Here is a 144179-nt window from a genome sequence, read left to right as displayed (position 1 = left end):
ATTACAAATTTAGCTACTTACATATGTGGAAAATTTAGCCCAGAATGCTTTCTGTGCAACTGAATACTCATAATCTATGTTCAGTTGCTGTACCTGAAAGACCAGTTACATTTATTTCCAAAAAAGAGATACATTCTTCTTTATTACAAATAAGGTCCTTCAGTCATGAATCAAAAGCTTCTATTGCACCCAGAAAACTACACAAATCTGGGATCCTTTTTCTGTCCCAAGAACCATCTCTTGTTGTTTAAGGAATGCCATTTTAAACAACAGAAGCAGTAATGACAAAAAGGTGAAATAGATGATTAGCTGTATATTATACTGCTTCCCTTTCTGGTCCTAGAATGGAAGCTCTGTGTGATTACAGCTGCAGTACAAGTGAACCATAATACTATCTTGGATATGTCATACATTCAATTCTATCACAAATAATTTGCTGCCTTTGCCTTGAATAAGGTTTCACAGGCTAAAGTCTTAATTCTGATTACTGCTGTTCTCCATGCAGCCAGCATCCTATTTATCCTCCCAAGCTTGCACACACCGTGTTGTCTCTGTGCTGATTGCTCTCTGTTAATTTGATATATGAATTTTGGCTTGCCTCAGTAAAGGACCATAAAGGATTTGATGATGATGATGCGGACCTGAAGTGTTTCATAGCCAGTGGGCAGCAAATTTTAGTTGGATCAAAGCATATACCCAGGCTGGGGCCATGGCAACAAAACTACTCTAAGGGGAATACTGTACATCACATGGCTTTCTTTTCAGGTCATAACCTGTGTGTTTCTGTTTGGACATATTAACAATAATAGTCAATGGAATCCATGATTGCTGATGACATAAAAGTGGATCTGTAGACTGAGTGGTCAAGAGGAGTGACTGGAGTTTTTGTTATAGCACTACAGTCTAGAGTTTGTCAGTGAAATGGCTAGATGTCAAATGATACCTGTCAAACACAGAAATGTTTAACTCCATTCTTGTGCTAGTATCTGTACTAGCAACTTAACAAGATTAGTCTTCCTGCTAAAGGTGAAGCTTCTAAGTACTATTTATTAAAAATACACGAAAAACACTATAAAAATAAATATTCTTCAAATCAGTCAAATTTAGCAATGTTTATTTTATTCCTTACCATATTTCCCTCATGTTCTGCATCTGGGGGCCATTTATTGTGGAAGTAATTACAGAAGCTATTCATAATGCTAACATACAAACATCAGCTGCTTTCCATGCTGCTGGAGACTTTGTGGTTCACTTTCATAAAGACTTAATTGAAGGGCACTGCTAAGGAAGGCAAAATAGACACTCCTTAGCTTGGTTTGATGAGTTGAAGCTTCAGTGATTCTTTTGTGGAATAATAACAATAGCAAGAATACAATTTTCAACAAATTAAAATTTAAGAACAGCTACTCTACAGTGGGTTAACTCCTAGTTATGTTTGATTGAAAATGATGTTATAATCTTGACTTTTGTTAAAAGTAAAATATTAATGAGTATTTAATCTCTTACAGTTATGTAATATCAAATGTCCATCTAAATGAATCTAGCTTCATCAGCTCAAAAAAATATTAACTTTCCTCCAAAGCTTCCTCCCTCTATCTTAACACCTCTATAATTCAACATTTTTCTTTAGGAATTGAAACACTGCTGACAGGTTTCAGTGGGCATTGTGTACAACTTTTGACTTTGATAACACATAAATAGAGTATAGAGAAAAATAGGCATACACTCACTGGCATCAAACAAAACTGCATGATCCTTCTTTTCAGACAACCATTCCTATCCAGCTCCACTGCAGAGAGGACAGCAAAGAAAAGTAGTGGATACAGGAATGATGCAATTGTGGAAGAATGTAACATAATGCAGAGAATATCAAGGGTGTTGTAGAAGTTGAAAGCAAGGGAAAGAACCCTGAGGTATGGAGATGTGGAAAGAGTATTCTGTAAAGCTGGCCAAAGATGTCATGCTCAAATATTTTTTTTCCTAAGACAATGGTGTTTTTGACAGAACAACATTTTTTGTGAGAAGATTTGTCATTTGGGGGAACATTTTACATTGCTGATATATTTCAACAGAACAAAATACAAAAACTTTGAGAGATGAAAATTTGAGCAAATATTTTTTTCCTGGCAGGAAGTTTTAAGGAGACAACATAGTTACTGGGTCCTTTTTAAGGAAATAAAGGACAATTCCCTTCAAAACAATTTCTACAGTATTAGGCTGAAGACAGGAAGGGGAAGGGTTCTAAAAAGACAAAAAAAAAAGAACAGAGCTGGGAAGTAAAATATGAAAAAAATAAGTGGCATGGCATATGTCTGGGAGAATTTTAATGGACAGGAAAGTGATCAGTGTGAACAAATAACAAGAAGTCAAGAAAAGCAAATAAATGGAAAAAAGATGGTGCAAAAACATATGGGCAAAACCACATCCTTCTCATGACTCCTGGTAAAGATAGTAGAAGTTTTGGTTTTGACATTTTAGGTCTGCCAAGAAACTCATCGTGTTTAAGGTAATCAGTTCATTGGTTTGCTTCAATTTGTGCTTTTCTTAATGGAGCCATCTTTGAAATCAATAGGAAGAGTTAATGCCTGTACATCAAATGGCAAGAAGAAAGCAGGTGCCATCCTGTGCGTAGAGCTGAGGCACAGCTGGGGTGCAGTGTATGCCCACCCCAGCCGTGCCTCATGTGGTTTTTATCATGCCCTTCAAAACTCTGGACTGCCCTGCAAGACAAGGCACAGGAAGAGAATTGCAGAGCCATTGTAAGCCTAGGGAAAATCCTAGGGCTTATGACTAGGCTTTTCTGTTTTACTCACAAGTTGTTACTGTACGCCCCAACTTCTCCAACTTCACCATGCTTTGCCCCACAGTATTTATAGTGCTTACACACTTCTGTGCCTTTTCCTTTTGTTTTGCCTGAGAACCCCACTGCTGTAACTCATGCCCCTTTCAGCTCTCCCTTCTCTGTGGCAGCTCTCCTTTGCTACCCAAGTTCTGATCCCACCTTTGTGCTTTTTAGCAGCACTCAGAACCTTCTCAAAGCCAGAGTTCAAAGGAAATCCCAGAGAAGAAAGGCTACCCAGGGCTATACATTTGCCAGCTTAAGCCCAGTTTTTAGCTCCTATCAGGATTTATTTTATAATGTCAATGTGTTACAGCAACACAGTCCTTTCTGTAGTCTCCTGAACAAAGCATCTCAGAGGAGTTTAAAGGTAAAAGCCTGCACCCAGTGTTTACAGGGAGTCCTGTAAGAGTCTCGTTTGTGCTCTAAAAAATAGGAAAAAATGTTGTTAACTACCATAACTAAATATCTAAAATGAAAGAGGAGACTAAGCATTTCACCTAGTTGGAAACTTTTGCTGTACACAGCAGCAAAACACAGACTACAACACAAGGGAGGAGCTACTGTAATTGCCTTTTGCTGTGATCTCTAGATTTTTGATTGAAAGGATCATGTCTAGGGTTCTATGCTCGTTCTTTTCTCATAAGCTCTCAGTACTTAGAAGTCTTTTCTTCCACTCTTAATTTGCCTGGAGCAAGGCTTTTATCTAGACTTTTAGCCAAGAGGCACCTGCTGAAATATTCATTGGTAGAAATTGTGCCATGGGTGTTTTTCCCCATTTGTCCAGTTCTATGTCATTAAAATAAGGTTGAATGCAATGAAAATAGGATTTGACACAGAAGAATGGCATTCTCTCAAAAACTTTATATAATAGGCAATTAACCCTTTTCAGTGCAAGAATTGAAATACTCAAGACTGCTGAATAGTATCCTCTCTCAATGGCCCCTTAGCATCACATCAAAATGGAATTGAATATTATAACTTCACAAGGTAGAAGAATCAAATTTTAATCTGCAATCTTTGATAAGGATGATTTAAAGATTTTGATATTTTATTTTTATACTGATCTCTACCTAAACATGATGGTCATTTGAGAAAATGCAAAATCCATGCATCTTTAAAATCTTTTAATATGTACCTAAAATCCATTCTTTCCTTCCTGCCTTCTCATAATACTCAGTTGGTCATATGAAATTATTCAAAAGACTTTTTTTTTTTTTTTAATTTGGTCTGGGAATGAAAATAGAAGTATTCAAAAATTTCAAAGTAAAAAATTAAATTGAATCAAAGAGGATCCCAGATATATAAAATTAAACCTGGAATAGTTTTGATCTTATACAAAGCTGGCCTCAAAGCTCATCTGTTGGCCTTGCTTTGAGCATGGGTCAGGTGAACTCTGTGTGAACTCTGTAGGTCCCTTCTGATCAAAATCATTCTGTGATTTATTTTATTATTGTAATGGAAGCAGATACTCAATGTGCAGAGAGGAGTAATTTTTTAAAAAACAGAGTTTAAATTTAATCAGTTAGCAACAGCAGGAGGTAAAATAAAAGTCTCCAGTACTATATTATTTCAACCTGCGTTTTAGGGGCTAATCCTAGGCCTGATCTGAGAGTCTTCCCAAGAATGTAAATCCAATTACATATAAGACATTTCCTTGTAGACATACTGGAAATTTCTTTGCATTTACTTGCATGGTTCCTGTCAGATTTTGTTATCTGATAACACAGACACATAATACTTTAACAATCTTTCCCTTCTCTAAAGATCTCAAAGAACATGAAGAGCAGTCACAAATTAAACCATGTAAAGCTCTTTTAAAATAGGGAAATATTTTGTTTATGCACATGTATCAGTATAAAAACAGAGACAAAGAAATCAAGCCATTTTCTCAAGATTTTGTAATGAAGGTAAAGGGCAATTACAATTGTGCATCTAAATGATATAACATAGGGCTTGCAGCCTGTGGGTAGCAAAGGCTAGAACAGTTTCTTATGACATCTCTCTGCCACCTTGGCTTCACAACTCTGGACTGTTTAGAAAACTAGGTTAGTTACAGCAAATCTACTACAATTCAATGAAAAGATATTTTTTTCTCTCATAAGTGGTCATTTGTATAGGTTACAGTCTGTGAAAAGTTTTAGATGTATATCCTTATTCAGCAAGCATTCTGACATATGCATTACAAAATATCTGTGTTCAAGATTTAAATAGTTTAAAGTTAAGCAAGAGAGTTTAATTTTAAAGCTAGACAATGAGATAGTTGTTGGCGTTTGGCTGATGGGAAAGAGTCCAGACCCATAAGATGTAGTCTCTGGGTATCTGCAATCTTCCCTAGACAATATCCAGAGGGATATATGAATAGATAAATAGATATATATGTGGAAGATGCTGCCTCAAGGTCTCCAAAGTGAGGCACATCCGTGCTAGCCCAGTGGGAAATTTCTGGAGCACAAGTCCAGTCATTCAATGCTATCTGAGTCCTGTATCAGTCCCCGAGGTTCCTTTTTGAAATTGACCACAAGATTTCTCAGAATAGAGATGACGACCTGAACCAGGAGCTCTAAGGTCCACACATGCAAACCTGATGGGAGCTCTGCAGTGTGTGCTCTGCACTGTCAGACACAGGCCCAATCTGTGCTCTGTCCTGCTTTATTCCAAAAGGAAGGAAGTGCAGGGAAAGATCCAGAAGCCACGATCCAAAAGTTTTGATTCTTTTTCAACCATTACCAAGCTAGGAATGATACATTTGGCATGAAGTGTCTAACCTTTTGGCCTGCCAATTACAGAGAAAAAAAATCCAACCACTTCAGTTGCTTCAGATATTTCCTAAGATGCATGAGAAGAGAACTTGGCAGTCTAGGAGTAATGTGCTGGATTTACCCTTTTTGGCAAAGTGAGGCTGTATTCCCATCTTTGTGCAGTAAAAATGCTGAGAAAAGACCTTGTCTGCAGGACCTCACATCTTATGAAAATGTTGTAGATGTATCACCAAATTCTGCTCTCAGGTACCTTAGTGTATATCTGGAGATGCTTTACTGAAGTGAAGGGCTGTGATTCCAGCTTTACAGCAACATCACTGGCAGTAGATTTTGGCCTTTGGCTGCTTTTTTCAGAGTTTTCTCAGTGCATAGTAGCATATGTGCTATTTCAAAAGAAAAAAAAGTCGTAATGTTGCCATGATAGAAGTACAAGTGCAGCCAAGGGTGTTAGAGCACAGTGCTTGATTAGATCAAAATTGCCTAAGACAAGACTGACTGCTTCATTGACTTAACACCGCTGTAGGATCTGAAAGATTCTGATGGAAACAGCACCAGTGCTCTCCACAACCTCCTTTAAAACCAGCCTCTTACACTCAAAAAAAAAAAAAAAAAAAAAAAAAAAAAAAGCAAGGATTGAACTACTAGAAACTGCACTAACTGAGAAGCAGAGTTTTAACGGATAAATGTAAAAATATTTTTCTAAAGCAAAGCAAATACCCTGATAACTACTTAACACCACTGAACAGCAGTCAGAAAATTACAATCTAATAAAAAGGCAGTTGGCATAATTGGTAAATGAACTTTCTCTGCTACTCCACTGTACTCCGTCCAACCTGATTTGTTAGCAACAGAATAAGCTTCACTTAACCCTCGGACTGGATGGATTAGGAGTTAAATACAGCAATTCTGATTATGATAAATAAAAAGAGATGGAGAATAGCAATAAAGTACTTTGCATCCCAAGAGTATGAAAACATTTAAAGTTTATAGATTTGGCACAGGAAAGAATGATCATGATTACAGCTGGATTTCATTTTAGTATTTAAATTGTGATCTTTGATTGAACACAGTCACTTTTTCTAACTGGAAAAGCAAATTCATTCCAATTTTTTTTTGTGTTAATTCACTTATTAACCAATTCAGCAGTGACTTTTCCGAATATGTTCCCACTATTCAACATGAATTTGCTGGTTTCAGTCAATTCTCCTGCCAGTGCATGTGGATATGAAGATATGGGCTATGCAGACCTTCAGAATGAATTAATTTAAAACTCAGGTGAATATTTGTGGAGCTGTTCTGCAATAACCTCCACTCATATTAGAGATGCAGATCTCTTTTGGACAGTTGCAGGAATCTCATGTGTTGTATGGGTATGTTTGGGAGAAAAAAGAAATCTTTTCCTGCCCCTACACCTCAGTTTCTAAAATGTTCTCTTGGGAGCACACAGTGTACACATATGAAGGAACGTGTCACACAACCTTTCTGACATTTTTACCCCCTTCTTTCCATCACATACTGAGAAATTCATCTGAAAAAAAGCTACTTGTTAACGGTTTCTAATGTCCTCTACTTTCTCATCCAAGCAATGGCAAGCAATGAACAGTAGAAGGGAGAAAATTTGCTTCAGTAATGTTGTTTTTTACTCCTCCTGTTAAAATAAACTCTAAAGAACAATTAGATACACATTATTACTGCTAGTGTAGCTTTGGGCAAAAATATTCACTACTGCACCCCAAATTTAAGCACATATCACAGTGACTCAAAACCCACCAAATAGTTTTGTTCTTGAAAACTGAAGAACAGAAATGGCCTTTAGCAGACTACTTCCAATACTTTCATTTAGGTTGAAGAAGTTTCCACTAAATTGTTGTCACATCTCTTTGCAGACAGATCTTAAATATTGCAAAAACAATGATTGTTATAAAAAGTTTGCAATAAATTCAATTTAATTGTTCAATGGCATTCAGTGAGTTATTTTTCTGATATGGATCAAATCTTGCATTAATAATTCCCTCAGTTTTGGTATTTCCAAGAACTAGACTGATTACCTGTGAGAGATACAGTTTGTCCTTACTGTTCACTGATATCTTTAAGAAGGCAGACAGCATGTAGGATCAATACAATATCTACACTTACCTCTGAAATTAGAAATAACTTATTACAGACATGGGAATTTCACATGAATTGACAGAAGTACAACAGAAATATTATATGCCATTTCTTTTACAGAAAGACATTGGGAAAAAAAAACCCAAAAACCAAACACCAACAAACAAAGAAACAAACAATCAACAACAGAAAAACACTCCTGGAAAAAAAATCAGGATAGGAGGCTAATTGTGGTGGCCAGTTAACCCCGTGATTCTTTATGTTCCCCCTGTTCCCTCCCTAGCCTTGGCCACTCCCTTGGTTTCTCCCTATTAACAAGCCCGCCCAGGGACCGCCCCTGGGCTCCTGACAAAACCATCCCGCACCAAGACCACGAGGTCTCTCTACCTCTGAACATCACGGGGACAAGATGTGATTAAAGCCATCTCAAACCCTCATGAGAGACTCTTCTCTACCTTCTTTACCATCCACTGCGTTGGAATGGTGTTAGCTGCCAGAGCTGTCCGAAATGGACTCTGGGATGTGACTGCTCGTGTGGCCCTAGGAAACCCTCGCTGAGCTTTCAGGGAGCAGCAGCCTGCCAGGCAGAGTCCAGCGGTTACAACAGCTAGTGTTAGTTAGTGCCTGGCTTTGAGGTTCCGTCAGAAACTGGATATAAAAGGATTACAGCAGCACACCTGAAAACTCTCTGAGATGACAGTCTTTAGGTGATTACTTGGCATGCTTGGGTTCTTCCGCAACTTACATCACAGAGAGTGAGGACAGCTCTACTTTGTACTGCAGTTATTTGTGGAAAACCTGGGCACAATTCTGTCTTGCTGAACTGTGTAAGGTCTTCCCTTTCATTAATTTAAGCTGCTAAAAACCTATTCAACATTAAGATAGGGTTCATGGAGAAAAAAGGTCTCATAGTTACTCTGCAGTCACCATTCTCTTTTCCAGGGCTGGAAAAACCTGTGTACATGCTTTTGTTATACAGAAATGGCAACAGAAAATTACCAGTTTTCCCTAATTCCTTTTCCTAAAAGTCTCTGTGGAATTTGCTTTACTCTTTTGAATTCATAGATAGTACTTCTATAAAGTAGCAAAGATTTGTCCAACTTTTTGTGTTTAAATATGGAGCTGAAAGCCCTAATCGCAATTTAATTTGACTAAATACTTACATACTTTATGGTCAATCATCCACATCTTTTACAAGGTTCCTTGGCTTTGGAATTACTAATCTCAAATGGTACTATATATGAGCCTTGTCTAACATGACACATATTGAAACAGACGGTGGAACGATCACTTAGAGATGAGAACCTTGCTGCAGTTTTAGTGAACCAAAGCTAAGAGGCAAATTATTCAATTATAGTAAATTTACAGTAGCTTAATATTTGATAAAAGTGGTTCTTCTATCATCAGAGCATCATATTGAAAACCCTTGAGCAGCAAAATAGCTCTAGAAATGCCAAGTATGTTTTAGCCACTTACTAAGAAAATTCATCTGTCCTGATTTTTTATGAACACTTTGGCTCTTAGTACAATAATGGCTATGAAGATGTTTTTGGTTAGTGTATTGATGGTCCAATTTACCTTGGATAGCAGTGCACCAGAGAGAGCAGTGCTAGTGGAGATAGTTATGGTAGAAGTTGTGGCCCTGTAATTAACCCAGGGGCTGTCAGTGCTCTGGGTGGCACGTGTAGAAACATCTAATACAAAGAATTCTGCTCTCCTCTTTCAGTATAACATTGAGAAATCTGTGCGAGGGGGAGGATGTCAGTCCTGATTTTTTCCACAACATACACCTCAGATCACTGTAATTTGTCCCAGTCTGTTGTATGTCTCCCCTGTAGCTCTGACCAAGTGAGATAAAATGCTGATAGTGGAGTCAACCAAAAGAAGGTTTTGTAAGACAGGCAGTACAGGCTCATGAACTTGAGAACACTCAAGCTTACAGGAAGACATCAAAAGTCCCTCTTTTAAAAATCAATGGTTTGTCAGTCTTCTTCTGAAGCCATTATTAAGCCCAAATTCAACAGCTGATTTAATGCTTGTATAAATACAAGAGTAACAGATTGCAGTGTCTTTCAGCTCACCAATTTGTTCTGTAATCAGCAATCCAGATGCTCACTTTCCAAAATGGAGGATGTCATCGTGTACAGTCTCAGTGGTGATGCAGTTATAACACATATATCCCAGAAAACCTTGTATAGAGTAACTACAGCTGCTGGTGACAAAGTTGTGAACATCAATTCCTTTTAAGGATCATCTCCCAAGCCACTTGCAGTTTTCACTCCAGAAATTAAAGAATGCCCAGGAAAATGTAACATCTTTGGCTCAGATGAAAATATTTATTGACCAGTACTAATTCCTCCTCACCCTCAGACCATGTAGAATTGAATAAATGCGTCAGGCCTTTTTTTCCCTCTCCCTTTCAATGAGTGTTGTAAGCAATAAAAGTTTAGTGCAAGTTCACAAAAACCAGTGTGCTCTGTGCAGTATTTTAAGTGAAAGGATAACATATGGGTGAGTATAATAAAGATTGTTTTTTTCATAATATGTGCACCAAGCTGTTCTTTGGGAAGTTATTTGTAGTTAGGAGTGTACTAAAGAGAGAGATCACTAAAAGACAACTACAAAAATCCTAATTTTCATTGTTTTTTGATCTACTCTGGACTCCTGAACTACTCTTGATTCATATCAGCAACCAATCAGCATCAGCAAGTGATGTTATGCCTAGAGTGCTCAGTCATTTATCATAGAATTAACTCTCTGTTATCTTTACCTCTGTAGCATTTATAGTAAGTTGCATTGCAGTTCTCTTTGATTTAGCTGCTTATTTATTTTTAAGTCTGAATATAACAGACTATACTTTTGCTATAGAGCAGAAGATATGTATGATGTTATTGTTACTACTACTGTCACTTATTAAGATAAGCCTTTACCTTTCTATTTTTCTCATTGTAATGGGCAATTTAAGCCTGACTAAGCAAAAAGATGTTATCTGTAAAGTAGAGAAGATAGTGTGTTTTTCTTGCCTTTTAACCCAAGAATTGTTGATTTCCTTCAGCCATAACAGAGCTTGGCGCTTAGGGCAGCTCAAACCTGCTTTGCATAGAGTGAATTCCTTCAACAGCAGCATGAATTGTGACAGGGACTAATTAGAATTTCCACCCCCTCTATTCAACTCCTTTATTTTTGATGAGTGCCAGAACCAGTAGAGGAAGTTTAACTAAAGCCACATAAAGAAATTAGTCCCCAATTTTGGAAGTTAAGGAAGGAGAAGATGTACATTGCAGTAGGTACTTCTGAGCAAGTGTGTTTGTGAGCGTGGTATACATATATTTGTGCCTTTATTCCTTTGTGTTTTATACACAGCTGTTTGTGACTTTGTAATATTTGAGAGCAATACATGCAGTGACTTCCAGTTGCTTCTTCAAGGTATCCATCCAGACCCCAATGAAACTAGGAACAGTCTTCATGGTTGCTTTATTTGATCTTAACTTCTACTTTTATATACATAGGGAGCAAGCTAGATTTTTTTCTACGTGGAAATAGGGTATCACCTCCACCTAGAGTAACCATCCTCTTTCGATCTTTCTCACATGACATGTAAGCCTTTCTGAAATCAGGTGAAATCCCGTGGGTCAGGGATGCATACATCTACTGGCATAGGCTGCAAATAAATAGACTGCAGTGTGGACACATGAACATACCATTTACATTTGTTATTATTATCCCCACTAAATATTTTATATTGCTGTAGCCTGTAAGAACCTCACTTAAAAACATTGCCTGTTTGTGCCACTCTACTTCCAAATAAGTCAAAGACTCTTCCAGTTTGTATCATCACACAAAGGTGCAGTGGCATTCATCAGCTATATGGCTGAACTAAGAAGTGAACAGGTCTGGTTAGTACCACCCTCGTATTCTTATCACTGAAAATAATGCCTGAGATATTTATGAATTATGCTTCTTAACACAGAAATCCAGGTGCCAGGTAAGAAAAACATAACTTTGCAATCTCTTGTAACAAACCACCCTGTCATGTACCATTGGCTCCTCTGACTGAGAGCTGATATTATTCTTAGTATATCTATTGTGCATTTTCTCATAGATGCCTTGTGCTCATGATCTGGCTATATCCATGTGTAGCTTTTAGATTAAAACCCTCTGCAATGAGGTTCTCTTTGTACAACACCTAGCATGGGATGAGACCCTGATCCCTGATTAGGGATCTTAGCACTAGTGCACTACGAGTGAGTGGCTAAAAATAGCAGAGCAAGGACATAAGGATAGTGTAGCTTAAAAAAAAAAAAAAAAGTAACTTAAACTAGTCTGCAAATAAATATTAGGTAATGATGATAAATAGTTTTAAAAAAACTACTATAAAAGGGCCAGTCCCTCTATTTATTACAGCTCTTATGCATGCGTTTAGCATTATGTATATGAAGAGCCCCAAGATTTCAAGGGTACTAGTCCTATACTTAAAAAATTAAGCTTCAAGTTAGTGAAATACAGCCTTAATGAGGACAGCTTGGATAGTCTAATATGCACAATGAATTAATCACCTGACAGACTAATTATGCTGTATTGAAATGTTGATCCCAATTGTAATCATACCAAACTTGTCAAGCTGTTCAGAACTGAGGCAACTTGTAAGGTTGTCTGTGCAGTATATGTGCAGATATTCAGGCAGAGATCAGCCTGCCTCGAAGTTAGCTACCTTCCATGAATCCTTTGTGTCCACTGACTTGAAGGGGAAGGTTTTTATGTAGCAGGCTCAAAAGATGAAGTGTTCTTTCTTAGGAGCAAGGAGAGAGTTCCTGAGCATGAAGTCCAAGGGAATCAAGTCAAATTGAGAGTGCGGAAAACTGCTGAAAGCAGTAGAGTGTGAAGAATTCCATCACCGGCCAAACTTGTGAGAGACCCATCAAAAGAGACAGTTCCTTCATTATTAGTGTCATATCAATATATCAGGACAATGGACACTCTCTATGGTATGCTTATCTGAGCAGGGTGCTTATTTTAAGAGAGATGTTAGGAAGGTTGTGTGATGGTAAGATCTCCAAAGCCTGTAAGTGCTGAAGGAGGTCACGTTAGGACTTCCAAAGCTATTCCCTTTACATTCCACTTTTACATGCCTAATTTATTGCTGTGGTCAGCACATTATAATTATGAATAAAGGAGCAATTTCGTTCAGCTTATTCTGTGAAAAATCCAAGCATTCTCTTCAAACCTGAAAAGCCAAACTTGTAACCTGAAGTTACATAAATAACTGCACTTAGAAAGAATATGAGATATATTTTACTGTCTCAATCTAGTCTGTTTCCTTCATGGGGAATAACATGAGGAGTTTTCAATAATTTTTTTCTCTTTTTTGATGTTGGTTTTTATGCAATATAAGGATTGTGGAAGGCAGACCTTCTGCTTTTAGCAAGCAATATCACAAATACAGCTTTGGTTTCTACCTGACTTGTTCTTTAATTACAGAAAATTAAATAAAAGAACTTCTCCCACTCTAAGTGTATTTGGGAAATGTTCAGACACTATCTTAAAAGTGCAGAACTTTAGTGCCTTTAGGATATAACAATGCTTTATTTGGATTCAAGTGATTAAAGAGCTAATTTTCTTAGTGGGAGGTTAGTACATTTATACAGAGAAACTGCATTACAGGAATATGGATACATTTGAGTTCCACAGGGGCCCAGGGAATTTCAAATTCCCATCTCTCTGCTTGTAGCAGCAAAGACCATAAAAAAGAAGAAAAAAACATTCAGTGTTTTGCATCTTCTGAGTCTGGTGTCTTCTATATAGCTGGAGACAGTTACATTCATTTTTCCCCGGGGGACTAACTTTTTCTGAAGTAGTCTGTTTGGTCTTTTTAATTGTGAAGTCATAGAGTTAATTTCCTCCGCATTGATTTTCAAATGATGCTGTAAATGTGAGGTTCAGATTCTGTTTCTGTCTAACTGATTTGGTTGCTTAGTACTTTCAAAGAAGTTTGATTTCATCCAAGTTAAAAATTTGAATACAGGAAAGATCAGAGCATAAAATCTGGGCAATACTACGTAGTTTTTATAGTGCCACAGAATTTTTTCCAGTAAAAGAAAGGGCTTTGTAACTGTAATATTTTCCACTCTACATACAGAGCAGAATTGCAGCAGGTATTTGGAAGAATTATTTCTCTTATTTTTTATGCTGTACCTTTTTGCTGAATTAAGTTTGATGATGTTGTTCATTGTCCTGATAAATAAGCTGTCCGAATGCTTTTCCACAGTATTATCTCGAATGAGAGTGCTGAGTTCTAGATGATGAAGCTTATGGTCTCCATTTGAAAGCCAGGCAGGCATTTCACCCAAGAGGAGTGGAAATAATCAACAGTAAATTTGGCCTGGATCCAGGAATTAGAGCATTTAGGCTTGCAGCAATGTCATCTTCAGTGATTATGAGTTATTGGCTTGGATTCACCCAAATGAAGACATCTCCAACAGAGCTGCTAGCTCATGTTGGATTGCCCCTATACAGAGTTCGGGTGAAATGAGTTGTGTGCCGAGTGAAAGCTTTGAAAACTTTCAAGCACATGTGGTTTATACATTTTGTATAACCAAACCCAGCACTGCTTTTACTCTGTAGGTAGGCACAATCACCATCCAAGCTGAAATGAAGCATCTCCTGTAGGACTCTGGAAAGTCTCACGCTGCTTCTTTGACAGTGGAGGCACAGTTGCACACTTTGTACACTCCTTCAAGTCATAGGCTGGTGATTTCTGCAGGTTATCCATAGCAGTGGAACTGCATTTTGGAGAGGAATTTATTCCACCATGATGCAGATGGATGACTGCACAGGACACCAAAAAATTAACTGGAAGGAGATTTCCTCAACAATGGCTTCTTTTTACTTATCCACCTGCCACTGAAAACCAGTTATTTTCCTGATAATATTTCCATTCATTCATGTTTAGGTCTTTTTGCTTTTCTCAAAACACTGGCACTGGAAGTGACTTATGACAAGTAGGTATTACAATGCATTTCTCAAGTAATAAAAAAACCTGATCTTTAATTTTCCATCTAACTGAGTCCTGGGCAAGTAAACCTTGGCTAATTACTGACTAGGGTTTAAAGAGCTAACCAATGGTGGGTACAATATCCAGGCAAATCAATTGTTTCAAGCCCAGTCTGAGCTCTACTCTGATTTCATAAGGATCGTTGTATAAAATAAATTCCATTACCTGGGGAAGAGACTAGGAAATACTGTAGATGCTTTATATTTTGTTTGAAAGCTGAAGAGATTAATGCTAGATCCTTTATTTTAGTGACACAGCACAGTAATCTGGGTTCAGACAGTTGGTTTATTGAAAGGAAACCCTTTTTTTGTCTGCATTCCCGGATTTAAAAGAAAAAATAGAAGCTGGGATTAGAGCCAGACTGAGGAGAAATGATGCAGTCTGTCAGCAAGCCCTCAGGTAACAATATCCTAATTTATAAATTCTACCAACAATAGGATAGTAATTAAAGATGTAAGTTTCCCTTTTCCCGTCTCTATTTTCAGCAAAACAGATTTCAGAATGCTAAACTGTTTGTATGTGTCCCAAAGCAAGGATTTAAACCAAACCCAAAATAACTCAAGGAATCAAACCATACACAAGGGCTCCATTTTTGCTTTTGTTATGACTTGCTCTTCTTACTCCTTATGCTGTAGAAGGCTAGTGGCACTCTGGACTTTCTGGCTTGTATCAGTGTATGATCCAGAATTATTTTCTCACAAAGGCAAGCTGGAGCATTTTGTGGTTTGTTTTGATTTAAAATGAGAAGGAGCACATTGGCCTGGATATTGTTGCGTTCCTGGGAGCTTGTGAATTTGCCCTAATGAGTTCCTTCCCTGCTCTATCTAGTGTTTGGCCCATTAATTCACATCTCTTGGGCTAAATGAGCAAAGAATGGGGCTACACATGGGAACAGAAATAGTTGGCTGCTTCCCCCAGTTACAGCAAGCCTGATAATCTCATACTCTTAACTGTGTAGGATCATGTTGATCAATACAGTAAGTTCACTGTTGGCAAATTCTGGCGTTTCTGTGACAAACAAGAACTACATCATTTTTTGTTGGGACTAATTAGAGTATTTTCAATGCCTATCTAATTTCTGCTTATTTCATTTGTAATGGCCTAGAGTTATGGACGTTATTTTATGTAATGTTTCTACAGTGCACAGGACAATGGGGCTCTATTTGTTATTGGGAATGCAGGGTGGTAGAGTAACCGCAAGCCAATCATATTAATAATAATAAATTAATGATATAAGTTAATATTGGGAATCTTGTCAGCACTCATGAGTTAAGCAGTGCTGGACTAATCCAATAGTTAAATGGCAGGCTGTCAGGGAACATTTCTGTTTAACAGATGGTAGTGTTAGGACATTGTGTTGTATCAGGTACCACCAGATATAAAATTAAGGTCTTGACCACTTACAGCCATAAACAATAAATGCCATATAAAATAAATATACTAAACACAAGGCTTGACTGCAGTGCCAGCTAGAATCTGCAAAAAGACTTCTGACTGTTGGTTACTTAATCTGATCTATATTGGCCAAATCAATCTTTGACACTCTTTCTGCTAAGTCTCCTTCTGCAGTGTCCCTGGATAAGGTTCCTTTTCACGTTGCACATTACATCATTTTACAATGTTTTCCTGTAGTGCCCCTAACCAAATCCTGCATGTCACTGGGTTTTTTTAACAGTGAATGGTGTTGTCTCCCTACCTACAGATCTGACAGTTAAGTTAAACAGTACAATGTTCTTATGGCCTCCATACCTAGGAACTAGCCTTCTAGCTTTCTTTGGGGAAATACTGAATTGTAGCTATCAAGGTATTTGAAATGGATTTGTGACTCGAAAATATGTATTTTTCCATGAGGGAAGTGACATATTTGATTTTTATTTTCCCATTTTCAATTGTCACCTATAACTCTCAGTAGCAATTTCAATGACCTCATTTGCTTTATTCCTCTTCTCTTTTACTGAATGTCTCATGAAGAAAGAATAAGTGAGAGTAGAAAGTTGGACAGTCTTTCCAAACATATCTCCTTTTAGAAAATTCTTCTTATCTTTATCTTTCACAACAAAACCAGAAAATCTGATTTTAAGGTCAGTTTGCTTTTCTTCTTTAGGCTTTGTGAAGCGAGGGAAAGAATTCTGATCTACCCAAATTTATATCCTGATCAAATAGCCTGAACTGAACCTAAGCAGATGAGTGAGGGCTGTTTGGATTTACTATGCCCTTTCTTTGGTGGATCTCTCCACTTGATGACCTGAAGTGACTGATAGTTCCCAACTTAGGAACAACTGGGAGTACCCATTGGTGCACACAACCACTAGGATTGCCTCTGCCCAGCACATTCTGCAAAAGTTTTGTGCAGTGCAAATCACTCACACAAAAACCGGGTAAGTATCAAAATGCTTCTAATATTTCCATATGCAGGTGATTGTCTTTTCTTCTTTCATAGTCTCCAGGCAATATCCTTCAGGACTCATGTATATGTCTTTTCCTGAGTTAAAGAAGAAAATGGCAATCATTTGAGTGGAAAATCCTTGCAGTTGTTACTGCATTGATGGTAAAAACTGATATTCTCCTATCACCACTTGTTTTGCTAATCTCATTTAGCCCAGCATCTTAACCTGCATATAATTTAAAATGTTTAAATTTAGGAAAAAAGAGGAATGAGTAGGAATATGTGTTGGTTAATGAAACAAAATCCTAAACAAATAGTGTCACAGGTTGTAATTATTTAAAGCTCAGAAAGATTTCTGGGAAGGCAATGAAATAAAAAATAATAGGTGAATTCATGAGGGCTGCCATCACCATGAATACCACCATGACCTCATCGACCTTCTTCCCAAACAGTGCTACTTACTCATTTCGGGATTCAGTTCACAGTCGCTCTCCTGGCCTTTAATGGAAGTGAATTACTTTGGGGTATAAGCAGGGCATGATTATAATACCATAATGAACTACCTCCTGCATGTGTATCCCTTACCTTGTACTAGAGGGAATTAGAATGACCTCAGCTGTATGTCATAGGCTGTTAGCAGTGAGCCCAGGTACGTGAGGATGAGCTTAGTCTTAACATGGGAATTTGTAGTGAACTGGGGGCTGGATGCATAAAGGACCTAGGTCATGCAACATGCAATTTTTAGGTGCCTAACAGCTTAGTGAAATTCGCAGTCCCCAGTGTCACAGGCAACACATGAAATGCAAGAAGTATAGAACCTGGGGATGAACCCTTTAAAACCAGGAAGCTTTAGGCATCTCGCAAAGTGCATATCAGACAAGAAGAGGCTTATTTCTTCTCTCAGGGACCAGGGGTCTCTTGAGATTCCTAATCACAAGGGAGCTGGGCACCTAGTCCTGAGTTAGGCTTTCCTTGTGAAGTGTTGTGCATAGAAACAAATACACCTTCAATCTAAGTCTCTGTCAGGGAGCAGTTTTGAAATCTTTATCTTTTTTGATCTTGAGCAGAGACTGAGTTTTTTTAGTTTTGTTGGGTTTTTTAGTTGTTTTTGGGGTTTTTTTTTTTCTGTCTTTTTTTTTTTCCTCATCCAAGGACATTGTCCAAATAACTTGGTTATCTTACATGCTGGATGAAGAGTTCAATTGCTCCTAGCAAAGAAGTTAAACACTGCATATATAATTAAAGACTCAGATTTTGGCAGCAGATAAGTGAGATGTTAAGGATCATTGCAGTGCTTAAAAATTGGATTGTTTTTTCTCAAATCTCTCTGTAGACCTAACCCTAAAAATGCGCAAGATTTGGAGCCAGTATCTAGCAATATTTAAATTTTGTATGGCTGTAAGAGTGAGGTTCTCTGAGTTGTGCAGCATAGCAATGAAGTCTTAGATGACCACTGTATTTGGCATACTTACTTAATTAGCAAAATCTCACTCTTGTTATAGTACTGTAGATGACAGTAATTAAAATTATAGTTGGGTAAACTGAGGCCCAGAAAAATTCTGACTTGCACAAAATCACATGAAAATCTCAGAAAACAAGGTCTACATATGAGTCTCTTTTTTTGCATCTCTGTTTTTCATTTATATTAGCTCACCTTCTTTGTTATATGCATATCTGCAGGAAGGAAAAATATCTGAGACAATGGTTATTGGATGACATAAATTTGTAAGAGATTCTCTCTCCAAAGGTCAGATACTCATGGAAATAAAATCAAATAATTTAGTATTTTAAATGGATGTTAGTTAGCTCATGAAAACAGGGCTGTTTGCAAGATACCCAGTCCTGTCTATTTTCTTGTTCTCAGGCACACACCCATTCTTGGAAATGTGTTCTCTCATGTTAGGAGCTCTGGCCTAACCATCCCAATATATAAGGTTATGAAAGGATTTGCTTAAGGCATTTTTATTTTTATCCAGGCAAGCAGTAAGGAGAAGAAGAGGGAGGCAGTAAGGAGGAACAAAATAATCTTAGATTTAACATGGATGAGAAATGTGAAAATGTGTAACTCTCAAATGCTTGTGCTTTGGGAGACAGTACAACTTCAGCTTTAGAATGAATGAAAGAGACAAGTGATGTGCAGTTTCTTGTTCAGAATGAAGTAGTACAAGAAGAAAGGTTTGGACAAGGGATTTGACAAATGAGTTTGAGAATAATCTAATGACAATGGACTGGGCAGACTATAAAGCAAATTGGCACATTCCCATCTTCTCTAATAAGGGGAAAAAACAGAGTGAAGATAAGATGAAACAACTGTATCTATTGAAGGAAGGTTTCTGCCCAAAACATTAGGCCAAAAAATTTGAATCTGAATCTCACAAAGTCAATGCAAAGGACAATAACACAAAGTCAATGCATTTTTCCAGCTTTCATTTCAGCTTTCTGGTCAGGCTGTGTGATCTGTTAAAACCTTTATTTTCAGTCAGTGTTAAGTGAATGTGCAGCTAGAGATGCACCAAAATGATGATATTAAAGTAAAAAAATATCCCTTGAGAGCACGCCTCTGTACCTCCTCATCCCTCCAGCATAGTTAGAACTTCTTCTGGCCAACAAAGCCAATCTATAGCTATTATATCTCTTTGTCTCTTTTCATATCTCCTAATAGAAGCACTGTTGTAGCTGCTGGCTAGGAAATTAACCAAGTGAACTCTCTCTGTCTGTCTCTCTCTCTTCTCATCAGATTACTGGAAAAATTTAACAGTCTCTCCTTCTCTCCTTTTTTTCTTTTCAGGCTGGTAGCACACTGGAGGGGCTTAGACTGAAACAGCTTAACTCTCATATATCTCATTCTTCACTGTAGTTGGTGGACACATCCTTATTCTCAGCCTTTGGGGGGAATGATGGGTAGACTGTGTAGTTATATCCAGATGGTGATTCAGGAATCTGATTCATTAAGAGAAAAGCAAAATGTAAAGCAGCAAAACTAAGAGGAAGCCAGGAGACAAAGCAGTGGTCTGTGGCATTTTTCTGAGGAGCATTTGGAGGAGGTTGAGTTATAGTGTTCCCATTCAGGTTTATGGGAAAGTGTACAAACATTCTAGTTAGAATGGATGCAGCTGAGGAGCCAGCATCCTGTGTACTTAGTTCTTGCAAAGCTTGAACTAGCATCTTTTCATGTTTTGGATCACTGCCCATTCTGTTGGAATCCAAAAAAGTATCACAGAATCATAGAATGGCTTGGGTTTGGAGGGACCTTAAAGATCATCTAGTTCCAACACCCCTGCCATAGGCAGGGACACCTTTCACTAGATTAAGCTGCTCAAAGCCCCATCCACCCTGACGTTGAACACTCCCAGGGATGGAGCATCCAGCATCCACATCTTCTCTGGGCAACCTGTTCCAATGCTTCACCATCCTCACAGTATAGAATTTCTTCCTTACATCTTGTTTAAACATAGTCTCTTTCAGTTTGAAGCCATTTCCCCTTGTCCTGTCACTATATGTTCTTGTAAATAGTCTCTCTCCGTGATTCTTGTAGGCTCCCTTCAGGTGCTGGAAGGCCATAATTTGGTCATCCCGAAGACTTTTCTTGTCCAGCCTGATCAGTTCCAGTTCTCTCAGCCTTTCCTGGTAGAAGTGCTCCATCCCTCTAATCATCTTGGTGTCTCTTCTCTGGACTTGCTCCAACATGTCTATGTCCTTCCTGTGCTGGGGACTGAGGTGGGGCCTCACGAGACCAGAGTAGTGGGGCAGAATCCCCTCCCTTGCCCTGCTAGCCACACTGCTTTGGATGAAGCCCAGTATACAATTGGCTTTCTGGGCTTCAAGCACATTTTGCCATCTCGTGTCCAGCCTCTCATCTACCAGCACCCAGGTCCTTTTGAGCAGGGCTGCTCTCAATCTGTTTGTCTCCCAGCCTGTGTTGATAGCGGGGGTTGCCCTGACCCAGGCGCAGAACCTCGAACTTGGTCTTGTTAAAACTCATGAGATTGCCATGGGCTCACTGCTGGAGCTTTTCCAGGTCCCATGGATTGCATCCTGTCCTTTGGGATTGCCAGCTACACTATTCTGTTTGGTGTCATCTGCAAATCTTGCTGAGGCTGCACTTCTTCCTTTTGTCTATGTCATTAATGAAGATATCAAATAACACTGGTCCCAGTATGCACCCCTGAGGGACACCACTTGTCACATTGGCACTCTGAGCCGTTGGCCACAACCTTCTGGATATCACTGTCCAAATATTTTCTTATCTAACAGCCCACTCATCAAATCCATCTATCTCCAGTTTAGAGAGAAGGATGCTGTGGGGAGCCATGTCAGAGGCTTTACAGAAGTCCGGATAAATGACATCTGTGACCCTTTCCTTGTCCACTAATGCAGTCACTCTGTCATAGAGAGCCACAGGCTTATCTGGCAGGACTTATCCTTGGTGAAGCTGTGCTGGCTGTTCCAAATTACCTCCTTGTCCTCTCTGTGTCATAACAGAGCTTCTAGGAAGATCTGTTCCATGATCTTCCCAGGCACAGAGGTGAGGTTGACAGGTCAGTAATTTCCAGGGTCCCACTTTCTAACCTTTTTCAAGATGGGTACAATGGCTACAAAGTCCAGTTACCTTGGACTTCATCTGACTGCCATGACTTTTCAAGTATAGTGGAGAGTATCTTGGCAACTACATCAGCTATTCCCTCAGAACTCTGGGATGCATCTTATCGGATCCTGCAGACTTATATACATTAAGGTTCCTTGGGTGGTCATGAGCCACTTACAGTGGGAAGCACTTTGCTCCCCAGTCCCCATCCTGCTGTCCATCTACTTGAGAGCTGTGGAAAAAGAGATTGCCATTGAAGACAGGCAAGAAAGTTGTTTATATACCTCAGCCTTCTCTTAATCCATTGTTATCAGTTTTCCAGCATTATTGATTGGGTCTTGACCTTCATTTTCTGGTTAACATAAATGTAGAAGCCCTTGTTATTCTGTGCTGGGGGGGGGGGGGAGGGAGGGGTGTGGGGTTTTATTGTTTTTGTTTTTATTAATAAGTAGAAAGCATCCTTTATCTTATTTTGAGACCAGCTATGTACCAGAAAATATAAACTGCTTCTCTTGTGAAGATATTCAGTGGAAATATTTCTGTCATTCCCTATGGAAAAGATGCTTGGTTGAAGTAGGCTCCAGAGCTATTTTCTGTCTCTTCTTAAAAAGCTTATCTACCAAAAAATTTTGGTTGGAAAGAATAATAATATGGGTTCAGGAAGTAGGTTGATTTTGTAGGGATTGACTTAGCAAGATAAAAGCTTCTTTTCGGGAATGAGAGGGTCATATAGCAGCAAAAAGTATCATTGTTTAACAACAGGAAGAAAACTTGAAAAGTTCTATAGACTTCAGAAATTAAGCCAAGAATTAGATTCATGTTTTGATGAGCACTCCTCTAAAATGATTTATTTTTTAATTTGTCATCTCAGTATCAAAAATGTATATATTTACATTTATTATTTACTTTCAACACATACTGACAATTCATACCCTTAGATGTGTACACACTAGATCACAGAGGGGAGACCTGTACTCTAGATGAGGTGAGAAGAGGAAGTGCAATAAACTGCATTTCTGTGAAATTGCTTGTCTTATTCTATGGTTGCTGCATGCGTCTGGGCAAAGTAGTTCTCAAGCAATTAAGTAAACAAACATCCTCTTCCACCTGAGGGGTCTGCAGACCTGTTTTGTCTGGTCCACTAATTTTCAGTGGTTTCACACTGGTTGGAGTGAGGAAAATTAGCTGTCCTGGCAGTTCCTGAAAATCAACAGCTGACAAACACTTGCTGGGACATCCGTGTCTCAGGAGTATATCCACCCATTCATCTTAAATGGGAGGATTTCCCTTGGTTATGACTGGCCAAAGGTGCTCATAGCCTCTAGGGATACCCCCAAACAGTTTCTGGCCCAAAACATTAAGGAAAAACTTGGGAATAGGCAGCTTATGAAGAACTCTTTCAATCCTTACTGAAGGAGAATTTGATGGACAATTTTTGTAAAATTGCAATTTTATTAGAAATGCTCACATATTGGCCTCAAAATATTTATGCCCAAATTGCAATGTTCTGGTTTGTTGGTGGTTTTTTTTCTTTTTTTTCTGGGTTTTTTTTTTTTAATTTCCACTATATTAAAGGCAAAGTTCCCCTCAGGCCTTCTTGGCCTGAGGAATGTTGCATGGCGCAGTGACAAAAGAGTAGTTGAAAATAAGCAAGTTGAAGTGTTGAAAGGCATGAAGAAGTCTGGCATTATTCTTCACTCATTCCTTTCACTGCTGTGATATCTGAGGTGGGACAAGGCAGGCCCAATTCACTCAACTAAAAGGTGGGACTGATAATATTACTGTGAGTGAGTTGTTGAGAGAATTATTTAATTAATGTTACCAAAAGACTTCAAAATCCTTAGCTAGATAATATTCTAAAAGTATCACATTTCCTTCAATAAAGACTGCTTGCCAGCTGGGAATACCCATTCACAATGCAGCATTTACAGTGTTGCACAACGTTGAAGGTATATAACAAGGAGAAAGAAGAAGAATATTTTGAAGAACATATTTGATTTTTTAAAGAGTTCTTTAGGCTTGTGACTGTGGAGATCTACTACACAGATTGGGGAATCATTGCAGTGATTGCAATACCTTAAAGCAAGGGGCAAGGTCAGCTTTTAGAGTCTTAAATAAGAACACTGAAAATAATACTTGTTTGTTCTATGCTCTAGAACCAGCACTCTAAAATATCTCCCTAATGTAAACCAAACTGTTTTCCTTTAGTCCTTTTATCCCATTACAAATTACAGTGGAACTCAATAATGAATAGATAGAGCTGAACTTTTCAGTTACAGAAGGAAGCAGATGAGGTGATAATTGCTCTTGCTCTCTGTTTTGAAGGATCCCTCACTCATTATCATGGCCTGAAAGAGTCACAATGAATTGAGAATATAGGTACAAGTTCAGGAATGCTCTAAAATTCAGGCTAGAGAGCTTTGTGTTCAAAGATAAAAGATCACTTATAAAAATCAACTTTATTATTGTCTTTGTTTTAACAGGTGTTAGGAAGAGAGCAGGGATGTGAGGAATGGTGACTTAATGGCTTTGGTCTCTGCTGTTACCTTCAGCCCTAGATTTTATCTAACTGGTTTGATGATTCCTTATCCTTCAAGTCTCTCTCATTTTCTTGATTACTGTCTTGGGGCTAATCTCCCTTTCCTGGTCTTTCTGTTCTGCCTTGTTTTTCCACTCTCAAGGTCATTGTTGAAATCCCTCTTTCCATGGTTTCAAGAGGGCAGAAACATCCTCCCAGTCATACACAAGAACCTGGCAGCTGGTATTGGTACTTCAGACACAAACATGTAACTGCCATATGAAATAACTTCCTAAGGGCCAAATTCTGCTTGCATTAGTAATGCAAACAGTGCCATTAACTTCACTCTGAATTGATGCTGTTAATTAACATGGTGTTATTTTTCTCTTATTTGTGGTTCTTCTACAAAAGTCATCAAAAATCAGAACAAAAAGCCAATAGTATCCTACAAATTACTTTAATTATGGAGTAATATTAAAAGGTATCTAAAAATACATTAAATATTTTCCTCATGCTATTCCAGGTTTGCAATGCTGTGGTTGCCAGAGCATGGTTACACTATTGCAATGCAAGAATGAGGGTTCATGAGACCCTCATATTCTTAAGTTTTTCTCCCCACTATGTAAAATCTAAAACCCAAAAACAACAACAAAACAACACCTCCCAAACCCCAAACCATAAAGAGATATTTAACTGAAATTTTTACATGCTGACAAGGCATCTAATTCCAGTTTTTACAACTTGTTAACATTTTTTTTTTTTCTGCCTCTTAAAATCTGATAAGGATTAGAACCTTGCTTCTTTGGGATGAATGATGTGTGCTTTGTCCTGCCACAAGAATCTGGTAATACTATAACACTTACCTATCCATAAAAATTCACTTTAGTTTTCAAGGGTCTCAAAGATATTTGAAAGATCTAATGAACATTAGACTATGTGATCAAATAATTGATTGTATTCATATGTAACATAGAAAGAATTGAAATGTTCATGCAGAAATTTAGTGAGTTGCCTAAATTCCTGTGATAGAAAAAGAGCAAAAGAAAGCTCACTTAATAAGGTGCATCCATTGGCTACTCTACCTCCTCTTACTAATGTCTGCTGTAATCGGAACACATCAATCTTTTGGTGATCTCCAGCTAAAAGAAAACCAAAAAAATCAACAAAAAACTGCCAAAACAAAACAAAATACCCAAACTTTTCAAACAGGTAAAGATGACATTCATCTATCGATCAGGAGCACCTAAGTGGTGTTAGCATCTGATGTCAAGTGCGTACAAATGTTTGTGTGTTGCAGTATTGTACTCCAGCCACAAACGAAAGTCACAAATTAAATATGAGAGAACAGAATAATGACTCAGGGTTTTTTTTGCCTACAGATGATCAAGAAAAGCTAACCTCATTGAGAGGAAAACATCTAGTATTGTTCTTAAAATGACACTTGGAAACAAATATCACAACTCCAATAAGCCTGAGAATTAGAGTCAATGCAGCATAAATAACAAAGGCCATCAAAAGACAAAAGTTAGGCAGAGAAGAAAGCCCTAAAACAATATACTGTTTTTATTCCTCTCTCCCAAACTATATAAAAATCTACCAAATTAGAAGATCTAGTAAGATCAAGCATTCCCTTCCAGTTGCGTACATAAATATTTTCAGCATTTCATAATATTCCCCTTTGATTCTATATGAAAATGAATTTGCTTCATGCCCCCTAAAACTATCATTGATATTGGTTTAATTAGGAGCTTCTGCAAATACACCAGAACCATGCACTCTGAAGAGGGAGTTGAGGAAATCAAATGCAGAAAAAGAAAAGCTTTGCTGGGACCCTCTTGTCTTCTAAAGAGTCCGCTGCTCTAGGCAGGATAGGTGTTAAAACAACAGAAGCAGATTCATTGACCAACTTCCATAGTGCTGATCTCCAAGCAGATTTTCAGATAAATCTCAGGAGCAGAGCTGTAGGAGCACTGTGCTGTCCGTTTATATATTTAATATAACCTGTAGTTCAGGTCCATCTCTGTGACAGATTATTCAAGAAGATGGTATGTTTTATATGTATTATATGCTGAATGATGGGTATCAGCTCCTGATAGAAGGTCCTACTTGTGGTCTTTCACATTTGAGGATTTTGGGATGACTTCTGCAGAGCAGAAAATATTGCAATTTCAGGGAGAATACCTGTCTCCCTGGCCTAAAAGTTCCTCTCTTAAGACTTGGGTCCTCATCTGGGAGACAGCATAAAATAGCAGATGACCAAGACAGGCTGTGGGGCTAGATGCACTGCCTTAGTGCACTTTAAAAGCCCTTCCACTCATGGCAAACTCACGGATGCCAATGCTGCAGAACAATGGATACATGCTTATTTTTTGCCATTTTGTTTTTGCTCCTAATTCTATTTGAATGTAAGATTTCAAATAAGGCTTGAAAATTTTTACCTGAAAGAGGAAAAAACAAAAAACTGTGAGAAAAAGAAACCAGATTTCCACTGGAGACTGTTTAACAACCTGAACTAGAGCTGTCAGCACTATGAACCTACTACTATAAGATCATGAAGCTCTCTTGTCACATCCCAGAGTATTTGCATGCTCTGCTCTCTGCCACATCTGAAATACTTATTCTTGATCTGGTTTTATTTCAATTCTGTTCCATAAGAACCACATTTTCTTTTAGCAAAGCAGAAGATATTTGTTAGAACAGTTTTAATTCTTTATTTAAAATGGCAAGATATTCAATTCCTTCTTGGATATTCAACATTATCCTCATGGTTACAGATGAGAGAGGCACATGTCTCAAATTCAAGATTAATCCTTTCCTCAGGTGATATATATAAAGGGAAATTTCCAAGGTTAAGTGTACATCCTATGCAGTTTTAGCTGATTACAGTTTTATGAATGCAATTTTAAGACGTGCTTAATTCCCACTGAAACCATCAAAAATTTCCATCTACTGTGCACACCTCACTGTTACAGAGAATGTTTTTCAAATGGACCTTTATTTTCAGCAAAAAAAGAAGCTGCAGTTCTCCTATAGCAAATCTATGGGAACACTCCAGCTTTATAAATTTCCTGCCTTCTTTGCCTCACGAACCCGGGTAAATGGAGAGGACGGTTCAATAAATAAGCAAGCAGAGATTAGAGTACCATTGTTAGAAAGCAACAATGAGAAACGTGGCTGATGGTACTGGTTCACTAAAGTTATACTCACCACAACAGACAAAACATGCAACTATTTTCAATCTCTACCCTCTCAGCTCCATTTCCCCTGACAGGTAGGCCACGCAGCAGTCTATTTTAGGCATTACAAAATCATTTCCAAGGTGGGAGGGACTTGTGGAAAATTACACCTTATTCAGAGGGGACAGACACAGTCTGGCAGGATCCTCTCAGTTCTAGAGGGGGTAGGTGTCTAACTCCTCAAAAGAGAATATATTTGGGCAGGTTAGGATTTTGTCTACCCCCATATGCTCAATAAAACCAGCCAGAGGAAGTGCTGAGGGGATTTCAAGCTACATCTTTATCATGGGTTAGTAAAGTGCCAAAGGCAAGTGTAATCAACCTCATGATTCAAAAGAGAAATGACTCAGATGAAACAGACTGTAAAGGGGATTTTTTTTTTGGAGGACTCCCACACAGGACCCTATGGTTCTCCCATACTCCACCATGAAGTGAATAGTGCTCCCAACAGCTAGAATCTCTCCCACAAAAAAAATGTGTGTTATTTCCTGTTTTCTTCAAGCCCCAATTCTGTGAGTGCTTATATGAAGTTGCAACCTGTTTCTAGCTGGAATGGCAGCACAGATGATTATTTTGGGTAAGACTGCAGATAGCAGAAACTCTCATGGTGCTGTCTCCCCCACAAGTAATTTTCTTTTTTCCATTCAAGCATCCTTTCCTCCTTGCTCCAGTATTTCCTCCAGCCCTTCTATTTCCCAGGATGACATCTGCCCTGGGATCTGTATATAAAGTTCCTGAACTGTACGTAAAGTCATGACATTATAATGTAAGAACTTTTGACATTCACAGAACTCATTTACATTTACAAGCATCATCCAGAGAATCCCACAAAGCCCAGTGAGCTGTCTTGGAGAAGTAAGTGTTTATCAGTCTAGCTGTTTTACAGGTGAGGAAACTGGGATTGAAGTTTTCCCAAACCTGATGGAAAGCTTTGTCCAAGGCCAGCTAGTGAGCCAGAGATGGCAAGAAGAAGATAACCCAGGAGGTACTGACACCAGCCATGTTGTTGTGCACCAGTCAACTCTGTTTCAAAACAAATAAGCTTTTTGGTTATAGAATTTAAATATCTCAAAATCTGATAACAATTTCAACAGCTCTGTTCTCTAGTGCTTTCAAGAGGGAGAGATTTCTGATGTTTTCCATCATTCAGTAAGTGAAAATATCTCAGGACTCCCATTTACCCATACACTGACTTTTTTTTCCCTCCTTTCCAGTAGGTGGAAGTGGTAACAGAGCCAAGAAAGAGCTATTCCTTGTTGAAGTAATTGAGGGCAGCAGGTACAAGAGCCCAGGAGTGTTCAAATGCTAACAAGAATGTATCAGGAATACATACAACATATACCAATTCACAGAAATGCAAGGTTGTCGAGTTCTTGTGAGTATTGTAATAGATTATGAGTAACTTAATGACCTAAATTAAACAATTCTTTCTCTGTATTTATTAGTTCTGATGTATCATCTCTTTCCAGACTCCAAGAATGCACAACCTGGCAACTGAAATTTGTGAATGATATATGCCACAGGCAGTGGGTGACCAGAATTTCAGTTCCTATGTAGCTTCTTTTTTCAGTAATGATGTATTGAAGAGACAGTACACAGAACCAGCACAGGAGGTCTAGTTTCTCCTGTAGATTTGAGGTCACTCAGTTGCAAAGTCAGCAGTACCAGAATCTAATGTTTCTCAGGTTATTCAGGGCTTGAACGTTGGGGAGTTCTGCTGGGATCAGCTTTTATTGCATGTTCTCTACCACTTGAAATGGTAGATTCCCAGCAATGTATAGCTTTACTCTTGTATTTTATTCATCATTGGTCTGGAAGATAATTTTCATTATATGATCGTTACATCAATTTTTTTTGCTGGTGGATAAAGAAAAAGATTTTACGTGCTACTTTGAATTCCAGTGGCAGTTTATTGAGAAAGTTTTGCATAGTTTCATTTCCTGTAAAATGGAGAAGCATAGTACTAGTAATATACTGCAAACAAAAAATTCATTAAATGTAATTAATTGTTTACAAATCATGAATCTGAAGTGATATTTGCTTCCATAATATAGTAATATTGTTATTTAGCAAGGACTTAAAGACGACATCTAACCTTTTCACCTTCTTTGCCTCTTGACAAATATATCCCTGTCTCTGTCATCACCACCTCTCACTTCCTTTTTCTCCTCTTCCAGTTTGCAGTGTTTTTTATATCCTAAAACCCATATGCTGGCTTTGAAGGCCTGAAAAACACAAACCTCATCTTTCTGACATGGAAGGTTCTAAGTAAAACAAAAGCTTAAGAAAGAGGAGAAAAATTAATGAACAGAGGAAACAGGCAAAAACAACTGCTCCGAATGACTGTGGAGGATAGCGATGCTGGTTTTGGGGTGGCTGTTTTATGGCTGTTCCTGTGTGGATTGATATGGCCTCTGGTGAGCCATGGGACTTCACAGTTTTCCCGCCGAAGGCATTTCTCATCATGTGGGCCAAAGGAGTCAGCCCTAATGCCTCTGACCACCCTCAACTCCTGCTGGCCACCAGGCAGGCACTAAGCAGATAAGGAAGCTGACAGATGCAGCAGATGTGTGATCCATATTACAATCACTGGTCTGTATTCTACTTTTCGTTTCTCTTCCTCTACCCCCTCTGAAAAAAGTCACACAAATTCCCAAGGGAGAATTTCATCCTGAGGATTGTTAATGCCTGTAATAATGGGAGAAGAGAGATGCACATCTCACATCCCAAAAGCCTACATCTGGTTCAACTTCAGTGAACTACACACACCTCACTCAGCTTTCCTACCAGCACTATAACACTGGATGTGCAAACAGCCCACCAGGCTGAGCAGCAGCTACCAAACCCAAGGGTGTCCTGAACATGGCCCTACAAAAAAAGACATCTCACCACTGCTGCTACTGCCAAAAAGTAAGGAGAGGAAAATCAAAGGAAGAAGCAAAAGTGGGAAAATCATGGGAAGAAACAAAAGTAACAGCCAGATCTGATTTTCTGTTGATTTATGAGGTGATATTAATATTTGGAAATACACCATTGGCTCATAGCAGGCTGAAGAAAATTCAATAGACCTGTATTATTTTGAAATCTAAGATTCTGTCAAAAAATGAAAAGCTTTGTGAAACTGGGCAGGTTTTGCAACAACATCATTTAGGAAGAAAAACAGGGAACTCTTCTGATGATGCCAAAACATCCCATTTTTGGAATGAAACCCTTGGACCTGGCACTTGAAAAAAACCCCAACTTTTTAAAATTCAGATAATAAGTTGTATCAACATGAAAAATTAAGCAAACACTATATTGTGAATGCCCTGAAATTATTACTTTCTAATTATTTCACTTCATGGAGAGTTTGACAACAACTTAATTTTTCCTCAAAGTCAGAACTAGTTTTGAATTCTTAAACTCCTTTGTGAGGTAGAATATCTTTTTTCTGCATAGTGTTAATGTTTCACGAGGGGAAATGTTGTCAAAACCTGATGAATAGGAGAACAGAGCAATTGCGTCTCTGAAGCTTAATTGGTGTAGAACCATTCAAGTAGGGATTTCAGAGCCTCTATAACTTGTTTTCCAGGATAATGAGATGCACAGAAGGGAACTTAGATTTATCTGAATGAAAAATTTTATGAATCTGGTTAAATTTTATGGCAAACTCAGACTGAGTTTTGGATTTCTCATGAAAACTTATTGGAAGTTTATGTGGAAGCAAGTTTTGCATTACATACTATGTCCATCCAAATGCTTTGGCTTCTAACCCCAGAGGTGAAAACTTGTTTCCACTGTGTGGAATTTAATCCGGTCTGAATGAATTCTTGTCCCTGTTTTTCCACTTGCCCCTTTGTCTTCTTCTAGGTTTTTTTTCTGTTAGTGCTATCTGATACCGGTGTTTTTCCCATTCTTGGGTGAAAATCGTTCTCCTCCTCCTATCTGCAGTCATTTGGAAGAGACAGCCATTTCTCTGCCTACCTGAATACCCATGATTTTCCATACGTAACCTAAAAATAAAAATTAAAAAGCTTTGTTGTTTGACTTTCTGAATATTACCTCCATCTTGTTATTAATGTTTTTTTATTCTTCTATAAATTCTTTATTTAACACAGTAAAGCCTTTTGGGATAGCCTTTATATTGTAGAAATTATAAAAATGGATTTACATTGTGTTGTGAATGATGATACTTAAACTACGCATATGCCTACATTCTTCCTCTCAACCTCTATTCCTTTATAAGCAGAGAATGGAGTATACTTAAGGAAAACAAGATTCATTTCCTTAAAAACCCCTAAGCTAATGCATTGTTGTTTGTTACTGTGGTTTCCATGAGAGGAGAGGCAGATGGATAACAATGTGGGTGCTTCTAAAGCAAAGCATTTCCAAAGCAATACCCAGATCAGTGGCTGTTTTCTGCACCAGCTCTTCCTTCCTTCCTTCCTCTTCCTCTTTCTGCTTGGTTCATGACAAAATGTTAGACCCTATGCAGCAGGAAAAAATAATTTTCCATATGGTGGAATTTTACTGATCTCAGAGTGTGATGAGATATGGCAACACTCTGTATTGAACCTGCCTTGAACCCCATGGGAAGCCTTGTCCTACAGGCCACCTGCATGGTGTAAAACGAGGTGATAGCAAGCCCTGAGACCACTTACCACAGGGACAGCGGCAAGAGCCAGCAGCGGGCACTGGGGTGCACAGTACAGCAAGAACCACGTCCTTCAGATGTGCAAAGCCCAGTGCACAGTCCAGGTACAAAACACAACAGTCCTCTGCCTAGCCAGTCATTCATACAGCCATGTAAACTGATGGGAGAGTTGCATATGTGACTGCGCTTTTCTACCCCATTTCCTCCAGAATGAAGAAAGGTGGAGCAAAACAAAGGCAATGGCTTTGACTGTCCCTTCATCGGCTTGCACAGATTGGAAGTATCCCTAAACCAGGGCTAGCTTGCTGCACTTGTGTGTGTGAAGGGAGACAGAAGCTGTGTATGCAGTTTTAACACCAGTATGTTGTTTCTGTGTCTAGGTCCTCCAGACAACTATTATGAAGACATAAATTCTGATGCTAAAAGTCTACCATTCAAAAATCTGTGTCTTTTAGTAACTTGCAAATTAAGAGACTTCTTTTTTAAAAGCGTGATTAACAATGTGTTACCTAAATCAGTCTCCAGGATCTTGTCACTACCCAGACTAATAATCCAATACTCTTTCAACAGTCTTCACAATAATGGACATATTTTCAGCTTTCTCAGGTCGGGCAACTTATCAAAGAGAACTATGTGGCTCCATGCAGAGCTGCAAGTGATTCTTTGCAGTTTACCCTACAGTACCTCATGCAGGGACTTGTGCTACATTCCCGTGGATTATGGACTTCATCAGAATCTTTGAAATGAAGTAGCTATCCAATATATACAGGGATCTCACAGGTGGCTAAAACTTTATTGACACTGGGGAAGTGCACACATTTATTTATTGAATAAGAAAATAACTTATACACATGCGCAGAGGGGCATGAACACAAGCGTGCCATCAGAGTACATGGGGATGAGGAAATCTGCGACATTATCACCTGAGATAGAAGAGATGAGGGAAAGAGACTTCTGTGCACCACACTTATTTTACCCCTGTTTTTCATTACATGGATAACCTTAGAACTGTTCTTGTTAGCATTTAGAAAAAGGGAAAAATCTAGCCTCCTGCAGGGGAGCTATTATTGCCAGAATGTACTAGCATTATCTTGCTTATGGGGGGGCATATTGTTTATGCAGTCTATTTATCAGTGTAGGAATATATCTACCAATATAGCAATATCTCTGCAGTAATGGCATACACGAATAAAAGAGTTTTCATGAACACAGAGTTCCTGCCTGTAGCATGTACATCTGAGATACTAAAGGATTATTTACCTATCATTAAGATATGGATTTTTTTATCTAGTCCAGTTTTTCTTGCAGCAGAAATCATATTAAACTCTCTAGCTATTATATCTAACATCCATTGGGCACCTTTTCATTCTGGGTAACCTAATATAAATGAAGAAAATAAATCCACAGCAATTTGTTGAGGCGCCTTTTTCCCCCTGCCCCCCTCCTCCTTTTCCTGAATTAAATTCACATAATAAAATCCAAGCGTTGCATTTCACTCACATCCGCTTCAATTAACGTGCATGACTTTGTATGAAATTTTTAATGGGAGAAAAAAGCTAAAACATAATATTTTTAAGCCATTGTGTAGGGTAAAAATGCTGCATACAACACAATGTGCTTATATGTCACACAACAGTCAGATGGGCTTTAAAATTCAGTGTGAGCCTTCCCAGTGTTCCATTTCTCTCATATTTTCCCATTATAGGATGTCTTTTAAGAGATTTTAGTGATTTTAATTTAATGAAATATTGTTCTATAATGTTGCTTTAGGAAGTGTTTGCATGTCTGAAACAACCAGGGCTAATAATAACAAAAGCATTAATAATAGTAGCCATATAATGGCTGAAAACTGCAGTCAGTCAAGAGATTCTAATGCAGTATTTGTTTTTTTTTTTCTCTTGGATAATGGATTTCAGTTGAATGGTAAATTTATTTTTTTTTTTTTAAGATTGCTTTTTGTTTAAAATTTCCCATTTCTGCTGAAAGACAAAGGGTAGTTTGGACACTGATAGAAAAATTTCATAAGGAAAACTGTAAATAATGAGAAAAATTGGTTTAGTAATATTTTTCACTAGGGAGAAAAATATTTTCTGAGAATAACATATGAGGAGTAGGTGTAAAAGTTGACTGCATTAATCCATTAACTGTATGTGCAAATCAGCTCATTTACATTGCCTTTTTGATACACCTGTTTAGTGTATCCCCCACCTATCCAAGGTGGGACAAAAAGGTAATAACACAGAGATGCCTGGTTACATATCATATTCTGCCTCCCTTCTGAAACTTCCAGTGTTTGGCATCTCAGGGCAGCATTGGGGGAGCAGAGGGAGAACTAAGTTACTCCCATCTTGCTGCACACAAGACATTTACAGCTAGAAAATAATCCAAATTGTCTCTTCTTGTGTCTCGCCTTAGGCTGTCTGAAAAATTGTCCTCTGCCATATAAAGGAATCACCGACTATGCTTTTATGCCACTGCAGCAAGAAAATGTTGCAATTATAGTCAGAGTTAGAGCCAGAGGTGTTGAGGTTCCTTCATGTGAATAACATGGAAGTAGGTATCTTGTTTCATCCATGGATTAATCTGAAAAGTCATGAGTTTTTCCAGTTAGGTATCTCACATGCTGGCATCAACCCACCTGAACTAATTAAAAGGTGTATATCTTTGCATGCTATTTTGGCTATGTTCTGTTGGGTGGTTCCCTGTTTAATTCAGTCATATAAGAGTTTCAGCCCAGGTCCTTCCCAGACTGCCCTTTTGAATCCTCCTGGTGGAGTAGTGCCAACAGCCACGGTGTTATTGGAAAGAAGCATGGACCAAGCACCTCCTGAGGGACAGCAAATCAGCTCTGCACAAGTCTCAAGGGAAAAAGGGCACCAGAAAACACAGGGTTTAAACTCAGGGGTACCCAGGGATCCTTCAGTTACTGGAGAGATCTATCTGTTCTTTATTGAGCTTTCTTCAACCTAATCTGTTTTTCTTATGTAATATATTTAAGAGAATGGAGTCTTCCTAATAAGGCTGGATTGAGAAAATTAGAGCCTCCACTGACTTATTTAAGGGCATATATTAACCTGAAGGTTATTTTATCCCAAACCTCTCCTTCAATACTCTCATATCTCTCATAATAACTAAACACCACTGAAATACTATAGTCAGTCTTGTGTTCTACTTTTATAGATGCATAATACACATACAATGATGCTATGTTTATTCATTCTGTTTATTGGTTCAAACATGATTTTTAATGTGTAACATAAAAAGAGGTTTTCAAGTTTAATTGGACTGTCAACCCCATCATGCTCATCTTTATCTCTGGCCGCTTTTACTTCCAGACTAGCATTTTTTATAGGATATCCACACATAATAAAGCATCTAAACAACTTTTTCACGTCATCTTCAATGAATTCAGAGGATGCAACAGTTTGCACACTCCTCTGCACACATTTTATTAATCCCACTTTCATTCTACCAGGCTACAGCGAATCATGTCATAAATATCTGTATTACACTCATGAGTTGATATACTATTTTATTCTATGAGCCTGTCTCTTGACTCATAGCTTAAAAATCTGCCAAAAAGTATTCCATGTTCTATTTTCTCACTTTAGTAAAATTTCAAAATGTTACAGAAAATCCTGTTCCAAAACTGACAACATCTCTCAATCGTATGGTGTTATTTTTAGAAAGTCAGAGAATATGATTGTGTATGATAACATATAAGACCAGGCTCAAAACTGGCATAAAATAGACACTGAAATAAATGGATATATACCACCTTGCACCTATCGAGGTTCTGGTTCAGAGAACGTGTTGCTGAAAGACTTTTATAGCATTATATAATTTTCAGACCCACCTAACTCTGATTTTATTTAATGTCAACTACATGTCAAGTACCTTATTTTTGAAAATAGACTCGTAAATATTCACACAGTTCAGACTGAATTCATATGCAACTGTGTGTGTGATATTGAGTGTGTGTAAATTAAATGGTGTTTGTGAACCCTATCAGCCTTTGCTGACCACGAAACTGAAGACGGTAGTATTCTAAGCTTGCCAAAATTGTTGTATAAAATCAATTCCACCATACCTATGATGAAACTGTCTTCTGCCCTCTTCCTTCCCCACGCATCTTGTCACAATAAAGATCTGGGTACTTTGTTTCATCATTTGCAATTTGATGCTGAATTATTGGACATGGAAGTATACTACCATCTTTGTAATAGGATTCCCCTTTTGCTTTATTCTTTCTTTGAATGCTTATTTTTCAGCCAGTAGGTCATCAACAATAGATGTGAGAGTCGGTCATCAATGACAGATGTGAGAGTTACTCTCTGAGGAGACCATATTCATCTTGTGGTCAGATTTGTGTTCAGACTTTAGGCCTGAGAGTAAAAAAACTCAGAAATTTTTATTTTTGGTTCAATATCCCAACATTTCTTTAGACTGTTCTGAGCAGATTTTTGGCCCTGAGTAGTGGCATGTGGCACAAACTAACTTGTGATATTTTTTTTTTCTGCTTTGGATGTCGGAGGTCTTGTGAGATCATCTGTTTTTTCCTAAAATTCTTGCCATCTTGAGCCAAAACCTCATGAGAATAGTTGTTCTTGGAACATTTTTTTAATATGAAAACCAGAATGAGAAAAATAGGCTTCTCTTGGTTTTGGATTTGCCCCACAACAAAACCCAATACTTTGTTTAAATACACATATTCTGATCCTTGCTACCCCCCTCCCTCAATAAGCATAAAACTGGTTTTAATTTCAAAATAAATTTTAAGGCTCTTCTTGTAACAGATTCTGAGTGGCATCGTATTCCATGGGCACTTTCTAGACTCCTTGACTTCTTTCTCTTTACTGTTTTTGGTTTTGTTGTTTTTTGTTTGGTTATTTTTGGTTCTTTAATTAAGAGGTACATGTTACATAATAATTAATACAACACCTGTGACTATTTGCGTAACACAGTGTTTTACACTTCCACCACCCAAAAGCAAATAAAATGCTTTTATTTTTGTCTATTATGTGTTAGCTATTATGTCTTACAAGAAAATGAGAAAAAGACATTCAAAGCTTTTGATGAGAGACAACAGAAAACTGACAATAGATCATTCTTAATCAGGCAGCAGGAGCTAATGCCACAAGAGATATATTTGCACAGGAAACTAATTTTTTATAAAGGATTATGCTATGTACATAGATAACAAGACTATCCCAATGAAATCTTACTCTATAAAAAAGATTTTGATGTTAAAGTAGAATCTGTGAGTTAGCCAATCTGAGTGTATTTAAGAGAGGAGGAAATTTTTATTTCTGGGAGATAATTTTTTTTCCACAACTATTATTTATTACAGAGCCTTTGCCTTTAACTGACATCTTGTATAAAAATGAACTGAATTAGCTAGACACACCTGATCCACAAGTTCATTTTTCAGATTTCTACATGAAAAACAGGGGAATTCTCATAAAATAAGCAACTGAGAACTACAATTCTTTTTCAAGCCAAACTCCCTAGGACTTACATACTGAAGATGGTCAACACGTCTTTTGAGCTGCATTTGACTTCCTGGATATTCAGGTGCACCTTCTGTGTTGGATGTAACTTCTCTGACCACTTGCAGGTATATGGAGATATGGAGGGTCTCTTCTAAATCAAATTCCCAGCTCCAGCTGATGGAATCTTGAAAGATCAGACACTCCTCTATGGAGGAATGGGACTGGTGTCATGGTCGGTTCTGCTCCCTCATCAGATCCCAGAACCTCCCCACCCTTTGGCTCTTCAACAATTTCAGCTTAGGTTGTGAAAAAAACATATAAGAAAAAAAAAAAGGGAAAAAAAGGAGCTTTCTATGTCAGGAAAGGTCAAATCTTTCTTTTAAGCCATAATTACCAACAATCTCAGCCATTGCTCTGTAATGAGGTTTGATGTTTTAAACTACAAAGACAGACATTTAAGATATAGAACAGTGTTCCTGGGTTTTGTGTGTATTTCTTTTAATTCTAGAAATTGTTTTTCTTTATTTGATATAAATCTGAAGGCAGGAATTCATTCTAGATACACAAGTGCATGCAGTATGGACATATCAAAAGGAATTAATCTATACACGTACAGATAAAAGAAGCAGGAATAAATGTATATAGGCAGTGGGTACGAGAGAAGACAAAAGGCAGGGAAGAAGCCAAATACAAATAAAAGAGAATATGAGAAGACTGTTGTATTAGTTTAATACTATGGGAAATTAAAGTACTTTAAGATCCTCAGATGTAAGATACTATGTAAGTATAAAGGGGTTTTTTTGGTCTAAAATTTGAGTTGAGCCAATGCAGTCTGAAAGCAGCTCCTAAATATCATTATATGAGGCTATGGACACAATTGCTGCCAGGTATCATGAATTTCAGTGTATTGCTGTGTTATTAAAAGCAACCAGCAGCGTGAACCTGCTGTATTATTAACATGTTACATTAGCCTTAATAGTTAATCCAGTATTCATATTCATATTGTGGGCTCTTCTTCTAAGAGAGTAACAGCTTTCTAAATGCTTTTAAGATTTCCAGGAATAAAATTAAAGCATGTTTAAGTACTTGTTGGAAATTGTGTGCAGAATTCTGAATAAGGGAGTTATTGCATTGTATCAGGACCCTTAAGAGATTCAGCTGAGAAATAAATTATGTAAACAATGCAATATGTGTGTGTGTCTACAGCTGTATATCAATATCACCTATATCTATGTATACAAATATCCTTATCCTTTTCTGTCAGTCTGGAATGTGTTATACTGGAGACACTGAACCTTTCAAAAGAGATGCAAGACATGTTTTTAATGTTGCTTCAGAATTCAGAAGCAAAACAAAAACTGGATAAATACTTCATTACATTTTATATAAACAATCTGCTTTCTGATAATTATTATGGAGCAACTTTTCATTCTTTTTAATGAAGTTTGACTCTGAATGCATATGTGGGAAATTAATTTTGGTGAAATAATTCAGTTCAGAGTAATGTATCCTAAATGAGATTTGTTGAAGCCCTCATGGTGCCTGCAGTTACAGTGAGAAGGGAGAGCACTGATGGAGGAGAGGAGGACAGGTGCCAGTCAGAGGTTGCAAGAACAATCTACCTCTGCCCCTCAGTTCTGAAAGGAGTTGTACTGGGGCTACATGAAGGCCCCACATTCAGCTTGGCTGCAGATTCAGATTGGATTTCCTCTCTGCAGCTGTTCCACACTCCATTTGCACGAAGTCCAAACATCTGGCTTTAATGTGAACGGAGTGGATTTCAAGCTTAATTCTTCTCTTTGTCTCTCTGTGTGTATGTGTATATGTGAAATAATCTTTCTAGAATGCTTTATTGCTTTCCTAAATCTTTCATTTGTTTTGCATCCTTACAATTTATTTTGGTGTGAAATACACAATCAGTAAAGAGCCTTGTCTCCTGTCCTGTTTCCTGCTCTGCCGTCAGAACATACTATTGTTTGTATTGTCTGGAAAACATATTGAAGACCTAACTGAAATACTGTTAATCATCTAATCATCAACATTTTTTTTTACAACTCATTCTAGCATAGGTGTTTCAGGTGCAGAAATCCATGCTGATAACTTTTTTTTTTTTTTAAGAGGACTAATAGGAAAAAAAATCATTTATGGGACCATAAAGATTGATTTTTGAGCTCTCTCCCTTGCCAGTGTTATACCTCCCCCTCCGTTTATGATGTTCTATGTCTTATATAGATTGGGCACAATATTAAACCTCATGCGAGAGAATGGAAGAAAAAAGAATTCAGGGAGTAAATAACTGGTTTACTTATCATGCCTCCCAGTTTGATTTTGGTAGGTTCCAGAGAACACAGGTGTAGGATACTGAATTATAGCAAATAAAAGACTAGAACATAACAAAGCTACCTGAGGGTTTGGCTGAAGTCCCTGTGCAAACTGTGATTAACTGAATACCTGCCCTGGAATGCTGGTTTGGCAAGAGGTTATACACACATGAATGAATCTGTCTGCATACTTAGACACTGCAGTTAAACTTCTTTCTCATAAAAAAAAAAAAAAGGTGTTATTTCCGGAGTTGTTGAATATAGTTTGAGTCTGTCTGTTTTGATTTAAACTCCTCATCCCCAGAAGAAAAGTGAGGTGACAAGTGTCCTACATGTATCAGAGAGTGGGAAGAAGAGGAGAAGCAGCAGTCAAAGACATGTTTGGGTGCATGAAGGCAGCTAGGCAGGAGTTATTCCTAAAAATCAGTGTTCCTCTGGGAAATGGACGCTGATCTCAGTGTAAAACGCTGAAGGTCTATTAATGTAAATTTACCTGAGCTTAGAACTCAAAACCCACAAGACCAGCGGTGAAGAACTGGTCACATATTAATGGAACTTAACAGATAATATATGGAATATACTTACACATACAGTGGATTAAACATAAACCAAGAATTTTCAGCAGAGCCTAAGGGAGCTGAAAGTCACTGGTATGTGAGCACATGAGGGTTTGCCCATGAGGAAAGACAGAGCAGCACACTAGTCAAAGTTTATTTCTGCTGCAGTTATGCTACTGGTGTAGATACAGCCTCACTTATACTCACAGCCCTCTTTTAGGGGAATAACTATAAATTACATTTCAGGCTAATGTAAATTAATCCAGGCTTAAGATGTCTGGGCAATGATTATTTATTAGTGTCCATTGGACTGGTTTCTATATTCTCTAAGGCTCTGTATGACTGTGGGGACGTGGTACAGTCAGAGGGGAAAAGTCATTGCTTGCTATTAAAGAATTTACCTTCTGACTATATTTCCTGTCTTTTTACTTTACTTTTTGTTACTTTCCATGTATATTTCCATGTATGTGCTAATAATTTGGATCCTATACATTAGCCCTACATCTACAAGGTAAGGCCAAAGCCATTTTACTCTATTTCTTTGCTTCTAATGGTAGAGAGAGTCAGATGAACATTTCTATTTGGGTACATCTCCAGCTGGGAGCACCATAGCAAATGTGTCCTGCACAAAAGAGCACATGACGGTCCTGGATGCCTCTGGCTCACAGGATGTGAGATGGTTAGAAATTTCCTCTGCTTTTCCTTATGCAGACATGTTGTGCATGAACTTGCAGAGGAGAGGGGGCCTCGCCCTTGATTTATAATCAAGTCATGAGCTCATCTATGCTCTAAAAGAGCCTATTGTCCAAATCTTACTAGTTTTTCTCCAGGAAAGTTTTGCCAGGGTGTGGAGAACTGACCCCAAAACTTAGATTTTCTTCTTCTACATTTAAATTATTTCTAACCCTTCCCTGATTTTAATCTTTTTATTTCCTCACCTTTTTTTCCTGATTTCCCTGGAAATTCAAGGTTTCTTAACAGCAATTATTTTTTCTCGTGCCAGCAAGAGGGTCCTGGTACTTGCTGAAATCAGGGGGTGAGAAAAAATAGTGCCCCAAAGATGCTGCATCAGATAACTTGATTTTTTATTTTTGTATGTGGTGGAAGCATCAGAAAATATGCTTTTTTTTTGGTGTGTTTGGGGACAGTGGTTGTGTGACAGTAGAGTGAATCCATCACTCTGCTCACTTTGGCAGTAATGCCTAAAATCAGCCACACCAGGAGGTCACCAGGTTCATGTGACAGCTACTGGTCACATTTCTTCTGCATATCCCACTCAGTTGCATCTGTGTACACCACTCTGATTTTTTTTTTTTTTTTTTATTGCAAGATTTTGCTAGAGATTTCCAGGCATCCTTCAATTTTTTACTACAATGGGCAATGAAATCTCCCCACATAGGTGCATACCATCCCTAATTTCTGCATAGAGTTTCTCACCATACACAAAAAACCACCTGTATAGCAATTAAATTCAGACACTTGGTGGAAAACGGCCAGTTTATTTTGCTTCTACTTGTTTTGAGAAAAAGACTCCCCCCACCTGCATCTGAATAGGCAAGGTTGACATAAAAAGGTACTTCAAGAGATGAACTCGTCTACTGAACACAAATACAGTGAGTTTCTGTATATCTTTAAATGTTTTATATGTCCTAGTCATATATAATTTATTGTGTTGTGAAGCTGAGCCCTTCTTTGAATGAAAATTTTACTGTTGGAGCCTGGGGTACTTTAGGCTGATGATTTAAAACTCTCAATGCGCTCGTAGCAAATAGCACTTTTTATTACAGCATGTTTGTCCAAGAGGTCAACTTTCAGCACAGCAGGATTTCTTCCCACTGTAGAATTATTTCTGATGGCAAGAATCTCCCAGCTTAATTCATCTGCTGCTGAAAGCAGTAGCCAACACTTTCTCAGAGGCTCATTAGACTGGACCTGCCAAGAAAATGTACAAGTGTGAAACCTTCACCTTTTCTTATGCAAGCATTTTGCTAGCAGATTATACAGCATGTTAAATGCTGTATGCCTGCTTATACCCCCTTGGTCTTAAGGTTTCCATTTATAGTTTTGCTCCAGTATTTCATTTTATCAGAGATGATGTTGAATCTAAGCTTCCTTGTGATGATGTTAAATTCATTTTGGAGATGCATAAAAGTAACTAAAATTATGTGCATGTTTCCTGTGAAATATTGTACACCAACCAGGTCGTAGATTAAAAGACAAGCTTGACTTTAAAGGTAATGTGATTAATTTCCTCAGCCAAAACCAGCTAGATAGTTTTCATGCTTAGGCTGATACAGTATAGATGCCCTATTACACCCATTTACAGTCTCCATCCCTTTGCTCAGCCCCTGCTGAGCCTATTAAGTTGGTATCAAGTCAACTTGTCCCTTAGTGATAGTACACAAACTCTCAGAGTGCTGCAGAATTCTGCATCTGTCCTTTTACCTGTCACTTCAGCCTCCTTTTACTGATGTTAAAAGAAATCTTTACTGTCAGTCATATAACCAATTCACTTTGTTCACAGGCTGTGACAACCTTGTTGTGTTTCTCCCACCACAGAACCGACTTCTGTGAATTAGTATTCTCAAAATTTAGACTAGCTCATTAGTCTGAATAAATTTGAAAGGTTGCTGTTCACATTTTTTTTTCTAAAAAATGTAGCTCAGCTTTGCTTGGGTATAATTTAGGCATCTTTAGGAAAAAAAAAAAGAAAAAACCCACAAATATGAAAAAACCCAACAATCAAACAGCCCAGCTCCCAAGTATTACTTTATGATTTCAGAGCTAAAGGGTCTCTCAGTGGTTTCATCTGAGCTAATATAAATTTAATCAAATCTTCCAAGTTTTTTCCAGCCTCCCCCTCTCCCCTTTTTTTTTGGGGGGGGCCATAATTGAAAAATTGACTACTTATTCAGAAAAGAAAACAGAAGTTCAAATGCCAATCTCAACAATCTTTGGCTTACTATGTCCACCAAACCAACTTGTTTCCACATTATCTATATATGAAAATAAAGAGTAAATTTCTCCCTCAATGCATGAAACCTAACCCCACCTGCCAGTTCTGTATACATGACTGTCAGTGCACCAGTTTGATGCAATGAAGAAAATCTTTTCCACTAAAAAATTGCCTATGATTAAGCAAAGAAACCACCACTTTTGCTCCTATTTTCAAAGTCCTACAGCAAAAGCACTAAGCATTCTACTTTCATGAAATCATTCAGTTATTTTCACTCCATCATGTCGTTTCTTTGTAAGGGTTGAAGGCTGACTACCAGTGGACATGACAGAGGATACATCTGGTCTGCCCCAGCACAAATCTCCTACAGAGAACCAAAGAGTTCAATGTATTGAGTGCACAGCTGTCATTCTGTCTTTAGGGAAACTCTCAGGCACTGGTGGTAAGATGGAACCAGGACACCATTTTGGATTGTGCTAGCTTTCCAGGACACTATTAAAACCATAAGGGACAGGAAATTGCTTTCCATAAACAATAATCTGTACAGTAATTTGGATCAGTGGAGTACTTTTCACAGGAGGATTTCAGCCTTTTATAAACAAACCTAGAAGGAAATGATGATGACACCTACTTTGGGTTTGAACAGTGAAGTACAGGGGACAAAGTCTCCCCCATTCAAATTCCTTTTTTCTTGCTAAAATTGCACAAATTTCACTGGAGCCCCTTCTGAGTTACCCTGGCAATATAAAAATCCAGTCCAGAAGCCAGGGAGGTTAAATAATTTACCCAAGGTCACATCACAAGCACCTGAGCCTCAGAGTAAAGAATAGAGGTCCTCAGAGTCTCACCTAAAAGGGGTAATGACAACTTCACCATTAGCTGTAAAATAGAAATATAAAAATGTCTTTGCATTAACACCAGCACCTTAAAACTAAAAATGAGGGAGCTTGGCCAAAGGGGTCTGATATAACTGACTTCAGAGTCAGGGTGGAAAAATATAAATCAATTGGATTAAATGATCCTTTGCTACAGACTAGAGAAGAAGTTTGGATATGTCTCAAGAAACAGAGAATTACGCTAGACATTAAGGGAACCAGAGATACTCTCAACAGTTCAGGGTGGATATAACTGTGCAATGGAGCAGAACAGATTAAAAATCCCAACCTAAGGAAGGATTAATATATAAAACTGCAGGAGAAAGACATGATGTGGTAGAAATAATGTGATGGTGCTCTTAGTATGCATTTGTTATATTCAGAATATTCATCTCTTGCCTTTTCAGTTGTTTTCTCAATTCTTCCTCTAGCATGTGACAGACAATATTGTTGCTTCTTCTTTCAGTATCAATGGCTTCTTTTGACACCAACGACTCATTGTGCCAGGAGCCACAGATATCCAGCAATTCCTAACTTGGCTGCATAGAGCAGAACAGGTCAGTTATGTGAAATGCAATTCTTTTCATATTTATATCTTGGTTTGCTTAAACAGACCTCCAGTAAGTATTGCTCTGAAAGAGAGACAGCCAGAAATAACACAAGGTCATACTTTCTTTTGGGAGTTGCAGTGCAGCAACTCTGCCATTTCAAGGGATTTCTGTTGAAAATTAAGACATTGTTTGGTTTCTTCAGAATGTTGATTAGAAAAGTATCTGAAACTCATTGTTCAATCGTATGAACGACTGTCTTCCATTAAGAAAGGAGTACAGGGCCTCTCTTCACCTGCTCTTGACACCACACCTACCATTTTCTTTTGCTTTCTCCCTTCATTTTCCCCACATACTCATAAGCATTTGCTTCTCCGCATCTCAAGTGCACTGTCCTCTTCTTCATGTATTAGGTATCTGATCCTTTGATCTAGTTGGAATAGTGGGCATAAAATCTAATAGGAAAAATGCTGAAAATCACTAGAAAACAGCTATTTAACCATAGTTTTCCCACCTACTCTCATCCTAAAGCACCATCAGAGAGAAGGACAGAAAAGTATGCATGCATGCACACATGCATGCACAAAGGCTGTACATGAGAGGCATATTTATATTCATGTTTGAGAAAAATAATGATACTGAATTGGTTATAAAAGCTGTATTCTCACCTATTTTCTTAAATTTTATTTTTGGCTGATATTTTCCCTACTTAGTTAATAGCTTTTAGGTTCTCTTTCTCCTCTTTCTCTTTTTTCTCCCCCATCTTCCTTTGTGGCCAACTTTCTCTTCATCCCTGGCTGCCATGCCCAGTAAATTCTGGACATCATTACAACAGCTGCTTAGGAGTGGATGGGATTTGTCTCTGCATATCAAGCCAAAAGGCTCTACAGATTTCTTTGTTGTGGCTGCAGTCCTAACAAGGCCAAAATAGTCCGGGAAGCACCTCTTCTTTTGGATTTGCCTTAGATAGTCTTTTCTGGTTTATTTATTTTCTCTTTTTTTCTCCTTAGTTTTTAACTTTCCCTCTTCCTTTCCCTTCTCATTTTCACTCTCTGTATTTCATGCCCAATTAATCTTGTTCTCTCCAGCACACTTTTATAGGAAGGAAGGTTCATGAAAAGAACTTTCAGAAGAAGACTGAGCCAATTTCCTTGGTAACTACCAAAAGCAAGTGAAAATGACAAACGGATTGACTACAGTGGATTGATTGATACTGATTTATAGCTGAAAATTGGATCAAGTGCGTCCACATACACTTTCTCCAGGGACTAAAGGAGAGGCAGACTGCTTCTGTCAGCATTCTTATACCATGAAGCTTACTCCCCTCATGTCACCTCATGTCTCCCTTTCAAGCCCTGTCTTCTGCTTAAATAAATATAGTTGTTAAAATAAAGGTTCTTGCTGCCATATCCCAGGGATATAACATTTTGAGGATACATATGACTTATGCTTTTCCATAAAATAAGGGTAATTTTTCTATACATTCTGGAATCACTGCTCAACTATGCATACCTGCACCTCCTTCACATGCCTGTGTCTGCCAGGTATCCTAAGGTGGCTTTGCACGTCAGCTTTCTCCTACTTATACCTTGGATCTTAGTAGTTTTATTATTGAAAGGCAAAGAAGTAGCAGGACCTATCCTGAATCTGATATCTGGAAATCCCTATTTATGATGAAAACTCTTATTCATGTGTGTGTACATGTTCCTGTTGTCCTTTTAGGACACCTGAATTAGTGAGGTTTGGAGGGAAGCACTTCTGCCTAAATCTGCTACCTTAAACAATTTATTTCTTAAGTACACTAATAATTAGAAGCATCATCATATCCTGACCCAGATAGGCTGCCAGAGGTAAGAAAGGATTGAAAATTATCCACAGAAAATAGGGGAAAAGTTAAAATATCTGCCACTACAAATTTCAAATCTTTTAGACAATAGGGAAGGGAAAGGTTAGTTACTGTAGTATTCAGTTCATAACATATTACAACATGATTTAGTGAAGAAATATAGCTTTACCATGAAAAAAAAAAATGGTGTCAGATTATATGATACCATCAGATGTAGAGACCCCTGTGTTAGAAGGACTCTTAGGACTTCTGTTTTTGGAGACAACATACACTTGCTGGAGAGTCAGGGTGCTGCCACTGTCCCCAGTCCATGGGGATGCTTCTGAGCTGCTCTGCAAAAAGCAGACCCCATGACTACCTCACTTCTGTAATTGTCAGAGTCAGTTCTGTGCTAAATCCAAATTGCTCTCCTTAGGAAGAAGGGTAGGAAAGCCTTGTATTTGTATAGATGATTTCTTGTATGTCACTTTATTTTGGGCCTGATCTGACAACCTCCAGCTGTGGCTTTCATTTTTGCCATGTGGTTATGGGGCTGAAGATAAACAGACAACAGAGTTGTCCTTACAGTCCTTCCCATGGCCCTTCACAGCAAGGCCTAGATGTTGCTTTTTGACATAGACCACTGGATTTTACAGGCAAACTGAGTTGGGGTAATCTGAGGCTACTTATGGCAGAAACTTTAAAATGAGCAGCCTAGTTCGGGGAGCACATTAGGGTTCACTCCAGGAGTCCCCTCACTCAGGTAAGTGGTGTTACACAACCACAAAGTGATTGATGGGTCAAAGTCACCCAAAGAAACTCTGGCAGTATAAAAAGCTGAACTTAGTCCACTCAGATTCTGGATTAAATGTTGTAAACATAAGACAGTTCTTCCTCCTCTAGGCTAATAATACTTTTGGAATATCAGGATTGATAGAAAGGCAAAGTTACTGTTACCAAATGGACATTTCTTTGGGTTTTGAGTCATCACAAAACCCATGGAAATTTTGATGCAGTCTTTATCAAACTGCATTGACCCTAAATATAGACTTAATTGAACATCTCAAATTCAAGGATTTTCTACTTCTACAAAATTGAACTTCATTGGCAAACAGCAATCCTTGGATAATCAGGCTTTGTGACAAAATAGAAAGAAATTTGTGATGGGTTGACCTTGACTGGATGCCACTAAAGTTGCTCTGCCACTCCTAAACTAGATAGGCAACAGAAAATATAAGAGAAGACTCATGGGTTGAGATAAAGAGAGGGAGAGATCACTCAGTGATTACCATCATGAGCAAAACAGACTCATATTAGGGAAATTATATTAATATATCACCAATCAAATCAGAGTAGAAATCCTTTCCATGGGGTAGAGTCCTTCAGGAACAGGCTACTCCAGCATGGGTTCGCCTGGGGTCACAAGTCCTGGCAGCAAACCTGTCCCAGCATGGGTTCCTCTCTCCATGGTCCACAGGTCATGCCAGAAGACTGCTGCAGAACAGATTTCGCATGGTGTCACAGCCTCCCTCGGACATCCACCTGCTTGTGTGGGGTGCTCCACAGACTACAGGTGGATCTCTGCATCCCATGGACTTCCATGGCTACAGGGGCACAGCTGCCTGCCCATGGGCTGCACTGGGGTCTGCAGGGGAGTCTCAGCTCTGGTGCCTGCACCAGCTCCTGCCTCTCCTTCACCATCCTGGCTGTCTGCAGAGCTGCTTCTCTCACAGATTCTCACTCCTCTCTTTGGCTGCAGTTGCACGGGAGATTTTTCTCCTTGAATACCTTATCTCAGCGATCCCACTCTTTTTTTTTAAGAAAAGATGCTATTATCCAATCAGAGACATGAAACTAGGTAACAAACACTGTTGCTGATGGCCTTGGCTTTCGATAGTGTCTGGTCTGTCCTGGAATGTCCTCTGGAACTGGCTCCATCAGACAAAGGCAAAGCTTCTAGTAGCTTCTCACAGAAGCCACCTCTTCAGTCCCCCTGCTACCAAAACCTTGCCACAAAATCCCAATGTAAAATTCCCGCATAGGAGTAAAAAAAAGTGAAAAACTTTAAAAGGGCAGATTTTAAAACCATGAGGAAAATGGTTAACAGCAGGCTGAAGGGCAAAGTAAAAAACTTTAAAACCACAGAAACAGCCTGGAGGCTATTCAAGAACATTGTGTTAGAGGCACAGATGGTTTGTGTATCATTGAGAACAAAAACAAAGTAAAATGGTGAGAATAAAACTATGGTAAAGCAGAGAAGTACAGGGCTTTATTGAGGTTAAAAAGGCATCCTTTAAAAGCAGAAAAGCTTCCTGAACAACCTAGCCAGGTCAGGCCATCACTCATATTGGTGAAAGGCAACTCAGCAATGACAAGAGTAATAAGGAAGTGGTCAGCTAAAAGGAATGCGGACCTGGTGAGTAAAGACACAGAGGCAGATACTTGTACCATGTGGTTCTGGCACATTAAAATTTGCAACAGAAATGTCCCATTGTCCTCTTGAGTTTCCCTTGAATTTCCACTCTTTTTTTTTAAGAAAAGATGCTATTATCCAATCAGAGACATGAAACTAGGTAACAAACAAAACAAAATTATTCTGCAAAGATGTTAGCATAACCCCAAATTTCTTGCATGGCTATTTCCCATCCCCATCTTCCTCTCCTGGCCTGCTTCCCTGGCTGCTTACCTCTCATCCTTTTTGTCCTGGCTAGAGGGCAGGTACTTTTGCTCTAGTATATTCTGGGCTGGATTATTCACTGAGAGATCTAAATTCTCCCACTTTGAACAAACCCTACTTTGATATGTTGAATTAATTATTTACTAAAAACAGTCCCAATCAAAACAAGTGTGTTACCTGAATGTGTCTATGTACAAGAACTAAATAGTTAAGTACCTTAAAGATCTCCAAGAATGAAAAGAAACAATAAAAAATAAATTTTGTCAGCAATTTTTTCTTCCCCTGGAAGACAGTAAAGGATGCTTTCTGTGTTGGGTTATGGGACTCAGAAAAACTGAAGCTAAAATACTGAACACTATGCATTATACTGAGAAATTAAAGTTTAGCAGTTATTGATGTAGCAACATAGGCAGTATGAGATATAATGGCAATTCATCAAGGCCATTGGTCAGCAGCTGACTGAACATGAGCCAACATGTGCCCGGATGGCCAAGAAGGCCAATGGTATCCCGGCCTCTATCAGCAATAGTGTGGCCAGCAGGACCAGGGCAGTGATCATCCCCCTGTACTCGGCACTGGTGAGTCCACACCTTGAGTCCTGTGTCCAGTTTTGGGCCCCTCATGACAAGAAGGCCATTGAGGGGCTGGAGCGTGTCCAGAGGAGGACAACGGAGCTGGGGAATGGTCTGGAACACAAGTCCTATGAGGATGAGCTGAGGGAGAACTGGGTGTTTAGTCTGGAGAAAAGGAGGCTCAGGGGTGACCTTATCATACTCTTCAACTCCCTGAAAGGGGGTTGTAACCAGGTGGGGGTCGGTCTCTTCTCCCAAGTAACAAGGAATAGGACAAGAGGAAATGGCCTCAAGTTGTGCCAGGGGAGCTTTAGATTGGACATTAGGAAAAATTTCTTCAATGAAAGGGTGGTCAAGGACTGGAACAGGCTGCCCAGGAAAGTGGTGGAGTCACCATCCCTGGAGGTACGTAAAAGAGGTGTATATGTCGTACTTGTGAACATGGTTTAGTGCTGGGCTTGGCAGTGATGGGTTAATGGTTGGACTTGGTGATCTTAAAGGTCTTTTCAAACCTAAACAACTATATGAGTCTATGAAATCTGTGGGTAGCAGTGCCTTCTCAGAACCAAATCTAAGATGAGTTTAAATTGTAGGCATTTTAGTGACTTGTTTTAATGATTTCAGAAGAAATGATTTGTTTGAAATGGGCTGGAGATGTGAGGTGAGAAATAAGTGCAAGAAACATACCTGAACAGAGAGGAGCTGAGGCAACTTCTATATCTCTGCCAGGAGATGACAGGTGAGGGAGGAAAAAGAGCAAAAAAGATTATTCTATAACCATCTGACAGAATATCTCCTGAAATTTTGTTTGTCCTTTCCCAGCACAGCTTTTGTGAGGATATATTGAGTACTCCCCATTGCTTCAGTCAACAGAATGACTTCAAGAGAGGTGGGAACTGTATCTGGAAGGACAGGGCACAGATTGTGGGTAGGGAAAGAGGGAACTGGGGAACAAGGCAGTTGGAGGTACAGATCAGCTAAGGAGGGGCTGTGAGAAAGGTTTGGTTTATACGGGCAGAGTTTGAATAAACTTTTAATACTGTTGACCTCCAAAACCCCTGTGTACTTCCTTAATCATCCTGTACACAGATGAGAACTTTCAGAACATCTGGTGCCTTCCTGAAGATCTCCAGTGTATAGGATCTTCAGCCTTTAATTTCAAATCACTGTGAACTTTAGATCAAAAGCTGAGACTGAGATTCTGCGTCACTCACAAAAAAGAAATTTTACGTCTCCAGTACTTAGTAAAGGATGGTTTTGGGTTTGGTGGGTTTTTTTTGTTTGTTTTTGTGTTTTTTTTTTTTTTTTTGTTTGTCGTTGTTGTTGTTGTTGCTGTTGCTGTTGTTGTTTTTTTCTTTTTTTTTTTGTCTGTGGTTGTTGTTTTGCTATACTGTGTTTTGTTTTCCTAGTTTAAAGGAGAAACTGCATGCCATTAATCAGCCATGGCACATGAACACACATACACTATTACATGTGAATACTTCTTCAGTGTTACTTTATAAGAGCCTTACACACTTCAGTTTGATTAACACTTTGATAAGAGATATATTTTCCTTGAAGAAAGTGAGGCCATGGGAATTTGTTAAAAATTCAGAAAAGGAAGATACTGTGAAAAGATTTAATTCAGTTACAGTAAGTAATACATTCTACTAATGTAATATGGACATAAAAAAAATGTTAGACCCCTTGAGAAATTAGGATAATCTTGTTTGAACCTTTATGAATGTATATAATTGTATTTACGTATGTGTCTGTGTGTATATCTACATTTATGAAAATATTGTTATGCATGTCCCTGTGTATGAATACATTTATAAAACAAATTCATGACCATAAATCAGCTCAACAGAAACAGTATAAAGTGGACTACTGCACATCTTTATTTAAAATACGTAGGATGCCAAGACAGAAAAACACTAAAAAAGAAATACATATTGTTTTTGAAGCTGAAGCATCAATATGGTTGTAATTTTAATGTTTCTTGCTGGAAAAAGGTCATCTTTGGCGAGGTCGGGTTTTTCTTAAGGTCATTTCACATTGAGATATCTGCCTGCTTTTGACATTTCATCTAGAAGAGGCACAACTATTCTGACACGTGAAATGGGTTCTTTACAAACCCAATGGCTATTTCTATCAACATCTGTTATTCTTACACAAAAGGGGAATATGCATTGATTGCAAACAAGGCTTCACATTTTTTGGAGAATATTAATATATATATATTTTGTGCTTAAAGGTACAGCAATGTCCATCTGAAACAGAAACAGAGTGAAACACAGATCTATAAAAGACTGGAAAAATAACCCCATATATGGCATATTTTACTCTTAAATGGAATTAAATAAATGTAAAGATGTTAATTGTTGTTGATAAATTGTCACACTGCTTTCTGTAAAGCAGCAGGGCAGTGAAATTCACTAAGCATTTGTGTAATTACTTTGTGATATTGGCACAGAAAAAGCACAATAAAAATATTTTTCTTTACATTTTGTGTGGGATTTTTAATTGCATATTCATTTGCAAATTTCAGTTGCCTCTAGCACTGAGTATGATAGGAAAAATCTGTTGCCATATAAATCCCCCACCTTGTATCCCCATATTTTTAAACTCCAGAATTATTATGTGATATCTATGTAATTCAAATAAACTCTGTCAAACTAATTCAGATCACAGGGACAACTTAATTTTCCTGGAAGAAAATCCAGTACTCCAAAAGTGATCCACAGAATTCCTTTTCCAAGGAACAGCACAGGGAAGACCATAGTTTGTCCTTGCTCCTTGTTTGCAGACATCTCTCTTAAGCTTTGGACAATCCAAAGCATTTAGCTGAGCATTCAGTAGTTAGGATTCTCTAGTTGAGTGCTGTGACCAGTCACGTGGTGTTATATCTGTTCCCATATTGATGGTCTGTTCTTTACAAGACATTGCTTTCTCCCAAAATGAATGCCATTTTATGAGAAAACAGGTTTTGTTTTCTGATGATATTCCTTTGGCAAGTGCTCAAATCTGCTGTTTGTGGATGTTTGTAGGAACATTGCTTTGCTCACATAAGTATTTGTGAACAGAGAATAATAAAGGACATGAAGAGGCTAAATCCAAACCCTGCTCTCTCATCTAACAAGCTGTAAGTGAACAATTTATGTGCTATCTCTACTGGCTCACTGATCTTACAGCACCAGTAAACTCTGCATGTTTGGAGTCAGTGTGCTTCCCTACTTACTAAATATGTCATATTTAACTTTCTGCAGTATTTGGATGTATGGCAGACATTCACAGAGAACTACAGGTGCTGCTTTTCTGGACTGAAGCCATATGTCCATAGGGCATTGAAGAGGTTAACATCCAGGTGTAGGAGTTTTATTGTTGGAACATGTTCTGTGTTGCTTCCAGATTTTGGACTCAGATAAATGCCTCTAACATATTTTATTAAAATGTCATAATTAGATTTATTTAATGCACTGGGATCCAGAGCATGTCAGCTCTGTGGATGATTGAAAAATGTTTCAACAGCTTTTGATGGCTTCATAGGACAGCAGGGAAATCCACTCCTATTTCCCACTAATGCATCTCTATTTGAAAACAGGACTTGAACGTTCTTCTCAGTTTGTGCATTTACTGATAGAAAGAGAGTGCAAACACTCTCATGTTCTGCAGTGTTGCATTTGATTAGAAAATAATGCTTGAGGTATGAATACGCTGAAGTAATGTTAAGGAAACATTAAAGCACCCTTAAATCTGCCATTTTATGCCTAGGGCTTTGCAGTTATCATTTGAAATGTGTGGCCTTTTTTTAAATGGTTCCACAAGAGTAGCAACTGCTACATAATGGTACAAATAAAAATAATACTGAGGTATAAGCACTGGCTCTGATAGTTGTACTTATTCCTATGTAAAGCCTCGAGTGACAAAAGAGATAGCTTTCCAACTTCCAATAACATCATCAGTACACTGTACTTGGCCAGACCATGGGACAGAGAACTAAAAAAGCACAAATATTAGCAGCTTGTGTTGTGCCAAAGTGCATACAAGTATGAATTTCAAGTATCTCCATTTAAATAAATAGTACACATAGAATTTAGAATAAGTAGGAGCAAGATGAGAGTATGGTCTATGATGGAAAAACAAAGACAGACTCATGCCCCATACTGATTTATCACATAGAAGAGCCTGAAGCTACTTCAAGCCATCAAACTGGTTATACATAGACAAAAGGGAATTTTGGGGAGCTGTCAGTAGATAACTAATGAGAATTTCAGCTCTGGGCTTTTAAATATTGTGAGTCTTTTTTATGTTTGTAGGTAATCTAGAAAGAATCCAAGAGAAATTGTGCAACAGGGGTCTACGCACATTTCAGTTAATGGGAACCAGAAACTATTCACACCAGAATGGACCAAGCTTTCTACCAGGCCAGTTTAAAATCTCCTCCATACTGGTTTGCACAGTTGCCTCCTCTGGAAATAATCCCCATAACTTCTGTACTGCAAGGAGCATAAGGGCTCTCTGCTTTCACTGCACTGTAATAGTATCATTTGAATGATGAATGTCTGTCCCATCTGAGAAACCCGGATTTATCACTGCAAGGCTGAGCCCAACAACGGGTAATACTTTTTCAAGCAGAAATAAAGATAATTGAAAATGTATGGATGTCATTTTCTTCCAAAAAGCGTTGATCAGATGTTTCACTGGGCAGAAGATGCACAGGCATGCTAATTTCTGAGGCAGCTGAGCTCACTTCCAAGGGCAATGGGCCCCATGCTATTTGCTTGTCTTTATTCTCCTGCCCCAACCAGTTAAGACCAAAATGTGAGAAAACAAGGGGGGAAAGGTTATGTATCTACTTGCATTGATTTGAATAGCAGGATGATAGTTATCTTCAGTCACTGTGGAGGGTGGGAGCCTGACACTGAAAGAATTTGAGGAGGAAGTGCTGAGTGAGAAAATCACTGCCTAAGAGAAGGGTTGCATACTTGACACATGGAAAATATGCACTCTGTAGGTGGGTATTTAGTAGACTAAGGTAAAAGAAGGAATATGCAGGAAGAGAATAACTGAAGAAAGATTACACAGAAGAGAAGAAAGTGAAGTGTCTGAAGTGACCAAATTTCTCCTTGGACTCTGGTCATTGCTGCCATTGCTGATGCCACTGCATATTGATCTGCATCTCACTAGGGTAACACATTGGGGTTTTAGGCTTCCCTTAATCCTTCCCCTACAGTCTTCTATTGAAAGGAAGGAACAAAGAAATCATTCTGAATATCTTTCTCATCATAAGGCAGTGATTCAGTTTCTTTCTTCCAATTTCATCCTTTGTTGATTGAGTTGTCAAGCACCCAACCTTGGCAATAGAAGCTGAAATAAGCAATGTCTTCATAGCTTTGCCATGCTGTGTCAGTACTGAATAACTGAGCCTTATCAACTGCATGCTGGGTCCAACATTCAGCTGAGTTCCTTTGGAATTTTTATCACTACTTTTTATGTGACACTCAGAAAGGCCTTACCCACAATGAATTGTAAACCTGAATTCTGCTTTTTCTAGAGACCCCTAGAAAGCATCCACATCTGGAGGAGTTCTGCCTATAGCAACATGTACATGTGATAAGTTGAGGCCATTCTCAGGGACAATGTTCTGCAAGTTGCACTCTAATATGTCAAAAGCCCTTGGAGTTTCACTGGAGATTTACTGGACATGAGATGTAGCACTACTGCTCTAAATACTTATTCATAATCCTATTGATGGCACCAGAAATAGCAGTAAAAATATTTTGGTATACGAGGGCCTGTGTCAGTATTGGATAGAGGTAGAGTGCATATTGGTAGCTGTAGTTCCAGCAGTGGGTAGAAGAAAGCCCTTACTGACATCTCCAACTTACTCATGTGCAGGACACGGAGACACGAAAGCAATTCACTCAGAACTGAATCACAGATCCAGTGCATTCCCTGATACAGTGCTGTTTTATTGGTCAATTTCTCTTTTATCAGTTCCCAATAAACTGATAAAGTTGATAAGCTCAGTATTTTAGTCATTTTGGCCCAAATGGAATTCACTTCTTTGATTCCTTAGTTACTGACGCTTGAATTCATTGATGACAACAGTAGGAAAATCTCAACCATCTCTTGATTCATTTTGTGTGGCAGGGGGTGGGAGGGAGGACAAAGACTGGGAGGAATGAGGGGAAGGAATCCCATTTCATTTGGCTGTCATCCATCTTAGATGTTTCTGGGTCTGATGCCTCCAGTATGTTTCCCATCATGTTTGATATTGCATATTATAAAAGTGTATTTCCACTACTGCTGAAAACACCCAAAAAACCAAGGCTGTTTCTGGAACAACATAAAATGACTTTACATGAAGCATTCACCATTTCAAAGTCATTCTAGTATGTAAACATGGTGTAGGGTCATAGATGCCTAATTTTTGCCATCCTTCTAGTCCCATATGTTTTTACAGCACCCATGAATGCATTAATCACACACTTGAAGGCACACAGGTTTTGCATATAATTTTACCTAGATAACATTTTACTAAGTTATCAAATTCTAGCCTCTTTTAGGGGAATCAGAAACTATCTATTATACCTATTAGGTCAAACACCACTCCATTAATGCATTTGGGTTGTTTCTCCTAGCAATGTATATATATTTTTATCTCATGCTTTCATTACAGTTAGGAGAGAGCACCATAGCAAAGCACCTCTGGCACCTCATCTTCAATCAGAAGAGGAATGGCTATTCTCAAGACTCCACAGCTCCACATTACTAACATTTTGGTTCTGCATGTCTGCACCTAACCTTAACTTACTCCTAGTTTATGTGAAGGAGTCTTTAATCTTTCCATAAGTTTTTAAAAGGGAAATAAAACCTAAAAAAACCTTCCAAAACACTCTACCAATATCACTGATTTTACCTCAGGAGCAGAAAGAGTAACTGTATTTTTCAACTCTTTTAGAGGCCACTCTTAAAACTATTAATATTTTCTGATTGGAGTGGGAGATACTATCCTCTGGAGTAAACTTTCTGAGTTCAGCAGATCTGCATAACTTTCCAGTAGGAAAGATCTGAACATCTACAATCAATTTGCATGTTATCTACCTGAAAGGATATTTTTTTCTGAATCTATCCTTCAATATCTTCAGTCTAAATTGCAAGACTGAGGAAGAGCAATGACTAATGACTAGGACTCTATTGTAATTTATCACTGATGACACTACTTATTTTTATACGGTTACACATCCTGCACGAGTGAAAGAAAAAGTGCAAACAAAACTGAAGTTACATGGTATTCAAAATGTTATTCACAGGTCGCCATAGGCAGTGTGAAAACTCAACATGAAAACCGGACTAATCTCCAAAACATTAAGTCAGACAAAATTATGTGCTTAATCTCATCACAAATACAAAAGTATCTTGTGTCTGTTAAAGACTGCACTTGTTCTAATATATCCTTTTCATCAGTGTTTCAGACTAGCGACTTCTGAAAGCTACTCCGAGAAATAAAGTTCCCATACGTCATGTTATTGAAAAAAATACATATCTGACTCAATTTTAAAGAAAATCACTAATTTCCAATTGTTTGAAACTCAAAAGTATTTTTTTAGACACGGTCATCATGCCTTAGGACCATCAATTTCCTCAAGTTTTCTCCATTTTAAAATTCACAGAGGTAAACCCTATTAAAGTACACAGTGGAGGTGAGCTTGAAACTTTTTCCAGAAAATTTTTTCTCTGCAATGAATGTATAATAATATTGTTTGTAAGTGTTTTCAATAACTTTACATGTATTCAGGGAAGCAATATAAAAGCCTGTGCTTTCGCCTTAAGGTTTTCTTTAAAGGGGTTTTAAAGTTTAGGCTATTGGATCATCAGAAGACAGGACCCACTGCAAGAGGTAGAGTCACTTTCATTTCATGTTGTATAAGTTTTCATTTTGGGTGAAAGAGAGGCAGCTTTTATGTTTGTTAGGGTGGGTTTTACCTGCTGATATGTCCCCTGAAGTTTGTGGCCAGAGGCTGATTGATTCATTTTGCCAGTAATGATGGCTTATTTGTGGTTACTGAATCATGTAAAAGAAAAAAGTTATTCTTGCTATTTTTAACATATTTTTTGCATGCCTGGCATTACTACTGAATTGCATTAACTTTGCTAGTGAATCTACACATACAAGAAGCCTGGCTTGTTTCAGCTGTAAAATAGGATATTGTTATTCTGTAACTGGGTTTGTACTTGTCTGTGAGCCTTTACCAAGAAGAATTGGGTCTGTGTGCATTCCATAAATAATCCATTATTATTTTCAGGGTATTAATTAATTTCTTAACAAACAATAATAGATTTTAACAGAAAAATTAAATGAGAGACAATAATATTTCTTTAATTTTTATTGTATCACAAAACCTCCAATGAAGGTAGATTTCTTTCTTGCATACTTCCTTATTCACAAAATGAGTAGTCCTTATTCCTTATTTTACAAGGTGTGTGCTTGATCTCATTTCCACAAAATAGTTGAAATATCCATATAATCCTTCCCTTTCTTTTTTTTGCTCAGTTTACGAATTAATATATGACAGAATATATTAATAGAATTAATATATGACAAGAAGCAAAATATTTTCTCAAACTTTTTGTTCTTAAATAAGGTTAGGGTAAAGAGCATTTCCTTAGAACAAAGGTATGATGTCTTTTTCAGCAGGGACAAATACAGTATCTTGTCTTTAGATATAGGATATATTTAGACAGTTTCAGGACAAAACATCTAATGTGAATTTGGATAAATGGATTCGTAGAGATATTGGATATGATCCATGCAGCATAGTTTTTTCTGTTTGGATGTTTTGTTGTATTTGTTTCCTTCTCTCACAAAGGCAAATATTCTGCCTTTTTTTTCCTGTGGATGAGAAATTAATGGTCAGCCACTGAAGTCTGAATCTACTTCCAGAGGAGGGGAATGTTAAGGTAAACATGCTGGAAAAATAATTTCTGGAAGCAGCTTAAGAACCTCAGATTGAGTTGATTCTTTTCATTTGATATTTGATACCATATCACATAAGCCCATGAGAATCAGTGTCAGGAAAAGGATTCTGTTAGAAATGAGAAAAAAAACTTCATCTCTGACTCTAAATTCAATAAAATTGTCTGTAACAATTCATGGGGTTATTGTGGCTAAAAGTCTAGGACCCAGCGCTTGGTCTTTTTGAACCTCATGCCGTTGGTCTTGGCCCATCCTTTTAGACTGTCCATCTGTGGATGACCAAATAAAACATGCAGCTCCAAATAAAAATGTCTTTTCTCTTTTTTCCTAATGATTTCCATGCCGAATAGTAGATGACATGGAAAGTTTTACAAAGGTATTAGGACATGATTTAAAATATCAGTTGAGATTTTTGAGTCTGCTCTAGTTTTTAGTATCTTTTAGATACCAAAGACTGTGCTATTATGTTCATTATTAATTTTTACAGATGTCCAGAGTAGAATATTGTTAATTTGCAACTATTTCTTTTTACTAAATAAGTTGTAGGGTTCTGCTCTGCTATTTATAAAGTTCAGTACAGTAAGCAGCGGTGACATAAATATTTAGCTTCAGGTCCTGTGGTTCTGAATGAGGGTATTTTAACCTAAATTACTAGACCTCAACAATGCTGGGCAGTTCAAACAACAACTAAAATAAAGGACAAGAATCTGTACCCATAAGTCGTCATTTGCCTTTTGCAGGAGTTACATCCTTGGATGCTTCCTAATGTCTAGACAGCAGCACTGGCCACCATTTTTTTAAACTTTTTTTAGTTGCCAGTGTTTTGCAATTTTTCTTCCCAGATATTGACCATGCTGTCACCAGCCATGTACGTCACTTGCGGGCAGGATCATTCCAGCACACGCTTCAGGAAATTGTAAATGTATGGCCAGGAAATGAACTAGTTCAGAATGTTCTTGTCAACTTTATTTTGAAGTAATTTTCCATTCTAGGCACTGTTTGACATTAGTTATGGACAATCAAAATATTTACTGTGAATTAGCTAGTAAGCGAGCATGGTTTTTAAATTTATTTCTACTTTTTTTCTGGGTGGGTTTTTGGTGGTTTTGGTGGTGGTGGGCAGAGTTGTTATATTTGTGTCACAATTCTTATTTCAAGGTACTCATGGACTAGTTTAAGCAACCATATTTTAGTCTGTCAGTTGCTTGTGAACTATTCACACTGACTATTGGCTTATTATTGCTTTGAAACTGATTGCCACTTAAATTATATAATTCTGCTTTTGCTCCCTGAAGTCAGTGGAAAGACCACTTCTGAAAATGGACACACTCATTAAAAGTGCTTAATGTGGATGAAAAAGGTAACTAAAGGCATCATTTTGGAGTGCTTTTTCTTAAAAGCTATGAAACCCAGTTCATTAAAGACACATCTGGGATAGGGCAATGGATTTAAATGTGGTGTGGTTAACTTATATAGAGTAAATAATTAAATATTCATAAAAGTCATCAACTTTGGCTCCTCTATCGCTGCCTTGTTTTTAAAGTACTTTTCCATTTCCTTAGTCAACCTGTAATCACTAGTATGGCTGCATGTGTGACAGGCAGTGGTTTTATGTAAGCCACTGTAGTTGTCATCAGCTCCAGCTTGTTTTTCCTTCCATTAGGATTTCCTGATTATGCACTAAAAAGATATTTGATTGATAGTAGAATAGAAGACATTTGAAGAAAAAAAATTAAACTGAATTCATGCCAGTGGGGAGGGGAGCTACCTTATTAACAAAATAATTGAGCCGTTAGTTAATTTTACCTGTTATTTGCAAAAAAGGACAAAAATCTTCCAAGGAATTAATATTCTTCCCTCAAATGATTAAAAGAACAACAAAAAGGTTTGTATCTTAGATGTATTTAGTAATTATGTCTCTGACACCTTTTTTCATATCATCCAAGGCAGATGTAAAAAACCAAAAAAACAAAAACAAAAAAAACCAAAAAAAAACCAAAAAAAAAAAAAAAAAAAAAAGAGAGAGAACAAAACCAACTAACTGGTAATTTACAGTACATTGTAAGTGTCAGCTTTTCCTGATCAGTTTTTCTCTGTCTTATTAGAAGCAATTTCTGCAAATTGATAATTAATACCTTTACCTTTGTTAAAAGCAGCTACTTGTGTAACAACACTTCCAGTGTGGTACAATCAGTATATTTTACTATTGATGTAAATAGTTCATAAAATTAATTATAAAAAATATTCTTGCAATACAAATTTAACATTTCACTTATTTTTGTCTCTTTTTTTTCTTTCTTTTTGTTTTTTTTTCAAATTTTGGAATTCTTATTCTACTAAAAAAAATTTTGTCAGTGTGTTAAGTTCAAATACATTGGTGATTTCTTCAAAGTAATAAACATTTGGCCACGTGAACACAGAACAAAGGAGTGTTATCCGAAATGTGCTACCCACAGCACACCACTGGAAAATTACCCCAGACCTTCCCTGCAACCTTATTCTTTCCCTTATACCCACCTCCCTTCAAGGCTCAATGAAATCAGTTACACATGAACATGAGTGAAGCAAAGAATGCCATTTTATTCACATAACATGATGTTATTCAGCATTTTGGTGATGAGCAACTGTCAGACCATTGAATGCAGACAGAACAACAACTGACTCATGATTTCAGGATTTGCTCTTATCTGATACCTTGTTTTGTTACCCTTTTAGCATAGAGAAACCAACCATTCATGTAGGGATAGGCTTGAGATGAACTAACATCTTGCTGTAACAAAGCAGGGGGTTTAGATATTCATCGCCCTGTGTATGGAACAGAGATGACAGGAAGGGCTGTGCTGGAGGAGCCGCAGCCCCGGTGCAGCCTGGCCTTGGTGACAGGACTGAGGGGTAGCTCAAGGCACAGTGTTGTGGTTGCATCCTTATCTGATAGCCAACACACCAGTAATGGTTTGGTTCCTGACAAAAGCACCTCTGTCCTTGGTATGATAAAACACTATTAGCTTCCTTCTGGGCAAAAAGTGCCATACAGCAGGAATGTGTCTGAAATGCTGAGAACTGAACCTGTGTGATAGCAAGGCCTGATGAAGCATTATAAGTTCTTTATTTGAAATGTCATTTGAACAACCAACCTTGTGCTGCATTCTCTGGGCTTTGCATATAGTCTCAAGCTGCAGCAAAGGAGAGAACATTTCAGTTTCCAAGAGTCAAATCTTGGACAACTGTACCAAGGTCTGCTGTGGATTCAAGTGCTGACAGGTAAAGAGAAAAGAATTTTTTTATCTAAGCCACTGCCTCAGAGCTCAAGACTGTTTGAGAACTACAATAATTTCTCAGCTCCACATACAAATTGACATCAAGATCTCTGAACTAGGCATGTCAGAGCAAACCTAAACAATTATTCTTGTTACTTGGCCCTCTATTCTGTTTCCATCCAGTCTTGTAAAAAGTGAACATCAGTCTTCACTATGCTCTGAGCATTGATGTCACATGGACATGGTGTCATGCATGTGCAGCCATAGCAGAACAGACTTGATAGACATCAATATACAGAAGATACACAAGAAGATATACAGAAGAGGTATTTTCTCCTCGCCCAAAGTAATCCATTCATTTGAATTTCACTGAAGAATTCTACTAGATCACACAGCCTTCTCATCATACAAAATTTTTCATATTTTACTTGCATTTATCTTCACTTGCCACACAGAAATGGGGAGAAAAGGGATGATTGGTTTTGTTTCTCCTAGCATCAGAATAAATGCTATAGTTTGGTTTCAAAAGAACAATATACCTCACAACAGCATGCAAGCAGATTTAATGTTAAGTAGTAATGCCAATTTCAACCATCCTTTTTTTTCTGTTTTTGACATATGTCTTGCTGGTATATCTACCACCTTCTCTGAACTGCAACAGAAATTCACTCGGCTCATATATTTTTGGGAACCACTGGAAAATCATTTCTGGGGTCTCAGAACCACTCTGTTTCCTGATGTGCAGTAGCTAATACATACAAACAATTGCTAAAGGATGGTAACTGGTTAATTTGGGTGGATATCTTTCACACAAGACCTCATACTGCTCTTCAACCTGCTGAAATATGAAGTGCCAACTGGCATAACACTGTACAACTCTGCTGCTAATATGAGACATATTAAGCCAAAAACACAAGCAAGTCCTAGAAAGGAAAATAAAGCAAACAGAAGGCAAATATCCATTTCAGAATAAAAGAATATGATCAAATTAGCAAAGCATTGGTAAGGCACTAGATAAAAATGAAAAAAATAAAATGAACAACCCCAAAATAAGACAGACACAAAAAATTTTTCTTATTTCATGTTTTTGAAAGCTTTGTTGTAATCTCTTACTGTAAGCCCATACAACTAAATATGTGGCTTGCTCAAGGTATTTGTTGCATCCTAATACAATGTGGTCATCATATCCGGGGGCATTTAGGAAACTGCACAACTAGAACTCGGCAGGATGCATTTTGCTCTTCTGCAGACATGTTCTCATACTGTGATAAATATATTTTGAAAATAAAAATTCAAACTCTTGAAAGGTAGATAAGCTGATATTCACTTCAGATTCTTAAAAAAATTATCTTCATAATTTTTCACTTCTCTCATGTAAGTATACTTACCTTATTAAATAAAAAGTACCTTCAAATGAAAAAGAGGATTTTTAATTTCAAAATGTTGAAACAGGTTGTTTCAATTATTTTGGTTTCATTTGTTCCTAATATTTTGGGAGACAGAAAATTAGCTAAAATCAATCTTGTACTGCTTAGAGCTTTAGTTGCAGTGAATTGTTGTTTCATGATGAAGATATATTTCATAAATACCCTCCCAGACAGTTTATAAGAGAAGAAGAAATGGAAAAAAAATTATCCTTTTGCTCAGCATTGCACATTGAACAATGACTTTTCTGCCACCTTTAATGTTTTCTTTTCGCAAAGTCAAATACCCTACAAATCAATACTTCATTGTCCATGGAGGTGTTCTTTGGTTCAACACCTTGATTTTGAATTGGTATTTAAAGAGAAAACCATTTCTGGCAGAGTTGTTCTTTCTTAGGTGGCCCTTCTGTCAACCATATGCACATTTAGAGAAGGCTTTTTTCTGTCATGCTTGTTTTTTTTTTTTGTTTTTTTTTTTAAACTGCAATCAAAATTCTGAAGAAGTGGACATTGATATTTCCCCCAGACCTGTACCTGCACCTTCTTGAGCAGTGATTTGAGAAGTATCCCCAGGCTGCTGAGAGAAGCAAGATGTCCCAGAAGTGCTGCATTCTGAAGAAGATTTGCTCTCCTCTCCACAGCTCCCAGTGCATGAGGTGTGTCACTGAACACCACTTTTGACTGGATAAATATGCTTTTATTTAATTTCTATAGTCTGCTGCTTGCTGCTGCTGGTGCTTACATGTCCACAACATCTACCTAGGGCACACGAGATGGCTTTTATACTCCTGGACTAGATAGAACTGATATTCGGCATCAGACAGGATTAGTCTGTCAGTGACAGAGGCTGAGCACAAACAAGAGCAGTAGAGCTAAACACTATTTGTGTTGCCTCTTTCCAATACCTTCAATGTCTGATTCAGGCTCTCATTCCCACTGGTGACTGGTTCTCTTCCCTGAGCATTTCACGGAGTCTCTAGATCTTCAGTAATCACTGAAGATGTGACCAAAAGACATGGACAGCCAAAGAGTTCTCTGGGCCTGCTCAGTTAAACATCTCCTGGATCCATTGGATCCCTGATCATAGGAATATATATGTATACGCAGGGATTGTTAAAATAGATCGAACCAATGGGGCTTGTACAAAAATAGCAAAATAAATAAATAATTATACACACATTTCAATCTTGATTTTTCCAGAACAACACTCTAGGAGTGCTTTGCATTTCAAATGGGAGCTGACTATATGGAAAGTACAATGTACAGTAGAATTAACTTTTTTTTTTTTATTCAGCCATTTTTTGCTGTTCTAGACACAGGTCATGACCTCTCACCTCCTGTTTATTTCTTCCCATGTTGACCTTTCACTGAAGCACAGGGCTAATTTTTTGCTCCAGTGACCAAGAATAGGAATTTGTCACTTTATTCAAAATGGAATGAATACAGGTATGTCTGGCATTCTCAGCTGAGCTTAACCCTCTGCATGCTGAAAACAGTCAAATAGCCAAGTGATCTCTATTAGGAAATATCTTTTCTGAAGTTGTGCTATTTTTTGTAACAAAAGAGTTTTGCTTCTTTTGTCTGAAAAAGGGTTTTTCTTTTTCTGTGCACAGTCGGGTACAGTTTTCTTTGTTGCAAAATACAATGAACTAAACAGAAGAAAATGACAGGTTAGAGGTCCATAGAAATTTGCAATGGTTCTACGGGAGAACTTTCATTAGTGTTAGGAAATAACCTCCATCTTAATTGTCTGCTGTACAAACAAAGTTTTATGTGTTATCTTTGACTGAGAAAGAAATAACTAATTTCTCCAGTAAGATGCCAGTAATGAATTCTTATGGACTAATCTTAATAAGTATGTGCAAAGTAATCTATGCTTCTCATGTTGAGCTATAAAATAGAATTCTTTTCCTTATGCAAATACTTTCACTGGTACTTATCCACCTATTCAAATCTCCTGTGCAGTAGGGTTCTTTTCTCCATCTGTAAATTCTGTAAAAGGAAAAGACGTCAATGTATCCATGCAGGATTTGACATTAACGCTTAAATCCTGTATTAGAATTACAAAGGATAAGGGTGCCAGCAAAAAAACACCCCAAAAACCAAAACCCACCAAAACCCATGAAACAAACGAACAAACAAACCCCAACAAAACAAAACAAAAAAAAAAACCCAAAACACAACCCAGAAGGTCTCAAGTTAGACAGTCAGTAGATTCAAGCATTACCTGTCAAAATGAAAAAGTTGTAAGCAATGGACGTTCAGAGCATGATTTCCCACAAACACATCCTTAATATTTCCATGGTCTCACTGAAGTTACTGTAATCTCTCTTTTCCTCTTGGTGGCTATATTACTATATTTTCAGACGTTTATGTCATGCCCTGATCTTTTATCCTAAATACACATTAGCATTGTTGCCTTTCCAGATCCTGTCATTACCTATGTAATGCCTGAAGTCTGCACATGCCTTTTGGCCAGCCAGTGTGTGCGAGCTGGCTACCCAGAGAGCAACTCTGCTGAGCTCATGGCACTGCCCTTCCTGCAGTGGAATCACTTGTTGGGGCATTTGTCTCACAAAGCTTGTCAAGTATTAACATATCTGATCACTTAACCACATTGATTTAATTTACTGAAATTATATTCACAGAGACAAGAGATGGGGAGAACAAGAAACATAAACAGCTTTCTCTGGTAGGCTTCCTAAGCCTCAGGAAAGCAAGTCAAAAAAACCTTGGTGACTTTGGACCCTGTTACACAGACTGAACCAATCCTGTGCTTTCATCCAGGATCTCCCAAACATGTCTTCAGTGAGGTCAGTGGTTCTGATCTCAAGGACATGAAGCAAGCATCATTTGACATTATTTGTGTAGAAATTTTGTCCATCTCAGTTAAAATCAGCAAAATACTATGAAAACATAAATTTGCATATTTTTTAATAAAATTGAATTACCTCTAAAAGCTCCAAGTCTTTAGTATCTTCCAACAGCATCACAACTACGTACAGGAAAGGACTAGAATGGTGAATTATAAGGTCTGCTATGTGGACTGGGATCTTCTCCTCAGAAGAGAACACTTTTAGTGCTACAAATGTGAGCCAAACTTTATGTGTTGTTTTTAAAAGCAAAATTTCAGACCCTGGGGGAGGTTCTGTACATACTTTCACTGAATGGGGAGTATCCTTAATCCTCTTTCCTCAGTGCTGAGCTCTGATCTGCCAGCCTTGGCACAGTTTGATTTTGCAACAGCCCCCCTGAACAAAGGTTGCTCTGAGCTGCTCCCTGTTGGGTCCATTCCTGCATTCATGCAGGCAGATCATGGGATTCAGAAGCATTGCAGTTTGTTCATTTTCCAGTTCAAACCTCTAAGTGACTGCAAAAATTTCCAATTCTGAGAACAAGGAAATACAGGTGTGGGTGGAGTGTGGTACATTTGTAATGGCAATCATGGTAACTGTAACAATAACATCTGTAACCTATTTTTGCCTTTCAGTTACCTGAAATGTCCCTACTTTATAATTTCCAAGGTAGAAAACTAGATCCTACACCTGGCTAAAATATGGTTTCTAGATTCACCTGAAAAATGCCAAAATAAAATATTCATATGACATAAGGACAAGAGGGATCCTAAAATCAAAATAAAAAAGTTTCAACTTTTCTCCAGCAAATACGGTCTCCTGACAAGCAAATAAGTATTTGGCACAATAATGCTATGAAAACACTTAAGTATAGTTGAATCTATTTAGTGTAGTAGTTACTGGTGGTTAATACTACTCCACCTTTGAAAATTCTTCCTGCTTATCCTATGTAGGGTGTTTTAGTCACAGCTAGGAGTATATTCTTCTTCTTTTAGACATAAAACATCATGTCATTCACTGTTTTCAGTCCTCAGCTCTCAAAGTGCAGAATATGATGCCAAAGGAGTGGGAGCCAGTGAAGAGTATATGCTTCTGGACCAGTAGACCTATAACAGCTTACAACACTATTACTGGGGCTGCAATTCATCCAATTTATTGACAAGTTAAGGACTCAGCTTTCACAAGCAAGTGGAAATTATACTTACCTGTGCCAGGGCACTTATCTTTTTATCTCTTCTTCAGCATATGTCTCTATTTCTTTTTACTAAATGATTTCTTCCTATTAGAATATATATGTTATATAGATTATTGTTTCTCACTGGCCTACACCATCCATGGAGCTTCCTACTGCTAGAATGAGACAAGCAGCAGCAGCTTGGTCTGATGTGGGGCTCTGGCTGCTTTCCTGGGCTGTAGGGCTTTGTGCAAGTGTCAAATAAGGGAGGAACCAGCACCAAAACCATCCATGCTAGTCCTGGCATTTGCATACTAACTGCTTCTGTGGTGACCACTTAAATCCAATATACTGAATGCTGAAGGGAAAAAAGAATCACAATGTAAACAGAAGAGAATACCATCCCTAAGCAGCCCAATACCACATTTTTCATGCTTTACAGTGTTTTACACGGGAGCTTTTTCTCTGGGAGCATGCACATGCTCTGATTTTGATCTTTTGAAATTTCTGCATCCCTTAGGTTGTATCCTTTCACTCCAGAATAACTCTTGTTGTGATAGATGAACTGGAACAAGTGTGGGCTTCCTCACAGCCACTTCCTGTCAAAGTGCCCTGTGCTAAGCAGCAAGCTGTGCAGTCAAATGGAAGGAAGCACAAAAGTCCACTTTTCCCTTATCCCTTCCCCATGGCAACCTGACCAAGAACAGTGACCCCCAGCAGCACAGCTGAGGCCTGAAACTGTGCTGAATTACTCAGAAAGAGAATCTCCTGACCCCAGCCAGCAGAACCCAATGAAAATATGTGACCTCTAACTGCAGAACCCCTTGTCCGACATTGCGATTGTACTGTACACAGCCAACACAGGTCAGACCCTTTCAGGAAGCTGACTTAATGATTCTCAAATCTAATTTAAAATGAACCAGTGAACCTAGAACTATTCAGGTTCTGCAATTAGAGGGTTTTACATCAAGCAGTCAAAAACCCCATAGAAATATCACACCTCCTTGAATTAAGTATTGAAATCAAATATTTTTTATTCAGGGCTGACCTTTGTTAGCTACATGTAAACTGAACTGATGATGAGTCATTGAGCTAGCAAATTAGTACTCATAGTTGTTGACAGGGTCAGCAAGAAATCTACCACATTTTTAAGCAAAAATAAAATCGTCATGTAGGTATTGTCATATGTACTTCTTGTCCTTAATGACATTCAGAAACCATTGGCAACAAGAAGAGGAAAACCAGGAGATTTTGGGGTTTTCACACTCTCTACCAAGTGTAATCAGAAATTTAACACCACAAGCTTTGGTTAAAGAGCTATAACAGTATCTATTTGTTGTGCTTTCAACCACATAAATAATAGAATTGACCTCAACAGTGGGTAGAAAAGGGACCAAACACTCCAGCTCTCTACCTCAGTTAATATTGTCTCAATAGCACTACAGCCTATTTTATAATGCTTCTGCACAAACAGCTGTTTGGCTTGTGACATCAAGGTACACCAATAATTCATTACAAGAACATTTGTTCTGTCATTAACCCTTAGAACTGTATGAGTAATTTGGGGCACAGCTAAACAGGGTCCTGAATGTAGGGCACTGTTTACTGAAACAATTTTTTGAGTGAGAGCACCTTACAATTAACAACTTTTACAAATTTATATGAACAGCACTTAAATGACAGAAAGAATCTCAAAGGCAGTTGTTTAGCAGACTTGACTTAACATGTGTCCATTCAGTCTGTGGGCTGCTCCTGGGGTAACATCCATTGGATCACAGCTGGTCTACACAATGAACACATTGCTGTGGCCACCGTGGGAATTCAAAAGAGCTACATGGTTGAAATTGGGTTGGGCCATCCCAGTTTCATACTTTATTGTCAGCATGTCCACATACAGCTCCAGCATGCAGAGCACAGTGCCCTGAACCAGTAGAAAATACAGTGCTAATGGAAATATTTAAGATGAGACACCAAGAGCCTAACAGATAGAAATATTCTGTGCTACAAATACTCTGAATTTTGAAAGCAGCTTCTCTTTTGCCTGTCTAGTTTCACCTTCTCTCTTCTGTTAAAGGCCTTTTGGCATTTGTGCTGGTCCTCTGAATCTAACTATTTTGCCTCTCTTCCAGTATGTTACCCAACTCTGTTGTTCCTTCCAGTATTTGGCATTTGCTTTGGAATTATGTTTGTCCATCTGTTATTTGTCCTTTTGGTGATGCGTTCTGCTGATTCCCATTTGTTCCTCTCAGCTTTCTCAATAATTTGGGCTTCTGAAGTGTTGTGGCATCAGTCAGCTCTATCTTGGCCCAGGACAGTGTTTGTACAGAACAAGAGAAAGAGCAAAAACTGGCCTAGACTGATTTTTCTGCTTCTTTAGGAATTCACAGGCACAACTTTTTGCCGTGGTCATTCCCACTAGCTGATTTCACTGGTTCAAGGAACATGTAATGAAAGGGACTTTCTTCTCTTTTGGTTTATGTTTTACTCCTTCCATCTTTCTGGATGTTTTTAACCAGTGTGAGACCATTAAAAAGGCTAAAATGTTAGCAGATGCTCTTCCAGTCTTGACTGAGCTGGCACTTTTGTGATTCATATTCCTTTCCCTTTGGGAACACATCCATCTCCTTTATTAACTCTCCACAAAACTTACTGGCCTAGTATGGTCTAAGGAGAACCAAAACTGCTCCTATCCACACTTTCTTTCCCCAGTTATATCTTTTTTATCCCTTAAAATAAACCACAATCACACTACCCTCTTCATGCAGTTGCTGGATATGACCTTTACTTGCCATGACTTCATTTTTCAGGCTTAGAACATTTTGTAGACAGAATTCGAAATTTGTCAGCTCACAAGTTGCCTGTGCACAACAGTGTGGAATGACTAAAGGGATGCTCAGCTATTGATAAGTTATGTGGATATTGTTTTTCTCCCCCACCACAGCTCTGAAAGCCTATTTTAAGGTCACACTATGATCAGACTTATGCATTATACTGAGCTTGCAGATTTTCCTTGGCAGTCAGGCACTAGGTAGGATCATGCCTCTTTTTATACATTTGTTTTGGATTTAGACTCATCCAGTAAAGCAGTATTACTAGAAAACCAGGTTTCTTACAAAAATAAAACATCCTTCTGGAAAACCTGACTTTTTATAAATGAGGATTTAGTTTGTATCAGTGACCCTTGGAGATATCTGAGCAGTGTAGATGAATGAAGGATGCTTACACCACTTTATTTTCAGCTTTTCAAGGAGGCATTAGTTAACCTGTTTGCTGAGGTGTACTGAATTCATGTAATTTCTGGCCTCAACCCTCTGAAAGCCATGTGAATTTTGCCAAAAACAAAAAGATACTGGTATTCAACATCACTTGTCAGAGTAAGCCTGTCTTCGAAAGGAAGGAGCTTCCTTTTCTTCCTTCTCCTTTCCTTCCCACCCCCAACCAAAATGCTTCCAAACCCACATGTTTCATTACATAAATACTGGGTATTAGGAATAATTTATGAAATGTTTATGATGTGGGTAGGATGCTGGTTTTGATCAAATCAAAAAATCAGGAAGCCCCAATTAGTAAGGAAACCCTGAACAAAGCACCCATGGTACATATGAGCTCCCTGGGGTTTGTAGATAAGAGCTTTGCAGATGCAGACCGCTTGCAGTATGGAAGCCCCTCCTGCTCCTGAACATCCAAACAAACCCTGGGTCACACAGAAAAAACAGACCACAGTGGCTACAGAGAAACTATCCCAGCATCTTTGGACTCCTTTGGAAAAATTTACACAATCAGCTAGATCTCATCCAAGTGAGCCAGTCTGTGCTTGGACTCTAGCAAAGTGGAGAATGCACAGAGTGCTTTGGGACCATCTCGCCGGCCAAGTGTGTCAGAAAATGGAGCAGTATCACATTAACATCAGCATTATTATCTAACAGGCAGGAACATGACAGAAAGGAAGAAAAGGAGTCAAAAACTATTACCAGCACTGCAGATCATCACCTTCTGATTGAAATCACTAATTAATTGTTGCCTTTAATATTTTGATTCTAGTCTAAAACCACAAAGTGTGTGCCCACAAAACACCCTTGGACACTCAAGACATGGACAAACATAAGTGCTAGGTAACACATTTACAATTGCAAGAAAAAGGTGTGAATAGTGTAATAATGACAAATGCAAGCAGTTAGTTACAGTTTCAGTGTTGATTATAGAAGGTCTTTTGGAAATAAAATTAACGTAGCAACTTTCAAAGGAAAGGCCAGGTATAACTGAACAACAAGTGACCATTCAGTCTAACATGGTCAGCAGTCATTAAATTGCATCTCATTCTTATTCTTGTACTACATCAGTCCAGAAGTTGCCATCACAGTGAGAGATGTCAGCTTATGAAAGTACTAATCAGCTGATACATGCAAATATCATTATTACACACACTGCAACATACAAGGAGAGCCACATTCTCTTTAGATGCTACTCTCGTGAGATGAACAAATAATTTTTTCTCTGCACGAGACTGCTTACCTTATATCATCATGTTACAAGATTTTACACTTTTAAAATAATTAAAACATTCCAGTTGCAGCCATGTCACATTTAAACAGCAGCAGCTAAGGGAGGATTACAGTCACAGCCTCCCATACTGCATGCAGGCTAAATTCAAAGGCTTCCTGCCTGTAAGCTAGTTAGAAGCATTGAAAAAGTGGGATTTAACTTTGCTGTTTGGTAAAGGATAAAATAGAGGAATCTCCACAGACTACTACCCTGTACAGTACACATTGTTAGTCAAAAGAGAGAATGGCAATTCTGCATTATAAACAACAACACATTCCTCTCTTTTTATTCCTGAGAGCTACAATTAAAGGATGCAAGTCATAAACCAGTGTATTATATGATGCATTGTATTTAATCTTGCTGCATTGTTTTATATAACAGGTTCATATAATTCTTCAGACAGGAAAAGGCTTGTTCTATAAAAATACAGAGCCCTGCATCTGAAATATAAGTTCACGCACAAGCAATGTATATATCGCCAAACCAGCAAACTAACTCACTTACTTAATACACTAAACTTCAGGTTCTTTCTATATTATGTGAAATGGCTTGAAACAGGAGGCAGCTGCCAGGAAACATCACTGCTTCTTTGCTCAAGAGAGACAAGGGAAGGAAGAATGAAGAAAAAAATTCCCTCGATGGATGCCACAATAGCATGTCTTTCATTATCGCCCTGTGTCAAGGCACTGTGTAATGTTCATTGTGCATGCATAGTAAATTACTATTTACCTGCCAGTGCCTTTGATAAGTCAGTCTTTTCTCCCTCTTTTCGTCCACACAGCATGGAACAGTGAAACCTCTTTGCCTATAATTCTTATTAAGGTGATACTTTTTCTGAATAAGAAAGTACACACTTCCAAAGGAGGCATTCTCTTGGGTTTTTAAGGGCCATTGTTTTTATTGTTTTCCTTTTATTTCTCCCACCCTGCTGTGTTTTAATGCTATAGTGACTTCTGTGTATACAACTCTCATATTGAAATGTCTGCCGCAGATATATGCAATATTAAAGAGTGCTTATGAATTTTTGACATCTAATTAGTCGCTACCCAGTTAACATGTCAAGACTCAGAGGGATTAGGGAGTCAGCCCTTTCTGAATAAGTTAAAGCTATGCCCTGTCCTTTTCATGTATTATTCTTTAATGTAGGTGGTGATTATTTTGCTGTGATTAATTGATGAAGCTCATTGGTCTGGCAAGTGTTACAGAATTCACCATTCCTCACTTTTATTTCTCTCTGTAGGGCTTTCCCACTTATTTGAAAGGAATTGGTTCTATTCGGTCTGTGAAGCTTCATTGTCTTTCCTCAATACATGCACATTGGTTTCTCTTAAGATTTTATCTATTTAATTTTATATCTTTTCTACTATAAAGGAAGCAGATTAATAATGCTTGTTTTATTTTAAATCACATATTTCAAATAGGGTTTCTCTAATGTGTTGTTTATTTTTATTTTTGATGTATACTTTTAGACAAAATTACTGACATATATTTTGAAGTATAAAAGTAGATTTTAATTTTTTTTTCTTAATGCTTTACAAAGTCCCCCACATTCAACAAGGCTTGGTGAATTTCGAGGTTTTCTGGTCCCTGATTAGAAGCAATATTTCACTCAGGCAAATTTTAATTTTTTTAGCAGTTTGAGTGGCTTTTTTCTTAGAGATGATATAATATTCTCTGTTGTCAGTTATGGTAAATTATATCAATTTTAGCATTCAAATGGAAGCCTTAATTATACAATCTCTGTTTTCCATGTGCACGCCTTTCACAAAAGGAACAAAAAAAAGAAAAAAAAAGGGAATATTGAGGGAAATCTTTAAACACCTGTAGAAATCTAAGTGATGCATATTTAAAACAATGTGATCACTCATAAATTCAGCTGTGTATCAAGGCTCCTGCTGACCTGTGGCGCACTCCAAAGGAATGTTCCATTGATTATATACAGCTGCGGATGCTCAGAAAGAAACAGCACATATGTGTGCTTCATGGTCTGATATATTTGTTGTATCCCCCTCTGTGTAAGTGATATTGGGTTCTATATAAAGAAACAATAAAAACGTATGCTGAGCACATAATGGCTGTGCCGTTTGCCTACACAGGCACCACGCCACCAGTATTTAACTCACTGCTTTTTAAAGCACTGGAAGATCTACCGTAGCTATAAAAGGCAAAGCAAAAACATACCCATACACACGCACAAAGTTTTTTGCTTTTTTTTTTTCTTCTTTTTCTAAAATACTGTGAAGGAACATCCTGCTGTATCACACTGTTTTTTGTTCACCATTTTACTGTAGTCAGCTCAAGAGTTTTGGGCCTTGCAAAAGTGCAACACAGTCAGGCAGTTTCCCTGAAAGGATAAAATCAGAAAAGGAATTTTCTGAACACAGTGCAAGAGGCAAACATATAGACATGATTATGGAAATATTTAATCATGCACTGTGGCTACTGAGAACTTTCTTCCATTCACTACCTCTTCACTGCAAAGGAGCTGAACAAAAGGCTCTTGCCATCCGAGTTCATTTCTGCAGCCTTGTGGTTTTATGGACAAATAATTACTTTTCACAGAGCAGAATCCATCCCATTATGAACCTCCAGTATTCAAATCTGTAATTGGGACAATAGTGGAGCTCCAGCCCGTTTATCTTCTTTTGAAATGAAGAAACTGATGCACACACTCCTAAAAATTTGATCATTATAAATAATTACAATTCTATTTTCCAGTCAAGGTTTGCGCTTTTTAATTTACATTGGGGGGACTCTTTCTAAGGTATTTTGTTGGTGAAAATACATAAACAATTCTCTCTTATCAGGCTTTAAAGAAAATTGCAGTGTGTGAGGAAAAGAGGAAAGCGAAGGGGGCCAGGAGGATTTAGCAAGGTGCCCCTCCTAACCCCTCACCTGGGTTTTGAGGTTATTGTGAAGAAGCTGAAAAGAGGAGTCACAGCAGCCTCACACACCCCCAAACCACAAACGCCTTAGGAGCAAAAACTGACATCGACCCTGCCACAGGAAGGAGAGCCAAGAGGCAGCAAGGAAGGGAAATAAAACTGAGCAGGGTGGGTGGGTCAGCTGAAGGGGCTGTGAGTACGAAGAAGGAAGAGGGGGCAGCATTAAAAGAAATATCAATCAATTGGAGCATATTCACTTTCTCCTGTGCAGTAGATTCTATCAGAAGGAAACACTGAACTTTGTAGTGTTAGCAGCAGCTGAAATTTAGAATTATTGTTTCCTCCTAACAGAAGACTCATTTTCCACGGCCGCATTTGCAGCATAATAAGCTTTTTGTTATTTTTTCAATTAGAGTCAATTGACCTAACAAAATGGTTGGCAATTAAGTGATTTTTGTAATGGTCCGGGGGTAATTTAGTCGAGCTTGTCAGCTGTGTTTCATGAAGCCGAGATGTCTTTTTTTCCCACTGCCTCTCTCTCTCCCTCTCCCTCTCTCTCACTTACTCCCTCTCTCTCTCAAGCATAATGGCTCATAATTTCAAAATCTTTTCCTTCTGTTTCCCTCACAATAATTCGCAATTACAGGAAGTTGTTGGAGGTGATTTTTTCCTACCTTGCTTTTTGAGTCAGTAATTTTAAATAAAATGTACATACTTGTAAAAAGGGGGCTATTACAGAAATCACTTTTTGTGTAAACTCAATTATTTTATGAATAGTGACACCAGTTTCTGCTGGGTTCAACTCCTAAAGGCTGATGTATTATTATTTTCAGGGTAAAAGGTGTTGAACATTTAGAACACTTTTTCAAATCAAACCAGTATTCAGGAAGGTAAACAACAACTTAAACGATGAGAAGCCTTGTAGTAAAGCTGACAGGTATATGAGAAGAATGAAAGCCATTAGGACATTTATACAATAGTCTGCAGCTACTGGACTTTATTTTCTCCTGTTAAGATTTAGGAAGAGATTCCTCATTTGTCTAATTGATTCATTTTCTTAAGACAACATCTGGAGTAGCAATTCATATTAAAGTGCTGTAGTTAGATCTGATGACTACATCAGATGTTCTTTCATTTGTATTTTTTTTAATTCTGTTTTTTTGCACACACACATTCACACACAGGCTCGAAACTGAAGCCACGCACCCATCCACCAGTGAATCCGGAGACTTCCCATCATCCGCCTGCAAACGACTGTTTCTAGTTTTTTGGTTTTTTTTTTTTTTTATTTTTAAATCCTTTTTTCTAATCCCCAACCATGCTCTACATTTCCCCTGTGTCTCCTGCCTCCCTCCCAGCCGGCGGGATGCGAGGGATGCGCAGCTGCCCGCAGCGCCGAGCGCGGCTGCGGCCTCGGCAGCGGGCAGAAGGGGGCGCTGCTGCAGCGGAGCAGGCGGCACCTCGCCCCCTGCCCCTGCCCCTGCCCCTGTCCCTGCTCCTGCCCCTGCCCCGACTGCCCCTGCCCCTGCCCCTGCTCCTGCCCCTGCCCCGCTCCTGCCCCGACTGTCCTTGCCCCTGTCTGCCCCTGCCCCTGCTCCTGCCCCTGCTCCTGCCCCTGCTCCTGCCCTGCTCCTGAACTGCTCCTGCCCCGCTCCTGCCCTGCTCCTGCCCCGACTGCCCCTGCCCCTGCTCCTGCCCCTGCTCCTGCCCCTGCCCCGCTCCTGCCCCGACTGTCCTTGCCCCTGTCTGCCCCTGCCCCTGCTCCTGCCCTGCTCTTGCCCCTGCTCCTGCCCTGCTCCTGCCCCGACTGCCCCTGCCCCGACTGCCCCTGCCCCTGCCCCTGCCCCTGCTCCTGCCCCTGCCCCGCTCCTGCCCCGACTGTCCTTGCCCCTGTCTGCCCTTGCCCCTGCCCTGCCCCTGCCCCGCTCCTGCCCCGACTGCCCCTGCCCCTGCCCCTGCCCTGCTCCTGCCATTGTCGCTACTCCTGCCCCAGCCCCTGCCTCTGCTCCTCTCCCTGCCCCAGGCTCCTGCCCTGTCTGCCTCCTTCCCTGCCCCTGCTCCTGACAGGGCTCTGCTTGCCCTGTGCTCTCACTCTGCCCCCTGCCCCTGTCTTCTGCCCCGTCCTCTGCCCCTGCCAGCCCCCCTGCCTACCCCCTGCCCCTGCTCGCGTCCCCTCACCGCTCCTGGCTCCCTGTTCCTCCTGACCCACACCCGCCTGGCCATGACCCTCTGCCCATGTGACCCTTCCCACCACAAGCTTCCATCGGAAAAACCCATCGGGCAGGGCTCAGAGGTCCCCGCTGCAGCTGTTTTAGCCCCATGCTGGTTTCCAAGGTGGGGATACCGTCCTGGGGGCTGTGTCACCTACGGTGGAGCAGCCTCTGCACTGAATGCTACCAGCACTGGTTTGCAAATGAGAAGCGGTGTGTGCTGTTTCTTTGGGGGGCGGGGGGGTGGTGGTGTTTTTTGTTTTTTCCCAGTGTCACAATTATTTGTTGGTGGCTGAATTTTATTCATTTATTATATTAATTTGCTTTGTCTCACATTCCTGGAGTTTTGAATCACATTTTAAGCCAAAATCTGTGGGCCAAATTCTGAGAGGCATTTTTACCTTCCTCTTTCGTTTTCCTCTCCTGCATCCAGCATCTCTTGGAACTGGGTTGTGAAAGACTGGCCTTCCATCTTGCCTACTGGGACAGTAAGATCTGTGTGCATTATCCTCAGTAAATATTACTTTTGCATTTGGATCTCCACTCATTTCCCTTATGACCCCTGACAGTCTTCTCCTAGGGTTTGATTATAAGTCACTATAGTCTGGACTGTACTGGAGTCTCGTAAGGCTTCGATTAATCCACTGCACCTAAGCATTGCTGTGCCTATAAAAGGAAAAGTTATGATTCTGAATAAGCATCATGCGGAAGAAAGAAGCAAAAGCATAAAGTATTAAACTTTCATCCAGCACCATAGGAGAGATGTAGTTATTAAATTTCAGCTGCTTATCAAACTGATATGAAAGTCATTTTGCATGATTGCTTTGCATCCTCGAATCTTCTGCTTTTATTTGCAGTGCATCTCTGCGCTTTCTTATTAGAAAAATACTCAAAGGATAAAAAAGCTGATAATATTATTCAGTTTTGACAATTAGGTAGAAAAAACATTTTAAGAAGTGCTTTTTTTATTGCAGCTAGTAATAATAGTGGTGGTCCTCCTGGTAGCAGTCTCTTCTGATGCTACCCAGGGTGATGCTAGCTTTACCCTATAATGGCCAAAGCCCTGATGGTTATACTGGTAAAGCTGCTAAGGAGTGTGAGCTAGGATGTCATTCTCAATATCACAAACAATGTACACAGCCACAGATTATTTTGTCTTCAGAGGTGCACAGTTTATGGTTTTTTCACTACCTCCTCCCTGTTTCAAGATTCACAAGTGGACTGGGGCTAGTGCCTGTGATGAGTGGGGCAAGAGGAACAGTACCTTCCTTGTCCTGGACTTGCCTGCAGCTGCTGTCCATTCCCTCAGGCTCACTGGCACGTTAGCCACTTCAGCAAACCTATCTCTGTCTATTTATAATCAATCTCCCATACGCTTCAGCTGCCCAGCAACTGCCTTTAATTATTACCTCCCCACATTGTGGTTCCTTTCCAGTTCAGCTTAATCTGCTCCTTATGTTTTGCGTGTGAATTTATGCAAAACTATAAGCATTCATGGGAATGGGGAGCCTTTAGAAGATGAGAGCAAATCATCCCATCTCCCACAACTCTCCCTTTCCCCACCATGGGTTTCCACAACTTGATGCTTCGTTGTTTTGTTTTCCAATGTTCCAATCATTTCTTCAGTATTCTCTCTGCCTTCCCATTTTCTGTCAATGCTTCCCCATCTCCTGCTGGGTTTTACTCCTCTATGATTTAATTCACTCTCAGCAACTGTCACAAAGCTGATGGCTCCCTAGCATTTATCTCTTTATCTTTGGTTGCTACCTTCTGTCCACTCCTTTCATCTCAGACTATCCACTCATATCAGTGTCCAGATGTCTGGTCATAAGCCCAGGATAGCAAAAATGCAACCTCTTTGAGCCATTGTTTCTTCACCATTGTACAGAATTATTTCCCTGTGGCATGATGCTGGAGACTATTAGCACCATACCTGCTTTTCACAGTTTCTCTTCCAGATTTAATTTCTAAAAATCAAGTCTCTGTTTTTCCAATCTTTATGAAATATATCTCTGTTATATTAAAAGACCTCCTTAGATCATGCTGTCTAGATTTGAGTTGTCATCCCCAGGCTATGAAAACTTTTTCCCCTCTGAATTTTGTACCTCTACATACAGCAATTTGCCCCATGTGCAAGACAGCTCACAAGAGCAGTCTTAAATACTTCTACATGCTGAAAAGATCTGGAAAGGTCAAGTTTTCCTCCCTGGGAGAGGAATTCCCGTGGCTATCCCCATGTAACGCATGTCTTTGAATTAGCATTTGGGCTGTCCTGAATTCAGGGTGGGGTAGTTCACATTGTAACTCAGGGGGCAATTTTCTTTGACCCCTTAATGACAATTACTTTCTGTGGTACTCAGCCACCCACAGAAATCTTGGTCCTCAGAGCAGGGGTGACTCTCACACTGCATTAGGGAGCAATGCAATTGTTCCAAGGAGGTTCAGAAGCTGGAGGGATCTGGGCTGGCAAAAGGGATGAATTACAGAGGAAATACTTTATCAGGAGAGAAGGAGAGTTACAGTGTTGGGAAAAATATTCTGACAGTGAGATGTGCTAAGCTGGGTGGGGGGGAGGACAATGTCTCCTTTGCAGGATTCATCATCAGAATATATTTATTACTGTGTTGTCCAAAGTACTTTACAAATTCTAAGATATGATTGTATCTTACACCTTGGCAAGGAACAGAACAGATGTCCTTATAAAGGACAATTTAATCAAGGAAAAATAACAATTAGGCAGGAATTTGCTAAAGGAATCAGTAACTGTTAACTCATGGTCAGCCCAAAAAATGTAAAAATTATCTGGCTGAATTGTGCCGTGCTGAGCTCTGACTGCTCAAAATCTACATTTCAGTCTTGTACAGTTTTTTGTACCAAATAGCACTTTACAGAAATAAAGTAAAAAATATTATCTTATTTCACTGTCTGTGGGCTAATATTTTCTCTCTGAAGGTTGCTAACTCCATTTCCAACACAAAAATCAAAGGCAGGTCACATGTTGAAAATATATATAATGTCCTCTGCAGAGTGCTTTAACATGCCCAGCAGTATATTCCCACTTTATTCCTAGAAGAGTAAAATTACAGTGTGTAGCAGGGCTGGCACCATGCTTCCATGCCGTGCAGACATTAGAGCAGAGGGAATGATTCACAATGAATAGTTTAGTCAGTAAGTTTAGCCCTTTTTCTGCTTATGGGATCTCCATGGGCAGACTGAGGTTTCCTTGAGTTTATTATGCAAAAGAATTCAAAGAGATCCTTTTTCCTCTCTAAGTACTTCTAATTGCTCAGGAACACTTCTCTGTGAACATTCCCCAATCACTTCTTGAGCTTTGTGAGATATGACTGCTTTGATGAGTCACATGGTGTTGATTTATTTTTCCAATGTGTTCAGTGTGCACATATTCATGTGTATGAATCTAATACCCAGTTTCCATCAATACTTATGCATGCTGTTCTGAAATTCTCAGTGAATAGCCACAATAGTAATAGAATCCTACAAATGTCCCTAGAAAGCAAACACAGCTAGAAGACAGTATGGTTGAGAGCAATCCATTTGCAAATTCCAGTAAATGAACAATGGTTGATAGCAATCCATTTCCAAATTCCATCGAAGGCACTTTTTTTTTTTTTAATGGCATTTAGCCAGCTATAGTAGATTCTGTGAAAAATATTGTCAACTCTGCTTTCCATTCATTTCATCCTGTGTTTCTCTCTTCTCATGAAGTAGCTGTGGGAAGGAAATAATAGCAAACTTCTCCTCCCCCTCCCCCCGCCCCCCCCCAAAAGCAACCAACAAAAAACAAACCCACAGGTTTAAAGTAAATATCTTTGAGCACCAAATAGCTATCTCCTATTTTTCAAGCCCAGACTTAATACATTGCAGTTGTACCTGGGAGGTCTATTTCGTTCAGCACCTACTCGCCTCCAGGATGAGGATTCAATTAAGAAATATAAAAGATAATATGATGCTATAGGGACAAAAGTACTTTTGAAACTCTAGCCAGGCTTTCTGTAAATAGAGGTACACTTCTTTGAAAGCAAACATTTCCTGTTAAAATGCATCAGCTTTCTATTCTGTGATCCTCCACTCCAAATTATAATAGAAAATATATAATGGAGCATAAAAACTAACAGATGAGAAAAATGCACCTTCAATGTGAATTTCACCTCCTAGCTGCAAGGCTATCCTCAAGAACCTCACTGTAGCTGCAGACTGTTACTACGGCATAAATTAAATAATCCTCACCAAAATTCCTTATGATTTTCTAGGAAAAGTGATGTAGTATCCTTTCTTCATCTGGGCAACTAGAACAAAGATGTGAAAAATCATCAGATTTTGCCTACTCACTTTGTGAGACAAAATAAAAGATTTTCCAAAGCATTTATACTGTGCAATATTTCTTGTGCACAGGGCACTGGATGGGTGACTTTGCTTACTTGCTGAGAGATCTAGGTCCTTCAGCAAGGTTTGTTTTGGATTGGGAGATGAACGATATGAGGGATCAGAAGTGTACAACTGTGAACACTTCAGGATGCATTATTGCTTCTTCATTGCAAAGGGATAAGAAGTGAAGTCCAGTCCTTTGGACATCATCGTAGTACTTGCTTTGCACCTAAATTTTCTGTAGCTATTGAAACAAGGCTGTTAAAACTAGTGAATAAATTCACTATATAATCAACAGAAAACCTGAAAACCTCCCCATTAATTCTGCCTGTTTGGGATTTTATCCATAAAATTTATGTTTCATTTACACTGGTTAGGCAAACTGGAACTCCACTCTCAGGAACAGGGCTGGGTTGTAAGCAATAGGGTGAGACAGCATGTTCTACACCCTCAGGTGCCTGAACCAGGAGACCCTGCCTTGCCCTCTGTCGCAGCCAGCAGAGACTTTGCCATTCCCCCTCAGTGTGACCAATGCATACCTCGGGGACATGGAGACAGTATGGGATCCAGTCCTTATCAGCAGTCATCATGTATAACCCTAAAAGGGCCAAACTGGCACAACCAGAGCAGGTTTAATCCAGATATTTTCCAGTTTTTGAGTGCTAAAACTCACAATGTCATTGCTTACTTTAAATTTCATAGGTGCATTTCCATTGTGTTTTGGAAGTATAGGAATTGAACAAGCAAAAATATAATTGTTTGTTCTGGCCTTCACACAGAAGTGGTAGAAGACAGTTACCCTCTACATAACCTGTTATTAAGCATGAGATGGAAAACAATTTGAATGGAAGTTACAGTTACTTTGTTTAACAGCGTAGTGAAATCAGAATTCAGGCCTATAAATTTTATGTTAAGGCTCCATAGAGGTGGATGGAATAGATTTCCTCTTCTTCCTTCCAACATTTAACATTTTGCTCCTTTTCTTACCTCTCTTCTGGTAGCACTCATGCACACCTTTCTTCACATTTGTTATTCCTGCATAGTCTCATATCCAACTCCTGCTCATTTAGTCATTCTTCTCAAAGCTGGGGCTAGTGTCCATACCCACGTGTTCCTCCTTAGCCACGTCTCAAGGTTGCCATGTTTCTCAATGTTCTGGCCAATTTCATATGTCGTGTTCTGGACCAACATAATTTTTTTCAATTTTTTTCCATAATTGTCAGAGATGGAGCGTGTACACCTACCAATAAGTGTGTGCTCATTTGCTCCATGTCCAAAGTGGCTGGTCTTTTTTTCTTGTTAAACACAAGCTCTTCCAACCCCCCTCACTCAGAGCTCTCCATTCCCAGGTTCCCTACACCCTTTCTTTCTCATTTTTTAGTGACTTTCCTCGTGAAGCTTTTTCCTCCTGCTGCATATCCTTTGGTCTCAATCAGAACCAGAGGAGAGAGATGGTCTCTGCAATTAGTTGTGGATCCAGAGATCCAACCAACTCCAGCAAGCAGGACCAAAGACCTGCTCAAGTGACAGGGCTACATATCTTAGGAAATGTGATGTAACTGTACAACCTGATCGACCACAGACACTCTGACAAATATAACAAGCCTCTAATAAGCATAAACAAATATTGTTGGGTTTTTTTCCAGAAGCTTAAGGTTTGACCAGTTTTCAAGGCACAGTTTTAAATTGCAGAGCTGTTGAGGAAACAACTGAGAGGTATATTTATTTTTAAACACTGGCACATATTTTCCCTAATCTTGTTCTCAGAAGTGAATATTCACCTGAAACAGAGCCATACAGCAGAAAAGCTCTGACCTGAATGTTAAATTCTGGCAAAGCAATATCTGCTTCAAGCAGATTTTGCCAAAGAAAATTTCCATCCACCCTCATTAGAGATGTGGATATTTCAGAAAAAAACCTAAATTCCACATTAAAGAAAGAAACTGTAATAGCAATACTGGAAAATTAAGTTATCTAATTAAACATCAAATACAAACAAGATGGTTTCCTTTTTCTGGGCTTGGCCCATCAATATGTAGCATTCCTAACCTATGGTGAGAATGAATATCTATCCACCTGAACTTTTAATATGTTAATTTCTTAACAGGATTTATCAGAAGGTAAGCACTTCACACCTCTTCTGCTGATGGAGTGAAATTTTCTGACTATAAGGAAGAAATATGAAGTGTACAAACTGTAGGTTGTGCAACATCCCTTTGAGAATATCCTTCTGGGTATTGGTCACTGCCAGTAAAGGTTGATTTCAGACAGGAGAAGCATAATTATCCCCATTAAAAATCTATACAATTAACAATACTTGCCACACAGTGGAGTCTAGGTTACCATGGTACTGCCCTATCTCAAGAGTAGGAAATAACTGTGGTATATCAAATTCCATCTCATGGTAATTGTTACTTTTTTACTGACCACCCATGTGGCATTAAAAGTCTCCTGCTCAACTAATTCACCTATTTTAAAGCATATTATGGCTATATTTATTCTCCATTCCACCTCAAATCACTAGTTTTCCAAGTACATAATGCTGGGTTTTGAAATACCCCAGAACATATATTTATGTGATGAGTAGGAAAGAGGCATTGAAGGTGGAAGAGGAAAGTGGAAAAGAAACATACTGGGGGCATGGGGCTCAGGGGAGTGTCTGAGGTGCCTCTGTCCAGTAGAAGAGAGATGGGAAAGGAATGAAGGCAAATGTGAAATATATGTATCATTGATAATTTTCTGACTACACAGGAATATGCTGCTGAAGGAGACAGGAAGAATAAATTCAGCAATATAGGAGATGAAGAAGATGGTGAAATTGTGCCTGACATGATGATTGAGCTCCAAAGAGGGGCTAACTCAGAACTGTATAGAAAATTTCCTTCCATAGACTTATCCCACAAGCAAAAAAACCTACCCCCACTGCAAGGAGAGCTAGGGACTGGTGTATGGTGAAACAGAAGGAGATATGTGAATGGAAGAAGTGAGTGGGGAAAAGAGAGAAGGAAAAAACCCAAACTGTGAAACAGGGACATGAGAAAGATGGGGCAGTAAAAAACACACTTTAAGATCTTAATAGGCAGGAAAACAAAATGCATTTGGTTAAATTTTGCACCTGAAATGACCCTACCTTATTTGTAGGGTCTCCTTAAACATACTGATATTCCAGCAGCAGCAGCAGAAAAAAAAAAAAAAAAAAAAAAAAAAAAAAAAAAAAAAAAAAGCTGTGACATGCTTTCAAAACAAAATACAAGTACATACCAGTTAATTACTTCACCTATTACCCACCCACTCCTCCCCCCCACCAAGATTTATAAAGGTTTTCTAGCTTAGGGAATGGTTTACACTTTTCCTTCCAAATAATATATTTTTAAAATATGTGCATTGCTTTGAGACACCCTGGTTTGAAGGACAATTTTCTAGGATGTCTTGTTTTTAGCATCCTAGGTTCTGGTATGTGTTATATCACACAAAGTTATGTTTGGGAATGTCCTTATCAAAGGAGAAACTGCCAGATTATTGTACAGGAGAAAAGAGAATTTTGAAAGCTACAGTAAAACTTGCCTGATAGTTGAGAGATTCAGGACATATTTCTGAACTTAACATAATTTTCACTCCAGCTTTACAGTTCACCTTTAACACATATCACCTTTTAAAAATATTTCCACAAGCATCATGCATGCTACCATCAGAGTGTCAGCTTTAACTGCGAATTCCCTGGCTTCGTTATCTGTTTAAGTTTAGCTGCTTATCGCTGAGGCAGCGCGATGGTGGCCACGTCGCAGTGTGCAGGTGGGGAGGCTCTAGGTACGCAGAGAGGCTCTGATGGAGCAGCAGATCCCTGCCTGTGCTCAGCTTTTCACACACCATTATTGCCCTTGTGCACAGGGTTAAGGCAGGAGGGACATTGTCTGTAGGGTGGGCTTCTGCAGGATTGGGCCCACAGCCTGTTAAAGACAGGCAGATAAATCTGAGCTGGACTCTGCATTAGTTTAACGTGGCTCTTTGTATTTATAAACAGCAATATGCTGCTGTTACGAAAGCTATTTCATTTAGTGCCATCTTACATTCAGCAATTTAATTATTCTCTTAATTATTGAAACATTCATCATAGTTTTCCAATTGATTCATGAGGGGCTGGCTGCATTTCTTTAACTCATTAATATAGTGACAGAAAATTGACAGTCTTTTTGCTAACCTCCTATCTCTGAATGGTAATACTGGGAATATAAAACCTTCAGTCTTTTTTTTTTTTTTAATTTTTAAAATTTGTATTATTATCACCAGCAATAACTATACTCGTAAAGACTCATTTAGTAGCAAAGGAACAGAACGATATATGAGGAAACCCTAATTGTCAATGGTTTTCATAGTGAATTTTGCAAACTAATATCTTCCTGAGACCACATTTTTATTATGAAATGGGTGATAAAGCAGAGATAATTCTAAATCCAAACACATGTTATATGAAATAGATAAACCCAAGATAAAAATTAATAGTGACCTTGCATGCTGGGATATTAGAAATATAATCAAGCATATATATCAGTCATGGCTGGAAAAGGACAGGGAGATGCCCACAGGTGAAAGGTTAATTTACAGGGTTTTTAAATGCATTCAAAATAAAATCTGTGACATCTCTCTTCCCTTCCTTGTCCTGATTCCGAGTGTTATTGTTATTGACTGTCTGCAAAACTACTACCTTAAAACATGTTCCTAACTTGCATTAAAAGAAAGATTTCATCTTTCCTTTATTTTCTTCTATCTCCTTTATTTACAGGCTGTTTAAGTAAAGGCACAACATTCTATGTCTCTATAATTTTTTTGCAATTGTTATTTATTTCACTTTTATAGTTTCTAAAATATCTGGTGCTACCCTCAAAGACCTTTCTCAAATTCATGAGTTTTCTCTCAGGAGAGGTTGTCCAGAGTTTGAAGCATACAAGGTCTCATCTTAATGCTTATATGAGTACTTCTGCCCTTGGATATTATTCTCATCTTCACAATACTATGCAAATCAACAGCTACTTCCCTGTGCTTCCAGCTAGGACTTCTGAATATAGTGTGAGTAACTGGAAAATAGCTAAAAAAGAGCGTCAGAAATATAAAAGTTCAGCCCTGAGCATGTCTATATGTGCGTGTATATATATGGATGTGTTTGTAGATGTGTGTACTAGTCATATACTGTAGTTTGAAAAGTGGATCTGTGTAAATCAATGCATTTATTTAGCTCTCTCACCAACTCTCTCCCTGAGTTAACACCCCAGCACACACAATGCTAGCGAAGGTGATTATCTCTGCTAGCATAATTCCTCCGTAACATCTGCTTTCGCCCATAACACTCCACTAATTTTTCCCTCATTTCATTACACATAATTTTCTTTCAACACAATCTACATGTATTAAGTGGTAATGACTTTCCAGTTAAGAGCAAATCGACGCCAAGGGACCCCCCCCTCGATTGCCTGCCGTGCCTGACTCCGGCTATTAAAGATAAATTTGGTGCCTCAGAAAGCTGCAGTAAGCTAATCAATCAATTAAGCGGTTAGGACATACATTATCAAAATTCCACAGTGCGGGGATGCGTGAGAGCATGCTGACATACTTGGTATGATTTTAGGAATAAAAAAAATTTTTGAGGTTGAAAGTCAGTATTCAGTGTCTTCTGAAATGAAAACTCAAGCTATTGCACACTACCGATGGCAACTTTGGTGTCTGTGCTGGTACAATTTCCACTGCAGCTTTTATACCTCGTGCAGTTTACTAGTGATACCAGAATGGAGCTGATGACACAGTAAAATCTATTTTTAAACGATATGAGGATTCTGGTGCAGAATAAGGCAATGCTATTCACAGTTAAGCTGGATGTTCTGTCCCTAACTTGTCATTGTGTCTCTAGGAACTGCCACAGCTTTAAAACACTGATTAATATTCTGTATTATGTGTTGCAAAAAGGTGGTTTAAGGACAGAATGGCAGCCATCACATCCTGTTGTGTCAAGTTTTATCTTCAACATTGCTTTAATATTCATTCGGAGTTTAATTTTGGAGAGTATTTAAAGCTAGTAAAACAGATTCTAAAATAAACTGAAAATTTCTTTCAACTTTTTTGTTTTCTAAAAAAACAGCTCCTAGTGACGTGATGTCCTTTGCAGGACTGACTTACAAAACAGCTTCAACCCAACCAGAAAAAGTTACATTCACCGATAATTGAGTTACATTTGAGTACAAGGAAATAATATACACAATATCACTTACCAGCCCTTCATTACTTTGTCTATCTGTGTTATTTTTGGCATTGTGTCGTTCTTTATATGGACAAATGATTTAACCAGTTAAAGGTTTTTTAAATATAAAAATATTTTCTCTTGCATCGTGGTGAACAGCCTGCATGCCAATATTTAGCCACATGCTAAGGAAATTGAAACAAAACCCCAAAGACCATAAGAATTATACAAGCAATTTTTATAGCTCTGTCAGGACTAATACAAAAGGAGAGTTAAATGGAACTTTATAGCAGGATTCTGAACAAGACAAAACATGGAAAAAAAGACCTATTTTCTGAGCAATCAGTAAATTTATAAAATATGTAATATAAAAGGATCATTACAACACTTAGCCAGTTACTTTTCCTGTCATTTTTAAGCATATTGCCTAAAGCTTTGTTATCATAGTATTGTAGTTATCAGATGAAACTACATGGCAAAACTCCCTGCTTACTTTTCCAGAGTGTTTTCCTCACTTTCTGCAAATTACATTGGAGCATATTCAGTGCATACACTTCTACTAGTGGAAAGAACCATAACATCTTTTTACTGTCTAAATAAATATTCCTTAGCAAAAAAGAAGCATGTTGTCAAAGATAAAAAGGGTGGGTTTGTTTTGTTTTAAAGTATAATACAAATAAAGTAGGTAACTCAATGGCTTCTCTCTGATGTGTTTGCATAAGGAAAAAAGCCCTGAAAAAACTCTAAAAAGAACGGTACAAATGCATATGATACAGGCAAAACACTTAATCCAAGCCCTGCATGTAAAACACAATTACAGAGCGTTAATAATAGCAGATATAATGAAATAAAAAAATCTACCCACAGAGAATATACAAGTGCGTCCTTCAAAAAAACCCCAAACCAGCATGTTTCAATAATATGATGCTGTCCTTTCCTTTGTGGCATTCTTCATTGACTAGGCTGATAATGAAAAGATGTCAGGGAGATTCACAGTTTAGAGTTGTATTTTCTTCCTTTCTTTTGTGCCATTTCTTCCCATTTATGGCTGTTTTCCTGCCTTTGCTCTGTATGGAGGGTATGAAATATTTCAGAGTTATGTTTTCTTGTGAGATGTAAGGCTGAATTTGACTTTATTATCATTACTAAGAGCATGCAAGTTAAGTTTACTCAGTTGAAAAAGACACAATGATGTTGTTCTTCTTGATATAGAAACAGCTATATTGGCTTTTATAGGTTTTTTAGTGTAGGCTTCTTCTTCTTCTGTCCTAGATTTGATAGCTACTCTATCAGCTGGAATTATTTTTTTTCTTACTCGTTCTCTTTTTGAAAAAAAAAAATCATTCTGATTTATCTGAAAGCACATCAAAACATCTTTATCTGTTCTAGTGAGTGAGAAATTCCTTCAGATTAAGGGGGAGAGATGGGGGAGAAGGAGGGAAGAGAGGCAAACAATGAAAAAAGCTGAGACCAAACCAGTTTGCCTTCTCCTTTTGTGCAGTGCGTGTAATGACTGAACTTTTGACTTTAAAGTTTTTCTCTGGTGCAGTACTGTAGAAAAAAACCCAAATAAACAAACAAACAAAAAATATCCCCTCAGTGCAAAGACCGGTCTAAGGCAATACCTGGTGAGTGGAATTTTTTTTTCTTTGGTTGTTGTTGTTTACTTGAAGCAGATAAAACACCCACCTTAAACCCGCCCTCTATTCAGTTCAGTAGCACCTCCATACTCCAATAAACCGTTTTCATTCCATCTGGCGTGCGTTTGCTCTGAAGACATTTTCCTGTCAATCTCTCCTGCCACATTAAAAATCTGTCATTACTATTGCATTGCCGCCTGGCTCCTGAGATTTGTCTGACTGCTTTATTGCTCCGCTCATTTTTTTTTTCTGCTACAGCCGAGAAGCAGAAATAAAGGTTTGTTGTTGAAACATGGCCGCAAGGAAAGTAGGAGGCACACATCTGTCAAGGTATTACCTTTCTTCAACCAGGGATTAAGGTGTTTTACTGCTCTCGCTACTGAGCAGTCACACTGAATAAATTTTCTCAGTAGAACATAAAAATGAACTCATACATTTTGAACTGGGTTTCATTCTTTCAAGCCAACCCATATAATTATGCAATGGAATCAGTGTTCAGGGGAAAAAGAAAAGTCAGAAACGTTTGTGTGCACCCCCCCCCTTCTCTCTCCTGCACCACCCTTCACATTTACATTATTTAAATGCTTATTAAGAGGGCAAGACTGAGGCAATCAGTACTGGGGAGAGAAATGTTTTTTTACTCTTCCTTGTTGTTGTTACTGGATCCCTTGCAAGGTCAGAAGTAGTACAGGGCTTTACTCCCCATGTTTTGTGTCTGTGATCACAAAATATGCCTGACCATGAATATTCACTGTTAATTCACATCAAAGCAAGCCAGTAGAATTGTGATTTCTGAAATACTGTTTTCTGAAAAAAACTGGCAATATTAGCTTCTGTGTAGCCTTCCCATTTCTGCTGCAAACATTAACTTTACAGTTCCAATGGTACAAATGAAAATAATTTAAAATTTAAGTATAACCAGTGGAAGTGGTTGTTACACTAAGACAGAGCATGCCAGACCATCCTCCTCAGTCCTCTGCTGGACACTCCTGCATCATGATCTTAGTCCAGTTTTAACAGATCAGACTTCTAAAGCAGAACGGGTTATCTCACAAAAATAAACATTAAACAGGTGTAGGCAAATGAAGGATCATGTCAAACATATCTGTGAAGGGGGACAGTATAAGGAGCTTTATGGTTTGTGTTTTGTAGGGTTTTGGGGTTTTTTTATGAAAAAGAATAGTACAGCTTTTAAATTTGACGAGACCCCAGGAGAGAAGGACTAGCCTCAGTGCAGGAACCATAAACTTGTCCAAACTTTAAGGAAAGAATAGTAAAGAAAATCCTACAAAGAGTCAGAAATCACAGGTCCATTTGTGGCATGCAAATACCTCCAGGTAGCTCTGCAGCCTGCCCCCACTGTCAGTTTGACTCGCTCTCTGTTTTGCCCTAGGGTCCCTGCCTCCTAACTTCCACAGTGCATCCTCTCAGGCTCCCCTTTGGAGTGAGACAAACACCTCCCACCAGAGAAACTAACTTGTGTCATTGCTGACTGACATATTTATTTAGCAGTAAGGTAGCTCAGTTCAACAGAGAAATATATCGGATCTACAGTTCTACAGAAAAACTGCTGCTTGAACAAAAGCAAATGAGCTATCCCACAGGTCAGCAGATAATCTGTCACTCACTTACTCTTCACAGTGTCCCAGGAAGGTCATAAGTCACCAGGATATTGGTTCAGTACTGTATTCCCTCAGCCTCCACTTTCTGCTGGCTATTGGCTTTTTTCCATCCATTTCAACCCAGTGAAGACACAAGGAAAAGTGAGCATTGTGAAATCTTACACTCCTCTCCCCAGTCCCACCTCCTTCCCAGAGCTAAGTTGCATGACTGAATTTACAGCTTTCTTATGCCAGAACAGCACCTGGGAACATGTCAGGCTGGATTGTGAGGCAAAGCTCCATCCCAAAATATTTCCAGGTTTTAATTCTTCAGGGGAAGGAACCATCTTCTTGTTCTGTGTTAGTATCTAACACCTTGCACAATGGGGGATTTAGGGTTACATAGTGCTTCAGTGCAAATTATAAATAATAATGTGCGTGTGGAAATACAGTTCCTTCAGCTATTTTTTTTATGGCATCCTTCAATGTGCCTCTTTGGCTTAGACCATATTTGCAAGTAGCTGGTGCATAGGAATAAACAGATATAGTGCATAATTGGTACTAAGGACCTCGTGTCCACAATGTATCTTTTTGGGGGTTACGTCAAATTAATTCTAGTCTGGTCCCATGGACTTGATGTGCATTAACAAGTGGAATGCATTAGGTGTGATTGCAGAGCACAATTTCTATATTAATTTCATCTGAAAGAAACCCAGTTTGTGCTCCCTGAGCCCACTCTGCAGTGCAAGCCACAGCACTCCCAACACACTAGTGTGAAATTCAGCTGATGCCTTCCCTGACACCCCTCGTGTTTGCTGGATCCTGTGTGTGACTGATGCTCCTTCATGGGTGCTGTTTGCAGAGAAGCAGAGCAGTAATCTGCTACACCAGGTAAATTCTGCAACGCATAGTTAGGATGCAAATCACTTGCAGATAATCAACAAAAAATAGGGAGAGAGAAAGAGAAATATATACCTCTTCTTATTCTTCCCCCCCTTCTTTTTACACAAACAGCTTTCTCAGTGACTTTGTCCGATACAACCCTCAGGCAAGTTGAAGCCTGTAGCAGTGTTACACTTGACTTTAAATTCAGATAATTTGCACAAAGTGGGGGGTTTTGGGTGGTCTTTCAAAATCAAAATTTGAATTTTCTTCCAGTCGTGTTTGCAGGTGATGGCCCTTTACCTACTAACTTCTGTCCCAGCATAGATAGTTCAGAGTAAAAAATGCTGTCAGTACCTGTAGTTTCATTTGCAAATCCTGTCTGAAGTGGGTAACTGCTTCATACATTTGGGTGTGTTTAAATTACATATCAGGATCCAGATCAAAGATGGCAAATGGCCTCTTGCCAAGATACTTTAAATATCAGATCATATTTGTAAGAGAAAACCATAAGGAGCCAAATTTCCAGAAAATGTGACACTACTGGCAGTCCTTTTGGGAACCTCAGAGATCATTTTTCTCTAAAACAGAAAGTCATTGCCCCTATTTTTATTTGAGCAAGTATTTAAATAAGAACAGTTGAAACTAAAGGGAACTCCATATCTCATTCCTCATTAAACTGACCACTTGATTTTAATTACCCAGGAAAAACATGACAATATTTTCCCATGGATGAGGAACCTTCCCATCCAATCAAAGCAGCTGGAAGCTTGAATTTAAATATGCATAGCTGGTCAAAACAGAGGGATATGGTTGACAAGTATTTGAGATAAGAATCTGGGCTCTACAGTTTGATCTGGTTCTCGGGTTATCTGTCTAACCATGGCTGCATCTCATCCAGTCAGGCAATGGTTATCAAAGCCTTACATGCAGTCCCAGTGGAACAAGTCAACTGCATGTATTATCTTCATTCCAAGAACCAACTCCAGATACACAGAGCTTTAATAAGTAAATGATTTCTTCTGCCCACAACTCAATAATTAATACCTCCTCTCAAAAAATTAATTCAAGCTGCCTTCACATGACAATTTTAGACTCCATGCTCTCATCCCAATTAACATAAAGCCAATTCTTGCTCTATGCATTTAGGTCATCCCATCTTCACCTGCTTTTATTCTCCTCTTATCAGTAAAATTAAGTTAGATCCACCTCAGTTCTATATAACTAATGAAAGGCCCTTTTCCTGAGTAAAACTAAATGTATTCATCTTCTTCTTTCCCAATAGGAATGAGGAATTCACTTATCCCAGTCTCATAACTGTCCCTATCACATCTCTCCACAGAGCAATGTCAGCTAGTGCCAGCTACCCAAGGACAGATATTGCTTTTAGCGTGGGAAGAAAAGAGAGTCTTCAACCAGTACATTTTGAGGGAAAGAAAGGGCACAGAGCTACCCAGAGTCAGGCCTTGAATTCTTTTTTTTTTTCACTGATGAAAGTAGCAGCTTAGCCTGTTCTCTTCTCATATCACCTGCCACTGGAAAAGAACATATTAGCTTCTGCACAGGATGTCCAACACCTGAACCAGAGCTAAAGTGAGGAAGTATCATCTCCTTTGCTGCCATCCACTGAGCCTTTTTACACAGATACTGCTTTATCATGCCTAGGCACATACAGATTTGCCAAGGGGGTTCCTATTCTCAATAACCAGCCAACACAGGACCTCTCCCATGCTTTGTCAAAGGTCTGTTGAGGTAGCAGCTGTACCTATCATTTGCAGGATGGACAGAAAGACATTACAGAATGGAAAGACATCCACTGATATTGAGTGAGCTTTGAGAGAGACATTTTCTACCTCACACCTCCTGAACTAGAGAAGTTCATGTCCACTGTGAAGCACCTGTGTGTGGAAGCCGGGGAGGCAGCTCCTCCTCTGCCCATTCTCTCCCAGTCTCTGCGACACTGTAGTCACTGACCATACAAGCACCACACAAGGAGCAGTGGAACAGGCTCAGGGGTGTGCGCTTGCGAAACCCACATGGAATCACTCCCAACAAGACTACTGCTCACATGCCTACAGTTACATGCTGAAGCATCTTCTGTGTCATGGTCTCTCATCTCTCTGCTGCTAGGAAGGAATTACCATGAATGATTGATGCAGAGAGGTGTGAGCAGCTCTCTCCCAGGTCTGTTTGCTTCTACAGAGCATGCAGTTGTGTTTTGCCTCATCTTTTCTGTCTCCCTCTGCAGTGGTGGTCTGAGAAGATCTTACCCCCAGGGCGAATTTGCACTGCTGATGCACAGATCCCAGTGCTGTGCCTCAGAAAGCTACTGCATGCTGCATTACAAGCATGGTGGCAGACCTCTATCATCACCTTCCAAGGGCCACAGTTTATGATTTTTTACCCCAATATCAATTAACAGTGATATTGGCATTCTTCATTGATCAAAAACTACATTTTGGCTATTAATTTACTAAAGAACTCCAATCAAAATTTGATATTTTTCATCATATATTCCCTCCCGCAGCCCTGTTTAGTTTGTACTCCCCACATGGTAAGTGCTGTCTCCCTGATAAGCCCCATTGGCTCACAAATTAAACTGAAAAAGTTCCATTCTCCTGTCACTGTACATAACCAGGAGATTTTGAGAAGAATAAGAAAGGACAGAGAGGTATTCTCTCTTTAAGTCTGTTCATAACACTGCCAACATGTGTCCGAACAACCTCTGCAGCAGACTGTGCTGCAGGTAGCCTTCAGGAAGTGTTTCTTTTTTGCAAGCCAGTGAGTACTTTAGAACCCAGGGCTGTTTGAGCACCTCTCAGGACGTCTTCTATGTCTTCTGTGGCTGGACCCGGTGCTGCACTATGCTCAAATATTTATGGATTACTGCTGCACAAGACTGCAAGGATAGATTGGTTTCCTCTTCAGAAAAGAAGTGGGAAGAGCAGAAGCCCCACCATCCATTCTGATCTCTGTGCCTGCACTTGGCGACAGGAATAAGTTTTATTACAAAATATAAGAGCTCTTACCCCAGAACATAGAGGTGAAGTGTCTGCTCTTGTGTCTCAGCTGAAGCTGAAACTGGCCTGGAAACCCTGAGGTCAGTTTACCCAGGGAAAGGAACTTGCCACTGTGACATTCCCCTCTGGAGGGTGACTGCAGCACCTCAAGGGGCACCGGGGCTCAGTGGCTGTTTATCTGTGCTCTGTGATGCTGTGTCCTGCAGGGCATGTGTGAGTCCATGAAATAATGCTGAATCGGAGGGGAAATTAAAAACCACAGCTACATTGATCTGCTGAAATTTTAGAGGGAGTTGAGGGCACACGGGGAGACTATCCATCTTACCTCATGCAGGGCCAGCTTGATTGGCCTACTGAGGATTGCAGATGGCAAGGCTGCTCACCTGTGGCCAGGAGGGCTCCCAGTGCAGCAGCAAATACAACAAAGCAGGAGGATGGGGAGTGAGTGGTCACAGCTGCCACCCTCTGTCCTTGCAGAGCAGCAGAGAAATCATTTAAAGATACAGATCTGTTTTCCAACCCTTGCTCTTTTATCCACAGGAGCCAAAGCCCATATTTCTACATAAGGATTTTTCTCCTACTAAGAGCCATTAGGTTTTCAGAACTCTTTGGTGTATGTGGTCATTATTTAACATTAATTCACAACTAAATCTTTTGGTTTAATCCACCTTCCATTAGTTTACTTTCTTAATTCAAAAACTCCAGGAGACATTCCACATCAACTTCTACCTCTGTATGGAATCACATTTCATTTTCTAATTTAAACAAGAATAAATAAAAGCTAACTTGGGATCGATGACTTTCCCTCAGATAACAAGCTCTCTTTCTACAGTTTGGACTTCAGTTTGGACTGAGGGATCATTTCTCAATATGTAACTTAAAGATTATGGGTTTCAAACTACTTCAGAAGCTGTCTTTATGCCAGAGCAGTGATAAATAGGGAGCTCTCTAAGTTAACAGTGATGTCATAGTTTTCTTTGGTAGCTGGCATATTCTGTACATCATTATATAATCAGAGATTTTTACATTCTTTTTATAAATCACAGCCTATTTTTCATTCTTTGCTTCCTCCCACTTCATTTGCTATTGGCGGCTGCTGCTTAAGTTCCCTTACCTCTTGGAAAGGAAGTAGGTTAAGAACAAAAATGAGAAATCTATGAGATTAAGGCAAACATGTGGGTCCCACTGAGAAACGGTGCATCTTACAATAGTACCAGCAAAACAGCTTACTTTTAAGGCTAAATTGCTAAATATATCCAGAGACTTCTGTGAGACAAAAGCAGCTGTCTTCTGCTTGTTTTCAGTTGTTAGACTCCTGATGTCCCAAAAAACACAGCCACATAGAGGGTCAAAATTGATGCAATCAGGATAATAAAATCACTCTGACAAGGCTGCAGTTTGTACTTAGTTTATAATTAGGAGTCTTCTCTCTCAGGTTAAGATAGTGTAAAGTTCCAATGAATTGTTAAGCTATTCACAGCACTCTGCTGCTACTAAACTAGGAAAATATGAAGTCCTAAAAATACCCTCATGTAAACACATCAGAAATTGGAGGATGGGAAATCCAGACAAAAACCAAATTCATCTAGAGTTGTGTCTTCTACACGGGAAAATGGTAAGACTTTGTAATATGTAATTTGAGGGTAGCTGACAAGGAATTATTGTCCTTAAAAATAAAGTGAACCAAGTGAGCCTCAATTAGGATGGATTTTAAATATTTTAAGTTGATTTTTAAAAATCACAGATTATGGTTTTTGTACTTTAAAACTGACAAGAACCTATTCCAGATCAACTTTTTTTTTTATTATTCTAAAGATAAATAAGAAGATTCCTTGTGACTTCTAATCTGGAGGACAAATTAATACAGATTTCTGATTTTGGACTGTATCTCTAATTCTAAAAACTTCTCTGCACAGATACAAACACCTGTCTTCATGGACCTGTTTGAACACCTTCAGCCAAACTTCCCTTTTCTTGTCTAGAGGGCATCTCATTTTTGCCAAGGTTCTTTAATGCATTGTTCAGCCTCAAATGATTACCTTACCTCCAATCAAAGTTGACTTAGAAGAGTGTGAATTTCAAACACCTCTCTACCCTACAGTGAGAAATTAGAAGTGTTTCCATAATTACTTACTATCAGGGTCCAAAAGCTGAAGTAGCATCAAAACAGGAGAAACTTACTAAAAACTCGTCTGAATTATTGTCTGTACTAACATTACATTGAGCAGACTTTGGGAATCTTCTAGTCTGAAAAAGCTCAATATCAGAACTAAATCCTGTGTAGTTCTGTACTTTGACTGTGCTCATGAAAGAGAGGATTACAGAATTATGTTAGTTTAGAATTTTTACTTTCCTCTGGGTCAGAAGAATATCCTATAGGTTGCAGATTTTTGCTTTTCATGTGCATAGAAATGTAGCATGGTCATTTATTAATTTATATTTATCATAAGTTACATGAATTAGATGCAGATCTAAGGCATCCAATTACAATTTCAAATTTATCCAATACCTCACTCACTCACCTAGTAAAGGATGTGAACTGCATTCTGATTTTGTGTCCAAATTGACTGCCATCAATATCCAAAAATCCAGAATCAGCTCCCAAAATAATGTGAAGTTGGTGTAGAAATCACAATATTTTAAAGCCCATCTTAAATATTTGCTTTAAAATAAAATCGACTGAACTTTTAAACGTTCATTTTTTTCAAACTGTACTTGGCAAACAGAAGAGCTATAAATGCACATATTGCTAAAATAAAATAAAGAAGGTTTTTTTCTTTAAATCCTACAGGTGTTAATAACAACACCAAAGATGGCATGATTCCTGATGCAACTTGGAAAATTGACTACACTGCCTGTTTAGCTGTCCACAATGAAAGGCTCGCAGCATTGACTTCTACTCTGTGTCAATATTTACTGCTCCTTAGAGCAGAGTGGCTCAGAATCAGGGACTTGATTTTTTAATTAACAGCCAAGCTCAGAATTTTGGGTGGTTTAAGTACTGTACTGTTTTCTGTACAGAGCTGGCTGAGGTGTGCTGAACATGCAAATTTCTCCCAGTGTCCTTAGCCCACTGCTTGCTTTGAGATGACACACCCAGGCTCTTCCACTGGTGTACGGTGTGCTCACAGCTGGGCAGTGATTACCTCTCCTCTGAAAATGGCTTTAATCACTTAGTGAGGGGGAGCTTTGCAGGGCCTCTAAAATACATTTACACAGCCATATTCATCTCTCAGTAGCCTGAAAAAGATTTTTCCAAAGTTAAACATAAACATTCAGCTTGCAGGTGGAACCCATGGGACATGCTCAGTTGCCTGGAAAATCACTTTTAAAATTAGCATCTCTGCTCTGTAATATATTATGTGTGGTTTCTTTCTTGCCTTAGAAGGAATGAAAGCACTGACTACAGGACCCAAATGTTATTGTGCTGCACAAAATTGCTTTCCAAAAGGGGCTGGACTGGTAAAAATATTGGTTTCACCTTTGTAACACCTCTTTTTCTCAAGAGAATTTTCCCAAAGTACCAGATTTTCCTGCTGAGTCAGCCCAAGTGCCTGTGTCAATGGCCTCTGGAGAGAAACACCTCAACTCATCCACAGAATGAAGGCTCCAGCTGCAAAAGTCAGAATTTCCATACACAGTTTTCATACATACTAACCAGTCTTCATGTCAATTCCAGAGTCCCGTGACACCTCATAGCTTTATATTGTATCTGTCTCACTGTAGTTATAAACCAATGAGAAATAGCCAACAGCTTATACATTTTGGGTAAGGCAAATAAATTAAATACAAATATACTAAACCAAGATATACTGATAGTGTTTCAAAATTAAGAGGAAACATCACAAATTAATAGATCTGAACCATGCCCTCTCACAGATTGATATTAAGGCTGTGAACAAGTCAATGAAATGCTCTTTGATTGAGAAAGTCCTCATCTGTGATAGAGGTTCTATAAAAATGTTAGAGCATGATAATTTTGAGACAATACAGAAATACTAGTGTTTATTACCAATATTATTTGCATACCTTATTGGTTTTAGGTTTAACTAAGCCTTGGTACACAATGCCCTGAGAAATGCATAGTCCTTCACTGACACAAAGAGTTTGCAGTCTAACCAGACTGGAAAGAGATAAGAAAGGCATATTCATCCTGTGGCCATTATTCCACATAGAGTGAACTGAGAAAAGTTATGGAATAGCACCAGGACTGTGCAAAAAATCTGTGGATTGAGCATCATCACATGAAGTCCCAGTTCAGAGTTTCAGCTTCTACTTCATTAAAATAAAGCTTCCCCACAATTTGGGTTTTTAGCCCTCTCCACTATGCTGGCAACACATAACATTTCACTGGCAAATGCCATGGGTTCAACAGCTCAGTGACTGCAGTGGCCTTGGAGAGGACATGATATTTACCATGTGGACAAGGCCATTCCTCTGGTAAGGAGAGAGACTCCACTGCCCTGAGGACTGTTCCTGTTCTCATCTCATACCATCTATGTGCTCCCCCACCCAACTCTCTTCCCTCAGGAACTCTACAGGAATCTGTGCTCTCCCTCCTGAGGTGATTAACCCCAGCTCCTAGATGACCAGATATCAGTCTGAAGTCCATGTGTCTTCATCCTACAAATGTGGTTACTAGAGCCCACTCACACAGGCCTAGAGGAAGGACTGAGAAATAGGACCACAGACATCTTTGGGCTGATCTGTACTTCACACAGAGCACTGTTGTGTTTGACATATGTCTTAGGTGTGTACGGAGTTATATCAGTGGAAACCTATGGTTCATTACCAATCTGCTTTGGTCCTGGAGGAGGGGAGGTGGAAACAGGAGGGGGGAAAAATACCCAGATGGGAAATGAACCTGTGCATCTCTCCTGGGAAAATGCATTTCAGTCATTCAAGCAACAGCCTAGCCTATGGAAAAAAAGATTGTTCTTTCCAGCTGTTATGCCGAAAGAAAAAATAAATTTTAAGTGGAAAAGTGAATAAATTGAGCATATTTTTATCATACTCTTTCTTGCAAATTACTTACAGCATTCTTGTTTCTTATGAGGAACCATTTTTAATATTAAAATAGTCATACACTTTTCCAAAAAGTGCTTCCTGAAAAACTGAAACCATTATTATCTTAAACTCCCACACAGTTTGTTTAAAAATATCTTTAAATACTATTAAAGAACAATCATTATGTAGGTTTATATCTTATGAGTAGGAAGCAGAAACCATCAATGAATCATATAATTTCTCCTGCTGTAACAACAACACCATCAACTACCACAATAACAAAAAAGTTTATGCTCACTGTATACTTGTTTTGCAGGCAGTTTCCTGCCTTGAAATCTGCATAATAGGTAAGCTGTGGTAAGTGTAATATGCTGTTTACTGCCAATCCTCTGTGGATAGCCAGGCATGCTTGGTCTGGTGCATCGCTCCTCCTTTGGGTACAGCTCCTTGCTGAAGCGTATGGCAGCCCTAAAACAGCAAATAAGGCTTCTACAGATTCTGGAATCTGTTTCTGAAAGATGCTGCCAGATATACAGAGCTAGATATTTAGATTATTTTATTCTCATACACTATATTTTTTTCTTTTAGTTAAAAGCAGTGTTTTAGTTGTAGAAAATATTTTCAGTTGTATGCTGCTTTGCAGAGGGAAGTGTCAATGGGACATTGGTGAGGGAAGAGAAAGATTGCAAAATCCGTGGAAAAAACACCATGGAAATCAATATTTAATCTAGAATTATGGGTGTACAGTATGTACTGTGCATTTTTTAAATTTAACTTGGCTTTTACTATTACTCAGTAGGAGGGAACAGATACTGAGAGCCCTGGATAGCAACCATAAGAAGCATGTTTAAATACACATATTTTCAGGAGATCTGTAAGTACAAGAAGGAACGGATGTCGTCTCTCTGATCTTTTTTCATGTTGAAAAGTCTGAGAGCTTTACCTGGGAGATTTAATTTCAGGTGAAAGAATTTGTAAAATATTTCCCAAGTTTATGCTGTATACTATTACAGCACATAAGAAAAAATGTTTGTGTTGTCCTATTCTTGAATAAGAAAAACAATGTGCACATCACTTTTCACAGTAGAAATACTGATGGTATAAAGAGATATAAATAAGTACTAAGTCAGGAATCTGTGTGGGAAAGCCCCCATCCTCTTTGTGGTTTCAGTCAGGAAGCATGCAGGTAGCACAGACTAACAATGCTGGAAGAAATTTTAGTATTCCTGGCAGCTTGTATTCATCATGATTTTAACAATGTTTTGAGTGTATACATGTACATATATGTGTAATGCCTCTTTTATATTGGCGATTATATGCCACTTCTAGGTTTTTCTGAAGGCCTTTGAAGTTATCTGGCCAGAAAGGATTAGGCACCAAGGGGAGGAAAATTATTTTAAGAATTTTAAAATGATGTTATCAGGTATCATCTGCTTGCTAATGAAGCTTCAAAGTTATTTCCAGGGCAGAATTCTGCAGATTGCTCCAGAGGAAGAGTTCAACGGTCTATCTAAAGACCTCATTCCATCATTAATGAGTGCTTAACCCCAGCATATTTGAACTTGGACTACATGACCAGTAGTCAATTTTCACTAACAGTTTTTTTTTTTTGATCCTGAAAGTCTGTAGCCATGTCATCAGCTCCTTCTTAATTATACCGTATTCTTTACATCTGTCCTGCTAAATAACTCTAATTGAAATAGCACCGGCGTGAATTTTCGTAATGTTCCCCCCAAGACATCCCGAAAGTGACTCACACGAGAAAACAGACTGAAGTCACAGCTGGAAGCACGTCAAGGATCATTTCCATTTTTACATGATTAATTTGAATTTAATATCTTAAATCAAAACCTGATTAATTTAAATAAAATTTTGATGGTGCCCTGCTTCTAATATACATTGCAGTAATTAGATTCAGCTTAATGTGATTTTTTTACATAATTAAAAAAAAGAGCAAGTCAAGTGTAACAATGCAGAGTTGGTACAAATCTGTCCATATATACACATATAATACACATGGGATTTTGTTGAGACGTTGCTCAGGTACAGAAAAGATCACAGCTGGATGGCTGTGCTATAGCTCAGCTTATGGCATATGTAGGATATTCGACTTCTATTTCACTGCAATATAAATGGCTGTCCTTAAAATAAAAGACAAAAAGTAAAGCTGAAATCACATCCAAAAAATAAGCAAAAATATTATCAATGCAATAGTCTGGCTCAGCTTCTCACTTTTAGTTCCTCTCCCTTTTTAAACAACTTTGCTTTAGGAATTAGGTCTGTGTATCCTCCAAGTGAACATCTGTGGTGGACTATTTACAGCAGCCCATGGGCTTCTGTTTGTCATGAGGCTTACAAAAATTCTTTGTAAAATAAATTCTCACTGCATTTTCATATGGGTTCTCCCTGCCTGTCTCTGCTTTTGTACAATGGTCCTGTGCACCACGTGAGCCATAGAGGTAGCTAACAGGAGTTATTTTGTGTTAGGATCTGATGAAGCCCTGCACCACACAGCTGACCCTGAGGCTGGTTGTGATCAATGCCTGTGGCTGAAAATGCCCAGTGGTCAGCAAGCAAAGATACAATTCAGGTAGTACTCACAGCAATTTTTGAGATGTTTCCAGCTTCTTTGCAGGAGGAGAAACTATTGCCATAATCTGAGCAGTGGATTCACCTGCAGATATAGATGGAGTTTCAGTGAAGTCATACAACAAAATGATGCAGGTAGGCCAAAATAATCTACAGATGGAGGAGAAATTTGGAGTTTGTGGATTTGTGCTTCTTAATATCTGAAATTTTCTGAAGGCTTATGTAAAATTTACTTTTGTTTAAGGATAAAATATCCAATTCATTACTGTAAATTTTGAATCTCTTAGGTAAAAAAAAAATAATGCAAAAAACCCCCCAAGCACTGTTTCCCTGTTTCACTGTCTTAAGTGACCAAATTGCTGATCAAATTAGTCTTCAATAATCAGATCTTTCTTCAGCAAGGCAGTGAAACATCAACCTCACTCTTCAGCAAGGAGTAATCCCAGCATATATCAAACCTCTTGATTTCAATGGGACACTCCAAAAGCTTTAAAACACTGGGCATGTGCTTAGCTGGTAGTAAATCACTCATTAAACAGAAGACAATGATGGAGAGTGAAAAACTCCTTTCCTGCCTGGGGCTAACAGCTTTCAGGGAGGTGCAAGCACCATTCATCCTTTTATGAAGGCAAGTAAAATCATTCAGGTGCATTTCATAGCACCCAGCTTTCCAAAAGCCTTTATATACAGTATGTTGTAGATACTGTGTAATAGCACACAGGTAATTTTTAATTTTAATATTTTTTTAAATTAAAAAAATTCCTCTTTGTTGGTGAAATTGGTGGAGCTTTGCTGGTAATTCAGACGATCTGGGTATTCCACCTGTTTTAAAACTTCTCCCAGAACTACTAAAGAAGAAAAAAACCACAACAGGTGACAGGTTCAAGACAGTTTTCAGCCCGTACAGCAGGGTTAAATGCTTTTCAACAGAAATGAGGAAAAAAACCTACAATAGAAATTGAAGAACTGGGCAAAAATAAAGAGTAGTTATTTTAGTTAAAAAACAGTCAGAGAGAAGGAAGGGAAACTAATTTTCAGACAAATTCATGAATCAGATTTAGCTGCTGCAAAAATGCTACATGTAGTAATTTACAACAACTCTGGCTATTCTTCAGTCTCTTAACTGTCTCTTCACATTATTGAAATTGTCTAAATTCTCATTTTCATGCAGTATTGGACCCTCACAAAGTCACTGTCACAGCAAGGGCTCCTATGCCATCCTGCTTGGCTCTTCAAATTTACCAGCACACTACCAGCAAACCACTGAAAAGGTGTAGATACAAATTGAACCTGTGAGTTTGACCAATCAGCCCTCCAAGACTTTTAGTTCTGTGGATTTTGTAGACCAGTGAAGCCAGTGAAGTTGAATACTGTTTCCAAAAAACTTGCCTATTCGTTATTCATTGCAGATAACTAATAAAAATATTTTTTTAAAAAAGCCACCTTTAATCTTACAGCTAAAACTTTTGATGACAATCAAATTATTTTTTTCATTCTAAATTTAGGCTTCTCTAAATGTCTACTACAATACGATCCAAAAATAACAACATGGTTACTATCTGGGGAGAAACTACTTTGGAGCTTATATTCTTATTCAGAAGTTCAAGTCAAAACAAAATTAATCGTGAAGGTTTATCTATAATGTATCACCATTCATTTCAGAAAAAAAAATATCTTTGCCAGCAGCAGAAGGGAAGTACTTTCAAGCAGTTACATTAAACTATAGGCTCCAAGGAGAAGATTACAGATCTATATTCAGCAACATGAATCAAAACTCTTAGGAACTAGTCTAACTTTCTTTTCTTTTCTTTTTTTTTTTTTTCTTTTTTATTACTGCAAGGCAGCAGGGATTGCTTTTTGTATAGGCTATGATTTAGATGGCTAATTGAAAGTAAGCAGTGGTGAGCTGCTTCCTTGGTAAAATATTACCAAGACAATCTTATCTGAGTTTACAGAGTTATTTTCAATTTGTAAATGCTGTATTCATTTCTACTAGATAAAGCACCTTTAAAAATCCTAGATCCAGGCATGACTGGATTTCTGTTGCCACTGCTCTGCACTGTTTCACCCCACACAAATGCCTTCCAACCCACAGATATATATAAACTTCCTCTCCTTATGAATAGTTTTGCTATTAAAAAAAAGCTCAATCCATTTTATGGTAAATAAATTTAATGATATACTGAATCCTCATAACTTTGAGTTGATGTCATCCTGCCAGTTACCTGCTCTGCAAGACAATCTCCCTCATTAGAGCCTACACCTCTTAGAATCTCACCTTTGCAGATTTATCTCTTGCCTATAACACAAAGGAAATCCTGAGCTTTTTTTCACCGTTATAATAGATGTAAATTAGTGTTTTGCCATTGTTTGTTGCTGTAATCATAGAGGCAAGTATATATTCCTAACAGCTATCTTATTTTCAATTTGCAAAGCATACTATGCTTAATCCCATGAGGCAGCCTGTGGTTCTAGATATGAATTTAAAAAGGTAATTAGACTTGGAGGGGTGACAGGGAGATTGTCCCTGAGATAGAAAAAGCAGATTCCTGCCAGGTCTAGAGGGGTCTTTAATAGGTCCCAGGCTGGTCACAGTTCTTGTCCTAGTTTATTATTGTTTCCATTGTGTGAAACAGCTTATTTGTTCATGTAAATGTAAATCGTGTTGATACTAGTAGAAGAATCTTTGTTGCTACTTTTTTTTTTATTTTAATCCAGAAGGGTCACAGAGTTGGGTTTTAGGGACTGGCAACAAGCTATGTTTTTCCCAATGATCTCTGCATTTTTACAATCAAATAGATAGTAAAAGTGACATATTGATAAAAGTTTTAAGGCATCTGTGGTGGGTGGCAGTAATTTTAAATATCATACAATCATCATTAAGTCATTTATGTAAATTAAAAGTACTTGGCAACTCTGTATGGCAAGAAATAGCACCAATTTCTCTGCATCTCTGCTTCCTTTCTCTCTTCCTTTCCCCTTTTGCTGGCTGTAGCATACTGTGCACTGTACAGATGAACTCTCCTTTAGAGCTCTGTGAAGAATTTCTGTAGAAAATATCACACACCTGTGTGATACAGCATGTGAAGAGTAAATAATAATGAGACAAAATTAATCTATCATGAAAATTTTCTAAAGAATTTGTATAAGCTGAAATCAATGTGGTGTATTGATAAGTTTTTTTAAAAAAGGGAGATATATAGATTTATGTGGGTTTGGATTAGGTGGCTTCTTACTCCACTGTCAGTCTCACCATTTCAAACCTAGATCAAGATCTGAGTTTTGGGGCATCAGCATAAGTCTGGTTTGTACCCTGCAAATCTCAGTTTGAGTTGATGGCTGGTTTCAAGTGAGACTACAAATCTCCCTTCAGAGGAAAGGAAGGGTAAGGATCTGATCACTCACCCAGGCTTTACCTTCAAAAATTGATATTGTCAACTGAAGTCTTTCTGAGCAAGAGAAATGGAGGCAGTTTCAGCTAAACTGTTTGTGTTTGCCCAGATATCTGACAATATTTAAGGGCCAGATTCTGCCCTCAAGCTGCTTTGGTAGGCAGTGTGAGCACTCACTCTTGGGAAGATTCTGTGCCTAAATGTTCTCACTTTTCAACACATTGTTACCCTCCCACATATCTATTCAGGCAGAAAAACAGAATGGTGAACCTCCCTCAGGGGTTTTTAATGCAGGTCTGTTGAGTCACCCTGTTTTTTGGATTAAGTTAGGGTACAGTATTAGGTTGGAAGGTGATAAAGATGCCAGGAATGTATGAGGAAAATTCTGTTCTCAGGCCAGCAGATAGAGCATAAACTCTATCCCCATATCTGTGCACAGAGGCTGTTGCTAAACCTCCAGAGGCAACTAGCCAGTAGGAAATATTAGGCTCAGAGACCTAAATAGACAGTTGCACAGCCAGTTGGCTGTGTTGTGTCTACTGGGCTGTGTCTGTGGCTTCCCTGGTGGGAGTCTGGGAGTGTGCAGAGCTAGCCAAGGCTGCTACAAACAACTTCAGTGCATCACTGTCTTTGCACATGGCTAAGGCCATCAGTAGACCCAGTAGCACAGGATTTGCATATTTCCCTAGCTCCTTATCTTGTTCTTTGTCCACTGTGTCTCTCTGAGTAGGGCGTTTCCAGGAGAGAGGATCCTGTGTGTACCAGTAGTCCAAGCTCACATTTCCATACATAACATCAACTCTGCAAGCTTATTCTGAGCTGGAATTGTCTTGGAGCTTTACACCACTCTCCCTGGCAGAAAAGTAAAGTGACATCACAACTTCTGCTTTCTGACAGAACCTTCCTTTAGGATTTTTTTGAGGATCACTTCTGATAAACACCTCCCAAGAATGCTTATTAAAGAAATTAGAAACTATGGTACATCAGGACAGACATTTGTTTTAATTGAATTGAATTATTTATTTATTGAAAGCCTGTATTTTTCATAATGCCTAGGGCACCAGTCTCCTTTTGCTAGATTTTTGCCAACAAATGCAACATTCGTTTTTATGGAGATATTTCTGACATTTGCCCAGTAATCAAGAATATACTAGAGTGCTGCATAGCTAATAAATACTGGTGAGAAGAATCCTACATGAAACTACAGTACAATTTGAGTATATTCAGGGTCTGATGTAGTTGAAATCCAGGCTGATGGCTTTGTGAGGGCTATAGCTAGTCCTACTAAAAATCAAAAGAAATTTATACAATGATAAAAGTTTGGGGTTTCTATGTTTGTCCCCACAGATAAAGTAAAAATTATTATACAGAAAAACAAAATTCTCAGTTGAATATGTGACCTGAGAACTGGTAAAACTGAGTTCTAGTAAGCCTGAGGTCTGAAAATGCAAAAGGGAATGGGTGAAACATGATTAGTTCATTAAGTCAGAATTGGAGAGAAGGTGATATCTCTGGTAACTGATTCAGAAACCCTAAGGTATTTTATAAATTCACTAAAAGTTAGCAGTTAGGGCTCAGCATGAATGTGCCCCACTCAGAGGAGTCCCCACTTGAGCATATTAAGCTGTTTACCTCAAAAAAGTTATCAGCTGCTCTTGATTTCCCCACAGGAAGGAAATTTCAGCATAGACTCACCAAAATTGTCTTGTACATTTCAGACACTGACAGCACCCCAACTCCAAGGTCAGTCTTTCGCTTCCTTTTCAGAAATGATCACAGTTTGACCAAAGTATAAGTAATAAAATGAAATAACCCTTAAATTCTGTCCCTTGTTCCTATAGTTGCAAGACATCATCATAGTCATCACTAGCAATCCAGCTGCATTCAGGCATTGGAGATGGTCAGAAATCATGTGGATGAGGCTGGGTGTTGTCTACCCCATTCCAAACCAGAAGGCCTGATCCTAAAAATGCAAAGGTAGAAAGCAGGCTACTGCGTAGCACAGTAGCATTTTGTTCCCTACTTACGCTGTATTAAGGCTGACTAAAAAGGCAGCCTCAGAAGTCAGGAAATCCCCAAACAATGTAATCAATCCTTCCATGCCTGTGGTGAGCAATAAAAGTTTATATGAAACCTACAGCACTTCACACTGAATGGCTGAAAAATAGCACACATTTATCAGAATGCCTGAAAACACACCCCATTCTGGTAGAGCAAAGCAATCAGTGAAGCCATTCTTCACCTGAAAGATTTCCATTCTGTTTTGCTAACACACTATATTCAGTATTGATGTGTCTCTGTGCACAGTAAAGAGCAGGCTGTGCAGTGCTGAGACAGCTCATTCACATGACAGCGCTATCGCCGTCGTGCTCTGCTCCGGCTGCACACTGCGACTGCAGCTCCTGGATTAAAGCAGCACCCAACAGTGATAACAGACTAAAGGAGCTTGCCAGGGTTTCCCCCAGAGGATTTCTGAGTTTTTAAGGGGCTTTAAATCTGGCTGTTTTATCATGGACCACAGGTCCATAAAGGGATGCTAAATGGATTAAGTGAAGGTGTACCCTCTAATAGCCCTAATCCAATCATTGTGGATGGGACTGGATTGCCAGATTCTGCCACATTTTTTGGGATTTCCCTAGCCAGCAGTGGCAATTGTGGTGCCTGGGGACAGAGCACTGGGCTGAACCAGCTGTTGGCTTGTCAAGGTGTGCTTTCTTACATTCTTTCATAAGGAGTTGAAAATCACATTAGAATCAGATCCATGCCCATATCAACATTCTAAATGGCTTTAAATCCCCGAAACTCTCTATTGGAAACCTCCATAAAATTCAGCTAAGGAGTTTCAGATCCTTTCTATTAATTTCTTTAGGATATATCTTTATTTACCAACTCAGTGATAGTCAACCTGCAAAAGGTAGCATCTGAGTTTGGGATGCTAGCATATAAATCTCATATTGTAAGTCATTCTTACCAGAGGTTTTCCACTTCTAACCAGAAACTGTCATGAAAATAAAAAAAGCCACATTACATGGTATATTTGCTCTTGGGATTCTGCTTAGTATCTAAAAGTAAAAAAAAAAAAAAAGCAGTAAACCAATTTCTCAGATAGTTAACTGAGCACATCAAAAATTTTAAAAGCTTCATTCAGGATAAGTTAAAAAAAAAAAAAAAACACCACCAAACAGCTCGAGAGTTCTCTTTATAATAAATCCATGACCACTTTCGAACTTCACAGTTCTCACTGTCCTGTACACAACTCCCACTCAGTACATCACAGCAACAGTACAGATGGAGTTGTGATCTTCTTTACTCCAAAAGCACAGTCTTGTAGCTAAAGAAGGATATCTGTTAGCAGCTCAGGGTCTATATCATAGAGCTGAGCAATTCTCAGTACAGTGGTACATCCCAATTCTCTGCTTCCTCTGCTGCACAATTTCTCCATCAAAAAGGTTCTCCACATGCAAAACACTCAGCCTTCACTGTTGTTTTTACATAAAATTGATTTAAGTGAGCAAAGTTGTTTATCATTGAGCTAAAGATCAGCATAGAACTAGATAGCTTTACAAGCTTTTTACTTTGCACTACTCCAATAAAAAAAAAAAAAAGAAAAAGAGGTAAAATTTCCAGAAGGGCATTTTAAAGCCTACAAATTGATAATGCAGAGAGTTGAGGCTTTCTACACTTATGGGAAAGAGAGGAGGGGGACAGTCAGCAAATTAGAAAACACAGCTTATATGTCTTCTACTTGTGGTTTTGGCACTGGCCAGAGCAGCAGTAAAAGCTGGAGGTTGCAGATCAGTAAAAAGCATGGCCATGCTATCCTCAAGGAATGGCAAAGCAAAGTAGGGATATGTTGATCTATATATCTCCTAGGTAACCACCATTTTGAAGATCATGAAACTCCTCTATTTATAGTAGCTGAGCACCTCACAATCTTAATGTGATTAATGAATATCCTTAGGCCATCTGGGTAAGGAAGAGCATCTATTATCTGTATTTTAGACATGGAGAATGAAGGTCTAGAAGTCTCCATCTCAAAAGTACTTAAACACCTAATTTATTTCGAATACTTTTTTCTAGAATTTAGGATTCAAAATACATTTTAGGATATATACCCATGCCTCAGAGAAACAGAGACGTGGGTATATGTCTGGCATGGGTACTAGAAGCAGTAAAGCTATGATGTATACTTTCATATCTGCACTAATACATTTTGCTTTTTGTTTGTTGAGATCTTTCTTTGGAACCCGTGTTACACCATTTAGGCAAAAAAAAAAAAACCCTCAAAGAAATATCTGGGGTCATACAGGATAGCTGTAACAAAGCAAGCACTGAAAAAAAACTTTTTCAAGCCAGCCTACTCAGTGGACCATTTTCTCAAAAGTGTCCTCTTTTCCTGCTACCAGAAGAAATTTTTGGATTTTGTGTAAAGCCTTTTGGGATTGCAATTAGAATTCTCACAAAACCCCAAAATTAGTAGTTGGTCATTCTCAGTATTGCAACCAATCCCTGGGCACACTGTGAATGGTAACCTGGGCTGTAATTATATATTATAAGTTAATATTTCTGCCAAGAACAAAGCAGACAACCCAGAAGGGCAAGGGGAAGGAGCAGTCCATCGATTCACAGTTGTCATTCACTCAGTGCAGCTCTGTGATGGTGCTTGGAGCCATCTCTGGCTTCCCATTCCGCAGCCACTAGGAGGTGTGCTTAGTGCATAGGCACACAGAGGTGGAAACCTTCACATCTAGTGAAGAAGGGATCATATCCAACATGGGGGTGACACTCAGGTAAATTCAAAGCATGACAGTAGTGAATCACTGGAGCAGCTCATAGTAAGCTGCTGTAGTTATTTTGTAGGCTTGAGCAGATCTGTGGCTATCCTCATGTAAACTGGGTGTCAAAAATAGTCTCTGTCCACCCCAGAGTGGTGAGGAGCTTTGAGGCAATTCATCATCCTCCCTCCTTACTTCGTAGACACTCACAGATGATCAGACAAACATGAGGATTAAACTGCATGTATACAGATACTTTCTGTAAAAGGAATATGGGAAGAGCAACATTCCCTGGAGCATATGATTGCAGCCTGACTATTTATGCCTGATAGGCACGTTGCTCCTTAATTGTAACTACACAAGGAATAACAACACAAAAAAAAAAAAAAAGGACAGGCAGATGTTGAAGAATTTTCTGAGAACTGCCATACTGCCATACCTACACATCAATATATAACGGGAAGCCTTTCTTCTTCGCCTTTTTAACATATATGCTTAAATACATAAGCACAAGCACATAACCCTGCTTATTTGGGGGATGGGAGGAAAGATGGGGCTTTCTGTTACCCCTAACATTTCAGAAATCTCAAAGGTAGAGGATTTATCTTGTTCTAAGGAGTGATAACTCCTTGATTAATTGACTATTCTCCTGTGCTGTTGTTTTCTATCTGCTTGACTAATACGCCTTATAAGAAAAAACAGCTGCCAAGGAACATAGGCAATGAATGTCCGCATCTTCTAATTGTGATAACTGTGCATGGAAATCTATTTCAGGTTGGATTTTTTTGATGTTTCTATGCCTGTGGTTTTTTTTTTTCCTTCTCCCTTTGCTGTGTGCATTGGGAAAGAGTGGCTAAGGAATATGTTGGTTTACATTTCATTTTGAGAGTATGCTGACTGTACAAAGAGTTAAACATGAAAAAAAGAATGAAAATAAGCACGAAAGACAACATCCGTTCTCATTTCAATTTCCTGGAAGGAAAGTGCGGTTGGGCAGATGGTGCTTTTTTGTTTTACTAAACTGAAAGATCAGATGTAAATAATATACACAATATAGACTATAAAGATCGTTGAAGGTGAGGTTTCTGTGCACAGAGAATTGTTATATTGTGGAGAGTTTCTTACCCTTTAGTGATATGTCAAGGACTTTTTGGTTTTAGCTTCTTAATTTTTTTTGATGTTTCAGTTTGCTTACTGCACCCTCTCTCTGCCTAGTCATATTTGTTTCAAGCATTATATTCCAGAGGATTGAGTTGTATATATTTTAATTCAGGCCCCTTTCACGAAGAGCCACGATATTTGGTCTCTGGTTGAACGGACAGAGGAGGGTGGCTGATAATTTGGCATCACGTGAGTCTCAATATTTCTGTGTTGCTGTCTTTCTTAATGCCTTGGCTTTATTGTGTGCTATAAGAATTTGTTTTCTTTATTGTTATCCAGTAGGGTTTTAACACCTTTGGTGCTCTTTTTGAACTTGCTTTCTGAGCTGGAACATTAAACATTCTTAAAGGAGAGCCGAGTTTGTGTTCTCTCATAATCAGAAAAAACCTTTATCAAAGGAAAAAACCCTACCTTTTCTAAAATGTGTATGACTAAACATGGCTCAACAAAGTCATAATGCTGTCTTCCTGGCTGAAAGAACAGAAAAAGATATTGTGCTACAACTGCAAAGAAATAATACTGTGGTTTTGTTCTCAGCCAGATCAAAATGAGTGCTCTTCGTTGCCCTTCATGTCCTTTATTAACTTGGTGGGACTCAGACAGAGGACATGCTCATGTTTACACTGCATGAATGCCTCTAACCAGTGGTGAGAGGTTATTACCTCTCTGAACTTCCCTGGTCCAGGGTGATCAGCCTGGCTGAGCAGAGAGCTTTGGCTGGAGCTCGGGAAAACAGGAGAGTTTATGACCTTTCAATGGAGGGGCAGGCCACTCAGGAGAACTAAAGGGATGATGTGAGGTTGTGCGGGGGGGAAATTAGAAGAGTCAATTTAATCTGGCTATTGGCATAAAAGACAATAAAAATATTTCTGTAAATACCTCAGCACCAAAAGGAGGGATAAAGAAAATCTCTATCCTTTATCAGATGGAGGGAGAAACATAGTGACAAAGGATGAGGAAAAGGCTCAGGTAATTCATGCCTTCTTTCCTTCAACCTTTAATAGGAAGACGAGTTATCCTCAGGTACTCAGCTCCTTAAGTGTGGAAGACAAGGACACGGAGCAGAATGGATCTCCCATAATCCAAGGAGAACTGGTCAGCAAGCTGCTACACCAGCTAGACATACGCAAGTCTATGGGGCTGGATGGGATCCACCCAAGGGTACTGAGGGAGCTGACAGAAGTCAAAGAGCCATTTTCCATCATTTATCATTGGTCCTGGCTTACCAGGAAGGTGCCAGTTGGCTGGAAGTTGGCAAATGTGACACCCATCTACATTAAGAGCCAGAAAGAGGATCTGGTGAACTACAGGCCTGTCAGCCTGACCTTGGTGCCAGGGAAGGTGATGGAGCAGATCATCTTCAGTGCCATCACACAGCACATACAGGACAACCAGGTGATCAGGGCCATTCAGCATGGATTTCAGACAGGTCCTATGCCTATTTTAACAACCTGATTTTTTCTGTGACAAGGTGACCTGCTTAGTGGATGAGGGAAAGGCTGTGAATGTTGTCTACCTGGACAGTGTGCCCGGGTGGCCAAGAAGGTCAATGGCACCTTGTCTTATATCAGAAATAGTGTGTCCAGCACAGCCAGGACAGTGATCATACTCAGCAATGGTGGGGCTGCACCTGGAATTCTGTGCTCAGTTTTGGGCCCCTCACGACAAGAAAAACAATGAGGTGCTGGAGCATGTCCAGAGAAGGGAATCTAAAGGTTTGGAGAAGCTCTTATGAGGAGTGGTTGAGGGAGCTGGGGTTGTTCAGCCTGGAGAAAAGAAGGTTCAGGGGGAACCTTATTGCTCTCTACAACTGCCTGAAAGGAGGTTGTAGCCAGGTGAATGTCAGTCTCTTTTCCTAGGTAATGAGCTATAGGACAAATTGAAATGACATCAAATTGTGCCAGGGGAGTTTTACATTGAATATTAGGAAAAATTTGTTTGCTGAAAGGGTGGTCTAGCCTTTGAACTGGCTGCCCAGGAAAGTGGTTGAGTAACCAACCCTGAGGGTATTTAAAAGGCATGTTGATGTGGTGCTTAGGAAACATGGTTTAGTGGTGGACTTAGCAGTGATAAGTAAATGGTTGTATTTGATGATCCTAAAGGTCTTTTCCAACCTTAGTGATTCTATGACACTGCAAACATAGCCCCTGTGGTTTTTTTATTTAACACTAATTTTTTCTAACTAGCCTTAAAATGGGTACAGTAGAAGGAGGAGAAAAAGATGTTTTCTCAATGAAAGAATATCACTGTAAACTTCAGGAGAAATGACTTGTACAGAATTATAGAACTTGAATATCTAATCAGAATGACCAGATCTGGGGAAATCAGGAGACATAGCCACTCCTAAGACTTCTGTATAAACTTCTGAGCTAAACCAGAGAACAGGATTAAACTAAAACTCACTTTTTAATGTTAATTAAAAATTAAATGTAGTAGGTTACACTAGTTATCTTTTTGTAAAAATGGTAATGTAGAATATAAACTATAAAACTGCTTGGCCTTTTTTTTTTTTTTTTAAATCTGTCTTGATGAAAAATTTCTGCTTATTAACCTGAGAGACCTGCTGATAGTTGTGAGAGTTTCACTGTGAGTTTTTTATTGTTTTACATTCATAACTACTGGACTCAAGTGCTTTCAGGAGCATTTTAGATCTCAGTACAGAATAAAATGTTTTTAGCATGCACTGAACAAATAGAGCTTGAAATTTTGATGAATATAAACTCTAAAATCACTGTAAACAAAGAAACATATCTCACTTTTTAAGCCACTCCTACATTTTAGAGGCTTTACACATTTTTAGCGTGCTTTATTTCATCAGTGCAAGGAGTATGAAAAGAAGGAACAAAGTATGTTGGTGATGTTGCTTCTGTATTATCAAGAAATTAAAGGAAAAGAAGAGAAAACTGAAAGTTCTTCACTTAGTCTTAAGCTATACCACAAACATGAATGAATTAGTGTTTGGAGAAAATATGCCACTGGAACTAAGATTTTATATGTAAGAAGTTTTAACATTAAATAGTAAATGAGTAATAAAATAGAAAAAAATAAAAAGGAAATACTTCAGCTTGCAGAACCTCCTGTCTTATAGCTTTCTCGAAGTTTGAAAATCCCAGAGAATGAGTTTTGTCTCCTCCAGTTGCTCATAGATAGCTCAGTAGTAAATAAATAAAGGAAAAGAAAAATCAAATAACTGAAAGATCCAAAGAGAGCTTTTACCAGCTGAAAAAGAAATGTCAAAGCCCAGGCACTTCAGCTGAAATGCTATCCTGCACCTATCAAGAGGTTTTGATGGGGCAGGTTTGCTGAGGGCCATGTGCTGCTAACGGGTACTGCCAGAAGGAAGTGGGGCTGAGGTGTAACTGGTGCGGACAGACACTCACAGCAGCAGCTTCCCATAAACAGACAGGGCTTCACTCAGTTGTTCAGTGTTTCCCACAGTTGAAAGCTGATGAGTTTGAAACAGTTTGGGGGTGATAAGGTGAGCTCTAGTTAAAAAGGAAGGAAAGGCTCAAAACACCTGGGGCCAAATCTCTATCTGCCCGTTGATCTCAACTGGAATAAAACAAGATGTGCAGGCCCAAGACTTGCCTCTCAGCCTCTCACATGCGATCTGAAACCCACAGAAACTGACCATGGGATATTTTTGGCTTTCCTTAGAGACATCCCCACAAAACTCCCACAAATATCACTGTCCTTATGGACAAATAGTTCTGTCTATCTAGAACTACCTATCTTGCAAGCACGGAAATATTTGTCCATAAGAATAACTAAGCATTAGCAAACACTCTCACAGACACTATGGATGGCACTCTAAACTGAGGAAGGCAGAGACCATTTGCAAATAAAAGAGAACAGTCCCTGGTTAAATTATGAACAGTTACCAAACAAAATGGAGGCAGTGTACAGGCCCTGACAAGCAATTGAGACTAAAACCTGCTGAACTAGTAAGACACTGAATGTCCTGTGGCACCAGAAAGTAAAAAAATCTCATATCTGATTTCTCCCTCGCTTGAAAGAAACACTTCATCATGCAAAACCAAATCTTTGTTCAGTGAGAGAGCCTGGATTGCCGCTCTTCATTACTACAGCAGTTGATGTAGAAGTCAACACAGTAATGCCTTTCATCTCTTGTATTAGAAGAGTTCAAATTCAATTTTTATTTGAAATAAAAATTTCAAGGCACAGCCACACAAAGCCTTACAATATGGTTCTTGGTTTCCTTTGTCCCTTAACAATAGCCTGGAAAAGAGATATAGAACATAAAATTAAACCCCTATTTTTTTCCCCTAGTATATTGTTTCATCTTGCAAACAGCAGCAATTCACCATGTAAAAGTCGTAGCAATATTAAGTAGAGTCTACTGAAAATTTTGTTCTTCCTAAAGCTTTTTTTTCTTTTGAGCACTGATATACTTAGCTGTTCCACAAAATCTGGGATCTACAAGTTTTGACCAACTGTCACCTTTATCAATAATATACTAAGACGCTGAAAGCCTTTTTTAACTCACCTACAGTGGACTATGTCACTTTTTCTTCTGCTCTCCTCAGGAGTGCAGTGTCGGACCATGGGGAACCTCAGCCCTACTGTCTTTAACTATGGGCTGTGTGGCCTCATAGTCACAACGTTCTGACTGGTGCTTGCTGAATTCTTAGTCATCAGGCTTTGGCTTGTGTGCCTGCAGTGTGCTTTTCAAGGTTTTCAGTTTGAGGGTTTGAATGTATACCATATGCATGTTGTTAAGTGCTATAGCAGTCCAGAAACATTAACTTTCTAAACATGGACTTAAAAATTGTGTGGCCATCATTCCTCTGCTTCTGCATATGAGCCTGACTCAGCAACTGGTGGTTAGTTTTGTGGTCAACAGACTGTTTCATAAAGGCCCTTAAGGGGACAGGTGGCCTGGTGGATAGGCTGTTCAGTTTGGTATAAAAGCAACAAAAATCCCATCAGTCTCAGCAGTGATCAGAACAAACAGAGGAAACAGAGCAACACATGAAGTGTAGAGATGGAGACATCCCAAATAATCTGACTGGTTTATATTAAGAAAGGCTTTGACAGACCTGCTGGGTTCCCACTTAATGCCAATCAAGTCTGAAAGAGACCACTTGAGCTCAGGTATTTATCTCAAACTGATTTGAATTTATCCTCACTTCTTGATTTTGAGAGTCCAGAATAGAATAACATGAAGAGAGTATGTTGACATTTCCTACATAAAAAGAAATTAAACCCGTTCAAGTCAAGGAAATACAGTGTAAGTGATACCAGAATCAGGTCCTTTGAATTGACAACAGAAAATCTTTTGGGAAGTGAAAATCCCATGAATTCTTCCACATCGCCCCCTTCATAACAATTAGGATAAACAAAATGCATACAGGGCATATCATGCATATTATTATTTCTTTTTCTGCCTAATCAGTATAAGCTTTATGTTTCTTTTGCAGACATAATGTTAGTTAAAGAGCAGCATTTGAGGTCAAGTCTGGATTGTCCTTTTTATTAGACTAATGCTGTGCATATGAAAACTTATTCAAAAGAAATTGTCTCAAATTATTGCCAGCACTTAAATGATTATTGCAGAAATCACAGGAAAGAAGGATAGTGCTTACCAAAACCCCAAGAAAGTACTTCAGATAGTTTTTCTTTCATTGCCAAGCAGCGAGGGTCAAATGAACTGTATTATTTGCAAATATCCACCTTCTCAGAATGTCACAAGCAGCTGTAACATACCCACTAGCAGCAATTTCCACTTGGCTCTATCCAGAGGGGAGAAAATTACCAGGAGCTGCGTTGTTTATAATTCCCTCAACCCTGAGGGTAATTCTGTTCACCAATTACTTGAAATTAAAGTTAGGTAATTCGACACGTCTGTTTGATACCCGACCACAAACTACCTCTTAAGCAAACCAAAGAGTTGGATAGTTTACTTCCACAATACTCCACAGAATTTCATTATTGTAACCATGACAGGAAAGGAAAAATGAGAAATTGTACAGACTTGTGAATCGCTAGGGCTTGGGGGTTTTTGGTCACTGTTGCCACCACTAAGAGGTCCCAATAGATCTGAAAAAGAGGAAGCTGGAAGGCAGTTTTCCTCCTGGGATGAGGCTTCCCAATCAAACATAGCAAATATTGTAAAAATTGAACAACAAGAAGCCTCCAAGTGCAGTGTTTGACAGGAAAAGAAACCTGCTTTCTGAAGTGATATGATTTCACACCTTTTGTCTTTGCATACAGTTACAATGCTACCTAGAAAAGGCTGTACACATGCAGAGAGAACCTACATTATCTGCAGTATGTGTTTTTTGATCTCTAGGGCCAGTCGTTTAAATTACATAGTGGAATCTTGAGCTGGGTTATATCTAGACATGGAATTTTTTTTTAAAGTCAAGAAAACCTGTTAAATGTTTTATTGGTGATGAGTGTACGTACACTCCATTTCTGTATCTCTTTGTGAGTAATGAATTGGCTGCCAGGTACTGTGACTGAAATGTGTGACTCACTCCACCGATTCATTTTACAATCTGGTGAAACCAGAGGCTGGTAACACCTATCCTTTGTAAGAACTTTTTACATGTTGTAATTCTACAAATGAACACTTTCTTTTTTTCTTTTTTTCTTTTTTTTTTTAACACAAAATATTACACTGATGAAGTTTTAAAAAGTACAAGCTGACTCAAAATTTATTCACATTATACTGAGCCATATACAAAACTGTTAAGTCAAACATCTACGAAGTGAGCCTAGTTCTCATTTCCATCGAGGTATATCAGGATTCATTTCAAAGCATCCATTATCCTTAAACATTATAAAACAAGTGAACAAGAAATGAAGAGCCACTCTCTTTTAGTAGTGAGAAGACTTGATTTTTAATTGTGTAATCTCATTCTTGTTAGCATAGTTTCCTATTTGGAAACTTAGGCCAAATAAATAGCAAGTGCTTTATTTTTTAAATCCTAATATGATTACCCTTTCAGCCATATTCTGCATTTCATTTTTACTATAAAAGTTGTTCGTTGTCCAATTTCAAGCTGAAAAACTATAAAAGTCCATTTTGACTTCTCTACAGCAGAACTAAAAGATTTTTTTGAACTAAGATTAAATTGATATACCTTGAGCGTCTGTCATTGTAATATGACATTAGGAACATAGTCAAATACTGGTTTTGACTATAAGTGTCCCACTAAAGTAGTAGTCTACTGCAGAGTGCTTTTTGATGTATCAAAGAAATGGTACTATCTTTCAAACAGCATTCATATTCTCCTATCATCAAGGCAAAGTAATAGCAGGACTAAAGCATGATCTTTTTTTACAGTTTCTAGAAGTCAGTGCTATAAGGGATTGCCTAGCCTTGCATTAGGTATTCATGTTTAAATGAACCACAGATAGGCTTTCCAATCTACAAACTCCATTAATCAGATTTTATCTTTTTCTCTGTCTTTTATTTTTTGGATTCTTTACCCTCTTCCCTGCTGCTATTGCTAGAGCTTCCCTAATGACAGGCCAAGTAATTTATTTTTTTCTCTCTTTCTTTTTCTAAAGTTGAGATACTCGTATAATTCACAAATGTTTCTGTGTAATGCTGATGGCCATGACTCCATCATTCAGTGGGTAAATAACATTTTACTTTATTCTCTCTCAAACATGTCACCTCTCATAAAGAATGTCCTAACTTAAAAGACTGATGTTTGTTTTGCAAAATGACTTGGTTAGTGGAAAAAATGTATTTGAGCAACTCTTAAAATTTAATGCTCTCTTATGGTTAGGTGTATGGCTCATGAAAAACACAAAAAAATGAGGAGCACCCTTAGTACTGAAGGGACAGAGCTGGACAGTATGGTAAATTGTCAAAGGCCAGTGAGTTGTCTAAGGCAACATGAAGAGGTGTTGCTTCTTTTTTTTTCCTGTGGTATTTCTTTTGCCCATTTTTCTTCTGAAAACAGCCAGTTTTCATCCTAGGAATGGTAGAATGAATCCTGACTTTTCGAGTTTTCCCTTTGTGCCTATCTAGGACAAAATGTAGAACTCCACATTCACAGAGCAACAGGGGAGAACTTCAAAAGTATTTATTTCCAACAAGTGGAACAATACATTTGTTTTGATACTGTTAAATTGCTTCAGTAGAGTAAAAAAATTTTTCACTGATCAGTTTGAAATATTAAATATATATATGATGTAAAATTTTAATACAAAATAAAATACAAATGTTAGAAGAATAAATTTGGAAGACAAAAGCAGAAATTAATTATTTTATTTTGATTTTAAATCACTGAAATATTTCCCTTAAGAAATCATTAAAATCAACATGTTCTTATGAAATATTTAAAAGAATACCCTTTTGATAACAATTTTTTTTTCAAGTCTATGCAGAAAACAATGTTATTTCCATAATTTCTTGCCATAAATTCATGAAAAACATTGCTAATGATAGACTTGATATGAAGAGCCAATTTGATGCTTTTGAGAACAGTAGGTCGTCCCCACAGAACAAACAGGTAATAGAACAGTATAGCCATCTTCAAAAGTGCTCTTCTATGTATGGGGTTGTTTTAAAGCTGGACCAACAAATACTTCAAAGTTCAGTTGCTATATTCAGGGAAAGGTCTGTGCAATCCCAGTGTCTTCTTCTAAATGCAGTCTGCAAGGATTGTACGGGGGCTCCAGTAAAAGTGTGTATACACTGTAGATGTTACAGGGGCAACACAAGACGAAATAGAAAAAAAAAACATAACAGTTAAAAAAGTGGGAAAAGAAATAACTCTCTAGCACACGTGGAAGGCAAAGTTTTTTATGTTAAACTTTTTTTTATGTTATCCCATTGAGAGTCACCAAATGGACAGACTTCATCTGCAGAAATCACTACAATTGACTGAAATTTTACAGAGTTGGTCAGTAAGGTGAACTCAGGGATTGAGAAAGCTGGTTCATCTCTAAAGCCTCAGTGCCTTGTTGTCTGAGGAGGTCAGCCAGTGCAGTACAGAACAAGGTCTTAGAGCACTTCATGCAGGTTTGCATTCACTTCTTCCTTTCTCTGTCAGAGAATAGTCGGTATCCATTCATGCTGAGTCAGTTTATAGTGCCTATGCCTTATGAAACACTTCCTCAGCTACCCAGCTTCTTCTACCCACATTTAGATGCACAGATTGAGTTTTCCAAAATTCTTCCTTTTTGTCACACTGAATTGTGAGCATCAGAAGCACAGGCCTGAGCAACTCATAATGTGCACATACAACAGTGGTTCTAGATACTGTATTCAGCGTAATAATAGTGGATGCTGATACTGGCTCAGTTGGCACTGTATGCTGCCAAAATTTATTGTCACACCAGAAACAGGAAAAGAAAAATTGGGAAGAGGTGTGAAGAACGAACCTTCTGTCCACATTCAAATCACATAATGCTATTATCAGTGGGGAATAACAGTGAGAGACTAAATGGATCCACTTTGGGTGGCTGCTAAGGCAGAAATGACCAGAAAGGGATGTTGGGCAGCACTTCCCTGAATGGTGCTTCTTCTACAGCTCACTTTCCCTAAGTTATAGCCCATGATAGTGAACACATGGCAGCCTGATCCCAGTCTCCTGATTCACATTGTTCTTACATGTAGCCCTATTTTGCCTGCATAAATAGGGAGGAATTTCCAATTCCATGGAGATACTACAAGTTTAGTCATGAAGATAATTAAGTCCTTTGGGCTTGAACTACCCAAACATTTCATACTTGAAAGAAATTCAGATATGGCTCTGAATGTCTGGACTACTGCCATCTAAACAATTTGGATTCATTTGAGGCTTAAGATTAGCTCCAAATTCCTCTTCACATCAATTAATCATTCAGATATTTACTATTCTTATCACTAGGATTATAGAATGGCTAGAAATTCTAAGTATAGCCTAGTATAGCCTAGTTCTGCTGACACACAAAAGCCAGCATCAGTCTTTTAAAAAATCTAATAAGGAAAGATTTAAAAAAAAAAAAAAAGGTGGTGGAAAGAAGTTTTATCACTGACATCCTTTTCCAAAGGATAATAGAAGCAAAAGAAAAGTCTAGTAACTTGTCCAAAATACCTCACAGAATATCAGTGGTTGAGCTGAGGAAGCAGTCTATGACTGTTGTCTGTCTCCCAAGGCAGCAGGAGGCTTAGCAGGTCGCCTTACCCCAAATATTTTGCAGCAAAAATTATTTCTTTCTGTTATTTCTTGTTGCAGCTAACTGAAAAGATATCTAGGCTTCCCAGAACTTTTAGAACTCAAATATCAAAATAAATATAGTCCCTGTAAATAATGGACATTAATGGAAAGCTAGCTCAGTTCTTAAGGAACTTACAGAAATGTAGGTACCCTCTGGTACTGCTGCAGTGGTCAGATAAAAGGGATGTCGATACAGAAAAAGGGACACTTGCTTGAAATCAAGCATAACTGTCTAGAGATCTTTGAAGCTAAAGAGAAAGGCAGATGAAGAACTACATTTATCTCCAGGATCAGAGAGACTCTGGGAGGTATCTGTCTGACCCACAGTTTTATCTAAGTTTGTAATTTTACCAATATTTCTAAGGAAAATAAGTGGGGTCATTCTTGGGGCTTTTTGTTGAATTTATGAGTTTATTTTTAACTGCTAAATATCAATAATTTATATTTACTAAAAATTTACCTGATTGTAACGCTGTCTTGATTAAATCTTTCTGTTTTGTTATTTTGTCACTAAGAATTCTGAAAATCAGATGAAGACTCTGAAAGTAGAACTGCTACAATTGCAAATAGATTTAAAAGCTTCACTTTCTTTCCTGAGGTCTGACTTTTTTGTGTCTGTATGTGTGTGTATATCTGTAAAGGGGAGGGCGGAGGGTTCAACATGACCTGCGGTAAATATTATCAAGTGAAATTTAATTAACAGCTCTGATGAAATACCAAGAGAGATTGAACCTCACCTCCCAAAACTGTACGATTTTGCTGTTGCTGCTGCTGTTGTAAAAAAATCCTTGTTTTGCTGACACTTCGGAAATGATTATGATGTGTAAAAAGATACTGTCTTTGCAAGGGCAATTCTGGACTAAATTTAATCTGTTTTAAAAAGCTGAGGTGAAAGAGTAAAGGAAAAAAAAATCCAGATGAAGATTCTGCACTGAATTTGACTTATTTTGAAACTTGTATTAGTGCAGTGCCTGAAATAGAGCACAAAGAGCTTCAGCTTTTCTCAAGATACTGAAGAAGTGAGGAGATATCTTAAGAAGACATTAAATGCAGCAAAAGAGAGCATAATTGTCATGGGGCAGGAGCAAGGGGAATGGGGTGGGAAGTGGGTAAGGAATGAAAAAATTAATTTAACTTTGCCAGAATTTCTGTAAATAGCTCTGATAGAAGTTAGATGTCTTATGACAGGCACATTCCCGATGCTGGGTACAGGATATTCCCATCCTGCATTGGAAAGTCCTTCCTATGAAAAAAAGGAGACAGGGTGGGAGATACAAATTATGGTTTATATGCACATAAGTACTTAAAATAAAAGTTCTTCTAGCTTGGTGCATCAGAGTGCTACTTTTCTGTTGATTTGTATTGCCTGTGATTGGAAATAATTGTAGTAGTTTATATACTAGCATGGTAATAGTTGATTAATTTTAATTTATCACTGACAGTGAATGTGTATGTTGTTGTGTATGCACCTGCTAAAATACTGTATTTGTGTTACTTCATCAAAAGGACCAAATATTTTTGGATGAGAATACTAAACCCTTTCCACAGCATGATTTCAAAAACTGAAAGGAAACTTGATTCAAATTTTATTGTGAACTTCAGGCTAAGTCTGAGCTAACTGAAGCCTGGATACTTTTCAAACCTATCTCTGTCACATGGCAAACATAGATAATTGAAGCATGGCTTTCTGATACAAACACTTTTTTCAGCCCTCTAAAAAATGCCTAAAGTAGTTACAATGGAAAATGGATAAATCATTTGCCAGCTCATTTTTTTTTTTTTTTTTTTTACTTTCCCATAGTATAAATTTTAGTCCCAAACTAATACAAATCCATATTTTACTGTTGATCAATGTGAAACTAGAATGACTGAAAGGTATAATTTGCCAAATGAATACCTTTCAATTTTTTTACATAGAAGAATCTTCTGAAATGCTGAGTGATTCAATTTTCTCTCTCTCAAAAAAAAATCAAACTCTAAATTATCAACACCCTAGAAACAGGTAAGAGTATGTCTCTGTCATATATAGTTATTTACATTAGTTGCTTATCCTCCTAGTCCAGATTGTAACACTTTGGTTTTGACTGATACTTTTATAATAATTTCCTACTTCTCTAGTTTCTCTTTCAGTAATGTTTACCTAATTCACTATAAAATGAAAATGTAAGACAAAACTTCAACGACCTTAGAAAATACTGTCCAGTAGGTTAGGAACCAAAGGCATTCTCTCTCCTTAAAAGATTAAATATGCCCAGCTAAGTCCTATGACTATAACCTGAGTCCTGCTGGTTTTGAACTAATCATTTGCAAAATTGGAGGGGGGAAAAAAAGTAAGACAGGAGAAAAAAAAGGCTTCTGGAAGGTGAGCCACAGCAGGGCAATTAAGATGATAGGGCAGAGGTAGACATCTGCTCCTAGACAGATACAGTTCCACTGATGCTATCTATAGCTGCAATCCTTCTGAGAGATAAACAACACGCGAGAGCAACGCACAGAAGGAAATGCCACACTGAGAAAGTGGTGATCGTGTGGCCCCTGTGGTCTGAGAAAGAGACAGAGGCAGCAAGAGAAAAGGGGAGGGGTGTGATGTGGGGCCTATACCAGGCACATGCAGGTGACAGCAGTCATAGGACAGGCATGCATCAAAATGCACAGATGAGAGATGTGTGAGAACTGACACTGGAGGGGAGCAGAATTGCAGCAAAGATGAAAGCACAACAAGACCAAAAAAGAAAGATATGGAAAACCCCTTTCTAAGCTCTATACATAAAGTTAATCTATACTGAAAAAAAAAAAAGGCATTAGTAGATGATTTGTTCTCTCAGATTAGATGGCTTGAAGGTTTTTTCAGAATTTCAAGCTCACATTCAAGTTCCTCATAAAGTTAATCTGAACTACGCTCCCAAAGTAGATGATTAATTGCTGCTGTTTCATATTACTCTGACAGCAATGCTCAGACACAGCAGAGGTAGTATTCCCTCTTTCCCTTGCCGGCACGTACAGAGAAAACCTAAAGGAGGATGTGGTATCTACTGCACAGAAACTTTCAAGCCAAGGACTGACGCTGTTTAATTTAGGATAGACGTGAATCAACAGTACACTACACAGCAAGCTCCATGACCTCATTGGACACAAATTTTCTAAGGCATGTCACCTCTGGCCATCACTGGCCATGCCACTGACTCTTCATGCCATTTGTCACTGGGTTCCTTGTGAGGAGAATTTGGTGGTTCTTTGACACCAGGGGTTAAGAGTCCCACCAAAACTGAGGGAGCATCCTTCCTCTCTCCAGCTTTTCTACTGGCAAGAAGGCTTAGCATTCAGTTGTCTTAAGAAACTCTCCCAATTTCAACTCTCTGGAAAACTCACAGCAAGAATTTGAGGTCAAGCAGTTTGCAGAGATCACTGTTCAGAAGCAAATGCAGAAATACTCTGCTGAGGGCAGGTCCTATGACTCCTGTGCTGTGCTATCTTCCACTTCCGGGCTGGACCTGGGGCTTAGTTTACATCAGCAGAAGCTGAAGAACCGAAACCCAAAGTGTCATTCTCTCTTGTGCTGGAATCTCAAACCAATAATTACAGATTTTCATAATGTCTGTTGTTATAATTCTTCAGCCTGGTTACCCTGTGGTCTCATTCTGTAAAAGACTATTTCTTTTCTCTGTCTGTGAAGAAGAGAAAAATATCAAACAGAAGAGATTAATGTAAAATCAAAAGGTGGAGTGAATCACAAGCCCTCATGCAGTGTTGTGCTTTGGAGAGTTTTTAAATTGCTGCTCCTGAAAGCTTCTTACCAGGAAAACCTGACTCTGAAATTTACTGTTTATCTTAAGAAGGTAGAACTGGACTTAATGCCTTTAATGAGCAATTCTCCTAAGGCCAGATTTTGCTATCCTGACTCAGTTAATACCCCAGAGAGGATGACAAATTTAGATACTTCTTCTGTCCACTAGATGCTCATAAACAGACTCATTTATCTCCAATGTATTCATTAGGGAAAAATGTGCAAGGCTTCCTGTATGCTTAACGGCACTTTTGTCTTCCTTATTCTTTTCAGAGTGAGCCTGAACATTCAAGTGGTGCAGCTGTTGGTTGTTGATCACTTATTTGGGGATTTTTTCTAGATCTAAATTTCACATTCACACATGCAAGCATCGACATTTCTTTCTAGATCTTCTAAATTTTTAGATCTTCTAAATTTCACATTCACACATGCAAGCATCAACATTTCTTTCTGAAATATGTATTCTGGAAAAACTCAATCCTGTGGATATTTTCAGGAAGTGAAAAAAACATTAAGTGTAGAATTCTAGTGCACATGACTCAAGAAAATTAATTTTTAAATATAACCATGAGATTGGATCACTAATTTATTAAAATTTCCCCTAGATCTGCATAAAATTACCAAAACAGGAACAGGAACAGTATCAGCAAAGAACTTAATTCTTCTACTAAGTTGTCTGTTATCAATATAAAATTTTTGCTATTATTCGCTCTGCATTTCCAGTAAGTATTTCAATTAATTGGGGTAGTCAAAAAAGGTCTGATTATTTGAGTTCCCCTGACAAGGGTTACCTACCATTTCAGAGAATGGGGTTTTCCTCTTTTGGAATATCTACAACAAATGCCTACCCAGAGAGAATGTCAGTTCCTAAGTTAGTGCTCCTCATAGTCATCAGAGTGTAATAATTTCTGGACATTAGGGGTGCTAAGGTAGTTTAGTTTTTCCCACTTATTGACTCTTGAGGAATACATTTGGTGTGATGAACCTTGTAATATATACTTTATTTATAACTATTTGGATTTTATTACTCCGTTCCAGCTTTTCTGCCTTTTTTTTTTTATTTTGAAAAAACCCATGCTTTAGTATAGCAAAGAACCACCCTTTGTTTCTCTACCTTTGCTTTTCTTAATGCAGAAATAAATCTGATTTTAAAAAATTGCATGAATAACAAGAATATTTTTAATGTATCTTTTTATATACTGTATTATTTGATTCTAACCCACTGAGCGACTTTCACAGAGCAGATTGTTGTTATGACTGTATTTTGCCTTTTCACTACAGTCTATCAGTTGAAAGAGTGTCCCTCCCCCATTCCAACTATGCTTTCCAAGATTTTTTATCTTTTCTACCTTGCTAGAGGCATTATTAGGGCAGCTCACCTTTGACCAAATGGGCAGATGAACATTCATCCTCTGGAGCCAGTACTAGTGCTGTTTGGTATATCAGCTCTCAAATGGTACTGAACTGTGACCTCTTCTTCTGTTCAAAGACTAAATACATAAAGTTGAGTTTCCATTGGTGCCAAGCCTGGGAACCTGAGTTGCTCCCTAATCCCAGGTCTCGCAGCCAGCAGCACAATGGGCAGCTCACCATGCCAGCCGGCCAGCCTGAAAGAATGTCTTTATTCTCTCTTCCTCAACAAATTGCTTATTGTTTGGCCCACAGGCTGCTAGACCTTGTGAACTGTCCAAAACTTTATTGCTTTTCTGTTAAACTTTCTTCTCTTTTCCTTCTGATTTTGCCTACAAATAAAATTAATTCCTATTTTCATGTCTTAGTGATCCAATTTTAAAATATGCCTGCTTCTTTCAATTTTTTTGCAGAGTATATCTGCCTCTTGGAAGCCTGTAGGAACCACAGAAATGACACAAGCCCTGCAGGTTTAGTCTCTTTCGAAAGAAGTCTGTGGAAATGTGAAGTGTTACTAGAATTAAGTGCTCTATATTACTGAGAGAAAAAAGAAGCCAAAAGCTTAAGATCATTCCTAAGTTTCCAAAGATGTGTACATAATTTTTCTGCTCTTGGCCTCATCTTCACTGTGGCTACAATGTTCTCATTGTATAAAGAGTGAGTATAGGACAGAATAATTATTTGGGGTCATTGTGTTTTGGAGCTGTTCAGGAGGAGTTGTCTTCAGAGGAAGCTAAAGCAGGGCACCTAAGTTGATGTGCTAATTGTCTCTCAAGGTATTTCTGGAAGCACCTTTTGTTTTCAGCAGAAGTTTCTGGGAGTGTGATTGCAGGATAATCATTGTGCAAGCTGGCACTAGGCAGAGCATTGGCAAGATAAGGCTGATATTGTGAAATTCAGCCAGACCTACCCTGGGAAGAGATTCACAGGTATGACCCCACCATATAAAGGGAGAAATTGCTTCATAAATATGGCCAAAACCAACAGAGGACCCAGGACGCCTCTGTTCTTCTTCCTCATCTCAGTAAACCTGTACTGAGACATGTTCATGTGTTCAGTGAGCAACTGCGTCCCTGTTTGGAGATAGGAACTAGGAGAGGAATATCCTTGTGAACAGTAAGATTGGTTCTGATCACTTATAGAGTGCTAATTAAGATCAATTTAAAGAGTCATGCACTTCTTAACCATTTTTTTGCACACATTGTTTAGGAAAGATGAGAGAACTGCACAGCATTCTGGAGCCATACATGATCTAAGAATCACACAATTTTTTTAAAAGTGCCTATGTGTGTGTGTGCATATGTATACATGCATAAAATTTAATACTCTTTCAAGTATGAGAATGGCAGCACAAGAGTAGAAGAAATACAGAACTAAAATGTCCACATTAAACTGATGTATGGTACATACCAGATGATATATACACTGCCTTATTGTTCAGTTGTGGCTCAGGAAGCTAAATGCATAATTTAAGATATATGTATAGTCTAAGGGTCAAACGCTGTCAGTTACAGGAGTGTAAATCAAGAGCAATTGCTCCGAAGTGACTGAAGTTGCAGTACCCTGGATTTACACAAGTGTTGCTGAAAGCAGAATATGAGTCAATACGTGTCATCAATACAGCTGAGTTAGTGGTACTGAGGGAGTTTTATGATATGCATGCACCTAAATCCTTCACATTTTTTTTCATGTTTTATACTGTTAAATTTTATGTTTCAGATTTTGTCTCTGTTTTTAAAGGAACTCAAATCTTGATTCTGTAAGTGAAATGTCCACTTCCCTCATCTAGCAAATTTTCTCAGTCTCACTTCATAATTGTAGGATAAACATTTCACATTCATAGAAAGATTACTTCCCTGACTTACATTTAAGGCCAGTCTTAGTTTATATAAATGCGTAATTCTGAACCCCAGCAGAAGGTTGCTAGTTTGGCTGGCAGGCTGCATGCAGAAATGCATACTTGTCATTCACTCCATTCTGTTAACAACTGTACAGACTGTTGTAGGGTCAGGAGGCAAAGTTTCCTAGACAAGTAGAAAGCAGGATCTGGATGCAGCAGGAAGAACTGTGGACCTGGTTGAAGTCAGTGGGTATGGCCAGCTGGCAGCTAAAGGGAAAATCAGCTGTTGTAAAAGATCACAGGACAATTCTCTTCACTGATGCTTCCTGAATTTTTTATTGAGAGATTCAAGAAAAAAAAAAAAAGGCTTTGCATGGGACGTCTTTTGCAAGATACAGTGCAAAACAAAGAGGTATAAAAATTCATAATCTGCTGGGGAACTAGCAGAGTACCTGTCATACACCTGGTCTTCAATGACCTTGTTTTGCATGGAGAAAGAATATATGATTTTCTGGGTTGAAAGGAGGTTTTTAATTCTGAAAGAAGGTTATATGTTAAATATATGGTAGCAGTTTATTCAATAATAGAAGTCAAGTCCCTTTCTTGGGAAGGCAGAATCTGGTATTCTATCACATAAAATAATGTCATTATTTCTCTAACATACTTCTAAATCAAATGTGTTATTTTAAATCACTTTTTTATTGTATTCTTGAATACCTAGAAAGATTTAAAAGCTCAAAAGTAGATTCCCCAGTATTCACATAATCAAAAATGGCTGAATTAATTTGAGGCATACTTACAGAAAAAAAAAAAAAATAGCCATTTCAGATTACAATGATCAACTGTGGGGGCTTACCACTTCAAAAGAGACAGAACAAACCTCCATGTGTGCTCAACACACACACACTCCCTTATCCAGTTAGAACAATATGTAGGTATAGATTCGTCAGGATTGTTTGATCCCAAAAGGATTCGTATAAGAAAAACTTCTCTTTCAGAGAAATGGCCTCTCTAGAGACTGATAGTGATGATACAATAGGCTGGAGTTGCTATTATTAAAAAAAAAATTACTACTTTTTCTGACTATGTTTCTTTTTTTCCCAGTGGGATTCTGATTCCAGACACTCAACTAGCCTGATATCCACTGGGAAAGTGATGACACCATAAATTATTTAAAGGTTTGAAAACCACAAGAACTACTGTATATAACCAGATTGGATTGACTTTTTAACTCTTTTGATTAATAATACATAAAGCCTTCGATACATGAATTGGTCGAGCGCTAACCTGTTAACAAAAGGAGTAGAAGGGATGAATTCTAACATTTCTCATAAGTTATTCTACTTAACACATTGGCCAAACAAAACAAACAAATGGAGTGCTCTGCCTTATACCTTTAATGCATCATCAATATTTGATGACTACCTAATGTCTCTATATATCTGGACAAAGATGATAATTTCATCACCTGGCTTCCCAATTTCAAATTTCCCAAATGCTTTCTCCTACATTCATCAAAACATACAAGTAGAAAGTAGATGCAGTTTCAATATCCTGGTTTGGTTTTTGCTTTTGTATTGTTGGGGTTTTTTTGACTTTCATTTTAACATTCTTAACTACGTACAAGTGAAAAAAAAAAAAATTTCAATCTTCTGCTAGAAATCAGGGTTAGAATTTCCTAAGTTTATGACATTTTGTCCTCAGCAGCAGGATGAGAGTAGATATGTGTGCTGCTTCAGAAAGATTTCATGTTCTACCCTTCCGCTGCTGGCTCTGTTTTAATTATTCCCAGGTTCATAAGTTTTGGTCTCTTTCATGCTGTTTAGGGTGGAGCTCAGAGAAGAGAAGTGTTGTTCTTTCATCTCCAAGTACAGATAAAGGTTCATGGGATAGCCTGCCTTTCTTTCTAAGCAGCAAGAAAACTCTACAGGAGACAGACCAAGTTTCTTCCAGGCTGCCCAACACGTGCTTCAGGAGACAGGTTATGCAGGGTGACTTCAGTATGATATATTACTTTACAATAATAAATGCTGTATTTTCTGGGCAACAGACAGGTATTTTTCCTCTGGATTACTTTCTATTACCCCATCTGAAGCTTGACTCCCTTAGACGTAGGAAAAATAGGAAATACATCTTTATTTTTTTTCTATTTTTCATTCCTGCTTACTAATCCTTTAACCATGTAATTCAACTCACAACTTCCTTCTGCAACAGACACTGACTTGCCCTCAAATGCAGTGTTCAGACACAGAAACTCTGATCAATTCTTTTTGCCTTTTGACCTGCCCAGAGAGCCATCCTTTCTTGGTTCCCTTAATGACACACATGTGTGGCTTCCCCTGTCCCACTTTCACATATTAAAGCTTCTGTACTAGCAGGCTAAGTGCCATACATCCTCTGTCCTGGACTAACAAAGGATACCTCACCTTTTAAAACGTTAAGATTTATGTGAGTGCATAAAGGAAAAAAAACATTTCAAATCAAAGGCAGAGCCTAAAAATTTTTTCAGTCCATCTTCCTTGATTTGATCAATTATTTTGGTGTGAATTTCAATTGATGCCATAAGTGGAATTCAATTGAATTTTTTATAATATGAGCAAAATTAGAATCACATCCCAGCTCTGAGAAAGAGATGATGTTCAATCTCTTAGTAAAATACAAACTACAGAAAATTTTCACAGCCCAAAAATTATACCTGAATTAGATCTCATTTATGATACCAATAATAAATGTAAATTATTTATCAACATTTATTAAATCTTTGTGGTTCCCATCACCTGACTCTCATATAGATAATTACTATGTGGAATCTGTTGCCATATTCTGTTTCCCTTTCTCACTTTAAATATCACCCAATTAGTTCATAGCTCCCTAAAATATAATGGAAGTCTATTCATATTCTTTTAAAAAGAATAATAATCTCACCTATAGTTAACTTCTGTCTGCACCTTCTTTTTCTTTATACCTGCTATATCAATAGCAGTGGAGGCACATTGCTTTGTTAGCTGTCATGGTTGTACACACCACTTGAACAATCCATACCCATTCTAAAATAAAATTCTAGCTACAGTGTTATTTTTGCACATTTTCTTATGGCATTTTAAAATCTAACCAGGGGACTGGAACCAGCATATGACTTAACTAGAATAGCAAGTATCTTTCCTATAATATCTTTCAACTGTCATTAAAAAAAAAAAAAAAGAAATCCACATTTTTTTTCTATTCCATCTGGGATTATGTGACAAAATGATCTCCTGCATCTAATCAATTATTTTTCTTCTATATCTTTTGCATTTTTCTGCAGAACTATTTGCAAGTGTAACAGGAAGATCCTTTAGAGATAATCTGGTGATTATTACAAATTCAACCTTGGATGCTGTAGGTATTAAAAGATGAAAATTGCCTGAAGTCCACTGTTGTACAACAAATCTGTACCTCTGGACTCCTGTCCTGAGGTGAAAATGCAAACCAGAGAGATATTTAGAATCATTTTGACAGTTCATAAAATTAAGCAGGGATTAGGGATTCACTCAGAAATAAATAAATAAAAAATATAATGCCACAGGGCCCAAGCAGTGTTAATCACATCTCCTTGCAACAGGTATTACTGAAACCCATTTTTGGGAAGAAAAAGGAGTTATATATTTGTTTCTGACATGTATTTAGCGCTGATGATGCCAGTTTCAAAATCTGAGCTGGTTCAATTTAATACAAATATGTATCATACATACACATACATGATTAATGTTTAAAATACCCATTCCCTTTAAGTTTATACAGTTATAGGTTCCTATAAAAATGTTGTATATTTGTGTATTCTATTTTCTTCTCAATTTTATGGATTAGCCCTGATAATACAAACACTTGAACATATGCTTAACTTTACATAATGAGAATGTCTTGCTGATTTTAGGATAACTCTCGATCTACATGAATTTAAGCAAAAGTCTAAGAGTCTACTGGGAATGTAATCTGTGGTGCCAGTCATTTGAAACACACATTTAATAAGAAAAGAATTGAAATAACTGCAGCAGACACAGATGACTTTGGTTCCTGCTGCGTTGACAGCAGGTAAGCAGCAAACATGGCTAAAATGAATTCATAACAAAAAACTGTGCAGCTGTACATAAATACATTTGGGGTGAGCATGGAGTTTTACAGTCACCCTCCCAAAATTCCCCACCCACATCACAAACTTTTTAGTACAGTTAAAAATATTTCCTTTTCTTTTTCAAAACTGAAAGGCAACATTGAGATACTAAGCAACAGTGCTAGTCTGCTTACAAGAGCACACATACTTTCCTTTCTGGATGAAAAAAACTTTATTATAATGCATTTGCACAGAGTTTATAATTAAATTTTCACTGCATTAGATTAGTATCATATTTCAACATATTTGGAAAATATTCAAGTTAATTTAACATTTTCTAACAAATTAAAAGTCCAAAATAGAACTAGATGCATTTCATTTTTAAAAAATAAAATAATTGAAAGCATAGAAATACTTTTCAAGTTTGAATATATGTTCAAACTTTTGTTACCGAGTCTAAGCACTGAATTTTAAACATATTTTTTTAATGATGTAAATACTTCTTTGTAATAGATGTTAACAAATTTCTCAACTCAAAATAGCAAAAAGAATTATTATTTACATAATACAGTTTAGGCATTTGAATTATAATTAACTTCCATCTTTAAAAATTTCCTCTGAAAATTGTTTTTCATCCCACTTTACTCCAGAACACTGACTGGAGCTAGAATAATACATCACACAAATGTTGATTTAAATATTTAAACAAATTCACTTACTTTGTATTTACATCCCCTTTGGGCTCTACTTTCCATGAACACTCTGATAAATAAACTTACTGTGAGGAGGATCTGATGGGATGAAAAATTATAAACAAAAATTGAAGAATACTTGTGGGATATGAATTTTTGAATTCTAATCATCAATTGTTGCACTAGCAATTAAAGCTGACTGGAGGACAATAATTCCATGCTACATTAATTTTCAAGACTTCACATCTTCGTATCTAGTTTTGTTTGGTTTGCTTTTGTTCCTTTTCCTGGCAAATATGGTGAAAATGCCCACACATGTGAGTGTATGTCTGCGTAACACAGCCAGGAACACTAAAAGACCCAGACTAAAGTCTATTCTCAACCTGAATCACAAATTACTCATTTTCACCACTGATTTGTAGATGTGATTACTCAGAGTTATCTGGAGGTGAAACATAATCCTGGGTTTTCTGTGTCCAAGGCCACTGTTAAACCACAGGGTTGTCAGCAAAACCAAAAAGTCTATTTTGCTCCTTCTCATTCTCCACAATATTTCCATTCAGACGAATTACAAATGCAGCTTTTAGAGTTGAAAGGGCTGAGATAAACTTCTCCTGTCCAGCATGTGAGCATTCAATAACCACCACTCCCGAGGTGAGGCTGGGCTCCTGCCCCCTCTCAGGTTTGCAGGGGGAGGTCCTGCAGTGGGATTCATCCTGCACAGTTTGCCAGGGGCACCGACATGCCTGGACGTCCCTACGGACTCCCAGTCACACATGAACATGCTGCCCATCCTGTTGCTTTTTCGATCTTCCTGAAGGGCCAAGCATGGCTGTTCGTGTTGCAATATTGCTTTGCTCTGGAAGAAAGGGATTGAGAGAAGATATAGGAACTAAACTCTACAGGGAAAGAGACCGGTCTGAGCTCCACGTCGCTGTCAGCCAGCTCCCTTCCCTGTAGGAGCCAGGGCTTGCACACAGCAGCCTCAGAGTTGACAAGCCTTGAGGACAGACAAAGCAAGAGAAGTTTCATCTCTTCTCCCCACAGTTTCCTCTGTCTGGGCTGGGTTCCCAGAACAAAGAGCCTTTCACCATAGCTTCATTGTGAGATGATACATGGTGTTGCAGATAGTACTGCTGTTTGTCACTCACTCACAGTGCAGCCCCATCCGAATCATGGTCATGTCATTTAGTTTCAATACAACCAATATGAACTCTCAGTTTCATGGGGCAACTCATATTTCTCTGACTCTAAATTCATACAACACCCCATAAGTACAATATAAAGATCATGTTTACCAACAGGCTTTTCTTGAAAGAAATTAGCGGGGTGTAGATTTGCGCATGTGTCAGTGTCAAATTTTTTTGGTGTCCCTATTTGTAAGGAGAGCCTTAAACATGGCTTAATTTTGGATTTTATCACTGGTTGGACAAGTAGCCATAGTGCCTTCAGTAAGCAGACCCTCACTTTTGACAAAGCAGCTGGCACATGTCTAAGTAATTTTAGCCAGAAATTACATCAATAGCAAGTTCTTCTCCTCATAGACAGCTGGAAAGTGAGCTTTGATTTATTTTTATTTTTGTCCTCGGGATAATGGTTTCTTACTTACTTATGTCAATGGTCAATAGCATAACAAATCCTTCATCATGAGAATGTGTGTATCACTTTTCAGCAAACCCTGGCCTTTTGAGGTGAAATGATATACTGCCACTTAGTTTCAAATTGACATCTCTCCTGGTTGCCAAGGCAAGTTAATTTGCAAATCAGCATTTTGCATGAAGCTTTTAAGCCAATCCAGCTAGGCAATGGCTGCCATTGTGTGCAATTAGTGTCTAAAGCACTTAAAATTACATTATTTAAAAAAAAAATCCAGAGAGATCAGTGATTTTGTTCTGTACATGGCCAGAGACTATCTTGCTGAATGAATAGCAGATCTGGACTTTTAGAAAATTATAGCAAGGCTCCAATCTGATTGGAAAGGAATGAAGAATGTGCACGTAATGACACTGGCAGACTTGAAGTGAGAAATGTTAGTTTCACTGTTCTTCAGAAAAAGAAAATATACACCCCCTCATAATTAATTCACAAACTGTCTGACTTAGATACCACAGAACAGTAGCAAGTGACAGTTAGAGGAGGAGAAGGTAGTCACAGCAATTGGATTTACATTCAGTTAAGACAGGTTTTTTTGAGCACAGAAGTGAACCTGAAAATGGCCTAAATTTCAGATTTTTACTTGAACACTGTCAAAGACTTGCAAACTTTCTGGGTCTTATTTTGGTTTTCGAAGGCAGAGTCAAGAGAGAAGCATTTTTTGAGGAAAATGTCCTTTTTAGAAGATATTTTTCTGTTGCAATTTCATCCATCTTTAAAAATGTCTTTGTTTTTTTTTTTGGACCTCTGGATTGAAATCTATTAGATGCTGATGAAAAAACTTTGGATGTTAAAAAAGAAAATAGGGGATATTTTAGAAGAGGGTCTGTTTATAAGAGAGGCAGGTGTTTGGAGAGAAAAAAAAAAAACAAACCAAAAAAGTACCACAAAGTTTATAATGGACTAAATGTATTACACCTATTTTGATTTCTTTACACTGGCTTTTAAAACCTTATTTAAAATTTTCCATCCTTTTGTATCTATTAGGTATATTTTTTTTTGTGTCAGCATAGATGTGGCTTTATATTCAACTTCACTTACCACTAAATATCTATCAGATATATACTACAAAGATTACAAGCTGCTTGTTAAAGTGACAGGACTCACACAAGTATAAAAAGCCATCCAGTGCCTCAGCTTTCCATGAGTCTGAGGGCCTTTCTATATGCCTTGCTAGCAAACTGAATTGCACAATGAGAAATCTTGGATGAACACTGGCTGGGCAGAGTGTCTGCAGCAGAATTCAGGGGAAATTTCCCCTTCTATTGTTTTATTTGCTCTTGACACGTTTTCATGAGGTAAGGTAGGGGGAGAACTTGCATCACAAGTGTCACAAGCATCTGTCCACTTATTCTCCAGAGTACGGCTGGTAGCATTACCCTGGGGTATCAGGTGAGCACAAGCAGTCACTGTAGAGCTGCTGACGCTCTGGATGTTCATAGACTAACATGCCTCTTGGCAAATCTTACATTTGCCAGTAGGTTTTGTCTCTGCCCCTCCTCTCTTTGCATTTTCAATTTTTTTTTTTTTTTTTTTTTTTTGAGTTTTTGTTGGTTTTGTTTCTGGGTTTTTTTATTAATATAGAATTCTTTGTCAAACTAAATCCATAACCCAAGTGAGATGTAGAACATAACAAAGAGTGACTTGGATCATCTCCAGGAAAGCCAATTAACATAAATACTGTAAAAAAAGGTAGAAATTGAAGCAAATTGAGGCCAGCCTGTTTTTCATGTGGACATTTTCCCTGTAACAAACATAATGCTAACTGTGCTAGCTGGCAAAAGACAAGGTTTGACACTGTTATAAGTCCGTGGGTGCTCAGTGTTTTTGTCATACTGATGCACATGGTTGACACGTCAGGGATATGTGGAAAATAAACTGCCCAATCTTTCTGGGCCTAACGGTTTACAGACCTCAATGATACACTGTAAAGGTGGTGCTGTTGACTTCAAAAGCAGTAAATCAAAGTGCCACCAGAAAGTGCTGACAAAATTAAGCAACCACGATTGAACAGAGAGCAAAAGCTGTTCTGCATAAATAGTTATTTCCTATTCAGACCTCCTAATATTTAATTTATACCCTTATTTGTCTTTTGTGAAATTGCTTTAATTCTGAATGGGCAATGGGTTTATAAAGCAATTAACAGTACAATCGTAAGGGTCTTTAGTAATATACGTAGTTCCAGAACTAAGCTTCATTAAGTATTGGATTTGATACCATTAAGAAAATCTTATATTTTATCAGAAGAATGCAAGGTATTGTTGAATAGCAGTTGATTCATATTGATCCATATATTTCATAAGTAATATCTGAAAAGGCCAAAAATAAAATGAAGTTTTTTGTAACAGCTCTTTTAAATTTTGTCAGGTAGAATTTCTTTCATTCACTTACAAGGAATGATGTCTCTTCAAGTCCTGCAGCTCAACAATTCTTGTGATAAGTTGTGGATAAAACCTAAAGGCAGGAATCTAAAATCCAAACTCTAAAAACCTCAATCCAGACCTTGGCAGTGTGACTTGACCCTGTTTGTTTTTAGTATTCACAAACCTGAGAGAAGAATGAATTTTAGTTTGGACCTAGATTTTATGGTTTAGTATCTATATGTTTCTAGATAAACAGATGAGGCTTACTTAGTATTTGTGAGAGTGCTTAAATATTTCTTCTATCTGGAGTCCATATTTATCTCTCACAGATAACACCTTTATCTTCATGAAGGGAATAATCTGAGGAGACCTTTCTTCACCCGTAGTCTGCCAAAAGTTACCCAGACAACTACAACTTTTACATGAAAATGAGGAATAATGAGACACAAACATCAATCTGCTGAATGAAATTTAATGGAGATAAAAGGCCCACTGACTGCCTTGGTTGTTCCAGTGAAGATATCAGCTGTCACTAGCAACTCCTCATGTACAGCATATCTGAAAGTGAGTGTAAGGGCCAAGAGCAGAATGCAGGAAACCTACTGCAGTACCAGTAACTGCATACTGATCCACTCCATCCAGGACTGGAAATTAGAGATGGTAAATAAACCCCCTCACAATGCATTGTCAATTTAAGTTGCTAAAAATCTTTTCACTCCTTCTGAACCCGTATTTGAAACACCATAAGTGGAATCAAACTCTTGTGACGCCCCTGCTACCAAAAACCAGGTCGTGCAAAACCAATACACTGTGTGATCCCCTGAACAAGAACAAGAATCAGCCTCACTACCTCCCACCATCATCTATTTACCTGCCACAAGTAGATCCTGGTTTCCTCCTGTTTGTACAGCATTGGAGCCCTTCTCCTAGTCTGCCTTTTTAGGTGATAGCATGCAAAGAGGAGCTTAGCAGGATAGCAATGGACAAATTCTGTTCCTCAGAGACAATGAAAGGAGGACACAGGACAGTGTGTCCTAGTCATAAAACAGCTGTATCTGTTCTCACCCTGTGACATTGCTTCTATTCCACCCCAGTCAATTTTACCCTATAAGAAAGTATTTGAAATGAGCCTTTAATGTTATCTTTCTTTTGGCAATGAAAATGACTCAATTACCCTCGAGTCCTGAAAAGGAAAACAAAAATACAAAAATACAAATAAATAAAAATAAAATTTAAAAAGCCCAACATTTAAAAATACCTCCTACTTCCCCAAATCACCTGAACTCAAAGAATTTGAAAATGACACCTCACTCTGATGATGCTCACAGTGTGTTTCTCTGCTCACAAGGAGTCCATGGGTTAATAAAAATACAGATATTAATGAGGGATATTGGTCTAGCAGAAACATACAGGTCACTCTATACCATTTCTCTTCCTGCCCAAAAGAAATGCCAATTACAAGCTCTCTGCCCCACAGATGTTTTAGAGAATAAGTTGATGTGAGACTAATTCTCCTTCATAGTTCATTTTTTTTCCTGTGCAGTAAAGAGGGAGGACTACTGCCATTTGACCACTTTCTCTGCCCATCAGATCAAGTTACCTGAGAGAGGAAGCTGAGAGCTGCCACTCTACTACAACAAATGAATGAGTTTCTACAAGCAGTGTCACCACCTCAAACAGGCAGAGCTAGTGGTCTGCAAAGGTGATTATTCGCATTTCTAGGCTAGATGTTGACAGGCTGAATCCAAAACTGCCTGACCCTTCTCAAGTCTCCCTAATAATTTACAAAGCATAATATGATCCATTCTGAAAAAATAGCAAGGGAAAACACTAAAAAACTTCTTAGAAAGAGAACAGTGTTCTTCGTGGGTCAAGGATATGGTGCCCTGGTGTAATCACAGACAAAAAAGAAATCAATACCACACATAGCTCTTGTAGGACGAAAGGATAATTGTCTATCACAATTACCTAGACAACATGTACCTCTTCAATGCTGGACATTTTTCTTTCTTGTCTCATTGTATGTCTATGCTTTTCAGTGTGCTCTATTCCTGTTCACTGTGCTGTCCTCTCCCAAGTTATTCTGTATGTGCTTTTATCACTAATTTCCCATGCTCTGCTGGCTCGGGTTTGAGTGGCAGGGAGGAATCTGTAAGCAGGTGTTGTGGAAGTGAAGCGTGCCATCCGGCCAGTACATTAGGTAAAGTAACGTTCCCCTGGGAACCCTAATGCTTACAACTGCATCAGCCCCAACTGTTTTTGCAAGAAGAGGAAGAGGCCAGTCCTGACCTCTTCTGACCAGATGTTTTGGAAATGTGCCCATTTTTAGCAGCTATAATAGCTGTCAATTTATCAAAGTGTAATAAGTATTAACAAAGGAGACTCTTTAGTTACAACCTAGTAGTAAAATGCAAGAGAAGAAATTAGGGATATGGAAGAGATTGGGTTTGAGTGCATGGGACCATATTCAAAACTAGTTTAAGGAAAATTTCAAGATATTCTGCTCTGTATAATAGAAATTATATGACTGGTTTAGACACAAATTCAGAAAAAAAAGATCATTTTCATAAGCCTATGCCAAAAATGTCCAGGACTCTGTACAGACTAGACATAAGAAAAGAAGCAAGATAGCTAATGTAAAAACTCATGCTGCAATGAAAGCAACTGAGTTACAAATTTTAAGGCTCATTTGGAAACCTTAAACCTTCTGCTTTGAGCTGTGGAAGGCAGGAAGCCATATTCCACACATGAGAGTAAACTGTGTTCATGTTCTTTTATTACTATCCCTTCAAATTGCTGAAATGGGAAAGAAACATTTATGAAAAGCATTTCTAAAAGAACAAATATTCTGCTTTCCTTCCTCCTCTTACCCCTAATTTATAGCCCACCAAGAGCTCACCAATTTTCTTAAACTTTTTTTTTTTAAACGAATACCTCTTCCCAGCAATTATATATAAAAGAAATCTTTTGCTTTATCATTTTAAAGAGCTGGGATTTCATTCTGTTTCCAATGTCCCAAAGGGGTAAATACCCTTTTTTTTTTCTTTCTTTTGAGAATCAGTGGAATTACAGGGAGCTTGCACTCCAAGAAGTGAGAACAGAATGGGGTGCTGAGGGGTTTTAATGGCTAAAGCTTCTGGATTTCTGAAGCACTTAGTCAGGCTTTTTCCTTCACAATTGTAAACAATAGCTTGCTGATAACCAAGATGCAAATCACCAGAATGCTGTGCTTAAAATTAGAATTTCTTTTTCTTACTGTGATGGTCTTGTTGAGCAATAAAGCTTTTTACACAAAATAGAAACACTTCAGTAATAATAATATTTATTAATAGTAGACATAAGGTAAAGGTTTTAATTTTAAAATAAACTTAGTTCAGCATTATGGTTTTGCATTTGCTTTTTCTGACCAAACAAGAAAGACAGATTTCATTTCATTTTTTCATCTGTGTTATTTGAAGGCAGCATTTCTTCTCCAGCATAGCTTTTGCAGTGTACAGTGCCTATCTGTGCATACAAAGCATCCCATATGGTCGAAGTAGGCTGGAGGGGTTGCTACTAACCATATTTAAAAAAGCAGATGTTACTAATCTTCTAAGTATTACTCCCAAATGATGTCACTTGTGACTGACAATGGTTGGGCTCATCAATCCCTTCCAATGTCCTTTTGCATGTAACATGTAAGGGAAAGCAAATTTTGACCAGAAAGCATGACTCGGAAAAGGCAGAGCACTTCAGTACTGCAGTTAAGCAGAATGTCAGTTCCTACAGGGAGACGTATCTATATACTACAGGCAAGAAGGAAAAGAAGTTTGCCTGAAAATAGGCCATTCAGGTAAACTTTTAGGACAGCCATTTCAGAGTCAGGCTGTGCTGTGACAAGCTGAGGTTTTTAGCTCAAAGTGCCTGTCTGTGCCATGCCGTACACAAAGGCAACTTTCTTTTACCTTTACAAAAGGCTTCTTTACAGGTTTGCACATGAATGTAGGAAGTGCTTCTGCATACAAAGTCAATGTCAGTTCCAAAGTCGGTTTTCAGTCAATGGCACTTAGAGTAGTAAATAAACGAAAATAAAGGGTAGCACTGAACATTTTGACCACAAATGGCACAGAAATGAAATATCTGCTATTAGTAATCCTGAAATAAATTTGAGACCATTGTATAAGAAAAGTTTAATTTTTTATGTCAAAAACATAGTGATTTTTTTCATTATCCTTATAAATCCCCTCATTACAAATCCCAGAGACTAGCCACCAGTTCAGATGTGAGCTAGTGCCTTTTCTGAATCTCTAGAAAGTTACACCCAGAAAAATTTGGGTTATATTTTCATGAAGAAACAATTAATGTACTAGTGGTTTATAGATATGACGGATCTCAAGTTCAATTCTCTATGTTCTCTTGCAAAGCTCACTACAGGTCTTTCCCATCCCATTTCTTCTGTGACCATCCTAATATTCTTCCTTACAGGTATTGTGCTTTGTCAATTCTGCCTCCTTCTATACACATTTCATCAAGATATTTGCATTAATAATATTCTGCAAAAATGATTCTCAGATATCAAGAATTATGTCCACACTTTGGGAAGGTTAAATAAGGGCACTTGCCTTAACACTATGGTATAAAATTTTATATACCAGTCCGTGTTTTCCTTTTTATTTTTTTTATTATTTTTTACTTCTTTATTGAAGGTTTCATTACCTGTTTAGTTACAAGGACTGCATGAAGTCCTAGTTCTCTGAAAATATGAGGATAGAAAAGATTCTTCATTCCTAACTCTAGAGCACTTTTTGGCTAAATGTGATCTGAAAGCTCCATTACAGCAACTTTTGCATGCACATGCAATTAGTACCTCTCTCTTTGTTTTTCTTTATGCACATCTGTTTTTTTACAGCCAAGGACACAAACTCTTATAAAGGAACATGACAAAGGCATTTCACCCTCCTGTACCTTTTCATTGTACAAACAAGATGTTTTGTTTGGAGGCAACTGTCTGGTTCTACAATCGAGGTTTCATTATTTTATATTTATATTTTTTATATATCAAATAAAGAGCAGTTGTTATGTCTGTAATTTTCAATAAGGTCAAATCTCAATTTGTAAGAGTGTAATGCAATTCTCTGCTCCACGCTTACCTTGCAAATTTGTATTTTTGTCTTTCATAACACATATGAAACGTATTTACACTTTGCTTAGGCTCAGCTTGTTGTCAGCATGGACTTCAATGATTCCATGCAGAAAATGAATAGAAGTTGCGGAAAACTTGTGTGACTGGCAACAGGTGCACGTGGTTAAATGTCAGCATTTTGGTATGTCATTTACTGGTCAGACACTTCAGTGTACTGCCATCCAAAAAAACTATGAGACATATTATCAAGGAATATATGCCAGATTTTTTCCAGCAAACTGCTTGATGCCTGATGCCAAGTACTGGTGGGTGTATACCTTTTTATGCTGTCACTGCATTCAGCCTCCAGGGTGTTGCATGAAAGGATCACTGGATGTTAATGAATAACAAAATGTGTCATTTCCCCTTAGAATTTATCTATCTATCATATACAGTGAAAAAGACATGTTTGTTTTCTTCTGCCTGTATTTACATGTGTGTCAAAATACGTACTGTTAAACCTGGCCACATGCTTAGACAGTATGTTGTCTTGTTAGTCTTTTTTTCATTATTACTATTGCAAACCATCACACATCCCATTTCATATGAAAAATAAGTACCCCAGTAAAATGAATTTGGACACAAAGATCTGTTTCTTCCTGCTTAAAGTAGCACCTGGTGTTTAAAACTACACTTTCCACAGGCAATGAAAAGCTCTTAATCCATTTAAGTATATTGCCACTCATACATCAACAACATATGATAGAAAATAAAAATGTGAGAAGCATCATTAGAGATCCAAACCACAGCTGAATAAATAATATGAAAAAGCAATTTGTGACTACCTTGTAAAATAGGTATTAGTGTTTGTCATTATCAAATTCCTTTAATGACATACTACTGTTGCCCAATTTATATTTTGAAATAAAGAGTTCAGATCTGCAGATGATTTTCAAATAGTTTCAGGAGAAAACACATTCATTTTGGACACAAGCCAAAGCAACCCATGAAGGTCAATCAAGCAACCCACACGCCAGTATCAGGCCATTGAAGTCTGACTACACACAACCATGGTGAGGCACTTTCTGGTCAGCTAAAAAATAAGTGTAAAAGGTACATTTTGGAAAATAGG

At 38.3% G+C, this 144179-nt stretch overlaps 2 long non-coding RNA genes across 6 annotated transcripts; both read right to left on the bottom strand.

Annotated features, from left to right (window-relative positions):
• Positions 1–61464: 61464 nt before the first annotated feature.
• LOC109144541 lies at positions 61465–118586 on the bottom strand. Of its 5 annotated transcripts, XR_005602075.1 has the most exons (5): positions 117537–118586; positions 102615–102687; positions 84768–84794; positions 81500–81558; positions 77223–80980 (listed from the first exon to the last, which is right to left on the bottom strand). It is a non-coding gene; the product is annotated as an uncharacterized LOC109144541 (long non-coding RNA). The 5 variants fall into 5 exon arrangements; XR_002045379.3 differs by lacking the exon at positions 77223–80980 and adding an exon at positions 61465–65577 and having other exon boundaries at positions 81500–84794; XR_002045373.3 differs by having other exon boundaries at positions 81500–84794.
• Positions 84962–91259, bottom strand: LOC120410118. The gene is made up of 3 exons (XR_005602076.1): positions 91136–91259; positions 89553–89660; positions 84962–88930 (listed from the first exon to the last, which is right to left on the bottom strand). It is a non-coding gene; the product is annotated as an uncharacterized LOC120410118 (long non-coding RNA).
• Positions 118587–144179: the final 25593 nt, after the last annotated feature.

The sequence above is a fragment of the Corvus cornix genome, chromosome 5 (assembly GCF_000738735.6).
Source record: "Corvus cornix cornix isolate S_Up_H32 chromosome 5, ASM73873v5, whole genome shotgun sequence".
In the NCBI taxonomy this organism is placed as follows: domain Eukaryota; kingdom Metazoa; phylum Chordata; class Aves; order Passeriformes; family Corvidae; genus Corvus; species Corvus cornix.
This window is presented reverse-complemented; position numbering and strand designations above follow the sequence as displayed.